The following is a 118,139-nucleotide window of genomic DNA, read 5'->3' as shown; positions in this document are numbered from 1 at the left end:
CCTCAAACTTAACATGTCAAAAAGAGAACTCCTTATCTTCCCACCCAAACCCTATCCTTCCCCTGACTTTCCCGTCACTGTAGACAGCACCACCATCTTTCCTGTCTCACAAACCCTGTAACATTGGCATTATACTTGACTACTCTCTCTCATTCAACCCACATATTCAATCTAACACTAAAGTCTCTTGGTTCTACCTCCACTACAATGATAATTTTTCCTCTCCATCCAAACTACTACCATGTTCATCCAAGCACTTATCCTATCCTGCCTTGATTACTGCATCAACGTCCTTGCTGATCTCCCAGTCTCCTGTCTCTCCCACTTCATTCATTCATTCAATTCATTCAATCGTATTTACTGAGCGCTTATTGTGAGCAGAGCACTGTACTAAGTGCTTGGGAGAGTTCAGTGAAACAATAAACAGACACATTCCCTGCCCACAACAAGCATATAGTTTAGAGGAGGGGTGGCAGGGAGACAGATGTTAATATAAATAAATTACACATATGTACATAAGTGCTGTGGGGCTGGGAAGGGGGATGAACAAAGGGAGAAAATCAGGGTGACACAGAAAGGAGTGGGAGAAGAGGAAAGGGGTGCTCAGTCTGGGAAGGCCTCTTGGAGGGGTTGTGCCTTCAATAAGGCTCTGAAGGTGGGGAGTGTAATGGTCAGATTTGAGGAGGGAGGGATTTCCAGGCCAGAGGCAGGATGTGGGAGAGGAGTTGGCGGAGAGATAAATGAGATCTAGGCACAGAGAGAAGGTTAGCATTAGAGGAGTGAGATTTGCAGGTTGGGTTCTAGTAGGAGAGTAGTGTGGAGAGGTAGGAGGGGGCAAGATGATTGAGTGCTTTAAAGCCAATGGTGAGGAATTTTTGTTTGATGTGGAGGTGGATGGGCAACCCCTGAAGTGTTTTGAGGAGTGGAGAAACATGTCCTGAAAGTTCTCTCTGCTGTGTGGATCATTTTTTTACAAAAATATTCAGTCCATGTTTCCCACACCCCACTCTACCAGTCTCCGCTATGGGAGGGAGAGTCAAGCAAGGCATACTCACTCCTTCCCTAGCTTGGGCAGTGGCTAGTGAGTGGAAAGCAATCGGCTTCAAATCAAAACTCACCAGTGCTGGGCAGCAGCACATGGGAGAGAGTTAAGGGTGGAGACTCAAGCTTGCTGTATGGAAAAAGGCAGTGGTAAACCATGTCCATATTTTTACCAAGAAAACTCTGTGGATACACTTCCAGAACGATTGGAGGTGGAGGTGGGGCATTCTGGGAGAGATGTATCCATGGAGTCACTATGGGTTGGAGACTACTTGACAGCATAAGGCAGGTCAAGTCTCCCCCTCTAGACTGTAAGCTCCTTGTGGGCAGGAAATGTGTCTATTATATTGTTATATATAAGGGCTACTCTCACAAGCCCTTAGTAATAATAATAATTATGATTATGAGACTTGTTAAATACTTACTATGTGCTAAGCACTGTTCTAAGCACTGGAATAGATACAAGTTAATCAGGTTGGACACAGTCCCTGTCCTACATGGGGCTCACACTCTTCTCCCCGTTTTACAGATGAGGTAATTGAGGCACAGAGAAGTTAAGTGACTTGCCCAAGATTACACAGCAGACACGTGGCAGAGGCAGGATTAGGACCCAGGTCCTTCTGAAGCCCAGGCCTGTGTTCTCTACATTAAGCCAGCTGCTTCTGATTGATTGATTAACTGATTGATGTTCTTTGTGTTTAGGAGAGGAATTTTCTGAGGGAAGGAGTGGAGTCGAACAAAGGTTAAAAGCTTCGTTATCTGGCAATTTACCACCTGGAAAGCTCTAGAAACCAGCACCTCGGAAGGCCCCCACTTCATCTACTGAAATGTTGTGGAGGAGTTTAGGACTGTTCCCCTGGGGTGTTTGCATAATCGCTCTGCTAATCTAGTTAACAAAGGTTTGTAACTTGCCATTAATCAGTGAGCTTCAGCAACAGGTTATCTCCCAGTCTGATCAGTAAACCATTGTCTGTCCTTGCAGCCTTCTGTGCAATTACGTAACAACCCCCTACATGCCCTGATTCTTAGCTGTCTCTGTAGTTGACTAACCAACACTTCCCCTCCCCCAGAATGATCATTTACTATACTTCAATCTTTTTAAATAAATGAATTTTTTGGTTTTTAATTTCATCGGTGTATTTACTGAGCATTTACTGAGCACAATGTACTGAGTATGAGATTCAGCATGCCATAGTGGATAGAACAAGGGCCTGGAAGTCAGGTCGTTTGTTCTATTCCCTGCTCTGCCACTTGTCTGCTCTGTGACCTTAGGCAAATCAATTCACTTCTCTGTGCCCCAGTTCCCTCATCTGTAAAATGGGGATTAAGACTGTGAGCCCAACATGGGGCAGGGACCATGTACAACTCGATTTGCTTGTATCCATCCCAGCGCTTAGTTCAGTGCCTGGCACATAAGTGCTTAACAAATACCATCTTTCTTATTACTAAGCACCTGGAGAACAACAACAAAAGCACAAATACAGGTTCCCTACCCACAAGGAGTTTACAGTTTTTCAACGAAAAACCTACAGTGACTGCTTTGTTCACTTTCTATTCACTCAATCTCTGTTGTGCCTTAATCTCTGTTATTTCTCTGGGTTTTTCCACCGAATCTGCCCTCTCAAAATTCACCAGTGATCTCCTAATTGCCAAATCCAATGGCCTTTACTCCACCCTAATCCTCCTCCACCTCTTAGCTGCCTTCAACATTGTCGACCACCCTCTTCTCCTGGAGACGTTATCCAAATTTAGCTTCACTGACACTGACCTCTCCTGGTTCTCTTCCTATCTCTCTGGCAGCTCAGTCTCAGTCTCTTTCACATGCTCCTCCTCTGCTTCCCACCCCCTATCTGTGGGAGTCCCTCAAGGCTCAATTCTGGGCACCATATATTTTCCAACTACAGCCACTCGCTTGGAGAACTCATTTGCTCCCATAGCTTCAACTACCATCTTTCTGCTGATGATTCCCAAATCTGCATCCCCAGGCTTGTCTCTCTCCTCTGCAGTCTCATATTTCCTTCTGCCTTCAGAACATCTGTTTGGATGTCCTGCCAACACCTCAAACTTAACAGGTCCAAAATAGAACTCCACATATTCTCACCCAAATGCTGCCGTCCCTGTGGCTTTCCCATCACTATAGACAGTACCACCATCCTGCCTGTATCACAAGCCCAAGTCCTTGGTGTTATCCTCAACTCATCTCTCTCATTCAACCCATGTATTCAATCTAACAAATCCTGTCAGTTCAAACTTCACAACACCACTAAAATCTGCCCTTTCCTCTTCATTCAAACAGTGCTCTGAAAAAGTAAGCACTCATTAGAAGTGCTCATAGAAGCAGTGTTGCCTAGTAGAGCGCTGGCCTGGGAGTCAGAAGGACCTGGGTTCAAGCGCTTAGTACAGTGCTCTGCACACAGTAATAGCTCAATAAATATGACTGAATGAATGCTGCGTAACCTTGGACAAATCACTTAACTTCTCTGTGCCTCAGTTACCTCATCTGTAAAATGGGGATTAAGATTGTGAGCCCCATGAGGGACAGGGACTGTATCCAACCTGATTACCATGTATGTACTTAGCCCAGTGCTTAGTACAGTGCCTGGAACATAGTAAGCACTTAACAAATGCTATAAAAACTAAGATGAAATAAATATGACTGACTGGTTGCTGCCACACTAATCCAAGCACTTACCTTATCCTGCCTCAATTTATACAACAGTCTCCTTGCTGACCTCCCAGCCTCCTGTCTCTCCCCACTCCAGTCCATACTGCCCAGATCATTTTTTTACAAAACCATTCAGTTCTTGTTTCCCCCACTCCTCATGAACCTCCAGTAGTTGCCCATCCACTTCTGTATCAAACAGAAGATCCTTCAAAGCTTTAGAGAAGCAGTGTGGTTTAGTGGAAAGAGCACGGGCTTGGGAACCAGAGGTCATGGGTTCTAATCCCAGCACCACGACTTGTCAGCTGCGTGACTTTGGACAAATCACTTCACTTCTCTGTGCCTAAATTACCTCATCTGTAAAATGGGAATTAAGACTGTAAGCCCCACGTGGGACAACCTGAATATGTTGTATCTACCTCAGTGCTGAGAACAGTGCTTGGCACATAGTAAGTGCTTAACAAATAATAATAATAATAGTGGCTCTTACTATGTGCCAGGCACTATTCTAAGCGCTGGGGTAGATAGAAGGTAGTCAAGTTGTTCCACATGGGGCTCACAGTCTTAATCCCCATTTTATGGATGAGGTAACTGAGGTACAGAGAAGTTAAGCGATTTGTCCAAAGTCACACAGCTGACAAGTGGCGCAGCTGGGATTAGAACCCACAACTTCTGACTCCCAAGCCTGTACTCTTTCCACTAAGCCATGCTAAATACCAATATTATTATTATTTATTAAAAGCACATCTCCAATCAATCAATTGAATTTATTGCGTGCTTACTATGTGCAGAGCCCTGTACTAAGCGCTTGAGAGAGTACAATATAATAGAGTTGGTAGAAGTTATAAAACTCAATTTTTCTGCACTGTGGCCTTTGGAAATTCAGGGGCAGTAGTCAGGCCTTTCTGTGGATGGGTAGCTTTCTGGCTCAGAGTGAATCAAAGTTTGAACTACTATAGCAGAAGAATATATCAGTGTCTTAGGGTGCTCATTTTGGCCTGTACAATAAACTCACCAACAATTTGTTTTGTTTTAGCTAGCTATTGCTCTTCCACAGAAAGGAAAATCAATGAAGTCAATATTGCCAGGGGATATGGGTTCTAATTCCACTCCTCCATGGGCCCGCTGTGTAATCTTGGTAAAATCACTTTACTTCTCTGTGCCTCAGTTACCTCATCTGTTAAATGGGGATTCTATACCTCCTCCCTCCTACTTAGATTGCGAACCCTGTGTAGAAACAGTCCCTGCCCCTGACCTGATTATCTTGTATTTTCCCCCAGCACTTGGCACATAGTAAGCTCTTAATAAATACCACAATTTTTATTAGATACATTCCCTGCCCAAAACAGGTTTACAGTCCAAGAGGCCTTTCCTGACTAAGCCCTCATTTCCTCTTCTCCCACTTCCTTCTGCATTTCCCTTGTACTTGGATTTGAACCCTTTATTCACCTCTCCCTCAGTCCCCCAGCATTTATGTACGTATCCATAATTGATCTATTTATATTAATGTTTGTCTCCCCCTCTAGACTCTAAGCTCACTATGGGCAGGGAATTTGTCTACTAACTCTGTTATATTGTACTCTCCCAAGCACTTAGCACACAGTAAGCACTCAATAAATACCACGGATTGATTAAGCGCTTAGTACAGTGCTCTGCACATGGTAAGTGCTCAATAAATACTATTGAATGAATGAATGATTGATTTGATGTTTGTTTTAGGAGACAGCCCAGCCTAGCTCTCTTGGAAGTCTGGCTCCGCATTCTCCGCTGTGCTCAAATTGAAAAGCAGGCACTTATACTAGGTTGAGACAGTTCTTTGACTCCTCACCTATCCAGGCAGAACCACCCTTGGTTCAACCCACACCCTCTCAACATGTTTAACTGTTGTAGAGGCAGGTTTCTGCCTGTCCTTCACTCCTGCAAGGGACAGGGCTTCTCTTCTCTTCCATAGTGGCAATCAGGAGGGAGTATTCTCGAGCATGGCACCATAGAATATATTGAATAAAACAGAACTCAAAACAAATTCCTGCTTTATTCCATTGGCAATGAGGAAGGGATCAGAGAAGGCCCTTTCAATTCTGATAAGGTCAATCATAGAATCGTGGTGTAATCTTTGCAGAGTAAACATAAGATATGGTTATTGCTGTCATAAAATAATAATAGTCATATTTGTTAAACATTCTATGCCAAGCACTGCACTAAGCAGAGAAGCAGCGTGGCTCAGTGGAAAGAGCATGGGCTTTGGAGTCAGGGCTCATGAGTTCGAATCCCAGCTCTGCCACTTGTTGGCTGTGTGACTGTGGGCAAGTCACTTAACTTCTCTGTGCCTCAGTTCCCTCATCTGTAAAATGGGGATTAAGACTGTGAGCCCCACGTGGGACAACCTGATTCCCCTATGTCTACCCCAGCGCTTAGAACAGTGCTCGGCACATAGTAAGTGCTTAACAAATACCAACATTATTATTATCAAGATAATCAGGCTCCACATGGGACTCACAGCCCAGGAGGGAGGACAGGTCTGGACAGGTCTTCATTTTACAGATGAGGGAACTGAGGCACAGAGAAGTTAAGTGATTTGCCCAAGGTCACACACAGCAGGCAAGTGGTAGAGCCGAAATTAGAACCGAGGTTCTCTGACTCCTAGGCCGGTGTGCTTTCTGCTAGGCCATAGCTGCTTCACCATCATAATAGATACCTGCATCTCGAGGTAGGCTGGGGAGTAGTAGGAATGTGTATACTAGTATATGCAAAGCACCGCGCTCCATGCTTGTAGAGTACAAAATGATTAGTTCAAACTTGGTCACTGTCCTCCACAGGCTCTCGATTGAAGTGGGGGAAGATAGATACAAAGAATAATGAGTGGTCAAGAACAAGAATAAGCTATAAATTAAACAAATCAAGATAACATTGTTACAATAACCAAACCAACATTGCTACAGTAACTAAAATAACAGGTCTTGGGAGGGAGGATCCTTCTTACAGCTCCAGGGAAGAGCTCTTAGTTACAGCCCCTGTACCTATGAAAGGCTGTAAAAGATTTTAAGGCAGGCTCTCTTTATGTTCTGGAGGGTAGCAGGGTGTCTTGTCTGGGAGCTTCTGATCAAACGGAGAGCCTGGGTTATATGATTCCCTATACTTTCTACCCACCCCTGACTCTGCAGGGGCCAGGGCTCTCATCGTGGTGGTTTTCAGTCACAGTGTGCTGGGTTGGCTGGCCCTGGAGCTTATAGAGTTTAAAGGGTTCTGGATCATGTGGAGACCTGGACTTTCTGCCCATCTCCCCATTCCTGCAGGAGATGGGGCTTCTATTATGGTGGTTTCTGTTGGCAATGGGATTTCTGGATTAGCCCCCAAACCTTCTGATCTTACAGAAGTTCCAGGCCACTCGGGCCTGCACTTTCTGCCCATCCTTCTGATTTAGAAGTCTACATAAAGATATGCTATATTTACAGTAATTCATATGGTATTTGTTAAGTGCCAGGCACTGTACTAAGTGCTGTAATTGTGATATCTGTTAAGCCCTTCCTATGTACCAAGCACTGTACTGAGCACTAGAGTAGACACAAGATAATCAGGTTAGACACAGTCTCTGTCCCACCTGGGGCTCCCAGTCTAAGTAGGATAAAAAACAGGAATTGAATCCCATTTTACAGATGAAGAAACGGAGGCACAGAGAAGTTAAGTGATTTGCCCAAGGTCACACAGCAGGCAAGTGGCAGATTCAGGATTAAAACCCAGGTCCCCCCAATCTCAGGCCTCTACTCTTTCCACTAGGCCATGCTTCTTGTCTTGTCTTATGCCGTCAAGTTGTCTCTGACCCAGTGACACCATGGACACATCTCTCTCAGAATGCCCCACCTCCATCTGCAATCGTTCTGGTAGAGGATCCGTAGTGTTTTCTTGGTCAAAATATGGAAGTGATTTACCACTGCCTCCTTCCGCGCATAAAACTTGAGTCTCCGCCCTCAACTCTCTCCCATGCCGCTGCTGCCCAGTATAGGTGAGGCCATGCTTCACTGTGGTTCATTATGAAGCGTAAGTTTTGTTATCAGGCCTGCCAACTAGTTCTACCCTATTAAGAGGGCCTCCTTGACTGAAATTTTGGGAATTAATGGTCTAGGTGTATTGTAATAGATTTATAAAAGACACCCCGAAGATGCTCTGTGCCATCACAGTAGCCCTCTTCAAGCAAGGGAAGTCCAAGTTCAAGGACCAATGTGGACAGTGAATGGTCACTTCTTCAAGATACTGGCTACCAAGCAATCGTCAAGACAGTTGTTGTGGTAAAGAGACACAACCGAAGCTGGTTCAATTAGAATTATTTGGAGGCTATAACGCCACTTGCAGCAAAACAAAGCATCCTTAGGATAGTTCATGAAAGAATGATTGATCAAGTCAGAATTGGAGGTGCTCAGCCCAACACTCATCATCATGGAGAAGCAACATGGCGCAGTGGATAGAACACAGGCCTGGGAATCAGAAGGTCATGGGTTATAATCTGAGCTCTGCCACTTGTCTGCTGTGTGACCTTGGGCAAGTCACTTTACTTCTCTGGGCCTCATCTGTAAAATGGGGATCTCATTTTACCTCATCTGTAAAATGGGGATTAAGACTGTGAGCCCCATGTAGGACAGGGACTATGTCCAACCTGATTACCTTGTAACTACCCCAGTGCTCAGAACAGTACCTGGCACATGGTAAGCACTTAACAAATGCCATCATTATTATTTGAATCAGTCAGTCAGTCAATTGTATATATTGAGTGGTCACTGTGTACAGAGCACTGTACTAAGTGCTTGGGAGAATACAATACAATGATAGACAGATTCTCTGCCCACAAGCTTGTGATCAGGGTTATCAGTGTGGCCTAGTGGAAAAGATGACAGGCCTAGGAGTCAGAAGACCTGGGTTCTTACCCCCATACTGCCACTTGCCAGCTGAGTGACTTTGGGCAAATCAATTCACTTCTCTGGACCTCTGCTTCTATACCTGTTCTCCCTCCTACTTAGACTTTCTCCCTTCTACTTAGACTGGGAGCCCCATCTGAGGCAGGAACTGTGTCTGACCTGATCATCTCAGCATTTAGTATAGCGCTTGGCATGTAGTAAGTGCTTAACAAATATTAGTCATTATTATTCATCCTCATTAACTGCTTAGCACTGCAAATGAAAAAAAAATCCTTTAACTTGAAAGGTGAGCAGGCATCCTGGGTGAGGGGCAATGAGTGGTGGGGGGAATCAGGCACTGCACCCCTCCTTGGCCTGGATATATGTAGGCAGAGCAGGCCAAAGAAACACTGGAACATGAGCACACTACAGCCTGTAGCCACTGTGATAATATAATAATAAAGAGTAGGTCTCCTAGCTTTTCACCACCAGTCACCCAGCCAGTGAAGAAGAGGCATATGTGTCTCATAAACTTTAGTTGGCCACCCACAATCTAAGTAAACCAGGGCTGTGTCATAAATCCAGTCCCATTCAATCTACTGAAGTTTCTTCAATCAAACAATTGTATTTATTAAGCACTTACTGTGTGCATAGTACTGTACTGAGCGCTTAAGGACAGGGATCATGTCTACTCACTCTACAGTACTCTTGCAAGCACTTAGTACAGTGTTCTAAGTACTACTGATTGATAGTCTATACATCATCAAGTTTGAAGTTATAATGGGAAATCTGGAAGCTTGAGTCAGGCCATGCTCCCAATACACTGGGAAACTCATTCAACTAAATCGGCTATGAGCATTATCTTAAGTCCTTGAGTCAGCCCTTCAGGAACTGCTGTAAGCTGATAAAACAGCTTCTGAGTGCACAGACACTAGAAAATCCACAGATGATTATGAATTGCTTCCCAAAATAGGGAGAGCAGTGTGGACTGAGAAAAAGCCTGAAGAAAACTGAGGCTTTGTACCAGACCACCCCTCTATACTCAGGAAGCCCTAAAACACCCAAAGATTTTTCCACCACCAACAGAATTTAGTACTGTTACTGAATTATGGTTCCTAAGGAGAATATTATCAAATGGGGCATGGATAGACAGACAAATGGAAAAGCAAACAAAGAAAAACAAGTCAAACATATGATAAAAACAGTTTAATGACAACAGGACATCCCTCTAGACTGTAGACTTGTTAAGGGCAGAAAACGTGTCCACTAATTGTGTTGTAGTGTACTCTCCCAAGTGCTTATTAATAATGGTATTTGTTAAGTGCTTACTATGTGCCCAGCACTGTTCTAAACACTGGGATAGATACAAGTTATCAGATTGTCCCACTTGGGGCTCACAAGTCTTGATCCCCATTTTACAGATGAGGTAACTGAGGCACAGAGAAGTTAAGTGACTTGCCCAAAGTCACACAACTGACAAGTGGCAGAGTCAGGATTAGAACCTATGACCTCTTACTCCCAAGTCCGTGCTCTTTCCACTAAGCCACGCTGCTTCTCTAATACAGTGCTCTACACTTAGTAAGCACTCAATAAATGCCTTTGATTGATTCATTGATCAATAATAATAATAAAGAATAATTATGGTATTTACTAACCCCTTAATATGTGCCGAGTATTGTTCTAAGCATGGGGTAGGTACAGGTTAATTAGGTTGAATATGGTCCCTGTCTTACATGGGGTTCACAGTCTAAGTAGGAGGGAGGACAGGGTATTGAATCTCCATTTTTACAGTTGAGGAAACTGAGAAACTGAGAAACAGAGAAGCAAAGTGACCCATCACGTAGTATCCAGCACTTAGAACAGTGTCTGGCATATAGTAAGTGTTTAACAAATACCATAATTATTATTATTAGCAAGCAAGTGGCAAAGCCAGGGATAGAATCCAGGCTATCTGACTCCCAGGCCCATTCTTTTCCCACTAAGCCATGCTGCTTCAGGTTCTTATATCTGATTTTAAGCTGTTTTGTTCCCTGTCTGATTCAGATATGACACCAGACAACTTTATCAATTGATCAATCAGTGGTATTTATTGAGCACTTACTATATGCAGAGCACTGTACTAAGCTCTTGGGAGAGTACAACACAACAGAAGTAGTAGACACATTATTTTAATTTTAGGCATGTAGACTCCCTCCCTCTCAGTCAGTTGGTCAATCACATTTATCGAGCAATTACTGTGTGCAGAGCTCTGTACTGAGCACTTGGAAGAGTACAATATAATAACAGACACATTTCCTGCCCACAGCGAGCTTGAGTTCTGAGTCTGAGAAGTGGGATTCGTCTTCAGAGAGAACTGGGAAGTACACACAGTGGCTTTAGAGCAAACGGTGGAGATGAGAAATCCTGCCAGAAAATGCTCTAAATTCAGCTGGACTACAACAAAATGTTCTGTATGGCATCATTTTGTTACACTGTTGGCCCGGTCTATCACACATAATGGTCTGTGTATTAACCCAGCTTGGCTTAGTGGATAGAGCACAAGCCTGGAAGTCAGAATGACCTGGGTTTTAACCCTGGCTCCACCACTTGTCTGCTGTATGACCTTGGGCAAGTCACTTGCTTCTCTGTGCCTCAGTTAGTGTATCTGTAAAATGGGGATTAAGACCGTGAGCTCTATGTGGGTCAGGGATTATGTCCAACCTGATTATTTTATATCTACCCCAGAGCTTAGAACAGTGCTTGCCACATAGTAAACACTTAACAGACACCACCATCATCATCATTATAATTAATAGATAAGATGAGAAATAGCAACTGTAGAAGGAAAATCTCCGGTGTCCTGGATGAATGGGAGAAGGGTTTATGAGCCATCCCACACTTTAGAATACCACTGACATTGATTGATTTAGAAATGGGCAGCAACATTCATTCAATAGTATTTATTGAGCACTTACTATGTGCAGAGCACTGTACTAAGCCCTTGGAATGTACACTTCGGCAGCAGATAGAGACAATCCCTGCCCAATGACGGGCTCACAGTCTAAGAAGGGGATGGGGGAGGGGGAAGCTCAACTTCCCCTGTGTTGGACAGCGTTGGGCAACCAGTAGGAATCCTCTGTTGTTCCAGAAGTGGGCAGAAACATGGTCCCACACTGAGGATCTCTTCCCTCTCATTCATTCATTCATAGTTATTGAGCACTTACTGTGTGCAGATCACTGTACTAAGCACTTTGAGAGATTACAGTACAACAATAAACAGACCTAATTCATATTCCCTGCCCACAATGTGCTTACAGTCTCCTGCTGCTGGGCTCTCAGCTAAGCCTGGAACTCTGGCAGAGAGGGTTTCACCAGAAGCTAGAGAGCCACTGGGTGGAGGATTGGGTGAGGAGCCCCACCTCTCCTCACTCTAGCAGACCAGGGGAGGGATGAAAATGGAGGGCAGAAGAGGGTTCTCCCAGGGACTGTCCGAGCAGGACGGTGGGCTTCCAGATTGGAGGTCTTCCCCTTTCCCAATCTCCCCGAATGGGCAGAAAAGGCAGAGGGAAAGGTGGAGGACAGGTAGGCATTTCACGGACTAACTGAAGGGTGGGTACAGGAGGGGTTGATCATGTCCCGTGACCCTGCCTTCAGTCAGAGGTCTGGACTACCTTGTAGTAGAAACTCCTTCTGAGGTTCACTGAAGGAGTTTTAGTTCAAAGAGAAAAAAAGTCTGGGAGGGTTGTGGGTTAGTGCTACTTGGCAGGGCCTGGAACCATCTGGCCTGGAGGTTTTTTACAGCGGGCCCAATTCCTCAGGCACCCTGGAAAGGTCAGGTGAGCTGATCCCCTGCGTGCCGCCCCCCCCCCCCCACCCACTTTTGATAGAAGAGATATAATGTAGATAATGTAGCCAGCCTCTTTGAGGGTAAGTTGTTTCACCTTTCAGTCTCAAGAAGAGAGAGAAAAAAGGAAAAGCCAGGACAGACTAGAACAGGATAGGTGGAACAAGAACAATATTTTTAAACTCTAGGCCTTGCTTTAAAATATGATAATAATTATTATGATATTTGCAAAGCACTATTCTAAACTCTGGTAGAAAGATGTCTGAAAGAATACCTTCATGTGTAATAACAAGGGATTTTTCTTCTGATCCACTTTAACCTGTTCATCTTAGGCAATACCTACTGCATAATAGGATCAGACCTGAGATCTGAAGAGATCAGAGACTTCAAGGAGAATTTATCATACTAGAATGAAAACCAGGCAATGAATTGTGCTTAAAAAATAGGCTACCTTGATTTGAACTTGCAGCAAATATTTTGCTTGATGAAAAGAGATACCCCAAAACACTGAGGAAAAAATGGTGAGAAACAGAAAAATTGTCAACTTTTTCTCCCTTCCTGGTTTCACAGGAAATAAAAGGCATATACACACACACAAGTGACCAAATTGCTGTCTGGGATTGTCAGTCAGAACCTTGATTTACAACTGTGTTAGTTTATTGTTGTAATGTACTCTCCCAAGCGCTTAGTACAGTGCAGGGCTCTGTAGACAGTAAGAGCTCAATACAATTGAATGAATTCATTCAATACAATTGAATGAATTAACTGTGTTCACCTACCATTCCAACAGCAAATTTCAGACCTTGGAGACAATACAGTTAAACAGACACATCCAGTGAGCGTAATCATGTAATTTGTGGTAGCCACCTCCTTTTCTGTATATATGGCTTTAATTCTGTTTACTTTGTTCATTCTTTGCTCTCCAATAATAACCACAACCTTTAGCATAATGCATAATCTGCAAGGAAGTGTGAAGTTGAACAATTGAAACAGAAGTGTTGAATTCCCGTGGTTCCCAAGCCTTTTACACAGTCTTTAAGATTTGGCTCTCCATGATTGGTTTGTTGGATTCAGCTGCAGCAAAGCAGCTTAATCATTGCAGATCTGGAAGTCCTTTGAGAGCAAAAACCTTGCCAAATAATTACACGCTTCCAAAAAGGATTACAAAATGATCAGAAAACAAGTTTGATGCATCTCTTATGATGTACAGTCACTTTTTAAATAATATATCATTTTAAAGCCAACAGGTGACATGAAAAAGGTGAAAGTGTACCACTGTAGATATGCCATTTTGTAAGCAAAAATCTGCCATAAAGAATGGCCTCATAAATCTTTAGAGAAACTGGGGGGGGGGCATACAAATAAACCTGGCCTTGGTTTCTTTAAAAGTCTGTTGTGTTATATGTAGGTTTTGTTTCTTACCATTTGAACTTATCCCCCTCACTCTTTCCAGCACACTGTTCAGTTCTGCTAGTAAGACCTTTGAAGTTAACACCTTCACCACTCCTTAAAATGCTTGCTAGAAACCTTACTGCAGAGGAGGGGTTGCATTTCTCTTGGATGACTAGCAGTATGTGTGTGTGTGTGTGTCTTTCTTTTTGGAAATGATAAAAAAGTCCTTGAATATAATAGCTGATTGTTTGCATTAATGCCTCAAGCAAACCGGACTGGTGTTTACATTGAGCGTGGGACACATTCATCAAATTGGTATGTGGGCACTCCAGCAGCCATTACAGGGAAAGAATCCTCCAAATCAAGAGCAGAACATGGCAAGAAAAATCTGCTGAACCATAATCCTGACAGGCACTTGGATCAGAAATGGTTGGACAATTCAGAGTGCATTAATTTTGCGAAACTAGTCCCTTTCTGAGCCTTTACATTTATCTTCTAATTCTCTTAAAGACCCATATGTTTTATGCCTACTTGCATATTTGTGTATATTTTCGCTCTCCCATGAATTGATCATCAACAGTATTCATTGTCTGTTGATCTAAGCCCCTGGGAATATAAAACAGAAGCAAAAGACACAGCCCCTTTCCCAGAGGAATTTACCACTGAATTATTTGAGGATATTGACTATGTCATCTATCTGATTCAGTCAATCCAAGTGTCTTTTGAAATCAGGGTTAAAGATATAGTCAGTGTGTGAATGTGCCTCTAATTTCACTGTAAAAAAGGAAGAGTGTTTTGGGGACGCTTGACTTTATTAGGTCACCCAACCTCATTCTTGGGAAATGGTGCTTTGTCCAAACCCGCCAAAAGGTCCAGTCAAACAATTGGTAGGATTTATGAGTACTTATTTTAGGCAGAACACTGTACTAAGTCCTTGGGAGAGTACAATACAATACCGTTGGCAGACACTATCCCTGCCCTCAAGGTACTTACAGTATAACAGGCCTGGCAGACAATAAAATAAATTACAGGTAAGGGAAGCAACCAGTGTAAGGTTTGGGGGTGGAGGTAGGGTGTGAGACTAAACTCGCCTTGACTGCAAGCTCCTCTCTAGACTGTAAACTCGTTATGGACAGGGAATGGGTCCGCTGGTTCTGTTGAATTGGACTCTCCCGAGTGCTTAGTACACTTAGTACTTACATAGTACATAGTACATAGTAAGCACTCAATAAATACCACTGATTGATTGATCACCTTAGTGCTTTGGGGTGGTACTAAGAGCATGGGTGAGGCAATAGGGAGGGGAAATAGGGTGGGGGGATTAGATCTTATTTCAGGAAGGCTTCCTGGAGATAGAATTTCAGTAGAACTTTGAAGATGGGGAGTCTGCTGGTCAAGGAAATGTAGCAGGAGGGCGTTCCAGGCAGGAAGGGTGTTTGTAACTATTCAAACTTAATAGACACAACTATTGAATGTTTCTTCAGTGCTAACCCTCCACTTCACCCTTTCTTCCCCATAGCTCTCTCTTGCTTCATTCTTTGATTTAGCTTGCCAACCCAATTCCCAAGCTGTCACAAGTTCCCCCCGGAATACAATCGATTTTCAGACTTTCACTTACAAAGTGCAACAAATACAAAATGACAGGTGGCTGATGGGAAAACACTTCAGCACCAAGTTGGAATAAGGGCAAATACTCAAGAGCATCTTGTGCTTACATGTACCCTGAGAAGTGAAATGATTCATTCAAGTTTATTCAGCAAAGATCAGACCAGATCTGTTCACTTCCAGATGGGATCTCTCTGCTCCATATTGCCACCCCAATTATTGTATTTCAATTGTGTCTCAAAACTATTTTAAAATCGGTTATCTTTTAATTGTGGCAGACTATGATTGAGATTTTTTGAATGTGCTCCAGAAGATGGGCTTTGTGTGCTTCGGGGTTTCTCAGTTAGCATTCTCCTCCTTTTCAGCTATTTCTCAGGAGACTTTTCACCTCTAAATCTACCCTTTCTAATCCCATACCTTCTCAGCTATTTGAGACAATCACTCTCAGTCTCTCACTTCTCTCAGTTCCTCATCCTCTGCCCCAAAACATGGCCATCTCCCCCTAAAAAACCTCTTCTGGATCCCACAAGCCCCCTCCAGCTAGCAACCAACCTCCTTGAATGGGTTATAAACAACCATTACTTTCACTTTCTCTCCACCAATTCTTTCCTTTGACTCTCAAGTCAGGTTTTTCACCCTTTTTCTCCACTGAGACCACATTCTCCAAAGTTACCAATGACCTTCTCATTGTTATTTCCAATGGATTCTACTCTGTCCTAAACCTTCTGGCCCTCTCATCAGCTTTGGACACTATTGACCCCTACCTTTTTCTAAATATTCTTTCCAGCCTTGGGTTCACCCACACAGTACTTTTTCTGGCTCTCCTCATACATCCTTGATCACTCGCTTTCTTTTTCTGGCTCCTCTTCCTTTTCTCACCCCTTAACTTGTGGGTATCCTGCAAGGCTCTGTTCAATCAGTCAATGGTATTGACTACTTACTGTGGGCCGAGCACTGTATTAAGTGCTTGGGAAAGTACAATATGATAGATTTGGGAGCTACGTTCCCTGCAAACAAGGAGTTTACAGTCTAGAGGAGATATTTAAAATAAATTACAGATAAGGGAAATAGCGGAGCATAAGGCCATGTACATCAGTGCTGTTGGGATGGGGTTGGGGTGAATATCAAGTGCTTAAAGGTTGCAGCACTGAGTGCATAGGCAACACAGAAGGGAAAGGGAATAGGGAAATGAGGGCTTAGTGAGCTTAGTGAGGGACGGCTCTTGAAGGAGATGCAATTTTAGTAGGGGTTTGACGGTGGATAGAATGATGCTCTGCTGCATATGAAGGGGGAGGGAGTTCCAGGACAGAGTGAGGTCATCAGCAAGTTGTCGTTAGCAAGACAGACCAGATTGAGGGGCAGAGAGTAGATTGGCATTTGAGGAGTGAATTGTGTGGGCTCTGTTCTGGATGTTCCCTACTCTTCTCACTCCATTCTCTCAGAGAGTTCATCCCCTTGCATAACTTCAGAGTAGTATGGCCAAGTGGAAAGAACACATGCTTGGGAGTCAGAGGACTTGGGTTCTAAGTCCGGATCCACCATTTGCTGTGTGACCTAGTACAAGTTACTTCATTTCTCGGTGCCTTAGTTACCTCATCTGTAAAATGGAGATTAAGACTATGAGCCCCAGTGGGACATGGACTGTGTCCAACCTGATTAGCTTGCATCTACCCCAGTGCTTAGTACAGTGCCTGGCACATTTAAAAAAAAAAAAAAACACCATTTCTGGAATCTCAACTGCATAAGGATGTCAGGCTAAGCCCAGAACCCTGGCCAAGAGGGTTTTTCCAGAGGCTAGCAGGCCAATGGATGGATCTCTCCCACTCCTAAATCTAGGAGACCACAGGAGAGATGAAAATAGGTGGGGGGTGGGGCTGGGATAGGGGAGTAGAGAGGTTTCTCCCAGGGACTGTCTGGGTTCCCAGATTGGAGATCCTCTCCTTCCCCAACCTCTATAAAGATGACTCCAAAATCTCTCTCTCTAGTCCTGACCTCTCTCCCACTATCAAACCTCATATTTCCTCTTGTCTCCTGAATATTTTCATTTAGATGGGTCATCAGTACCTCCAACTCAGTATGTTCAAAACTGAAGTTCTCATCTTGTCTTCCTCCTAGCTTACCAGTATCAATTGATACCACCACCATACTCCTGTTCCAGAAGCCCACAGTCATGTTGTCACCTTTGACTCATTTCTACTTCTGAAAACATTTCCCCCACTGTTCCTGCAGCCTGGAACTTCCTCCCCACCAACCTAAAAACACAGCCCTCAACCCTCCCAATCTTCAAAACTCCTTTAAAAATCCCACCTCCTCCAGGAAGCCTTTCCAAGAGTAATTCCCAGCACTCCAAGTCATAGCAACCCAGTACCATCTTTGCATTTATGAATTTAGACTCATTCACAGCACTCATGTATATGTTTAAATTTAATTTCACATTTCATCTCAGCATATTTGTTCTAATTTCTTTCAGATTCTTGTTCTTCCTACTGCCCCCACTATTTGTAAATCATTTTGTATGTCTGTCTGCCCTATTACATTATAAACTCCTTACGTGCGGGAGAGCTGAGTTTTGTTCAAAGCACTGTAGTTAAGTGCTTGGGAAAATACAACAGAAACAAAACTCAGTAGGTGCTCAATACCACTGATTAATTAGTTGGTTTTTATTATGTTCACTAGCCTAAAAACCCCACTACAAAAGATATTCATTACTATGCATTGTGCAAAACTTCACTAGCTACTAAAGAAATGTTTATCATCACCCTCACTGAGCATTCAGGAAACACATATACAAGATTTCTGTGCGGGGAAAAAAAAACACACTACCAAACTCTAACACAACACACTTTATTTGAGACATAAATTCCTAAAATATCACAAAAGTACATTTTACAGATATCACCAGTTTACATCAATATACAAAAGCAAGAAAGTCACTAAGTTTATCCACATACAATTACAACATATGGCTACATCATACATCAACTCTTCATTTTTTTTCCCCACAGAAACCCACAGAGAACATAACATTTAATAAATTCATCACAAAGAACACTTTCACAGATTATTTCTAGGACCTAATAGTCACAATGGGTCTTTTTCCCTTTGAAATATTCAGCTTCGATCTGACTAATAACAATAGCTTGGTTTGCATGGACCCACTAATAGTAGTTTGACAAAACGGTACAGAATCCACATTTTTAACAGCCTTAACAATATCCTGCCGAATAGCTAAATAGGAACATTTGATACTAATACTAGTCACAGTTTAGCAGGATGACACAAAAGCATTAGGTTAACCTAATGGTAACAGGGAGATGGTGTTTTTCATTTGAAATTACATCCCGGGGCATGCCTCCAGTTTCACCTGGGAGTCCGTCTGATTGCTACTACGCAGGGATGCTGAAAGGCTCTGAATTGCCTCCCTCCATCCTCATCATCGTAATCAAGTACTTATTGAGCCTCTATTACCAATGCTCACTCCCTCTTTCCCAGGAGGTCTAGCTTCAGACATTTGGCTACCCAGAGGCAGGGAAAAATTTGCCACCCTATCCCATTCTGTACGGCATCATTGTGTGAGCACACGGTATCATGTGATGACATCATATACAAGCCCATTTAAGCCTCCAAACCCTAAAGTGGTTCTCTGGAAGGGCCCCTGAACCACCCCCATTGGTCCAGAAATATTTTCTCCCCTCCCTAGTCCCTGTTCCCACAGGTGCTGCTTCCCAAGAGCTGGAGGCTTTTCCACTTCTACCCATGCCACCCGTCAGCTGCTTCCTTGGTGGACCAGCCTTAGGCAGTTTGCCTGACGTTAGCCCCCAATGTTAGCCTGCCTGGACTTCAGTGACTGCCTTTATTCTTCACCTCCCAAGATGACAGCAAGGAAGGAAAATCATACTGGGGGGAGGGGGCCGGGAGAAAGAGGATGGCTGAAAAGCTCTAAACACTATCAGATCCTGTTTACAACAGGTTTCCCTCTGAAGTGGGACTGGGAATTTCAGGACTCCAAGAGCAAATGTTCCATCTGCACAGAATTTAGCTCACTAAAATCTAATTTGGAGCCCAACATTGGGTGTCTCTTTCCAACAGAAAATTCCCTTCAAAACATATATTTGACCTGTGCAGACATGGTTTTTGAAAATAATAGCTACATAATCTCTAAATGGAAAAATAAAAGGTTTTTATGAAATTTTGCTACTGGTCTCATGAGAAATGTAACTGGATTTATGTAAATAAAGAAACTTCTGGCTTTTGAAAAGCACCACAGACCCATCCGATTAAAATTACTGGCAACTTTCTGGACCTACCAATTGGAATTACCAACTTTGTCAAGCTCATACCTGAGAAAAGGTCACTTTTCCCTTTTGAAACCTCATTACAATATTTCTATTTGATCAGATCACCAATGGTAGGGGAAATTTGTCACAGATCACTCTGGGCAGTGCTTCCTTTCAGGATTCTTAAATGTGAAGAACCATTCAGAAATCGTAAATAAAAAGTAAAGTAGTCATCAAACAAGACCTCTAAAGCACAGGTGACGTTGCATCTCCAAAGACTGCTAAAAATTCCCCTCAATTTGGAAATGCTTAATTAATATTACAGGGGTTTGGACAGAGCCATATAGGCCCAAATAGTTTTCTTTTTATTTAACTTTTCCACCCTGCATTTAATTGTACCTGGCAACACACTTTATAAACAATTCTTGTGTTGTCATCTCCATCAAAAGTGATAAAATATTTAACCACCTATAGAATAGCATAGGATTCTAAAATCATTACAACAATTCTACATGCTAAGATGACACAATTCTTGATTTATCCATTATATATTTTAGAAATGTAAGATCCAGAAGGGTGAGAAGCCTTCTTGCTTTAACTTGCTTTACCATGCCATTTACAAAAAGCCTTGGTTTAACAGTGCTCAGTGACAGAGCCAGTTTGTGGTAGAAGGCAAGGGTTTGCCCTAAATGAAATACCTTCCCTATTAACTCAGCACCCTGTACAGTATTCAGCTGGATCAGCCCTTCCTACTTTTTCCAGTATCTTCCCCCACTATACCCCAACTCACACTCTTCATTCCTCTTGAGCTAACCTACTCACTGGGCCTTGTTCTCATCGCTCCCACTACTGACCTCTCTCTCCCAACCTCCTTTATACCAAGCACTCTGACAGACCTCAGATCTTCCCACCTTCTAAGCCCTTCTGAAATTACATCTCCTTCAGGGGCCTTCCTCAATTTCTATCTGATATTCTCCTCTTCCTCCTACCTCCTGGTCCCAAAAAGGCAGATATCATTACACTGTACTATTCCAAGGGCTTAGGATAGTGCTCTGCACACAGTAAATCCTCAATAAATATCATTGATTGATTGACTTTAGCACTTCTAAGCAACCTATGTACTTTAGTACTCACAACCTCTGGTAGCAATTATATACATATCTTACATACCTTATATACTTAAACACTAACTCACATACATATATATCCTCTTTTCCTTCTTCCTCCTATCTGTAATTTATTTCAGTGTCTGCCCCCCCCACTGAATTATAAGATAATAATAATATTAATAATTATAATAGTGGTGTTTGTTAAGCACTTACTATGAACCAAGCACTGGGGTAGATACAAGATAATCAGGTCCCACATGGGGCTCACAGTAAGTAGGAGAGAGAACAGGTATTGAATATCTCTCCCACCCCCCAAGGTGGTTAGCTCATTGTGGGCAGGGAATGTGACTGTTTATTGTTGCACTGTACTCTCCCAAGCACTTAGTACAGTGCTCTGCACACAGAAAATGCTCAATAAATGCAATTTAATGAAATCCCTATTTTGCAAATGAGGGAACTGAGGTACAGAGAAGTTAAGTGACTTGACCAAGGCCACACAGGTAGGTGGAGGAGCTGGGATTAAAACCCAGATTCTCTGACCCCCAGGCCCGTGTTCTTTCCACTAGGCCACACTGCTTCTTTGTCAGCAGGGATCATGTATAACTAATCATTTTGTATTCTCCCAAAAGCTAGAGTGCTTCACACATAGTAGGCATTCAAATACTATGGATTGATTACCCATGCCCACAGATAAAGTCCAGAAAGTGTTACATTGATGCACAACTGCTTTAGGAAAAGGGGTTACCAATAACAGTTTAGAAGAGACAGTGGCAGATTTCTCAGGGACTGTCCTGGGTTAAAGATTATACAATTCAATATATAAATCTATTATTTGGATGATGAAACAAAGACCAAAGAAGAAGCCAAACAGAGAGGGACTGGCACCACAGACATTAGAATTAGAACTGAAAATGGCATTGACCAAAATGACCAAATAGAAACATAATTGGAAAAAAACCCCAAACAGAATAAAGTGTTGCACGGACAAGCACTAGGAGGAAAAATAAAGCATCTACACATAAAATAAGGAATGAAAAGGTAGTGGACATAAGAGGCAGTTAAATGGAGTCTGATTAACTCAAATTAACACTGCTTGAGTGGTACAAAGTACCATATCCAACCCAGAACAGAACATTTTAAGAGGAATTTAGAGAAACTGACACAGGTCAAGAGAAGCAATGAAAATTATTAAAGATCTATAAGGTACTTTTAAAGACAAAATGGGAGTTCAGGCACGGAAGGATGATTATGAAGGTTTTTGAACAGAAGGGTAGTGGTAGTGTTCTCCTACCCCTAACAGAGCAAAGTAAGAGGATTTGATGTCACCGAGAGACATGTCGGTCAGACAGTGGAAGGAACTTTCCTTTTGACTACCAGGATAGTTCGATTCTTGTGCTTGCTACTGAGGGATGCCCCAAAGGGTCAATCACTGAATAGTGTAGAATAAGCTGGAACGCCATCTGTTTAAGATCACTCAAGCACAAAGGTAGGGGGAATGGCCTGGATGTATCTGGAGCCCCTTAAAGCCAACTCCTGCTCTGAAATATGGACAATATCAGCCAGACTCTTCCTTTGTTTATCTCCACTGCATGTTTGAAAAAGAGGAGCAGGTAGGACTACTCTAACCTTTCCTACTTATTGTGAATCGGGTTGAGCTTTTATTAGCTATCTTTTTCCACTTAACATTCAGGTCACTTACAACTTTCCTATAACACTGAAAGTTTGGATTAAGTTTGTGGCAGTTTGGTGGTGAAATGACTACCTTGGTCGGATTCAGTTTTATGAATCAGCAAACCCTTAAATCTGAGGTAGCCCTTCTAACTGCTGCAAGACTGGCATCATATCCTGAAAGGAGTTATTTCATTATTCATTCAGAATCATGTCAAAACTCCCGATAATTAAAGCCCAGCGTGGGCAGGGATTGTCTCTCTTTATTGATGAATTGTACTTTCCGAGCGCCTAGTACAGTGCTCTGCACACAGTAAGCTCTCAATAACTACGATTGTATGAACAAATGAATAATGGGGGAAAAAACAGAAATATTCCGGAAAAGGTAGCGACGACAGTCTAGAAAGCTAGAGCTATACAGACAAGTCCCCTTATTTTCTAAATGACACCATAGTACTGAAAATTTTAAGTAACTTTCCTAGAAGTCTGCATTTTTGACCTCAGAAGCAAAGAGAACTATTTTGCCACCCAGAAGCAGAAGCAATTTCAAGACAGAAATGGAACTGGCATGGGTCTTGATCTTTTAAGGAGTACCATAGGACTATTTAGCAGGTAGCTACAACTAAAACACTAGTTTAAGAGGAAGGGAGGGGCAAATGTGTTCAAAAGTACACATTAGCACATACTACGAGTATCGGCTCTGGCAGCAATCTTCCTGTTTATCAATGCTAAATGTTCAACTGCTGCTGATTTTGAGTTTATAAAGGAGAATCTAAAGATCAAATTATACTAACGAAAGATTATATATTAGCTTCATAAAGAATTCACGACAGTTTAAACACACCTTTACCTACCTACAAGTATAAACATCTCAGTATCATTAACTGGATCACAAATTTAAAGTATTTTATCCAAGGTGCAATACTGAATTCAGATGAATCAACTCATAGCCATAGTCAGCTTCTGAGGCTACCTGGACTTGTCTTTTGAGTCCCCTTTTCAAAATTATCTCTGAATACAACATTCTGACTTGCCTTGAAGCGAAGGACTTAGGACACATCAGGCTCTTGCCCAAAACCCACTGAATGATTTCAATAATTCCCTTATGAGGGGTTTCTACTTCACAGTTTAACATCTAATCTTCCATGTTACAGATCTGATGATTCCTATCTGACATCCCCTCACCCTCCACTCTAAACTGCCAAACAGCTGCCGGTTGGCCTATTGCATCTCTGATGCACACAAACAGATAAGTACTTTGCTGAAACAAGAATCTAGCAGCTGCTGCTATAAAGCCTTGAGCTGACCATTTGCATCAGATGGCATTTGGATGTCTACTTTCAGCAAAAGCCTCAAACTCTTTTCCTGGTGGGAAGAGTTGGGCTGGTTTTCCAGCTCCACTTTTCAATGTTGCCATATATGCTGCCGAGTAGCAAAAGCAGCAGTGCCACTTGTTAGTGGGGAAATGTAACATTAACAGCAGAATAGATGGTGACTTCATGAGTGATGGGGACCATGGCAACCAGGGTTTCCGGCCATAGAGGCAAAGCCAGAGTTTGTGCATCCATTAGCTTTAGGGTTTAACACCAAGCCTTACTCATTCGCAGGTCTCAGACAAAACCCAAGTAGGGCTGAAAAGAGCCCTAATGTTTCCAAATGAGGCTGACTGAAATCAGGTCAGAAATTACCATGTTCCCCCCCCCAAAACACCCTACCTCACTGGCTATACTAAAAATTCTGCTTCCCTTTTTACCCTAAAAATGAAAAATTGGCACCTTTGAACAAGAGTATTCAAGAACAAAGAGGCAAGCATTTATGCTCTGAGGTCATATAAAAATGAGCATATCGCTCAGTGTACAGCAGCTTCATTGGATTCAGGAGGAGAGCCAGTAATGTCACTCTAGCACTTGAAAAACATTTCCAGGACTGAAAACATCTGAAAAAGGGTTATTTATAGCAACTTTCCTCCTAGAGTGGTCTCCCATTTATTACTACATAGGGACCCAGAAAATGACAGCGAATCCAATATTGCAACTATCTATGATAGGGGATGGGAGCATTACAATTTGCAACTTCAGTTTTTACAGACATGTTTTCTTCTTTAGAAAACTATTCAGATGGTTGATTAGCCATTTTCTTGTCCTGTTCTTAAAAGCCCCTTTTATCTGTAGAAATGGCTTTTAACATATATTCCGTGCTGATTTTTCCTCAGAGGAGAGATTGTACTACAGATAAATTGGCCATCATGCTTGTGTAGTTTGAAAAAAATTCATCCTTATTACGAGGCAATAAGCCACAGCTCTAATATACTATCACTAATCACTAAGACAAGAAACAACTTCACTTTGCACCTTTTTTTTTCTTTAAACTCCAGTGACACCAACATCTAGCAAACACAACTATAATTAGCACACCTGGACACTTTGTTAACTTATGGTCAGATGGGAAAGAGAAAAATGCAGCACCACGATAAGAGCATGAATACATTCCCTATGCTAGAGCCCAACAGCTGATTGATTAAAAAACAACAACAACATTTAGGGGAATGAATGCAAAGGGGGGGTGGGGAGAGGAAGGAGAGACAAGGGACAATTTAGGGATTGGCCCCTTATTAACTAGATATAAAACACAAGCCCCCAACTAACCAATTGCTTTCCAAAAAAGTGAAAAGTATATGTACTGCGTGTGTACACCTGACCCTTGGTTTTTTATTAAGTTCAATTGGATCACAGACTAGCAGCAAGAATCAGATTCCTGAGATTTCCTACTGTTTTCCATTCCAATCTAAATATCTCAGGACAAAGGACTTTCCTGTTTGCTACCACATATGATCATTTACGCAACTAAATTAAAATTCTCATAACAGTAAATCTGCACCTGCTTATTTATTAATTGTGGCTGCTCAATTAAATATCTCACTAGGAAGGGGGTGGGAGGGAGGGAGGGGGGAGGAGAGACATCGATATGAGATTCTTGAGATGCCAATTCCGAATAGACAGTTGGTAGTTGGACTGTCCCTGTTTCTATGCCCACGTGTTAAGAGGTTTTGCAAAATATTGTTTTAAAAGTTCAAAAATGCAGGAATGTGTGAACACAGTTCAAGACAGGTGATAGAACATGGAAAAAAACAATGTTTTCAGAACTTATATGTATCCCCTCTTTGCATTCTTCTGTAAAAAGTTTGCAGAGAACTGCGAAGATTTTATCACGAGAACAAGGTGGGTGGGAGGAGGAGAGGGGAAGGAGGAGAATCTATTGGTCACAAACACAACATCCAATGAATAGATTTCAGATATGAGGATGATGTGGTGGTTAAGACAAACATTGTTGCTAAAGTGGCAATGCATTAGAATCTTCCATTGGGTTATAAAGGTGCAATTGCCTGGAGTTCATCAGTGTAGATTTGGCAATTCAGTTCTGCTTTACACACATCAGAGATGACGGATTTGGTGGCAGTGAGAACAGACGTTTCTTCCTCGCCTATGAAAAGAAAAGAAAAAAGGGCACGAGGAATGATTTCGTTGCATCTATTTAGCAGTTAACTCTTTGAACTGAGCAACAGCGGAATTTTGATGGAGTTTAGCTGGAATGTGATATTCCTCCAGTCTCTGAAAGACCTTAAGAATTTTCCCCAACTTCTTTTAAAAATGATTTCACATAGAGATAGAACTCTCATTTAGTTTGCTCTTTGTTAAAAAACAAAACAAAAAAAAGTGGTTTAAGAGGAGGTACATTCTTGCAATGTGGTTTCCCCCACAGAAAATTTTAGGGTTGTGCTTTATGAAAAGGAAACTGCTGAGGAAGAGTCATCTGTGAGCAGAACAAAATAATCTGCTCTTAGGTTTAATCTATCCAAGGTTGTGACCTTAATGGAGTGGATCTGAAATGATTCTCCATCAGTAGGAAAAACTGAGTATTTCTAGATTGTTTAGCCTAGCAAATGTTCCTACATGTGATTTGGGTTTATTCCTGATACAATGCAGATAACTACAGTAATTCACTATGTAATGTGACTGCCCGAAAGGGAGATAAGATTCCCTAGAGTGAACCCAGTGAGAGAATAAAATGACTCTCAAGGGTACTAGATTGGTTTGTGTCAACCCATTTTGAACTGAGTTTGATGAAAAGAGCTCAAGAGGATGCTATTTAGTAAGTAGTTAACCTAATACACTGTTTCAGACCACGGGCTAGGATTCATCAGAACTGACGATGACTCCAGGGTAGGGACAGGAATTGCACTGAATGTGTCAGGTACTACCTAAAACACAATGTTAACTCCTGCATCTTACCCAAGCCTGAAGAGGAAGAGACACTCCCCGCAATGGAGGATGTTTCTATCTGGTCCGTTAAAAGTCCTTCCATGAGCGGTAGAGACAGTTCGGATGATGGGACAGAAGAGTCATAAATCCCCGAATCTCGAGGCATATCAGGGGGGTTGACGGCTTTTACAGCATGCAACAGTGGGCGGCGAACAGAGCTGCCTTCACGAACATCCCGAGACTCTGTGTCTTCTTCCAGACTTAAATGCTGGATGATCAAATGAGAGTCTAAATTGACCGCCCCAAGAAGGGTTGCATTGGGTTTCAGGAAGAAATCACCCTCCAACATCTGTTTTCCAATGACATCATTCAACACCAAGCCAGAGTCAAACTTCTCCATAATGGGCTCATGGTAATTGAGTGGAGGGGGGGGAGGAGGGAAATGAATGAATTGTTTCTCAAACCAATCGGGTTCCAGATCAATGAACTGATGCATGTTGCAAATGGCAACATAAAGAGACCGTCCAGATTTGCTCCGAAAGTAGTTCCTCTTACTGATGTTGACAGCGTACAGTTCTGAATCCTGAAGGCCAAGGTCTCGCGTGTGTAAGTGAGAGTAAAGCTGAGGAAGGTGATCCATGAGTTTGTATTTGGAACTCAGATCCAGGACTCCGGGAATATCTCCCTCACAGGAGTAATCAAAGTAGACAGCAATGAACTTATAGAGCTCATGTGAACTCTGCTTGGCCTGACGGAGCTTCTCCACTATGGCGGACATGGCTACCAGAAAGAGTTCGTTTTGTCCCGTATCTCGGTTTCCTCCCCTATGCTTACTGTTCTTCTTCTCCACAAAGTACTTCATTCCTTTCGAACACACGACAATGATGAACTGGGAATCTTTGATTTTTTGAGTCACCCACTCTTTCTGTCCCTCTCTACAGATCTTGAGGTCTTCCCACAGATCCAGTGCCACCTGGAAGAGCAAACGGGATCTTGGTTTACAATGATTTAACATTTATCGAGTATCCACACTTTATTAAGAGCTGCAGACCAAGTAAGCTGGACACCTTGAACAGAGTACAGAACTACTGTACCACCAATTACATTAACTGATTAACGGGAACTTGAGGAGGAAGTAGTTTAGGCCATTAAGAAAAAAACATAACTGGCTTTATAAGAATCAAGCCGATCATTTTCCCCCCGAGTCCCAAAATGTTGTTCAAGAACCGAACAGACTTTGAAAAATGACAAGTGGATTCGACATCCAACATTGTCTTCCTTGATTCTCCACTTATTGCTATGGGCTCTAGCCCTAATATTCTCAGAGGGAGGGTCTACGGTCACAATTAAGCATGGCTGCCCATTGGAGAGTTGCTGCCAAAGAGGGTGCAGTGTCTGTAGTATTTTGGTAGAGGGTAATCACTCAAGTTCCTAAGTAGAATATGAATGATAGCTTAGGACAATGTTTCTCAATCTGTAAGTCTGGATCTCTGAAAGAGTTGCAAGGAATTTCTGTGAGGGTTGTGGAGAACAGAGTTACAAAGATCTGAACAGTTGTTCAGTGGTAGCTGTTAACTAGAAACAGTGATGGATCATTTGCTTGACCACTGAGAAAGGGTGGGGTGGGGTGGAGTTTGGTGGGGGGTGGAGAGATGAACAGTGCATTACATTTTCCAAAGAAATCTAAAATTTACTTTCAACTGTCTCAAAACTGAGCACATACAGTAGTTAAATCATTGTGTTACTTCTGACATGGTCTTTCTGTAAAACAAAGAACCTCTGTGGGTGAGTGCACATGGTGATGAAGTAGGAAATGGCTAAAAGAGTTTTTTCATAATCAGAATGCTTGCAGCTATGATCTTTTTGGGGAAGGAGGGTGGAGAAAAAAAACAAATCATGGCAGTCACTTTGCCCATAATAAAATGCTACCAAACCTTTAAATTGCAAACACCCTCATCCAACTCCACCTTTTGCTTAGCACGTTACTCTGCGCACTACAAACACTCCAATACTATTGATCGATTCCCCAGATGCTGAAGGCACAATATTCTATGAAAAAATACTTCACCATCATCACAATGGAGGCCTTTAGGTAACGTAAGGGGGAGAGGGAAAGTAAATCAGGAAGCTCCATAAAACCATACCATAACACAATGTATTACTGCTGCCATACTCAGTGAAATTAAAAAAATAGACTGTGAATAAAATGTTTAACACCGGGGGCAAAGTGATTGCATGGAAAGCCTTCTAAGAGAAATTAATAACTGAATTCTGAATAGGCTTCAATTACAATCAATGTTGAAGGAGACGTCTAAGGTTCTGTCACTCTAGTACGATCACGACACGGGCTTCGAGAAGAATTGATTAACTGAAAATCTTTCTCCCTTTAATGTGTCTCTTATCTTGGAAGAAGTTTTTATTTTTTAAAAAAAGAGAACATGGCAGAAACTGCACAGGAGGGAGTAACTCCTCTCAAAGAACTAAGACAGGAGCGTGTATAAACTGCTTGTATACAGCAGGGGGCAGACTACTATAATAAAGAAGGGAACGAGAGAGCCCGAAGGGCACAGTGTCCAGCACTGTCAAAAACAGCCACAGGAACTAAAACAGGAAATATATTGAAATGGTGGATCGAGCATTTTAGAAGAAGTTTTATCTTCTCGACATGCTGTAAAGTGGACATTAGGGTTTATGATGAGGCAGAATGGAATCAGCGTGTTCTGCTATGGTCACTTTGGCCCCAAATGGATTCTCCATGTAAAATTCTTGAGTGCGCTTTGCAATGTGCTTGCACCCCTGCCTACCTACATGCTTGTCACAAAGCCTGGCAGGGTAAACAGAGTTAGGGGGCACGACAGAAGCTATCATCACTGTAATCAATCATTTTTATTGAGTGCTTACTATGTGCCGAGCACTCTGCTAAGCGCTGGGGAGAGTACAATACAACACAATTAGCAGGCATGTTCCCTGCCCATAATGAGTTTACAGTCTAGGGGGGAGATGGACATTAGCATGAATAATTCATTTAGAATATAAGATATGGTGATAGATAATATAATAATATGATGCAGTTAAAATAATCAATCCCTTCACATGAGGTCTTCATGACAGGGCAGAGGCTTATCTATTATTTTCTAAGGGAGGCCCCCTCATCATTATCAACATGAGGAAACTTGGAAGAAAACCTTTCAAGGATAAAAAAGAAACTGGACAAAAATCACAACTGAAAAATACGCTTTCTAAATTCAAACCAAGAAAAAATGTGCCATTCTTTTTCTTTCCTTCTGTCTAGACTGTCTCCGGTAGTGCAGTGTTTTGCGATACAAACGCACACATCTGTCCTCCGGGTTCAACGCACACATCTGTCCTCCGGGTTCAAAGATGGTGCTACTGACAGTAAACATCACTCAGATCTGTAGGGGTGGTTGAAAGATCTACATACAAATTGGCAGTCCCTGCCAGTCTACACATACATGAACACTGTAATTGGCTGATATTAATTCATAGTGCCTGTACCTGGCTGGTATCACTTTGGCTATTGATGGCTCTTGCATGTAAAATTCTTGCCTCCACTTCCCAACATGTTCCACCCCTGAACACCTACTTGCTTCTTCCAACTGCCCTGGGGCGAAGCGACTGACAGGGATGAGAGAGTGAGAGTGGAGCCCGAGGCTCACTAGCACTACAGTTTCATCGTACAGGTTCCCAATCCCGAAGTCTTCTTGACTGGACCGAAGCTTGTCCTTCACGTATGACAGGAGACTCCATCATTACCCGCTGACAATTTTTTTTTAATGGTACATGTTAAATGCTTACTTATATGTCAGACACTGTACTAAGCGCTGGGGTAGATACAAGGCTGGACATAGCCTGTCCATGTCCCACATGGAGCTCACGGTCTTAAATTCCCATTTTATAGATGAGATAGCAGGCACAGAGAAGTTAAGTGACTTGCCCAAGGTCACACAGCAGACAAAATGGTGGAGTCAGCATTAGAACCCAGATCCTCTGTCTCCCAGGCCCAGGTTCTTTCCACTAGGCCAAGCTGCTTACCGTCAATGCTGCACAGAGGCTAAAACCACAAGGTCTTTCCATATACTACCCCACAGAGGCAGCCACTACTTGTGGAAAAGGGGTCAGAGCATACGAGTGTGTCCATTTTTAAATATCTGCAGAAAACTTTCCTCTAGGAAAGGATCCCACAGCACTGCTTTATGCTAGGATAAACTAGAGCCTCAAAGTCAATGGCCATTTAAATTGGATTGCCTAACAAGCACAAACTTTCCTAGAAGAATCCACATCTTAAAGGGTTCATTTACCGCTAGCAATTTTGGGGGTAAAAGCTAAAAGGGAAAGAGTGAGGTGGAGAATGAATACATGCCCTACCCCCCCTTACCTCACAGCCACAGAAATCTTGAAGGAAATAGGCAAAACACTGGATAACGTTAATATGCTTCTGACAGTCTTTACTGGAGTAACAGACAAACACTTTGGGGCGAGGTCGAAGTCTTTCTCCTTGGAGTGCTGCAGTGTGCGTGGAGGATTCTGGACTCTCCTCATCTAAATGTGAATATATATTTTCTAAATTGAAAAAGAAGATAGGGTTGATAGTCTGAGCTCCGCAAAGTCATCCTTCCCCCTCCTGCCTCCCCCGCCCGAACCCTCTCCCCTACTTTCCCATCTTTCCCTGCAGTATCCTCAGAGGAGATCTCCTCCCTCCTCGCAAGTGCCACCCCCTCCACTTGTGCTTCAGACCCCATTCCCGCTCACCTTATAAAAACCATCGCCCCTTCCCTCCTCCCCTCCTTAACTTCTATCTTTAACCGCTCACTCTCCAATGGCTTCTTCCCCTCTGCCTTCAAACATGCCCACGTCACCCCCATCCTAAAAAAACCCTCTCTCGACCCCACCTCCCCTTCCAGTTATTGCCCTATCTCCCTACTACCCTTCCTTTCCATGCTCCTAGAATGAGTCATCTACACTCGCTGCCTAGAATTCCTTAACTCCCAGTCTCTCCTGGACCCCCTCCAATCTGGCTTCCGTCCCCTCCACTCTACTGAGACTGCTCTCTCTAAGGTCACCCATGACCTCCTTCTTGCCAAATCCAATGGCTCCTACTCTATCCTAAACCTCCTTGACCTCTCAGCTGTCTTTGACACTGTTGACCATCCCCTTCTCCTCCACACCTTATCTCACCTTGGCTTCACAGACTCCGTCCTCTCCGGGTTTTCCTCTTATCTTTCTGGCTCTTCATTCTCGGTCTCCTTCGTGGGCTCCTCCTCCCCCTCCCATCCTCTAACTGTTGCGGTTCCTCAAGGGTCAGTTCTTGACCCTCTTCTGTTCTCCATCTACACTCACTCCCTTGGTGAACTCATTCGCTCTCACGGCTTCAACTACCATCTCTATGCAGATGACACACAGATCTACATCTCTGTCCCTCTCCTCTCCCCCTCCCTTCAGGCTCGTATCTCCTCCTGCCTCCAAGACGTCTCTACCTGTATGTCTGCCCGCCACCTAAAACTCAACATGGCCCAAACTGAGCTCCTCATCTTCCCTCCCAAGCCCTGTCCTCTTCCTGACTTCCCTATCACTGTGGACGGTATGACCATCCTTCCCATCTCTCAAGCCCGCAACCTCGGTGTCATCTTTGACTCGGCTCTCTCATTGACCTCACACATCCAATCCGTCACCAAAACCTGCTGGTCTCACCTTTATAATATCACCAAGATCCGCCCTTTCCTCTCCACCCAAATGGCTATCTTACTGGTACAGGCTCTCATAATATCCCGGCTGGATTACTGTGTCAGCCTTCTCGCTGATCTCCCTTCCTCCTGTCTCTCCCCACTCCAGTCTATTCTTCATTTTGCTGCCCGGCTCATCTTCCTGCAGAAACACTCTGGGCATGTCACTCCCCTTCTTAAAAACCTCCAGTGGTTGTCTATCAGCCTCCGCACGAAACAAAAACTTCTCACTCTAGGCTTCAAGACTCTCCATCACCTTGCCCCCTCCTACCTCTCCTCCCCTCTCTTTTTCTACTCCCCACCCCGCACGCTCCGCTCCTCTGCCGCCCACCGCCTCACTGTCCCCCGTTCTCGCTTCTCCCGCTGTCGACCCCTGGGCCACGTCCTCCTGCTGTCCTGGAATGCCCTCCCTCCTCACCTTTGCCAAACTAATTCTCTTCCCCTCTTCAAAGCCCTACTTAGAGCTCACCTCCTCCAAGAGGCCTTCCCGGACTGAGCTTCCCCTTTTCCCTCTGCTCCCTCTGCTCCCCTTCTACCCTCCCTTCACCTCCCCTCAGCTAAGCCCTCTTTTCCCCTCTTTCCCTCTGCTCCTCCCCACTCCCTTCCCCTCCCCTAAGCACTGTGCTCGTCCACTCAATTGTATATATTTTTATTACCCTATTTATTTTGTTAATGAGATGTACATCACCTTGATTCTATTTATTGCTATTGTTTTTATGAGATGTTCATCCCCTTGATTCTATTTATTGCTATTGTTTTTGTCTGTCAGTCTCCCCCGATTAGACTGTAAGCCCGTCAATGGGCAGGGACTGTCTCTATCTGTTGCCAATTTGTACATTCCAAGCGCTTAGTACAGTGCTCTGCACATAGTAAGCGCTCAATAAATACTATTGAATGAATGAATTTTCCACTTTATCCTTAGGATTCTAACCTAACTCATATTCCCAGCAATCTATCAAGCAAGGGCAAACTATTGCATTTCCTTTAAGGGACTCCTCTGCCTTGATTATTAGTTGTTGGTTCACTGCTAAGAGCTGGATTATCAAAGTGTGAGCAGAGAATGGCCGGAGAGTCTCACGGTGTGTAGTGCTAGGGGAGAAGGGCGGCAGAGAACCAACTGGCCAGCAGAGGGAGCTTGGAAACAGTAAAATGCATCATTATGCGTACTAAAAGGAGTCTTCACTTGTCTTCCAAATAAAAAAGTTAGTGGGTTTTGGACCTTTGTTTCTCTTTGTACTGTCCCAAACGCTTAGTACAGTGCTCTGCACACAGTAGGCACTCAGTAAATACCATTGATTGATTTGTTTCCATCATCCCTCGCAAGTGGCTATAGCTTTAAATGCCTATACTTTCCATTACTTTTCCAACTCAACGGTTAACGATATTGTCCGGTGCCCGGAGGCACGATCGAGATTTACTTTGTTCTAAGGCATTTGTGGGACTCTCGGCTCCCTAAGAAAGAGCCTTCCCAACTATTATTTATATTTATTTAGTGTCTGTCTCCCTCTCTAGGCTGTAAGCTTCTTGTGGGCAGGGAAAATGTCTCCCAACTCTGTTACATTGAACTCTCCCAAGCACTTAGTACAGTGCTCTGCACAAAGTAAGCGCTCAAACTCAATTGAGTGAAATCAGCATCCTCTCTTTTTCCACATTTGCTACCGTAAGCACACTTTATTCAAGAAAACTGCACAGAGAGATACCTTGTTGCTTTTTACGACACATCACTGTGAAGAGCGTAGCAAATGCTGATATGACGACAAGCGGTACTGTTATCGCAACGGCTCTTATTGGTCCAGCCCAAGGTGAATGCACTGTGAAATACAAAAGAAAATGAGTAGCATAGCAAGTTCTGGATTCTCCAATCTTTCTTTCACTGCACCCTTGGAAACATAAGGTAGAGCTACTCATTTTCAGACAGACTGCAATAACACCTGCAGGAATTTAAGACAATAACTACTTCTGGGTGTGAAGGCCTTTCATTTTCCTTCCTTCAGGGACCCAGAGTAGTGGGCTAAGCCTTAGAAGAAATTACGATGACACTCTCAACATTTTCTTTTCCAAGAAAAATCACCAGCAGCCACACCAAGAAGCAGTGTGGCTCAGTGGAAACAGCACGGGCTTGGGAGTCAGAGGTTGTGGGTTCTAATCCCAGCTCCACCACTTGTCAGCTGTGTGACTTTGGGCAAGTCACTTAACTTCTCTGTGCCTCAGTTACCTGATCTGTAAAATGGGGATTAAGACTGTGAGCCCCACGTGGGATAACCTGATGACCTTGTATCCCCCTCCAGTGCTTAGAACAGTGCTTGGCACATAGTAAGCGCTTAACAAATACCATTATTATTATTTCAACAGCTGACTTTGTCTCCCTGGCTTTGTGCTAGGAGGAAGGATTTCCAATACACAATTTAAATAAATTACCAAGCCACATTTAAGTATTTATTTAATCCAAAGAGTTTAGGGTTTGCAGTACTCACAGTCTTTTGCTATACTTACTGAATGACCAAATAATGCACTTTAGCAGGAATCCCTTTCCAGGCACAGATAAAGAAAAAATGAAATCAGATCTGAAAGACTTCTTTTGGGAGTAGCACAGATAAAACCCTGGGATACAAGGAAAATATCAGAGACCTGATCTTCCAGGGGCCAGAGGAAGGATTTCTTACCTGGCTTTAGGACATAATGCATCATCTTCCTGGTCGTGTTTGTGTCATCCACCAGCTTGAAAGGAGAGAAGATAAAACCCTGTTATGAAAAACTACTACCCATAACTACATTGGTAATTATAATAATTATTATTATATTTGATAAGTGCTTAATGTCCTAAGCACTGCTTTAAGCACTATGGAAAATATAAGATAACCAGGTCAGAAACTGTTCCAATCCCACACAGGGCTCACAGTCTAAGTAGGAGGGAGAAGAGGTATAGAATCCCCATTCAACAGATGAGGTAACTGAGGCACAGAGAAGTGAAGTGACTTTCCCAAGATCACACAGGGGGCCCGTGGAGGAGCCGGAATTAGAACCTAGGTCCCCTGACAATATTGACTTCATTGATTTTTCTCTCTGTGGAAGAGTGACAGCTAGTTAAAACAAAAACTGTTGACTAGTTTATTGTACTCATTTACAAGGCCAGAGTGAACACCCTTAGGGCACTGATATATGCTTCTTCTATAGTAGTTCAAACTTTGATTCACTCTGAGCCAGAAAACTGCATGCACAGAAAGCCTGACTACTGCCCCTGAATTTCCAAAAGCTACAGGGCAGAAAAATTAAGTTTAACAACTTCTACCAACTCTATTATATTGTACTCTCCCAAGTGCTTAGTACCAGGCAGAAAAACTGAGTTTAAAACTTCCTCACTGGCTGCAATTAATTGTTAAAAAAAGTCATACCTCAATGATATAATCCCCTGGAGAGACATTTTGAAGAAGGCAGCTGGTTATCTCTGTGTTATGCTCCTACAAAATAAAACACAAATGAAGAAAAAACACAAAACATCTACTTCAGAAAGTCAATCCAAATACTTTCATATTAATGAATATTAAAAACCAGTTATTGCCCCCATCTCCCTCCTACCAGTCCTCTCCAAACCCCTTGAGCGAGTTGTCTACACCCACTGTCTCAAATTCCTTTCCTCCAATTCTCTCCTTGACTCCCGCCAATCTGGCCCTTCACTCCACAGAAACTGCCCTCTCAAAAGTCACCAATGATTTCCTTCTCGCCAAATCCAATGGCCTCTACTGCATTCTAATCCTCCTTGACTTCTCAGCTGTCTTCAACACTGTGAACCACCCCCTTCTCCTGGAAGCATTATCCAACCTTGGCATCACTGACTCTGTCCCCTCCTGGTTCTCCTCATCTCTCTGGCTGCTCATTCTCAGTCTCCTTCACTGGCTCCTCCTCTGCCTCCCACCCTCTAACTGTGAGGGTCCCTCAAGGTTCAGTTCTGGGTCCCTTCTATTCTCCATCTACACCTACCTATTGGAGAACTCATTAGTTCCCATGGCTTCAACTACCACCTCTATGTGGTTGATACCTAAATCCACATCTCCAGGCCCAATCTCTCTCCCTCTCTCCAGTCTCACATTTCCTTCTACCTTCAAGACATCTAATTGGATGTCCTCCCATCACCTCAAACTTAATATGTCCAAAACAGAGCTCCTGATCTTCCCACCTGAACCCTGTCCTCCCCCTGACTTTCCCATTACTGTAGATGGCACCACCATCCTTCCTGTTTCACAAGCCCGTAACCTTGACATTATCCTTGACTCTTCTCTGTCATTCAACCCACATATTCAATCCGTCACTAAATCTTATCAGTACGAGAGAAGCAGCGTGGCTTAGTGGAAAGAGCACGGGCTTGGGAGTCAGAGGTCATGGGTTCTAATTCCGGCTCCGCCACTTGTCTGCTGTGTGACCTTGGGCAAGTCACTTAACTTCTCTGTGCCTCAGTTACCTCATCTGTAAAAAAAATGGGGATTAAAAAATCCAAGCCCCACGTGGGACAATCTGATTGCCCTGTATCTACCCCAGCGCTTACAACAGTGCTCTGCACATAGTAAGCGCTTAACAAATACCATAATTAATTAATTAATACCACCTTCACAACACTGCTAAAATCCACCCCTTCCTCTCCATCCAAACTGCTACCACGTTAATACAATCACTCATCCTATCCCGCCTGGATTAACACATCAGCCTCCTTGCTGACCTCCCAGCTTCCCGTCTTCCCACTCCAGTCCATAGTGCACTCTGCTTCCCGGATCATTTTTATACAAAAACGTACAGGACACGTCACCATGCTCTTCAAAAAACTCCAGTGGTTGCCTCTGCATCAAACAAAAACTCCTCATCATTGACTTTAAAGCACTCCATCACCTTACCCCCTTCTACCTCTCCTTGCTCTTCTCCTTTTACAACCCAGCCTGCACACTTCACTCCTCTAGAGCTCACTTTCTCAGGGTGCCTCGATCTCACCTGTCTCGCTGCTGACCCCTAACCCACGTCCTGTCTCTGGCCTGGAACATCCTACCTCCTCAAATCTGACTGATAATTACACTCCTCCTTTTTCAAAGCCTTACTGAAGGCACATCTCCTCCAAGAGGCCTTCCCAGGCTAAACCCCAATTGTCCTCATCTCCCACTCCCTTCTGCGTCAACCTGACTTGCTCCCTTTGCTCTTCCCCCCATCCCTGCCACACAGCACTTATGTACATCTCTGTAATTTTCGTTATTTGCATTGATATCTGTCTCCCTCCTTCTAGACTGTAAGCTCATTGCAGGCAGGGAATATGACTGTTTACTGTTGTAATATACTCTCCCAAGCTCTTAGTAGAGTGCTCCGCACACAGTAAGTGCTCAATACAATTGAATGAACAAACCACCAGCCCAGAACTATCCACAAGAGCCTGGGGAAGATCAAAAGTCATACACTTCAATTACCTTTATCTATTTCAATCAATCAATTGTATTTATTGAGTGCTTGCTATGTGCAGGGCACTGTACTTGGTGCTTAGTGTTGATAATATAAATAAATTTTGCATTTGTACATAAGAGCTGTGGGGCTGGGATGGTGAAGAACTGTAATTATTTATATTAATGTCTGTCTCCCCCTCTAGACTGTAAGCTTGTTTTGGGCAGGGAATGTGCCTGTTTATTGTTATACTGTACTCTCCCATTCACTTAGTACACTGCTCGGCACACAGTAAGCACTCAATAAATGCAATTGAATGAATGAATGAATGAATAAAGGGAGCAATTCAGATGCAAAAGGGAGTGGGAAAAGAGGAAATGTAGGCTTAGTCAGGGAAGGCCTCTTGGAGATGTGCCTTCAATAAGGCTTTGAAGTGGGGGAGAGTAATTGTCTCTCAGATATGAAAAGGGAGGGAGTTCCAGGCCAGAGGCAGGACATGGGTGAGGAAACGACGTCAAGATAGACAAGACTGAGGTACAGTGAGTAGGTTGGCATTAGAGGAGCGAAATGTGCAGGCTGGGTTGTAATAGAGTAGGAAGGTGAGGTAGGAGGGGGCAAGGTGATTGAGTGCTTTAAAGCTGATGGTAAGGAGTTTGATGCGGAGGTGGTTGGGCAGCCACTGGTGGTTCTTTAGGAGTGGGGAAAATGTGGAGTGAATGAATTTTTAGAAAAACTATCTGGCCAGCAGAGTCAAGTATGGACTAGCGTGGGGAGAGACAGAAGACAGGGAGGTCAGCAAGGAGATGGATACAGTAATCAAGGTGGGATAGGATAAGTGCTTGGATTAACATAGTAGCAGTTCAGATGGAGAGCAAAGGATGGATTTTAGTGATATTGTGAAGGTTGAATCAACAGGATTTATTGATAGATTGGATATGTGGGTTGAATGAGAGGAGTCAAGGATAATGCCAAGGTTATGGGCTTGTGAGACAGGAAGGACAGTGGTGATGCCTACAGTGATGAGAATGTCATGGGGAAGACAGGGCTTGGGTGGAAAGATAAGGAGTTCTGTTTGGGGCATGTTAAGTTTGAGGTGATTGGTGGACATCCAAGTAGAGATGTCTTGAAGACAGGGAAAAAAATGTGCAAATTACTTAATTTTAGTGAGCACTAAAATTATTTGTAACCAGTTATATCCTCTGCTTAGTCTTTTTTGTAAACTTTTGAGACCAAAGAAACCACTAAATAATCCCTAGTTAATAAAAGACTAGACAAAATACCCATATCAGCTTAATTTTTATCTCTAAGAATATTTATTTACAAAGCCCAGAGGGGAAAAAAAACACAAGAAAAGAAAATTGTTCCCCATAGGGAGAAGCATGGCCAATGCCCACGGAACCAACTATTAAGCCTAATTTCTAACTGTATTAAATAATAGTATTTATTGAGCACTTACTATGTGCAGAATACAGTACTAAGCACTTGTTAGAAGCAGCATAGCCTAGTGGAAAAAGCATGGGTTTGGGAGTCAGAGGATCTGAGTTCTACTGTGTGACTTTGGGGCAAATCACTTAACTTCTCTGTGCCTCAGTTCCCTCATCTGAAAGATGGGAGATTCAATACCTGTTCTCCCTCCTACTGTGAGCCCCATATGGGACCTGATTATCTTGTATCTACCCCAGCACTTAGTATTATTATTATTACAGAGCTTGACACATAGTAAGCGCTTAACCAATACCACAATTATTATCACTGTGAGAGCACAGTGGAGGTAGAAAACATAATTCTTGCTCACAAGGGGCTTCCAATATAACAGAGAAAGATTGACAAAGAATAATTTACAGTTGGATTAAACTCCATTTCTCCTATTTGTAAATTGTATACGTAAATCGATATGTATGAACGTATGCTATGGTGGTGCAAAAACAGGGAGGATGAGAACATTAATCAGCCAAGGCTTCCTGAAAGAGGTGAGAATTCAGAAGATGGGGAAAATTGTGGCCTGGAAGACTTGAAAAGGGAGAGAGTTGCAGGCAGGAAGAAGGGTGTGAGCCAGAAGTTGGAGGCAAGAAAGTTGAGAAGGAGGAGCAGTGAGGCGTGATTTAAAGGAACTGAAAGTGTGAGCTGGGATAATCATAGAACAGACCTGATCAATTAGTTGGAGAGCACTAATGGAGTGCCTTAAAGGCAGTGGTCAGGAGCTTTTATTTTGCAAAGGTGAACGGATAACCATTGGAAGGCCTTGAGGAGTGCAGTGCTCTGCACACAGTAAGTGCTTAATAAATATGATTGAATGAATGAAAGGAGAGACATGGGCAAACTAACTACTAGAAAGCTGATCCAAACAGCAGGGTGAAGTAGAGATTGGAGAGGTTGGAAGCAGGGAAACCAGGAAGAAAGGCTAGGGGAAAGAGCATGGGCCTGGGAGTCAGAAGGACCTGGGCTCTAGTCCTGGCTTGGCCACTTGTCTGCTCTGTGGCCTTGGGCAAGTCAACTTCACTTCTCTGTGTCTCAGTTACCTCATCTGTAAAATGGGGATTAAGACTGTGAGCCCTATGTGGGACATGGACTGTGTCCAACCTTGTGGGCCGGGAATGTGTCTGTTTATTGTTATATTGTACTCTCCCAAGCGCTTAATACAGTGCTTAGCACACAGTAAGCACTCAATAAATACAATTGAATGAAACTTATTGCCTTGTATCTACCCCCACGCTTAGTACAGTGCATGGTACATAAGTGCTTAACAAATACCATTTTCCCTCTAGACTGTAAGCTTGCTGTGGGCAGAGAACGTGTCTACCAACTGCTATATTGTACTCTCCCAAGAGCTTAGTACAGTACTCTGCACAAAGTGAGCACTCAAATATAACCGATTGAATGAAACAGTAGTCAAGCCAGGATATGGTGAGCCCCTGGACCAGGGCAATGGCCATCTGACAGGACACAGCAACCAACTGAGACGAAAGAGTGAGAAATCAAAGATAATGCCAAAGCTGTGGATTTCTGAAACAGGGAGGCTGGTGGTGCTATCATTAGGGAAGATGACCAGTTCAGTTTTTGACATATGGAGATTGCAATCTCATGAAGACATCCATATAGAGAATGTCTTCAGGTAGGCACTTTGGGAGGAGCATTAATTCATACAGAACATTAAAAGCCTATTTAGTGCACTGTTGCATACATTGAACTACTCAGCTACAATGCACTGAACTGTCCTTTAGTAATCTGAAAGAGTTAATGCTCCTTCCAAAACAACTAACTACCACAGAGTACACCTTAAGCACAGTGTACGGTGGTACCCTTGTTCCACCTACATATTTGATGAGGATTTTCTGGAATGGTGATTTTCAGAGACAAACCAAGACTGCTTTGAATTTTGTTTGGTTTGAATTTTAAGCATTCGTGGTATACTTTCATTCAAGTAAGGAACGTACCCGTTTGCAGGTTTTTCTCTTGAACGGGCCTTCATGTTTTAGCTTATAGTTAAGGTAGTAACAGCGAAACCCAAAACTGTGGGGTGCGTGGTCAAAAGACACTTTCATGTTCAAGCCTTGCTGGGTGATATTCATGTGCTTTGGTTTCCAGACTATTGAGAGGGAATACCTATGGTTAGCACACTTCAACAACAGCAACAATGAAAATCACTACAATCCTTCTAGAGAGCATTTTTCTATTCTACTTACAAGGTTTACAGGCCAGATTGTCTGGTTGCAACAACAGCTCACATGCTATTAAATAAAATACAATAAAGAAACAACAATTATAAATGGTCGATTTAACATTATACCGAGAGCCAAATGCATGTATTATTTCAATAGCACCCTTGGTTTACACATACAAAATTCAGGTAGTGACTCCATGTGCTTGAATAATTTGAAAATCTTTTACACAACTAATCTACCTCTTTGCCCTAGCTAAAGCACTCTTCGTGTCTTCAGTCAAGGTGTATAAATGCTATATTACTTGGGAGAAGAGGGTTGTGTAGTCTGTTCCTAGATTTCCTAATTTCTATAAAGTAAATAATTACTGAATTTAAAATCCACTGAGTTTTCTAAACATCTGAATAAAACTGCCTGTATCATTAATTTCTTTATAACAACAAGAATACCATGTGTAGATGTTAGGTTTTTTTAAGTTTTAATCTCAGAAGTTACTTTCTGTACAAAAAGGAGCCCTTTTCTTGGGCTCCCTGAATGGAAATCACTAGACACGTTTCCCTTGGATTCTTGGTCTAAATGTGATTTTGCATCTTGAAAGTGAGTCATCTCTGATGGATCAACAACTGCAATCAACAAAAAGGAAAATAAGTGCATTGAGTGGAGCAGGAAGGGAGAAAGTAATAGATAACCGAGGCCATACTCACGCCGAGTTCTGAAGAAGTAAGGGTGATAATTACTTTCATTTTTAATGGAAGGAAATGGGACAATCTTTACGAAATAATCTGTTTCAAATTTCATGTTCAAAAAAGGCTGTGATTCAATTCCCTAAAAGGAAAAAAAAAGAAGACAGATACACCCTGGAGACCTGCTGAGTTATCCCTCTTCCCCAGACACAACTCTTATTCTTCCTAATGAAGATGATTTACCAAAATGGGCTCAACAAGCTCACCTCTGTGCCTAGGTGAGGGCAGAGGGGGCAGGAACCACATCTCTTCTCCATGACACTTGGGTTACACATACCAAGACTGTTTCTCAATCCCCTCATTCTGTTGAAATATGTGTTTTCAGTATACAGTTTGGCCAGAAAGTTGATTAGGGAAGTAGAGAACTTTCTTCCAAATCATTTGAGCCTATTTTAGCTCAACGTGCCACATTATAAGAAGAAACTGCTTGTGTGCATATGCAACAGGTGCGTACTAAAGTGTGAGTTTCCTGTTCCTTAACACAAAATCTCGTAAGGAGGTAATCCTCACGTTATATAGGACAACAGGGTGTGCCTGAAAACCAATATTAACAATGCCATACCATTATTTCACAAAAATATTTTTTCCTTAGCAATAGTGTACTTCAAAGTATCTGTTGGGAAAATACAAATATGCACACACTATTTTGAAGAATCACTGGCACATGATTCTCTAGTTACAGAGAATTGTTTTTACTACAGAGGCACTGAAGTGCTTCTTCAGCAATGTGGAGGAAGCTGCAATTGCTTTTCCAATCATGACAGGTGAGGATGAACTAAAATAGTCCTTTTCCATCTCTAATTTCCTATACTCCTTTCAATAAGCCATTCAGGACCCCAGGAACAATGACATGTTTTCAACAGGACATTACTTACAGTTCTTTTGAAACTACTGTTGAGCTGCTTTGGGTCTTTCAGAATCATCTGTTGGCACTGTCTTCCCTCTGACTTCAATTCTTCCAGTACTACTCGAAATCCTTTTAAGAATTCAATGCCTACGGAAAACAGAACACTTTAAGAGCAAAACTAATCATTTCTAAGCTCATTTTTTTTGTTTCCAACTCATTCAGACTGTATATGAACTCATTTGGTGAGCACCCCAACTTGCATAATGGGTAACGGGGTTCAATCTTGTGTCTGAGGACTTGGGCTGTTGACTTGGAATGAAAGAGTTCATTATGAGTATGTTTAAAATAAAACTATATAGCTTCTTGGAAGCTAAACTAAAAAAGCACTTTGACTTGAGAACCATAGATTACATTAGTTAGTGCCATGATTATTGTACTGTGCGATTCAATCCGACATTGCTTTTAAGAATTTCCTAGATTTTCAGTAACCAATTCTTAAAATTCACTGTGGAAAGGAAGAATCAAGGGGGAAAGCATTAGTAGGACAGCCTCTACCAATCTGATGAAATTATTGCACAAATTGTATTAATGGAAAATTGATCAAAGTAGTGTACTAGGACTAATTTATTAGTTCAATCTGCTCTAATGCGGTCACTAAAATGCTTAGTAACCACCTATCTCAGAATGAAAAATTCATGTCCAACAAACCCAGATGCATTCAGCCACCAAATCCCATATATAGCTGAACGGGAAATTCCTTTTCAACAAGTTTTCACTTAAAAAGCAAACACAAATGAACCAACCCAGGGTATTTTGTGTACATTCAGTGGCACTACTAGGGTGATGGTAGTGAATATGGCAGCTACCTAAGAAGTAGTGAAGGGGCCTGCAACAATACTTCCTCAGGGTTTACAGGTACCTTTCCTCTGGCTACAAGAAGTGACCCTGTGCTGCTCCATGTCCCAGAACCCTTCTTCCACTGCATTTTTGTCTTGATTCTTTCAAAGGAATTCACCTCTGTTCATTATAAGAGTGAACCCCAGGCTTTGTATTCACAGAGTATGGATTCTGACTAATCAGCTGTTGTAGGATACTAAATTCACTTTAAACCAGTGCTCTATTTTTTCCACACTCTTAATACTGGGAATCAAATCATTTTAAGCATTGTGTGTGTGTGTGTATATATGCATATGCATGTGTGCATGTCTTTGACACAAAGCAAAAGCAATTACTATAAATGCAATTAACAGGATGGGCAAATTCTGGGGGAACTGTCTTTCCGCTCCAATGCATTTTGCGGTTCTCAAGCTCTCTATTGCATTGGTGCAATATATGTACTCTATTCTGGTGAAGGTAAGGATAATCATGAGAAGCAGTGTGGCATAGTGGAAAGAGCCCGGGCTTGGGAGTCAGAGGTCATGGGTTCTAATTCTGTCTCTGCCATTAATCAGCTGTGTGACTTTAGGCAAGTCACTTGACTTCTCTGTGCCTCAGTTACCTCATCTGTAAAATGGGAATTAAGACTGTGAGCCCCACGTAGGACAACCTGATTACCTTCTATCTACCCCAGCGCTTAGAACAGTGCTTGGCACGTGGTAAGCACTTAACAAATGCCAAATTATTATTATTATTATTAATAATCATCTTGAACCTCATATAGCAATAGCTTTGTTACTGGCACCCTTGGACAATGGGTGACGATGCCTAATCGGATAGTCCAGATAATGGAGTTCTGTGGATGTTTTCTTCCTTTTTAACTTAACAGTACAAGGTTTGAAAATGATGCTACTCGCAGTCATTTTGTCAGTGTGGGCAAATGCGGCTGTAAGACCAACGTGTAGTTGACAATCCTCTAGACTGTAGGATCTTTGTGAGCAGGGAACATGTCTACCACTCTGCTATGTTGTACTCTCCCAAGTGGTTAGTACAGTGCCCTGCACACAGGTCGTATTCAATAAAGACAATTGATTGACAGTCCCTGTTGCATTCTTGCCAGTGTGATTACCCACAGTGCCTAGTGCTATTTTCATTTCTTCTTCTTGGTGTCAGCTCTTAGAGGCAGTTACTCCATTTCTGACTGCTGCAATGGGGTGCCTGTGGTTAGCGGTCTCAGCCAAAAAGCTGGACACCAAAATTGCTCCGTATAGACATGAAGTTTGGTCTGAATCGTGTCTCCCAGAGACTGAGCATGATGCCAGTATGGAATCAAAAAAGCTAGGGTGTTCTCTAACTTTCCCAAAGGACATTTAGATTTAATTTTCCACCTTGCATCATCGAACAATGTGTTATCTTTGCAACTGACACACCAGCATTAGTTCTGAGATGAGCTGCTTTTCGGTGGCGGTGGTGCAGTAACGGCAGCAAGGTTGGAGTTTTTCCACCCCACCCTGTATGTTTACACTCATTTCTCTGGTTTTTGCATTTTATTCATGGAATGAAACAGAAGAAAAGTGTCATTACTAAGAAGCACATAATTTGGCTGTAAAAATTGCTGGAGAGCCTCATTAAGGAACAAAAATTAAAAACAACATAACTTGCTGGATGTTATAAAAAACAGATTACTCTGGAGTGGTCCAATGAAGTTCCTATAGAGCCATAACCTTCAGGTCAGTCAATTCCTTCCCCATTCCCTCTCTCTCCCAAATCAATTCTATTAATATTGAACACTGACTCTGTGCCAAGCACTGTACTAAGGTGTTTGGAAGAGTTACAATTGGGTAAGTAAACACAATCCCTGGTTTGGAGGGGTTTACAATCTAGTGAAAATCTATTGAAATGCTTACAATCTAGTAACCCTTCAACACCTGTTAATGACTTTAATAAAGATTAAACAATAGTTTAGATATGTTTAACAGAGCATATAGAGTGCATCGTTTCTTTCCTCCAGAAATTCTGGAATGAATCCTAATTTATAGTATGCAGGTTTATAGAAACATACCTCCCCAAAAGCAGGGTCATTTTTTTTTAAACATTTAGTTGTATCGTGAATGGCTGTCTAATAGGAAAATACAGCCAATCACAGTACAACCATTTTCCCAGAACATAAGACTGTAATGAAAATGAATATAGCAGGCCCTGTTTTGGAGGCAGAATAAAGGACATAATTAGGTCATTTCCATTTGTTTCCTGAAATAGAGAAGGAAAATAAATGGAAGTAGTCTTCCCCCAGCTTACTTTGTTGTCTTCACTAAAATCTTCCTATCTTTATCAGTGTCCTTTCACAGGTGGGAATTCAAAAGTTTCCATGATTTCTGCAACAGTATGTTTCGCTTCAAACCCATTGTCAATTTTAATCCACTCATCTCATTTTCAGGAAGTTAGTTGATTAGATATGAAGGAATATCTCTAACCATTTCAATAAAGGGTTTTTAAAAAAATTTTCCTTTAAAACTTTTAAATTAATCTACATCAGAAGGCACTTCTGTAAATTGATACCAAAATACAAAGCTATCCAGGCCCACATCAATTTTCACTTTGAACTAAATTCCAGGCACAAAGCAGCTTTTAAAAACAGCACCTTTTAAATTATACTGACACTGAAATTTTGTAGAGTTTCTTCATGACTGATCAGTTTTCTCAACAAATATGTTCTATAATAACAGAATTGTTTGGCAGTAGAATACACTGCTACCTCTGGGAAGCAGTGTGGCTTAGTGGAAAGAACACGGGCCTGGGAGTCAGAGGACCTATGTTTTAATCCCAGCTCCTCCACCACTTATCTACAGTGTGACCTTGGGCAACTCCCTTAATTTCTTTGTGTCTCAGTTCTCTCATTGGTAAAGTGGGGATTAAGACTGTGAGCCCCATGTGGGACATGGATTGTGTCCAATCTGATTAGCTTGTATCTACCCCAGCTATTAGTACAGGGCCTGGCACATAGTAAGTGTTCAAATACCATAAAAAAAACCCTCTAAGTTTCTAAAATATCCTTTGATTAATTATCTTGTGTTTTGTAAACAATAAGCGATTAAATCCTTGAAAGCTCTAGGATGATTATATTTTCCAATCACCAAAAAGCTTTACTTTAGGCCAGCCTGAAACATTAGCCCATGTGAAAACAGTTAGCGTGTCTGATTTTAGTAAAACCAGTAACATTAGATTCATCTGCACCTGCTAGGACGGAATTTGACAAGGATCTTCAAAACAGGTTATTGACGTCATTGGCATAATGCATTTGTATAGGCTACAGATCATGTTTCCATTATATCTCAAAGAAATCCACAATTTTCTGCAGCTTTGTGTTCATTAGATATATCTATCCTTCTAATGTTTTGATAACATTTAAAATGTCAAAGTACATCCATCTAAAATGATCATGATTTAGTCAAATGCTTTGCTTAGAAAATATTTTGTCCTTCCAATAGGCATTAGGCCTAAAATAGAGGCACTCAGAATATTTCAATGAAAACCATGAATATCAAACACCATCTACCTGCTTTTATTTAGGTGCAAGCAGAATACATGATTTTCAACAGCTGTCTCAGAATTGACAAAGAACTTGAATAACTGTTCTGAGTTTTACTGTCATAATTTGGATGAAATAATATTGTACACAAACGAAAACATCTCAATTCCTCCATTTTTAAGATGTGTGCAAATATCTATTTTAATTCCCTTTTGTGCCTTTTACTGGTATTTTGGATTCCACACTGGTAACATAGCACTAACAGACTGTAAACTCGTCATGTGCAGGGAACGAGTCTGCTAATTCTATTGTACTGTACTCTCCCAAGTGTTTAATACAGTGCTTGGCACATAGTAAGCACTCAATAAATACCATTGATTGATTGATATTTTATGAAGCATGCAGGTAAATACACAGAGAAATGAACAGACCAATGACAATGGCAGGTAGGGACAGGAAGAAAATGGCACTTGGCTCTATTCAGCTAAACCTGAGGGCAATTGGAATGTTCTTCAAAACGTGTGGGTCTTAAATGAGCTTAGCTTTGTGAACCCAGATGTGGTCTAGTGGAAAGGACACAGGGCCAGGAGAGGCCAGAGACCCAGGTTCTAGTCCAGGATCCACCACTTGCCTGCTACGTGACCATAGACAAATAACTTACCTTCTCTGTGTCTCAGTTTCCTCACCTGTAACATGGGGATAAAATACCTGTCCCCTCTCAGACGGTGAGCTCCGTGTGAGGCAGAGATGATGACTAATTCTGACTATGGGGTACCTACCCCAGCTTTTAGCCTATATACTAAGTGTACAATAAATATCATCACTAATAGTAATAGTATCACTATACTGATAATCTGAATGGTGGGGCAGGGAACCCCAGAGATGCAGCTTTCAGGGTGGTAAAGGTACCAAATACCAAAGATTTTACTGCATGATGATTTCGAGTACCTATGCCAAATGTTGCTTTCTTTTTATTCAAACTTCTTTGAGGAAATGGGGAGGGCGCTAGGGAAGGTCAAAGTAATTTTTTTAAAAGTTTCCAAGAAACCAGTTAACATTTAAGAAAATGCACCTTAAGCCATTTGCACACAAAAAAAACTCAACAACCAAATGGATTAAGCTAACAAATACCAGCACTAAAGATGCCATTTCCAACCCAATTGTGATGACAGTACAGCCTCCTAGTCCTAAATGCAGCCTAAGCATTCCCATTTAGCAACTGTCATATGTGCTGAATGCGGGTTCAGCGGAAATTTCCTTTGGATACCCAGTTTCCTCTAACAATTTCAAGACAGACATACAGCTAGAAAAGAGGCATGATCATTTAAATACTATAATGTCTAAAGCAGGAGAAACTACACTCTAGAGAATTAAATATTTCAATTTACATATATTGCATTATTTGACAAAGGCAGACAAAACTCTTAAATAATAAGGATGAATTCCATGGACATATATGTCCATGAATACTATTTATATTAACGAGAACCAGGATATAGTTACCACAAAATTTCGCACTGGTTTCATAAATTATGCAAAATTGACCTCCCCACTGTATGATTGCCCTGCAGGTCGAAAGAGATGTTGTTAGTAACCAAAGTAAATATTACAATATGTCCCCTAAATACGAACCTCAAAACAATGCTTCCAGGAGGTGTGCTAGAAACATGATGACTGAAAAAGTAAAACGGGTCAGTGGCAATCAAGAGGTGGAGAAGGACGACATGGGAGGGAAAGAGTCACCCAGAAGAGATGGACAGTCCCCACCCCTTCTCCCCCCAACAACAGAAACAGGGAAGGGTGGGAGGGAGACAGTGCAAGATAACAAGAGGGAGTTGGTGACTGTAAACTCCTACTCTGCCACTTGTCAGCTGTATGACTGTGGGCAAGTCACTTAACTTCTTTGTGTCTCAGTTACCTCAACTGTAAAATGAGGATTAAGAGTGTGAGCCTCATGTGGGACAACCTGATTACCCAGCGCTTAGAACTGTGCTCTGCAGATAGTAATAATAATGTTGGTATTTGTTAAGCGCTTACTACGTGCCGAGCACTGTTCTAAGCGCTGGGGTAGACACAGGGGAATCAGGTCGTCCCACGTGGGGCTCACAGTCTTAATCCCCATTTTACAGATGAGGTAACTGAGGCACCGAGAAGTGAAGTGACTTGCCCAAAGTCCCACAGCTGACAAGTGGCCGAGCCTGGATTTGAACCCATGACCTCTGACTCCAAAGCCCGTGCTCTTTCCACTGAGCCACGCTGCTTCTCTAGTAAGTGCTTAACAAATACCAACATTATTATTATTATCATGTCTACCAGCTCTGTTGCACTATACTTCTCCAAATGCTTAATAGAGTGCTCTGCATATGGTAATCAATCAATGATATCTACTGAGCGCTTACTGTGTGCAGAACACTGCACTAAATGCTTGGGAAAGTATAATACAAGAGGGTTAAAGGCTCTGCTCTGGATCTTCTACTCATCTCCCTCTTCACTCACTCTCCCATTTCCTCCTGACTCCAAGACATTCCACATAGAATCCCTCCCCGCCAATTCCCACACATTTTAATCACAATATGGCAGCTTCCTTCTTCCCTCCTACACCTTCCCCTCCTAACATTTTCATCCCAGTTGATTCCACCTCCATCCTCCCTCTCCCATACGCATGTACCTGAGGCGTGATCTTTGGTTCCTGGTTTTCACTTCCCATTCAGCCTCCCGTAAGCCCTGCCAACTTTTTCTCCACAATATTTCCAGGATTCGTAACTTCCTCTCCATTACTATGGCCACTAACCTGGTCAAAGCACTCTAAATGGTGCTTGGCACATAGTAAGCGCTTAACAAACATTATCATTATTATTAGCATCTCCCAGCTGTTCTACTGCATCAGCCTCCCTACTGGTCTCCCTGCTGTTAGCTTTTCCCCTCTTCCATCACTCTTATTCTGGGATTGCCTATCTGAAATTCAATTCAGAACACATCACTCCTCCTCCTCATGAACCTCCAATGTGGTAGCTCTTCTCTCTCTGCATTCAACTCCCAATAACTGGCTAAATAATTTTCTACTAGCTGTCTCCTTCTTGTCTTTCTGGGCTCTCCTCCGTTATATCCAAAATCACATTCTTCACTCTTCCTAAGGTAACTTACTGTTTCTCAGTCTTGACCTCCCCATCTCTTAACTATCGTTAACTTTCCAATACTTAACTTTCCCTCCCCAATCCACCAAGTCATTTTCCTCCTCGATTTTAGTGCTCTCCTAAAAAGCCACGTCCTTCACTAGGCATTCCTCAACTAATCCTCATCTCTGTGGTCATGTCATTCCAATCTCAGCCATCGTTAGCACTCATATTTTTACTATATTTCATTTATTCATTCATTTTTAAAATTTGTGTTTTTACCAGTTGTGTCTGTTTATTTTCTCATGTTCCCCTTTTACAAAACACAATCTGTGTCTATCTCTCTCCCCGCCCCCCCACCCCCATTACATTGTAAATGCTTCAAGGTTAGGAATGTCTTCTACTTTTATTCTATGGGTCCAAATCCCTTGTACAGTCTTCTGCATCCAGTAGGCAATCAAAGATTGAGAAGCAACATGGCCTAGTGGAAAGAGCACGGGCCTGGGAGTCAGAAGACCTGGGTTCTAATTCTGCCTCCTGTATGACCTTCGGAAAGTCACAACTTCCCTGGGCCTCAGGTTTCCTCATCCTTGAAATGGGGGTTAAATACCTATTCTCTTTCCCCTGATTAGGGTGTGAATGGCATGCGGAACACGGACTGGGTCCAACCTGATGATCTTGAAGGTTTTTCAGTGCTTAGTATTGAGCTTGGCACATATTGAACACACAACAAATACCATAATTATCATTATGATGGTACCATCTAGCAACTATATTTTCTGTCACCCTCCCATGCTTCTTTCCTTAATCCTAGTGAGGAATGCTGTGTTCCAGTTAATTCTTGCAATGCAGCACAAAAACCCATTTAGCAATTCATACATCTGTTCAAAGACACACCTTTTGGGGCACATAATCTTTATAGTTAAATGATATACCAAGGTTACTGCTGGAAAATAATGGCTGCAGATACAGCTAAATTTTTTTCTGACCAATTGAAGCAGAAAAGAGTCTCTAGACTATCTCATAGTCTTTAGACTGTAAGGTTATTGTAGGCGGGGAATGTGTCTGTTATATTGTACTCTCTCCAGTGCTTAGTACAGTGCTCTGCACACAGTAAGCGCTCAATAAATACAATTGATTGATTGAAGAGAGGAGCAAGTGGGAAAACTGTCTCCACTGCTATTCCAAGGGAGGGCCCCTGCTCTTAGCTAGTATCCGCAGCTTCCTCAGCTCAGGGTAAGCAATGGTGCAAAGCCTAGATAAGCAGCTACCTATTGGGAATACTGCTCTATCCTGCAGGTTTACACATCACCAATGATCAACTAAACATTTTCTAAAACAATAATTCTATACAATTCCACGCTTCTGAGGGAAACCTCATTTGATATGTGGGAAACCTCATCTGACAGATTTATTTCCCCTCAACTTACCAAGAGCATTTGCTGTCCAAAGCACGGCGACTGCAACCTGGTTATTATAGGCATATTGGTTGATGGTTATGTTCTGTGCATCAGAAATCACATGTTTTCCCACTGGATTCAAAAATGAAGTGCAGTCTAGAAAGTTTGGAGAATAGGAGCATTTTTACCATACGAGTCATTAAAAATATTTTCTTAAAGCCAAATTAATTTCTTGCATTACACACAGAACCAAGTAATAGAGAGGACAGTCAGCTCTACCATATATGAGCATTTTCATTGCACATTTTGTCTCAAACGTTGGAAATTAAGGAATTTTCTTCAGGTTAAGGTGTGGTTAGTTGGCTAGAAGGTGATGCTGTGTCTGTAAAAGCAATTGTGCATAGGCATGTGGCATCAATCACGGTGTAAATACCACAGTGCAAGGGATTTTTAAAAAGGCAACATCAGTGTCATAGGAGAACTGACTGCATAATGACATTTGCGATGCCAGAGAGATATGCGGATCTACTGCTCAGGAAAATTATAGTAGTGTTTTGGAGCCATTATTCTCCTCTTTAGAGGGATGTGTGATTCACACCCCTGCCTGGGGGTAAATACTAGGACAGTTTTTAGAGGTGTCCTCTACTCGGTGGTATGGATTCTTCCCCTTGTTTACAATCACTATTTATTTTTTGTCACTGGCAATGATTTAAATCAATCCACCCAGTTTTCAAAAGATCTGTCAGACACAGATGATGCAATAAGTTCTTATAAGTTCTTTTCTTCTAGGATACATTTTGGGGTATGTAGGTTATGGAAAATAGCTGAACGTTCAAACATAGGATTCGAGCTTTGGCTGCCCACAGAGGAATATTTTACTTTTCTGTTAAATCCCTTGTGATTTACTGTTGAACTAGAAAATTCACAAGCAAAATGCCCATAGAAAGTATTAAATATTTAAAAATGATGCTTCAAACCCAAGCATACCTCAAATCAAGTGTTTTCCTACTCTTCTATGCAACATAAGAGAGATAAGCTTGGAAATCTTAATTACAAATTCTCAGGTCATTATTAGTAGCTAAAACCTCAGGGGGCCACTTAACTGGTACTAAGAGTTGAAATGAAGGGGATAGTAGTATCTTATGCTAGTCTGTTAGACTTCATACTAAAAAGGGAACTTATGAAAGCACCAAGCCCCTACAGGGATAATTACTATTTAACAAAAATATAATCATTCTCATTCATATTCTCCCTCCCTCCTTCCTTCTCATGCCCATACATACCAGAAGTGCTTCAGGTCTTATCACTCTGCCTATGCACATTTTGTACCATAATGTTTGGAAGTGGGAGTGGGGGCCAGGATTTTGATATTTTTGTCTTTCAGTAGCACACCTTGAAAGCCAAATTGGGTCACTTTGGAATGATTTACTCAGCATCCCAACAATTGTATTTCAATAACTGTAAGCTCATCGTGGGCAGGGTAACTGTTTATTGTTATATGGTACTCTCCCAAGTGCTTAGTACAGTGCTGTGCACACAGTAAGTGCTCAATAAATACAACTGAATGAAAGATGAAAATGCTTCAACAAAATCAGCTTACCAAAACTCATTACTTCTTTATTATGTATCTAATTTTCTATTAATGGTCATCAAAGCTCTATTAGATTATAAACTTCTTGAGGGCAGGTAGTCACTTACTCTTCTTGTATACTCCCAAGCACCTAATTTAGTGCTCTGCACCCAATAGGTACTCAATGAATTACATCATCTCTTGGAACCTTGAATCAATCACATTGCTATATAATGGAATGCACATCAAATCTTGATTGTTAGGAACGCTTATCTTCCTTCAGGAGGCAGGTGAGAAGGTTATGGTCAGAGAGAGGGATTTCAGAGTTGGTGAGGGTGGAGATAGTGCAGCGGTAAAAGATGATGAGATCGAGGGTGTGACCAAATTGGTGAGTGGGCGAGGTGCGGTGGAGCAGGAGGTTGGTGGAGTCAAGGAGTGATAGGAGGCAGGCAGCAGAGGAGTCACCAGGTACATCCGTGTGGATGTTGAAGTCTCCAAGGATCAGAGTGGGCATGGAAAAAGAGAGAAGGAAGGTGAGAAAGGAGTCAAAGTGGTTAAAGAAGTTGGAGGTGGGATCAGGAGGGCGGTAGATAATGACACGGCCCCAAAATGTTGTGGTCATGGCATATGCATATACAACAAAATGTTCTTTGAGAAACATGGCCCTACATCAGTAAATACAATATGATTTAGAAGATTATTCCATACTTTAGATTTGATTAAAACTGGGCAATTAATCTTTGATACAGTCAGACCTCCATTGCATGGCAATTGAGCAACAACATAAACCTTTTCTTGAAGACAAAAGTATCTTTTTAACTGGAAAACAATGGCTAGCTTTCAAAAGCAACTGGATGCGATTAATAACGAGCTTAACATTTTTGGATGTCGCTGACTAAAACTTTACACAAAATACATTTTCTAAAAATCAACGAGCGCTCCAATTGTTTTGGAATTGTAGATCAATTGTGAATTAAAATTGAGAAGGAGGATGCAGACCACACACACACTGAACACTTTCCATTAGGAAAGCAACAGTAAGACATTTTCAAACTCCATAGGGAGACTTTTGACCAGTCAAAAATAATTTAGAGATAGTGAAATCACAATCTGCTTTCCCATGAAAAACATCTATTCTTCATATGGAATACACAGAGCACAAAGACTGAAAATCTGCACTAAAAATGTCATTTGAGCTAAAACATCAATTTTAGATGTCTTAGTAGATGAAGATTTTCTGTGAGTGGATCTTTCATCAGTGCCAGGGCATTTATAAAGGGGAAAAAAAGAAAAATCCTTTGTATTAGCAGTTTGGAATGCTTGCAGCATTGCATAAGAGCACTGTATTGATTCATCTCAGGAAATGATAGAAAAATATTACAGTTGCTAGGTTGCAAATAAGGCCTTAGTAGAGCCTCCACCATTTGACCTTTACAAGCAGCAGTCTCTGCCTTACCATAATTTCCTTTTTTCTTTACTCATATTAATAATCCTACTCAAATGATGATTCATAAGTAGGGGCTGTTATAAATCAAGCCTAAGCCTGCCAACATTTTTATTTATATACTACGGTTCATCAGGCTAGGTTTTGTAAATTCTGAGAGTTTCTTTCCCTCTTCTTCCTTTAATTTGGCAACATTGTTGAGATGCCCTATCCTTGGCCTGACTCTGGTTGTCTCAAACCCTCCTCATTTTCTTTAGCAGGGGGTCTGACCCCATTCTACTTCTAGGGCAAATAAAAAATACTAGTTACTCAACAGTAATGCCCCCTGGTTGCTTCAATTCATTACAGCTATTAACAGTCATACTATCATTCTGAATTAATGTAGCTTTGAAAAACACCCAGAGCTTCACATGTATTACCTCACTAAAGCACACTACAGATCTGCACCACCAAAAAGTGAGCTGCAAAGTTAAAAATAGAACTCGAGACTGCAGTCTTACATGTGGTTGACAAGACAGATCCAGTTCTGAAAAAAATTATCAAAGCCATCCCACTGCCTAGGATTCCAGCACTTAGCAAAGCTTTATTTTGTTCCAAATGCCAATCCTTACAAGCCTAATTAGTTGGTTACTTACTGTCATATTTAAAAGTGATATTGAGCAGTCCATTGTTCCTGGCTGGTACCATTCTCTGCAGAAACACAAGAGAATAAGACAGATTGAAGCTAATTTTCTATACAATTGTGAATCCCCTCTCAGCACAAGTGTGTATCATTAAGGAGACCGCATGTCACTGCCAAGGTAAGAGCTGTAGTCGAGCATTCTTCCTAAGGGTTGAGGCTTTTGTTGCCAGCATACATCCCAGAGCTCAGCAGACTCAGCCTCAATTGCCAGGAATACTACAAGTGTAAGCCCACGCGACTGTAAGCTCCTTGTGGGCAGGGAACATGTCTACCAATTCTACTGTAGTGGACTTTTCCAAGTGCTGAGTACAAGGCTCTGCACACAGTAAAGGCTCAATCAATACCACTGATCAATTGGTTTTCTTGCCTTGGTTGGCTAAAATAATGACAGGCTGTAAACTGTTAAACTGGGAGGGAAACCCAGATTGCCAGCTGGAACAACTACAATTAGAACACACTTTCTCCCCTTCATCCCCAGATGTATTATGCAACTTTCCTAGCAAACAAGGCTAAAGACCCATTAAGTCACAATAGGCAGGAGATTCCAAAATCTGAGAATAAAGCTCTCATTTGGAAAGAGGGAATGAATATGAATGAAGTTATTAGGTTTCATTAGAAAAATACTTCATACTCTTCATATCCTTCAATGCTGACAAACAAAGGATGGCTCTTAAATAGGCTTTAAGATCTTACTTTTCCCTTGAGGCAACGTTACCAGGTAGCCATTTGTACATTTAATAATAATAATAATGTTGGTATTTGTTAAGCGCTTACTATGTGCAGAGCACTGTTCTAAGCGCTGGGGTAAACACAGGGGAATCAGGTTGTCCCACGTGGGGCTCACAGTCTTAATCCCCATTTTACAGATGAGGGAACTGAGGCACAGAGAAGTTAAGTGACTTGCCCAGAGTCACACAGCTGACAAGTGGCAGAGCTGGGATTTGAACTCATGAGCCCTGACTCCAAAGCCCGTGCTCTTTCCACTGAGCCACGCTGCTCCTCTAGGAATAACAACTCCAACAGACCTCTTTAATTACAGAGTTCACATCACAATTGAATACCTTCAGCCTCCTGCTGAGGACACATTTGCCCTCCAATTTCATTGTCTCTTCTACCTTAGAGCACCGGCAGCAAAGACTTATATGTGTAACTTTGTCACTCGGGATTTATTCACGGTATTCTCTGAGTGAAATTAATTTCTGAAGAGCTAAATGATGGAAAAGTATTCCAACTACACAGCCCAAGTTTCCATTTAACAAGGGAGAGGCTAAAAAAATACCATGAGCAAGTTGCCCAATGGTACAACCTGTGACTTGTTTTACTGATGTAGTGTTCGGAGAGAGGAAAACTACATATGGATTTAACATGAAGTTTCATGCTACAAATCACCATCACAGCTCCATATGTTGTGTACAAGAAGTACTGGTTATCCTGATGCAAACAACGTGTAATAAAACTGCTTCCCGAAGCTTAGGTGCACAGCTCTTATTTCTGCAGTCCGCATGGACATCTGGATTGTACAGCTGGGCAGAGGAGAAATGCAAATCTCTGACAAGTGAGGAATAAAATGAATTAGGGCATCTTCATTCATTCAATCATATTTATTGAGTGCTTACTGTGTGTAGAGCGCTGTAAAAAGTGCTTGGGAGTGTACAATACAACAATAAACAGACACAATCCCTTCCCACAATGAGCTTACAGTCTAGAGAGGGGGAGACAGACAATATAAATAAGTTGCAGATATGTACATAAGTTCTGTGGGACTGAGTGGGGGAGAACAAAGGGAACAGGTCAGGGCAATGTAGAAGGAAGTGGGAGAAGAGGAAAGCGCGGGGCGCTTAGGGAAGGCCCCTTGGAGATGTTCCTTCAATAAGGCTTTGAAGATGAGGAGCTTGATCGTCTGTCTTTAAAGCCAACGCGGTATAGTCAAAGATATATAAAACCATTGCCCTTCTCCCAGGACCTCTCTTCCTGCCCCTGATCTTTTCACCTTCCAGCTTCTCCTCACCAAAAGGATATGACATTTGCCTGACTGGCACTATTACATGGATGCTGGGGTTTGTTGCGAAGGAGAGCCAGCCATTGAGGAATCCTGAGACTTTTTGGTGGAGGAAAGGGGGTAGGAAAGGGGGCAGGAAAGCCTCTAGGGACAGGGGAGGGAGAGGGGGATGAGGAGATTGGAAGGAGTCAGGAGTGGACAGAGCTTTACAGTGTAACTCTGATTTACCTGCAGGGCTCAGCCACCTGGAATGGAACCTAATTGTAGCCAAATTTCCCATGATACAAACATTGTCAATACAGCCACATTTTCAAGGACCACAGCCTAGTTGTATCATGGAGTACTCCTATGGTCTTCGGTTCAAAAGTTAACCACCCTGCTGGGGTTAACTAGACAGTTCATTTCTGTGGGTTTCTTTGAATTTGTAGTAGTTTTCCTAATATTCCGCAAACAGTTCTACAAAAGCATCTTCTTGTTGTCTTATGCTGTCTAGTCACGTCCCACCCATAGCGACGCCATGGGCACATCTCTCCCAGAACATCCCACCTCCATCTGCAATCGTTCCGGTAGTGTATCCATAGAGTTTTCTTGGTAAAAATACAGAAGCAGTTTACCATTGCCTCCTTCCTCACAGTAGACCTGAGTCTCCGCTCTCAACTCAGCCATGCCACTGCTGACCAGGACAGGCAAAAGCATCTTATGCCCCTTATTTTCCAGTTGGTACACACCCCACTGTAGAGGGATAATGATCCGTTTTATAGAGACTCATTCATGTCCTCTCTTTCTTTCTCCCTGGCCAGTAACATGAAGCCCATGGTTCCTTTCCTTCTTCAAGATTTTCCATAATGCTGCTCAAGGACCTGAACATTGCCTCTCCCCAATACCTGTCATTGGAAGCTATCACTGGTGGCCACATTCACTTCTATCTATGCTACTCCTCTAGCAATTAAATTAACTCATCTACCATCTGAGAATCAAAACGGCCAGAATTCAGGTGGTCTCCAACTATTGCCTCAAATTTTGCATCATGTGGGTTTGTTCTTTTTTCCTTTTATTGACCTGTATTTGAGGAATGATTCCCTTCTAAATCAACAGGTGATATCTACTTCAACATAAATACCTTCAAGTTTAAGGTTTTGGATTCATTTTGAAGGGAGTGCTTACTGTCCACTTCATTCTGCTTCACAAACAGCATTTTTAGGAATGAAAAGGTACATACACAGGTAAAAATTTAGATGCTAACTTCACTCACTAGAAACACACACTCAAGAAAGGTAGAAGGGCTTTTACAAATTATCCTCCTGCGATTTCAGGCAATTACTAAGCCGAATGAAATAATAAAGATTAACCAAATATACAGCACTTTACAGAGTGAATGCCTAGTTTCCTTTTGTCTGAAAGTACTTCAAAACTCATCTCTTTGAAGATAAATAAGTAGGATTGGGATTCCAATTTCATACATGACAAAAGGGGACAAACTAAGATCAAGGGAACTGCCCCAAACAGATGAGCTTATCACACAAGCAGGGGACAGATCTGAAGCTCCAACTACTGAGAGTGAATGTGCAGTTTCAGAATCTTCTCACCACTTCCCTTACCTTTTGTCCCCTACTCACCCTTTCTCTCTCACACATGTGCATGCCCACTGTTGCCCGGCCCGCGGGCGCACACACACACCTCTAAACCAGAATCCACGCATGCGTGTGTGCGTGCACACACACACACACACACACACCCTATACTAGACTCCTCCTTCCAAAAAGAATTATGCTTGAAGCATTTTCCTTCATAAAGTTTACACTCAGAATACGATAAAAATAACCAAAATGAAATGCCGCAGCTGAGGCCACTTCAGAACAGTAATTCACTTCTGGATCACTGAAGTTTGTTTTTGTTTGGAAATTCGAAGGAGAGGAATATATTTTAACTCTGTAACTCTATTCCACATCTCCTGGGATTATCAATGGAGTTATTTTTCCAAATGTTACTCACTGCTTGAGAAGAACCTCATTTACTGTCCCTTCCAAAATTAAACTGCCAGAATTCAGAAGTTCCCCAAAAACTGACTTGTGTGTTGTGAGCAGATCGTCTGAGCGCAATTTGTTTTTCTTCCTCTAACTCATCTCCCCTACGAGCTAGGAGCAACCCCTCTTACTACACTCACCTTTCTTGCCTCCCACTCATTGCACATTTTTTCCCCTCATGGTATATCTTCCGAGGAGTACAGGCCTGGGCAGCCACTGGTAAAATTATTTGGAGAGGAACTCTAATCCCTAGCTTGCTTCGCTGTACTCGACACTGGTGCCAGAAAGGAGGAATCATTCTTAAGCAGGGCTGGAATTTTTTTAGACGTGTGAAGGTGAAGAAGAAAAATCTAGCATACCTGAAAGTTGGACACAGGGCTCAAGGAAGCAATGGCAGGAGAAAACATGTTTTGGTTCCTCTTTTATTGCTAGAAGCAATTGGACTCCACAGTAAACTCAGTGTGTTTCACTGTTTAAAAGCTAATGCTTGATTTGACACCAAAAATCAAATGATCTCTAACAAGCCCCTCACACTTTAAAACTTTGAAAAGGCAAATGACTTCAAATTTAATAGAAAAGATATATCCTTCCTGGAAGATTGAGGGATAGAGTAATCGTAAAGCATCTTTTTAGTAAAGCATCTTTTTAGTACCGCAGGAACTATTGTTTTAACACAGTCAAGGACTTGCATCACCTCTTATAAAGGCTTCTAGTCAGAGACAGTACAAAGAAACAATCAAGTTGTTCCTTTTTAGAGATTAAACTACTTAAAGGAAAAGAATAGGCAGTTTAGAGATGGGTGTACATAATCTCACCTTCATTCCCATGTGGCTTGCATTTTGATTTTAGAGATAAGTAGTTTGGTTTAAAGTTCACACATAGAAGTCCTGAAACCACATTACCCTCAGTTCTACTACGATTCATATTTTCACTAAGAATTTTTGAGAGAACATGACAGCAGAATTAGGGAACGTTGTTCCAGCAACGCATGCTTATCTCAAAACAATGCAATGCCTGGTGGAGAGCAGAGTTGTGTGCGTGTGTAGGCTGGACATAGGGCACAATCTGAGTTTTCCTTAGCTGGGGTACTGCAAGAACACAGCCCTTGCATTCCTGGAGAACTTGATGAATCCATTTATAATTTTAAATAAAAACGCTTTTTTTTTTTGATTTCTAGGCCACTAAAATAACATGACCATTTCCTTTCTATCCTTTTAAAAACCATTTTACAGACATGCATCATTAAAAATTGGTTGGTCTTTAGTTAAAACAATATATTTAAACAGGATGATTATAGAGAAACAGATGCTAAAAACAAATTAAATTCTCCCATTAGCATCCCAAAATACAACTCTAAGCAGTTAGAAAATGAAAGCATTCCAGTCTGACCTGTGCCCATAGCTATTTACTGCTCTTTTGTGTATTCCTCAGGTGAAACATCCCTTAATTCTATTGGAATTGAATACCTAATATTCTCCACACAGTTATTCCTCCCCACGCCAGTGATTGCTAGGTTTCCCAGTAAGGTGCTTTAAAGAAAACATGCAATCAGAATGCTGGAAGGAACTTTTGGAGAGATCTTAAAGCTCTCCAGAGCTGATGAATGAACAACATCTCTTGGCAACCTACTCCAGAAAATTTACACTTTGACAGTCAAGAATATCCTTAGTTCCAACTCAACTCTTTCCCACTCTAAGCCAATTTGCTCTTATTTGTTCTGCCATGGAGTAGAACAGCTGAGTTGTGAAGCATCAATTGATCAGTCAGTGGCATTTATTGAGCAGTTTACTGAATGCTTGGCATTGTACTAAGCACTTGGTAAAGTACACTACAACACAGCTAGTAGATATGATCCCTGCCCACAAGGAGCTTACACTCTAGAGAGGGAGACAGACATTCAAATAAATTAGATGGGGGATATAGTTGAGTGTTAGCCTGTGTACATAAATGCTGTAGGGCTGGGATGAGTATCAAAGTGCTTAAGGGGTACATAGCCAAGTCCATAATCGAAGCACAGGGGAGGGCAGATAAGAGAAATGAGGGCTTAGTTAGGGAAGGCCTTTGGAGGAGAGGTGATTTTAAGAGGGTTTTGAAGGTAAGGAGAGTGGTGGACTGTTGGATATGAAGGGAGAGGAAGTTCCAGGCCCCGGGGGCAGGGGGAAGGGTTGGGCAAGAGGTATGCAGCAAGATAGATGAAATCAAAGTATATAAAATAGATTGCTGTTAGAGGGGCGAGTGTGCGGATTGGGGTTTAGTAAAATCAACTAGGTCAAGTAGGGGAGAGAGAGCTGTTGAATGCCTAAAAGCTGATGGTAAGGCATTTCTGTTTGATGCAGAGGTGGATGGGCAACCACTGGAGGTTCTTGAGGAGTGGGGAAACATGGACTGAGCGGTTATGTAGACAAATGATATGGGCAGTAGGGTAAAATATGGACTGGAGTGGGGAGAGACAGGAGGCAAGGTGGTCAGCAAAGAATCTAATGCGCTAGTCAGGCGGGATAGGAAAAGTGCTTGGATTAGTGTAGTAAAGTTTTCATGGAGAGGGAAGGGTGGATTTTAGCAACATCATGAAGGTAGAACTGACAGGATTTGGTGACAGACTGAATATATGGATTAAATAAGAGGTGAGTCAAGGATAATGCCAAGGTTATGGGCTTGTGAGACAGGGAGGATAATGGTATTGTCTACAGCGATGGGAAAGATAGGGGAGGGCAGAGCTTGGGAGGGAAGATAAGGAGTTCTGTTTTGGACATGTTAAGTTCAAACTCTTGGCGGGACATCCAAGTAGCGATGTCCTCAATGCAGGAGGAGATGTGAGACTGCAGAGAAGGAAAGAAGGGTCAGGATTGGAGAGGTAGGTTTGGGAATCATCTGTATAGAGATGGTAGTTGAAGGCTTGGGAACGAATGAGTTCTCCAAGGAAGTAGGTGTAAAAAGTGAATAGAAGGGGACCCAGAACTGAGCCTTGATGGACTCCCACAGTTAGGATTTGGGACATAGAGATCCTATACATAAAAGGCCTTCACACACTTGAAGACAGTTGAGTCATCCCTCACTCCTCTCTTCCATTAAGGTTAACCACTCCAATTCTTTTAGCCTTTCCTCTGAAAACTTATTTTCCCTCACTTTAATCATTTTTGTCACTTCTCTGGACTCTCTCCACAGTCTCCAAATCCTTTTTAAAGTGTAATAACCAAAACTAGACACAACACTCTAGTAAAGGCATGACCAGTGTAGAGTACTGGTTAACTTCTACTATCCCATGATTCTTAGGCACTTAGATTCCAAACAATTATCTTTAAGTGCAAGTATGTAATAGATGACACCTTGATTCTGAACAGATACTTCCTTGTGCTTTATTTTTTCAGAAAAAATCAGGTTCAAATGGGCTAAGATAGGAGTGTTGATGCTATAAAGAAAGAGGGCAACTATTTACTCACATTCTACAAATTTTAAAATTGAGGCATAAAGTGGTGGTGATATATACTCTGTGTCTTACAAATCAGGGATGAAGTTTGAAATATAAACGATGTCATTTTATTCCCATAAAATAAGAGCACATTTCACAAATAATTTTCCTAATACTACCAATTAGAAATCAAGCCCAGCTTTGGAGATAATTTTCAAAGGAACACATCTAGGACTCAGTAAAGCAGAAGACAACATAAGATTGAATTAGTAAACAAAAAGTAAAAAAAAAAAACACTATACAATAAAATCCTTTTTCCAGGAAACATTATCAAACATTTAAGCTACTCAGCAGTTGTGATATTTAATTAGTTTACAATTACGAATATTTGTTTGTCGTGTCTATAAATACTAATGCTATGGCCTCAGGGTTCCACATTCTTAACCACTAACATTTGCTGAACTTACGTGCAGCTTTTAATTTGTTCCAATTGTAGTTAAGAAGCAAGTCTCCGCTGCCTGGAGCTTTCCTATAAAATTCCTTTGGTCTGCACACTTCTATGAACAGAGGCGGAAGCAGTGAACGGGAAGCATAATGGAGAAAACATCTTTTACTTGGAGGGGGGAAAACCCAACTAATAAACTTTACATGTGTTCTAAAGAAACAAAATGTAAAGTCAAAATCCACTCTCCCTATGGTAAAATGCAACAATAACAGCTACTCTGTAAGATAAGTTTACAAAGGGAACTTCAAAAACAAAAGAGGCCACAGAAAGAAGACTCAGGTATTTAATGTACTGAAGAATCCTACAGAGCGCTAACGTTTTTCATTATTAGATGCATTTGAACTACTTCAATGAAATTCTGAAACTGCAATTTACTTTGGGGGGGAGGGGGTGCTTAAAAATATTATTATATGCTACTTGCTTTTCTCTGAAGAGAAGACGGATGTGTTGCTACAAGTCTATTTTACCTTCATTAACCTCAAATTTGAAAATTAACAATGTTCTTTGAAGAGATATCAAAAGAATATTATATACATTTAAAGAATAACCTTGTCCCTGTTAATTGGAGATATTAATCCTAAAACTAAAATCACAAATTTTTTTTTGTCTTGGTTTTGATACCCTCTTTTTGTCACTTCCGTTAGACAGACACCTCCCATTTCTGATAATCTGTCATTAAAATGAGTGGAGGGCGGGATTTTGTTTCTATAACTTCTGAAGAACTTTAGTGTTGCAAATTCAATGAGCATGTTTAACACTGACTCAAGGAAGAGGAAGAATGTGGGAATCATTCCCTCTACTTCATTTCAAGCCTTTAACTCACACAAATGAGTGTGCTAGGATGGAGAAGACAAGTTGATGTAATGCGAACAGAATGCTGTTGAAATAAAACTACAGAGAAAATATTTTAAATCATCAAATCAACCTGGGGCTTGAATCAATTTAAAATATCCCCTTATCTCTGCAAGCCCCTCCTTAGATCGATCAGAAATCTGATTTTCTAAATAACAGCAATGTGTTCATTCTGACATTGTCACCATTTTTGAATCGGAGGGTGAGCAGTTCCCCTCTTTACCAGGCAATTGCCACGTCAGTGCTGAGGACCCCACGATCTATGTGCTTAGGCTAATTAGAGAGGCCTGGTGACTTTTGTAGGAAATCACTTCCCCCAGAGCATAGCTTTGTGCACTAGACCAAAACCATAATCACGATTCATCTTTCACATGTTGGTAATCAGCACACACATGTTACTAATTTCGTGCTCCCAGAAGAAAAACTGAAGGGACAATTGTTTCAGGGCTCTAGCATCCAGCTGAATGATCTGTGTTTGTTTACCACTCACTGGAGTTGATCAAACTGAAGGTTTTAAGTCTGACAAATATGCTTCGATTTTGAAGCTTTTCACCTCTCAACTGAATAAAAGAATCAAATTTTTCAGAATAAAAATTAGAATTTGGAGTATTACCCTGTTTGGATTTTGATGTTTTCTCCTCAAAGAATATTAGTGTACTTCTGCCATTGTAGAAATCATAGTATTTGATTATAGAGGGGGAAAAAATTCCCCCAGGGATTTATCATTTACTTACTACTTAGCAGTGAGAACATACCCCGCATGATTAAACACCAATGATAACAACAACACACATAAAAGCATGGAATTGTCTGACTTTCCTGTGCTATGATTAAAATTAAATATTGGTAAACTCTTTGCTTTTTATACAAAGCATCACATGGACAGATTCTATTTCCATTTAAGCTTTAAAAGAGAAATGTATATATCCAAAGCTGTAAGGGACAAGAAATTATAATTTCATTCACAACACATGAACTTTATTAAATTCAATCTGTACAACTTGCCTTAAGACTTCATCCAACCTCTGCTCTCTGATCCATACATGCAACTCCCGTGATGAAACATATCAGTGCTTATATACACAGAATTAGTATCTTTAAGGTAGGAGCTATCTTAGCTGTAATTTTAAAGATACTTAAATATGCAACTGCACCTATTTCATCCTACATTTTTTCAGAATATATGTAACAAGGAAAGAAGGCTGAGTCTAACCAATATGAAGTCAGAGAGACTTGGCAGCTGTAGGTAGGGAATAATGAAGGTTTAGATTCTTCATTATAAGGGCCTAGATAGATGCATCCAAGAGGAAGCCAAATAGTGATTAGACAATGAAGACCTTTTTTTTAAAAAAAACACAAAACTATAAACATGATTGTTACACCTAAGCTGAGAGGAAATGTCAGGATCAAAACAAAACTACTAATATAATCTTAAAGACCACACAGAAAGTGGTGTGCTGAATTGTACCAACTTAAAATACAATGTACTCTGGCTCAGGAACAGGATATCTAAATAGTATAATCGCATCTTGAATTCTGCTTTTAGGATACACAAATGCTTTCAAGAAATCAGGGTTAAGGGAGAACAGAGTGGTTTGATAATGCCATGGGAACTTAGTGTACTCAGGAGCTATCGCCTGTGTATATGCTGTACAAAGTGTGCTTCTTTCAGGGTGAACTGGAAAATTATGAAAGGAAATACTTTGGCCTTTACTACTGGTGGAATCATCACAGGAACTACTAAAGTGAGAAAGACCCTATCAGCATATCAAGTGGTCTTTAGCAAAGATGATGATGATGATGAGTAATGATGATAGAGTCTCCCTTTGAAAACACTGAATGGCTTCATTTTTGTTACTTCCGGTGTGTTCCAAAGGGTGCATGGACGCCAAGGTGGGTGGCACATGGCTGGCTACAGACTATGCATGTGAAGGTCAGCATTGCAATGCTTGAAACCACCTTTCGCCTAGCATGTTTCACCTTCATTGCAGCAGCACAGGCTGAAGAATGGAATGGCCAATCCAAAACCAAGAGGACTGGCCTAGGCCAAGCTCTGTTATCAATGGAGTCCAGTTCTGAGGGTGGCCTTCAGAAGGTCTTTGTACCCTGAAGTATGTTCCAGGGTTGAGCTGTGCAGAAAAGACCATCTTGGGAAGTTTTAACATATTAAATGACCACACTAGTCCATTAAGCCCTTATTTCTTCTACCCCCATCCCTTCTGCATTGCTGCCTGCTCATCTGGCTCTGCCCCCTTAAAGCACGGGACATTCACCGCCCCCTCAGCCACACGGCACACGTATACATCTGTAATTTAGTTGAATGTCTGTCTCCCCCTCTAGACTGTCAGCTCTTTGTGGGCAGAGAATGTGTCTATCAACCTTGTTGTATTGTACTTCCCCAAGTGCTTAGTGCAGTGCTCTGCACACAGTATAAATGTTCAATAAATACCATTGATTGATCGCAGCTGAGCTCTGATCAGCAGTGCTTCTGTGCTTGTGATCCCACAGTGTGGCAGGACCTTGGTGTTCAGGATACAGTATTGCCATTTTATGCCAGCTACCAGCATCAGTCAGCAGATGCAGGTAGCATATAATGGAACTACAGATGGTGTTCTATATGCCGTCAAATATGATGCCTCACCACTGTATAAGAATGTTTTCTGCTAAGTCTAGTGGAAGGAGCACTGGCCTGGGAGTCGGAGGACCTGGATTCAGCACTGGCCTAGGAGTCGGAGGACCTGGATTCTAATCCTAACTCTGCCACTTGCCTGCTATGTGACCTTGGACAAGTCACAACTTCTATACCAATTTCGTCATCAGTAAAATAGGGATTCAATACCTATTTGCCCTCCTTCTTAGACTGTGAACCCCATGTGGGGCAGGGACTGTGTCCAACCTGATTAACTTCTATCTACCCCAGTGCTTGGCACATAGTAAGTGCTTAAATACCATCATTATTGTTGTGCCTACATTATTGTTTCTCCCAAACACTTAGTACATTGGTGTGCACAGAGTAAACATTCAATAAATATCATTGATCAATTGATTTGTTGCAATGGCCACGGCACACAGGAAACAAAAATCTTTTGCTTTCCAAATACTGTGCTGGCCATGTCAAGGCATTTAGCAATATCTGCCACTTGTCTGCTGTGTGACCTTGGGCAAGTCACTTTTCTGTGTCTCAGTTTCTGTAAAATGGGGATTGAGACTGGGAGCCCCATGTAGGACAGGGACCGTGTCCAACCTGATTAGTTTGCATCTATCCTGGCCCTTAGTACGGTGCCTGGCACATTTTAAGCACTTAAATACCATGAAAAATAAAATCATCAATAAAAACATTTGGCAAAAAGACAGTGCTTAAATAATAAAATTTTTCAGGGGCTTAAACCTGCATACCATCGATGGATACCACTGGAGCAGGAGCTGTGGTATAGGGTTTTGGCTAAAGAATGACTTGGGGTCTTTTGCAGACTATCAGCCCGAAGCATTTCGAAGCTCCTGCAAAATATTCAGAGAGCAACTGTACGTCTTGAAGTTGGCCGCTAGAGCACAATCAGCTACAAGTAACAGATCATGTAAGATAGTCTTTGCCACTGACTGACTGCAAATTCAATACTACATGTAAAAGCCACGTTAAATGCCTCTGAACACATCAGCCAGCAAAATCGTGAGCATCACATTGAAAAGCATCAGTGTAAGAAGAGTCTTGCTCGATGGCACTTATGATAGCAGAGGGCGTTGAGAAGCAGCCTCCATCTGGACCTCTGAATATCATCTCATCTTGGAGCAACCTTGTGATGTTTGACTTTTCTGGACAACCCCACTTGAGAAGAATGACTCACAGACCATCAAGATTTACTGAATCATAAGCCTCTGTGAGGTCAGTAAAGACCACATTCAAGCCCAGGTTCTACTCTCTGCACATACTGGGCAGCTATCTAGCAGCCAAGGTCATGCCAGTAATTAATAGCAGTCTGTGTTTGGATCAAAAGCTGCTTTAGCTTTCAGGTTCAACATTTCTCTGACCAATAGTGGGCCAGGAGAAATATCCCACATTGGGGATCACACAAGGTCTCACTCCCCTCATATATAGATGGATAGCCTAAGAGACTTTTTAAAAGGCATTTATATTTTTTTGAGCGCCAATCTATTAAACAAGTGCTGCTTGCTTGCGCGCTCTCTCTCTCTCTCCCCCCCCACCCCACCCCTATCATAGAAAGACTGCCAAAATGGTTGCAAGGACAAGTCTGGGCATCCCTTACCTATGAAATCTTGGCTGAAATCTCGGCCCTTAACCCCCTCCAAACTTTTTTTTAAATGGTATTTGTTAAAGCACTTACTATGTGCCAGGCACTATATTTAAGCACTGGGGTAGATATAAGATAATCAGGTTGGACACGGTCCACCCACATAAGACACCCAGTCTTAATCCCCATTTTACAGATGAGGCAACTGAGGCACAGAAGTGAAGTGACTTGCCCAAGGTCACACCATACAAGTGGCAGAGTCGGGATTACAACCCAGGTCCTCTGACTCCCAGGCCCGTGCTCTGTCCACTAGGCCAAGCTGCTTTTCTCTGCTCTACACCTATAAAACACCACCCTGTATCATTAGGTTGAATGTGGTAGAACTCAAGGCTACTTAAATCTTCACTGAGACAGGCCTTGAAGTAAATTTAAGGCTATTCATTTCAGGGCCTGACAGTGAAGATCACGGTCCCCTCCACATAGCTCCACAGTAAAGTAGGACCAAGAACTGGGAAGGCTAGAAATCCACACCTACCAACAACATTCAGTACAGATCGCCCCAGCTACTTTTGCATCAAACAGAAACTGCTTACCATCAGCTGTAAAGCATTCAATCAGCCCACCCACTCCTATTTTACTGATCTCTTACTACAGCCCAGCAGGCACACTACAGTCCTCTATCACCAGCTTGCTCACTTTGCTCCAATCCTGTCTAGTTTGCCATGGGCCCTTTCCCACATCCTCTCTCTGGGGAACTTCTTCTCTCTTCATATCCCACAGATCAGTACTCTCCCCATCTTCCCTGACTAAGCCCTTTTTCTCTCCCCACCCCCCTTCTCTGTTGTCTAGGCCCTTGGATCTGTACCTTTTAGACACTTGGTATTCACCCCGTCCTCGGCCCTATAACACTTATGTTGTACACATCCATAATATATTTTCATCAGGGGAGGTCAGGAGTAAGGTCTTTGAGTGAATGGAATCAGAGAGGGAAAATGGGTTGGAGGAGAGGGGAGAAAAGTTAGAGAGAACAAGAAAGACAGAGGAGAAGGGTAAAGGGGGGGAGAGAAATACAAAAGGAAGAGTCAAAGAGGGGGAGAGGAGAAAGGGAGAGAGAAAGGGGGAAACAGGAAAATGTGGGATGAGGGAGGGGAAACCCCAAATAAAGATGGACACAGGAAGAGGCTAGGAGAAATTTACTCATCATCCCTGTGTCACCTGGGGTGCTAGAATTATAATAATCACCAGCTCATGGCATATATGCAGGTATAGCAATGTCCTCTGCAAGTTGGTCCCAGGTTATCTAAAAAGCGTGGTCTAGTGAATAGAGCATGGACATGGGGGTCAGAAGGGGGTCACGCTGTCGAAGCAGCGTGGCTCAGTGGAAGAGTCTGGGCTTCGGAGTCAGAGGTCATGAGTTCGAATCCCTGCTCTGCCACCTGTCAGCTGTGTGACTGTGGGCAAGTCACTTAACTTCTCTGTGCCTCAGTTACATCATCTGTAAAATGGGGATTAACTTTGAGCCTCACGTGGGACAGCCTGATTACCCTGTATCTCCCCCAGCGCTTAGAACAGTGCTCTGCACATAGTAAGCACTTAACAAATACCAACATTATTATTATTATTATTAAGACCTGGGTTCTAATCTCAACTCGACCATTTGCCTGCTTTATGACCTTGGGCAGGCCACTTAACTTCTCTGTGCCTCAGTTTCCTCATCAGTAAAAGCAGGATTAAGACTGTGTGCCCTTGTGGGACATGGACTGTGCCCAACCCGATTAGCTTGTATCTACCCCAGTGCTTAGTACAGTGCATGGCACATAGTCCTTAACAAATACCACAGAAAAAATGTGCATGTACAATATTGGAACCTGTTTCATTTCCCTTTCAATTATGTAACAATATTTGGTTGCAAATAATTTTACAAAGGGGTTTACATAGAGTAATTTACATATATCCCTTTTAAAATGTGGTCCTCTACCTTGTAGCCCAATGAGTTTGATAGGCAAGGCAAGCCCCATAAAATTGCTTTGAAAAGGGGGTGTGGGGGTGTAGGGTGTGGGGGGGTGTGTGCAGTTTCTCCAAGTCAAAATTCAGGAAGTCAATAAAGCTTCCTCCAGGTGTTAACACTTACAGGCTTACTCTGGCCGCCTTCAGCTTGTGTATTATGTTGTCTGGGATTTAGGACACATCAATTAGGTCTTTCCTCTGGGCTGAGGAAGACTTTGTCCTCATGCTAACAGAGTTAATGTTTTGACTTCCTGTGCACAATAGGCCCTACCAGGGGGTAATCTCATTGGTGACCCGGGCAGCTTTGTCAGGATCTTCAAATATTAACAAGCATGTTAACAAGCTTCTCCTCCTAGAGACTGTCACTTCCCCTCCATCCCCCCCATCAATAATTCATAAAAATTTCAAAACGATTTAGTATAAAAATATAAAGCAATTGTATATGATAAAAGAAAAAATATCTCTTCAGGTGAATAAAAATACTTTACCACGGAAATGACTTCTTTCCTACTCAACATCAACTCATTCCCATAGTTAGGGGAAACAAGCCCATCTTTTTCTGTTTCCCTAACATTTTTCCTTTTTTTTTTTACCAGTGGATTGACTTTAGTAAGAGCCACACATATATGCTGGAAGAACTTGAACCAACAGTGGTCTTTCAAATAATTTTTTTTCAGGTCCAGATAAGAATAATCAGAATTAAATCTGAAAGGGAACAAAAAATATTTAAAATATCAATTTCACAAAATACCATTTTGAAAGAAAAACTTCCCCTTCCTGCAACATTATCATACCACTAGACAAATCATAGGGTAATATTATTAAAACATCTAGTCCTTTTTTTAATCCAGTCACAAACTTTTAAAACATATACAGTCTCCTTGCTTCACATTTTCAGAACAAATATGCAATTTCTATCCAACTCCAAAGAAGTATCACCAGGACACTGTCACAAGAGTGGTGTTTTATATGTTCAATCACAGATAGTCCCTGGACAGAGTAAAGCTTTCACCATACTGATGATTCCTCACCAGTCATTACAGTCATTATATAGTGTGGGCGGGGAGGAGACGGTGTAGTAAAACAATCCCAATTTGCACAATTTAATGTCTTCATATTCACCACTTTTTAGACTGCAACTGCTCCAAACTATAAACATTAGAAAATGGCAAAATAAAGGAGAGGAGATGGAAGAACCGGTCTCCCATTTTAAGCATAAATTATTCTAAGGAAGGAATATTTAACGCAAAGCAGTACCTGCAACAGTCGAAATAGGCTGGCCTCACTGGCAAAAACAGCATTATCAAGATGATAATAAGAAGATGGTATTTGTTAAGCGCTTACTATATGCCAAGGAACGTTCTAAGCGCTGGGATAGATACAAGGTAATCAGGATGTCCCAAGTGGGGCTCAACAGTCTTAATCCCCATTTTATAGATGAGGTAACTGAGGCAGAGTGAAGTGACTTGCCCAAAGTCACACAGTCGACAAGTGGCAGAGCATGGATTAGAACCCACGGCCTCTGACACTGAAGCCCGGGCTCTTTCCACTAAGCCATGCTGCTCCTCTCCAATGATCAAAGATGATCTATCCATTGGTAAAATTATTCATATTCCTAAAGCCCAAATTCACTCAAATTTGATGAATCTTACAAGACCTCTTAGATTTAGCACAAAACACATTAGTGATGTTATTAACGGTCTTTTTTTTTTGAGAGGCAAGAAGGCATAGTTGCATAAATTAATTTTAGAAATGTGATGTGCTTGTGGGAACAGTGTTAGGTTTAGGGCACCGTTTAAAGTTGCTGGGAAGAAAATTAAAACTTTAGGATACAATTTGCCAAATATTAGCAATTAAAATGTAGTTTGTATTCTTCCATAAATATTTAAATCATGTACTAAGGAGTCACACAAACTATAGAAATCTGTTACTTTGAAATTTCCGATGAAGGACCGATTTTTTTTTCTCCTTGGAGTCGGCAAGGCCAATGATAATCATGTCAAATGTTCCTCTTTCCATTCTATTTCATTTAAAATATTAGACCATGAGCAACAGATCTGTTCCTGCATTTATACTTCCTCAGTCTCCTAGTTTTTGCAATAAGATCAAAAATCTACACTTGAACTGTTAAGAGATCAATACAAAGGAAGATCTTCCTGAAATGTCCATGAATCTACCTTCTTTTTAATATTACACCAATTAGCCCCCATAAAAAGATCAGGAAATAATGTGTTTGTCAGGAAGTATTGTGTATTTTACTTTCTTAGACTACCTAAAATGTTATTCTGGAGGGGAGGAGAACACAGAGCTGCAGGGAGTTGGGAGGAAGAGGATTCAAAACAAATATGAGTGCCTTAGTTAACACTTAAAGAGACCAATGTTTCTCTTGAGCTAAGAGAAGGGCTGAAAAGTTCCAAGAGACCAAGTCCTCACGGCTGCCTGGATTTACTGCATAGGTTACTATGAATGTAAATCAGAGATTCAGTGACTACAATCTGAGGTACAGCTGTACTCTCTCAAATTTAAGTGCACAAGAAATACCACTGATTGACTGAAATATGCTTAAACAGAATTTAAAAGGTGCAGAAAGGAATCCCTTCCCTTAACCTCAGAGGATGTACCAAGAGAAGCTTGAAAAGATGTTAGCAAAACCTGGCTCCAGGCAAATACCCTCAGCTGTAATGAATACCTGTTGTAAATTGCTTGTAGTGTTCTGCATCTGATTAGGGAATTTTACTCCTCACTATAGTTTGGATCTTGACTTTTTTAGGCTTCTCAATTTCTTTTGGACTTGAGGGCAAAAATCGCATTCAGCATTTACCAGTGATGGTTTCTATAATTAATCAATCAATGGTATTTATGGAACACTATGTGCAGAACACTGTATTAAACCCTTGGAAGATTACAAAAGAGTTAAACACAAATATCAAATCAGGTTTCATCTCAGCCTCTGTTTCCCAATGTTAAGCTCCTAGAATTTAGTAGGAGTCTTAGGATGATGTAAAGGGGTACCCAAATACCTTACCCATGATTGATACCCATGCAAAAACAGAAACTAATGTGAAAAGTAATGTACTGAACCTTGGGCTAACTGGGGATAATGACTGGTATTGACTGAGTTGGAAAAAATGTGATAGAAATGAATTAAACTCATTTTAACAGCTAAATGCATATTCAATTATTTAATTATCTCAGTAACATTAAATGATTCTTTGATCTTCTCTGATTCCCCAACTTTTTGTACAACCTGATTGCCCCACTTCTTTCTAGGAATTTGGGGAGGACAGATGCCAAAGGTGACAATCTACAATGATTTCAAGAGATGAGAATTCCACAAGTGGCATTCCTTGTTAAAACTTCATTTTGTGATTTCTAGGTGCAAGAAAACTAGCCTCACAAGGTGTTTCAGAAAATCAATCATACTTACTGAGTACTTACTGTGTGCAGAGCACTCCACTAAGCACTTGGGAGAGTACAATATAGAGTTGGTGACATGCTCCCTGCCCACAACAACCTTACAGTCTACAGGGGGAAACAAACAATATAAATAAGTTATGGATATATATAAGTGCTGTGGGGCTGAGGTAGGGGTGAATAAATGGTGCAAATCCAAGGGCAATACAGAAGTGAATTGGGGAGAAGAGGATGCTTAGTGAGCGCTTAGTCAGGGGAGGCCTCTTGGAGGAGATGTGACTTCAATAAGACATAAGACTTTGATGGTGAGGAACATGATCTTCTCTCTGATATGGAGAGGGTGGACATTCTAGGCCAGAGGCAGGATGTGGGCAGAGGTCGATGGTGAGATAGATGAGATTGAAGTACTGTGATTAGGCTAGCGTTAGAGGAGCGAACTATGCAGGCTGGGGTGTAGTAGGAAAGCAGGGAGGTAAGGTAGAAGGGGGCAAGATGATTGAGAGATTTAAAGGAAAAAAGGACAAAAGATTACCCTTTCAAAACTCAGGTAGGGTAACAGGAAGCCTTGAGGGCAGATGACCTGACGATTCCTACATGAGAGGAAGAGCCCCACACAGTGTCCAAAAACCCAAAAACAGAGGTTTAGCTCATCAGTATTGCCTTCTTTTGTAATACAGGAAGCTACATTCCTGAGTTTTGAAAGTGCAGCCTCAGGCACAGCTGGCTCCTAGTTTATCCTTCTGAAATGGCAGGTATCCAGTTGTGGGAGTAAAACTGAAAGATCTACTAGGTACTCCCTTTCAAAATCTGGCACCACCCCAAACCCTCCTGGTATCCATAGATACATTCCCTACACTTTGAAACCTTTCCATAAAACAGTTCTCAGTAATCACCTTAGTTTATTCAAATGAAAGGGTAGTGGTGGCTTTCAACCACAGATCTCCCATCAATTAGCTCTACTGCCTCATCTCCCATTATTACTTTTTACACAGCCTGGAGCTTCAGACCAACATTTTCACCCTTCTCTCTTCCTTCCAATTTTTATTCTGACTGATGCACATAGCTAAGCCACCGCCACTATACTCCACTACTTCACTTCTGTCTTTTCTATCGTTTAAAACCGCAAGAAGGCCTCACCTTTCCGTCCCCACATTTCAATGATCCCTGTCATAATCCCCAACCAACATTAAATGCCTGATATACATGAATTGTACTTTCCAAGCGCTTAGTACAGTGCTCTGCACACAGTAAGCACTCAATAAATATGACTGAATTAATAAATGGGTATATTTTTACCCTCTTCACCACAGCACAGCACAGGAACACAAGCACACACACACTCATCTTATAGGTAGGAATGTTCAAATGATAAAGCCATCATCGTAAATTACTTTTGGGGTTCAATATGTGCCCGCCAACGTACTCAAGTATTTATGCTAATTTTATATTAGCTGAGGGAGGAGCCATGTCTTTTCTACACTCTTGTTCTCTTATTCTTCTAGCTGTGAACATGTTATGCACTTAGAGGCCCTGCTAAAAAATACTGATTCCTGAAAAAGGAAAAAATTATTTAATAGAATTACTGAAAGCTCACTGGTTTTCCCAAACGTCAAAAAAACAAAAAACAAAACAAAACTGAGCAAACACAATTAGAGTTTTAAAAAAGTCTGCCACATATTCCAGAGGAAACTAGTGTTTTGCGACTTTAAAACTTGCTCCATTTCAGGGTAGTATCTAGGGTTATTTGATCTTGAATACAACTTACATTTACAATAATATGTCTTCAAAAACATTCAAGAAGCACTGGCAAACAGCATGGAAAAAGCACAGGCCTGGGATTCAGAGGATCTGAGTTCTAATCCCAGTTCTGTCACTTGTCTGCTGTGTGATCTTAGGCAAGTCACAACTTCTCTGTGGCTCAATTTCCTCAACTATAAAATGGGGATTCAATACCTGTTCTCCCTCCTATTTAGATTGTGAACCCCACGTGGGACAGAGACTGTGCCTGACTTGATTAACTTGTATGACACATAATAAGAACTTAAATACTATAAGAATAACACTTAAAAACTTTATATGCAGCACAGGACTGGAAGTCAAACTTTTCTACCATATTTGTTTAGCAAATTGTACAGAGCTTTAGCACAAAGTAGGTTCTTAATAAAATAGTATGCACTACAGAGTAGTGCCAACTTCTAACAGATAGCTATAACATTGGATCATCTCAATACAATTTAAAAATGATTTTAAACTTAGAAAAAAGTAATGGACTATAAGAAAATGAGTTTTTTTTCCTTTTAATAAACAAAATGGCAGCTTTGGAACTGTTGGCTGAGGTACTTTCAGATGACTTGATAATTGGAGACATTTGAACACTGAAATGGGAGGTCCATTTGAAACAGAGGTGGGTGGAGAGAAGAGAAAGTAGCGAGATAGTTACAAAAATATATGATTGGAAGTCGGGAAGAAGCATGGCCTCATGGAAAGAGAGTGGGCTTGGGAATCAGAAGGACCTGGGTTCTAATCTAACCCAGAACTCAGAACAGTGCTTGGCACATAATAAGCACTTAACAAGTACTATTATTATTATTAATCATAATAATCATCCCAGTTCTGCCACATGGATGCTGTGCAGCCTCGAGGGAATCACTTAACTTCTCTGTGCCTCAGTTCCTTCATCTGCAAAATGGGGATTCAATATCTGTTCTCCCTCCTATTGAGACCATGGGCCCACATGGGACCTGATTATCTTGCATTTACCCAGCGCTTAGTACAGTGCTTGGCACGTAGTAAACACTTCAAAACCACAATTATTATTATTATTTGAGAGACTTGGGTTCTATTCCCAGCTTTGCCGCTGGCTTATTGTGACCTTAGGCAAGTAATTTAAAACTCCCTGTTCCACAACTTTCTCATCTGTAAAATGTATGATATCTGCTCGCTCTACTTCTTACGCTGTGAACACCATGTGGGACAATGACTGTGTCCAATCTGATTATTTTTTATCTATTCCTCGTAGCCCAATGCTTTGGCACATAGGAAGAATATCATAATAATCACTATTATTAAAGGGAGAAACACAGAGAAAGTTTTGGTCAAATCGATTCACTAGATTTAAACTATTAGGACAGAATGGCAACAAAATGAGAGTTCTGAAGAAGCCTTCCATAAGCCCTCCTTTCCTCTTCTACCATTCCCTTCTGTGTCGCCCTGACTTGCTCCCTTTATTCATCCCTCACCCCACCCCCAACAAGGTCCCACAGCACTTATGTACATATCCGTAATTTATTTATATTAATGTCTGCCTACCCCTCTAGTCTGTAAACTCATTGTGTGCAAGGAATGTGTCTGTTCATTGTTATATTGTACTCTCCCAAGCACTTAGTAATAATAATGTTGGTATTTGTTAAGCACTTACTATGTGCCGAGCACTGTTCTAAGCGCTGGGGTAGATACAGGGTAATCAGGTTGTCCCACGTGAGGCTCACAGTTAATACCCATTTTAAAGATGAGGTAACTGAGGCACAGAGAAGTGAAGTGACTTGCCCACAGTCAAACAGCTGACAAGTGGCAGAACCGGAATTTGAACTCATGACCTCTGACTCCCAAGCCCGTGCTCTTTCCACTGAGCCACGCTGCTTCTCTAGTACAGTGCTCAGCACACAGTAAGTGATCAATAAATATGATTGACTAACTCAGAGTAACTCCTGGCAAGAGTGGAGAACCTCTAATTAGCAAAGGACCACTGTAGCAGAAGATTGGTGAACTGCCAGTACAACTCCCAACTATAAGAAGAGTTCCATTTCTTATATCTGGTTTGTCTCACTTCTTTATTTGGCAAAATGATAGAATCAAGAACCAAGTTTAGTATCAGTCAATACCTTAAAAATCCAACTTTGGGTGGGAAGAGAGACAGGAAACATGGCTTCAGGAAGGGAAAACTGATCTTCTGGAGGTTGGTTTTTTTTTTGAAGGAGTCAACAACAATTAAAGAGCACCAGTGAATATAATATACTTAGTTTCAAAATGCCTTTGACAAGAAACAAGACCAAAGTCTTTTTTTAAAAAAAAAATCACCTAAGTAATCATGGGACTAGAAAGCATTGTTTTTTATGGATAGAACACGGGTTGAAAACTGAAAAGTCACTTCTCTGGATGAGGAACTGTAAATAGTGGCTTACTAAAGGAATTTGTTCAAAATCTGGGGAAGTCTCCAACTGTGTGGATGAGAGTTAGCTCTTCTAGGTGGTGAAATGCCATATAAAAGTGGATATAGTCAAGGAAGACCTTACAAAGCTGAGGGAGTGAATGGAAAAGTGACAGATGAGCTTCATTTGGTGCAAGTGCAAGGTAATATATCTGGGGAATCATAATCCAAACTAAAACTACATAATGATGTCTCTAAGCTATCAGTCATGACACAGGAAGTAGATCTTGGAATCTTTGCTGATTGCTCCCTCAAATCATTAATTCACTGGGCAGTAGCAGCTCAAATGGCCAACTGACTGCTAGGCATCAGAAAAAGGATACAAACCCAAAAGCAGAATTTTGTCACTCCAGGACAGTAACCATGGTACATCCACAACTGAGATATGATGGGAAGGACATTTCAATAAGGATATAATATACGTGGAAAATGAGAACCAAGTTGTTAAGAGGGATAGAGTGGCCTCATTGTGAGGAAAAACTGGAAAAATGAGGACTCCAGTCTGTAATTAGACTGGAGACTTACCATCTCCTCTAGACTGTAAGCTCTTCTCCAGACTAAACTCCTTGAGGTCAGGGAACTTTTCAAACAACTCTGTTATATTGTATTCTCTTAAGCACTTAGGACAGTGCTCTGCACATGATATGCATTCAAGAAATACGATTGATCGATTGATTGTAAAGATGCAGGCTGAGGGGGACAATGAAGATCCTGGACAGGGCAAACATGGGATTGTTGGTCATCAAATCTCCCCACACAAGGACCAGGCGATAGCTCCTGAAGCTTGCAAAACAAAACCAAGCCCACTTTTCCACACAGAGGGCAGAAGTCAACTGGACTTTGTTATCACGGGAAATTACACTGGCAGAAAATATCAGCAAGTTCAAGAAAGACCTAGACAAATTCATGGAAAGGAGGTGCCCCGTGAGTCAGAGAAAAAGATGAGGATATTTGAGACGTTAGGACTGCCAAAGATTTGAGATGGCTAAACGGCAGCGTGGCTCAGTGGAAAGAGCCCAGGCTTTGGAGTCAGAGGTCATGAGTTCAAATCCCAGCTCTGCCACTTGTCAGCTGTGTGACCGTGGGCAAGTCACTTCACTTCTCTGTGCCTCAGTTACCTCATCTGTAAAATGGGGATTAAGACTGTGAGCCCCACGTGGGACAACCTGATGACCCTGTGTCTACCCCAGCGCTTAGAACAGTGCTCTGCACATAGTAAGCACTTAACAAATACCAACATTATTATTATTAAACAGACAGATGATGGATGAGCCCATGGGAAGTTACATTACAGGGAAAAGTTCAGATATTAAGCACTTACTGTGTGCAGAGTATTGTACTAAGTGACGTCAGAGATGGTAGAAGGGACATAACTAACCATGAGGATGCATGTCCAGGAGGGCAACCGTCATAATGCTTCTCCAAACATCCAGTATTCTGTCTGTTTTCACTGGCAGAATACCAGACTTGATGGAGTATTTTTCTGACTGAGCATTGATAATAGTGATAATAACAATTTTGGGGTATTTGCTAAGTGCTATGCACACTAAGCTCTGCACTAAATGCTGGGGTAGGTACAACACAATCAGATCTGACAGAGTCCATATCCCAGATGGTGCTCAAAGTCTAAGAGGGAGGGAGAACAGAAATTTGATTTCCATTTTGCAAATGAGGAAACTGAGGCCCAGAGAAGTTAAGTGACTTGCCTCAGGTCACAGAAGAGGCAAGTGGTAGAGCTGGAATTAGAACCCAGTTCCAGGTTTTCTCTACTAGAACACGCTGCTTCTCGTATAATAGTATTTCCTATGTAATGAAAGATAGCCCCAGATTGCTTTGACACCCACTACTCCAGGCTCAAGGAAAAGATTAAAGGTGGTGGGTAGTCCCCATCACTTTAGGTCCTCAGCCTCACTCCCAACCTCCGGCCACTAAGCTACTACTACATGTTTGTGGCTCAGTGGAAAGAGCACGGGCTTTGGAGTCAGGGCTCATGAGTTTGAATCCCAGCTCTGCCACTTGTCAGCTGTGTGACTGTGGGCAAGTCACTTAACTTCTCTGTGCCTCAGTTCCCTCATCTGTAAAATGGGAATTAAGACTGTGAGCCCCACATGGGACAACCTGACTCCCCTGTGTCCACCCCAGCACTTAGAACAGTGCTCTGCACATAGTAAGCGCTTAACAAATACCAACATTATTATTATTATTATGTTTGACAACCCAAAGTGTGTCCTATAGCAACCTGTAGTCATGCTGCTTAGTGGGTATATTTAAGGTTCAGGAGCCAGGGTGTTGTGACTTCGGTATACCAGACCGTAGCCGGTCCAAGGTCTGGCCTCCAAAAGCCTCACCTGCACCCAGGGAAAGGGAACTGGAAACCACTCCTTCTGCTATCTATTTCCATAGACCCCTGGGTCTGCGCCCCTCCCTGCCCGATCCCTGGGTCTCAGCCCTTTCCCATGCTTTGGCCCCCCTGCCCCTTGCCCTTAAGTGGGGATTAAGACTGTGAGCCCAACATGGGACAACCTGATGACCTTGCATCTATTCCAGCACTTAGAATAGTTCTTGGCACATGGTAAGCGCTTAACAAATACCATCATTATTATTATTATTATTATTATTGTGACCTGGAGAAGATGCCACACAAGAACTGGGATCCAAACAGAAGCAGAGTTAGGGTTGCTCAGAAACCCTTTCTGCACTATTTTCTCTTCTCCTCCCAGGGGAGAGACCCCAGCTACTCATGACCAAGTTATATCACTAGTATTATACTAAAAATGCCTAACGTTAAACTTGATCTTTAGTACTGGAAAATAATAATAATAAATGACCATGGGATTAAGTGTTTACTATGATTCGCTAAGCACTGGGATCGAATCTAGATAATCAGGACAGACATAGTCCCTGTCCCATGTGGGGCTCATGATCTAAATAGGAGGGAGAACAGATATTGGATCCCCATTTTACAGATGTGGAAACAGGCACACAGATTAATCTATGGTATCCGCTGAGCACATACTGTGTGCAGAGCACAGTATTAAGTGTTCAGGAGAGTACAACAGAATTGGTAGACAGATTCCCTGCCCACAAGGAAAATATGCAGTCTAGACAGAGAGATGGACATTAAAATAAATTACACGTAAGTACATAAGTGCTATGGGGCTGAAGCTTGAGGTGAATATCGAGTACTTAAAGGGTATAGATCCAAATGTATAGGTGATGCAGAAGGGCAAGAAAGTAGGGGAAATAAGGGCTTAGTCGGGGAAGTCCTCTTGGGGATGAAATTTTAGTGAGGCTATCTGAAGGGGGATGGAGTTCCAGGACAAAGGGAGGGGCCTGGGCAAGGGTTCGGTGGTGAGATAGAGGTACAGAAGTTAAGTGACTTGCCCAAGGTCACACAGCAGGTAAGTGGTGGAGCCAGGATTAGAACCCAGGTTCTCTGACTCCCAGCCCCGTGCTCTTTCCACTAGGCCCTGCTGAAAAGTATGGCAAAATGGATCAAGTTCAGATTTGTAGCTTAAAATGAAAAAAGTTGTTAGTGTTGAGGATATATCAAATTCCAGAGATCCCAAGATGGAAGCAACAGCCAACCTGAAATCTATTCTATATGCCAACTGTATATATTAAATTTGAAGCTTGGAACTAGCTACAAAAAGCTGTTTAAATTTTTTATATCATTATAAGCATTATTGGGGAGTAACAGGGTTAGAGCAAGGGGCTTTTCCTAAAGGTGTAATTTATACCAACAAAATAAAGTATGCATCAATAAAATTCAAAGTGAAGAATGCCAAAGAAAATCAATTTACATACCACTGCACTGCCTCCACATTTCCACAGAGCAAGCAACCTGCTTTTAAAGCTAGGCCTAGCTCCCTGTGAAAGTCATTTCCCAATTAGTTAAGATTTTTCATACATAAAGAGTCCCATGTGTACACTTTGGCACATTCTCTAACCTTTATTATATTAGTCCATGTCAATGCTGTTTGGATTGTAAACTCTGAAAAAAAAAATAGGGATTGCATCTTTTAATCTGATTTATCACTCAATCATAATTATTCATGCAATAGTATTTATTGAGTGCTTACTATGTGCAGAGCACTATACTAAGCGCTTGGGATAGTACAATAACAGAGTTGGTAGACACATTCCCTGCCCACGATGAGCTTGCTGCCTAGAGGGGCATTAATATAAACAAATTATGGATATGTTCATATGTGCTGTTGAGTTGAGGGAGGGGTGAATAAAGGGTGCAGTTACAAGTGCAGGAGTGAGGCAGAGGGAGTGGGATAAGAGGAAATGAGGGCTTAATTGGGGAAAGCCTCTTATAGATGTGGTTTTAATAAGGCTCTTATTACTAGACACTTAAATATTGTTCAAAGCCATTTGATTTCTATACCAGGAAAAACCTAGTAATGGGATAAAAAAAACCCAGTAGTTTCTACATATTATGCTTGCTAAAGCATGGAAATATGAATTGATTGAGCAGAATACTTTCACCGTCACTCCTTTCTCAAATTATCATGAAGTCAGCACCAAGCAGAGAAAGTAACAACCACAAAAAAAGCCACTATTAAGTAGAGGTCAACTTTGAGAGGAGAGCATGGAGACAGGTGCCATGAGGTTGCCAGTCTAGAAGGGGCTGGCCTCTCCAGTGTGAGACATAGCACCTAGATGGATTAAGAGTCTGTCCTAATAATTTTTTTTTTCAAAAATAATCTTTGAAACAAAGGAATAAATTCAGTTTTAGAATGTAAAAATAGGAACCAACACATTCCTTCTGGGAATTTTGTATATGAACTTTGTAAAAACATTGTCCAGGTGTGCTTAAATTATACCATTATAAATATACTTTATTAAAAATTTAAAGGTTTATTGGGCATTTTTGGTTGGGGTTAGCATACTCTTTAGTTGACAATGATAAATGATACTAGAGGACACAGAATAATACTAAAGCTGCAGCTAATCTGTTGAGAAGGCATCTGTGGTAGAGAAACTGCAAAAATTATGCCCCGAATGTAATTCCATCTTACTAAACACTTTTATAAACATTGGGGCTGTTTTAATTGTCAAAATACATTCAACATATGACATGAAGTGGGTGAAAATGTTGGGAATCCCAAAACTGCCAAAAGGCAAACATTTAAAGCAAAATATTTTTCAACTAAAAAAGTCAACATTAACAAAAATTTTGGTTCATAAAGCACTAATATACAATATTGGTTTCTGAAATGTTCTACTTGGAAACCATTTAACAATGACATTTTCCTGACACTGAGGTTTCCTACAACTTACATGTCTTGTTCTAGGGGCCCTCTTAAAACAGATCCAGATCAAAGCAAAAAATGAATGCTATTTATTGAGAGCTTACTATGTGCCGAGCACATAGAAACAGTAGAGTTGGTTGACACGTTCCCTGTCTACAAGGAGCTTACATTTCAGCTGGGGAGACAGATATTACGACCAATTAAAATAAATTACAAATAGGGGAAATGGGATAGCACAAGGATATGTACATATGTTTATGTAAACTCCTTGAGATAGTTGTCTACACCTGCTGCCTCCACTTCCTCTCCTCGATCCCCTCCAATCTGGCTTCTGACCCCTTCACTCCACTGACACTGCCCTCTTAAAGGTCACCAATAATCTCCTTCTTGCCAAATCCAACATCCTCAATTCCAGTCTAATCTTCCCCAACCCCTCAGCTGCCTTTGAAATTATCCACCCTTGGCTTCCCTGACACTGTCCTCTTCTGGTTCTCCTCCAATCTCTCTGGCCACTCATTCTCAGTTTCTTTGGCAGGCTCCTCCTCTTCCTCCCATTCCCTAATTGTGGGAGTCCCTCAAGGCTCAATTCTGTGTCCCCTTCTATTCTCCATCTATACCCACTGCCTTGGAGAACTCATTCAGTACCATAGCTTCAACTACCATCTCTATGTGAATATTTCCTAAATCTCTATCTCCAGCCCTCATCTCTCTCCTACTCTGCAGTCCTGCATTTCCCCCGGGCTTCAGGACATCTCTACTTAGATGCTTCACCAACACATCAACTTTAACAAGTCCAAAACAGAACTCCTCATATTTCCACCCAAACCTTGTCCTCGCCATGATTTTCCCATCACCATATACAGCACCACCATCTTCTCTGTCTCACAAGTGCTATCCTTGACTCATCTCTATCATTCAACCCGCATAGTCAATCTGTCACTGAATCCTTCCCCTCTCAGGATCACACCTGGAGAGTTTCCAGTACTCCCCCAGTCTCGGCTACAGGAGGTAGAGTCAAGAGGCATACCCATTCCATTCCTGGCTTGGGCAGTGGCTAGTGAGTGGAAGGCAATCTGCTACAAGTCAAAACTCACCTGTGTTGGGCAGCAGCAGCGTGAGAGAGAGTCAAGGACGGAGACTCGAGTTTACTGTGCGGAAGGCTGCAATGATAAATCACTTCTGTATTTTTACCAAGAAAACTCTATGGATACAGTACCTGAATGATTGCAGATGGAGAGTGGGGCATTCTGGGAGAGATGTGTCCATGGAGTCACTATGCATCAGAAACAACATGACAGCATAAGACAAAACACTAAATCCTATTAATGATAATTATATTTGTTAAGCACTTACTACGTGCCAGGCACTATACTAAGCACTGGGGTTTTGACCTTCACAATATCACTAAAATCTGGCTTTTTCTCTCCATCCAAACTGCTACCACGTTAATCCAAGAGTTATCCTATCCTGCCTTGATTACTGTATTAGCCTCATTGCTGATCTCTCTGTCTCCTGTCTCTCCCCAATCCTGTCCACCCTTCACTTTGCTGCCTGAATCATTTTTCTATAAAACTATTCAGTCCACATTTCCCCACTCTTCAAGAACCTCCAGTGGTTACTCATCCACCTCCTCAAACAGAAACTCTTTACCATAGGCTTTAACACAGTTGATAACCTCGTCCCCTCCTAATTTACCACCCAGATTTCCTACTACAACCCAGCCCACATACTTTGCTCCTCTAATGCCAACCTGCTCACTCTACCTCAATATCGTCTCTCTCACCACCAACCTCTCACACACGTCCTGCCTCTGGCATGGAACACTCTCCCTCTTCATATCTGAGAGATGGTCATTCTCCCCACCTTCATTAAAGGCACTGCTCCTTCAAGAGGCCTTCCCCACCTGAGTCCTCATTTCCTCTTCTCCCACTCCCTTCTGCACCACCCTTGCACTTGGATTTGCACTCTTTATTCATCCCTCCCTCAGCCCCACAGCACCTATGTACATATTCATAATTTATTTATATGAATGTCTGTTTCCCTCTGTAGAATGTAAGCTCAATGTGGGGAGGGAATATGTGTACTAACTCAGCTATATTGTATTCTCCCAAGCAGCGTGGCTCAGTGGAAAGAGCACGGGCTTTGGAGTCAGAGGTCATGAGTTCGAATCCCGGCTCAGCCACTTGTCAGCTGTGTGACTGTGGACAAGTCACTTAACTTCTCTGGGCCTCAGTTACCTCATCTGTAAAATGGGGATTAAGACTGTGAGCCCCATGTGGGACAACCTGATTCCCCTATGTCTACCCCAGCGCTTAGAACAGTGCTCTGCACATAGTAAGCGCTTAACAAATACCAACATTATTATTATTATTATGCTCTGAACATAGTAAGCACTCAATAAATATGACTGATAAGTGCTGTAGGGCAAATACCAAGAGCTTAAGAGGGGCATAGAATCAAGTGCAAGGGTGACAGAGAAAGGAAGGCAAAGAGGAGAAATGAGGGCTTAGAGTGGGAGAACATTTTCAAGGAGGTGTGATTTTAGAAGGGCTTTGAAGGAGAGGAGAGTGGTGGTCTGTCAGATACAAGGGAGGAACGCATTCCAGGCCAGCAGGAACATGTGGGCAAGATGTTGGCTGGGAGACAGTCAAGATCAAGGTACAGGGAATAGGTTGGAGTTAGAGGATTGGGGTGGATTGTAGTGAGAAAGGAGCAAGGTAAGGTAGGAGAGGGAGAGTTAAGCTTCCCTCCTGCCGTGCAGAACCCTTTGCTCTGTGTACACTGATCTAGGGATAAAAGCTGTGGTAACACCCTCTCAGAACCCCTCCACCACGGGCCGGGCCGAGCAAACCATCAGGGGTGACTGATGATGATGATTAGGATATCTGTTAACTGCTTGCTATGTGCCAAGCACTGTTCTAAGCACTGGGGTAGCTACGAGATGATCAGGCCCTACATAAGGCTCACAGTCTAAGGGGGAGGGAGAACAGTTATTGAATCCCCCTTTACAAATGAGGAAACTGAGATGAAGAGAAGTTAAGTGACTTGCCCAAGGTCAAGTGGCAGAGGCAAGCAGGCAAGTGGCAAACTGGGATTAAGAAGCAGGTCCTCCGACTCCCAATCCAGTAGACCCTTCTGCTTCTCTAACTGCCGCCTTCCCTTCCACTAGCCAGGACTCCTGCTCCAACGGACCAGATAACAAAGGCTTCTGCCACGTGCTCTCGGAAACTTTCTAATGCAGCCCAGCAAAACATCCACAGTAATTGCCACCTTTGCCTCCCACCACCAAGGGCACCCGCTCCCAGCATGAACTGTGCACGCAGGGCCAGGGATAAAAGCAGCTGCTGTGCACTCTCGGCAACCCCTCCCACGAGCCACCCAGCCACACTGCCTCCGGGAATCACAACTGGCACTCCTCAGTGCCAACAAGGACACTCCATCCCATCCTGCCTTCCCCAAACCTGGCCACAAAGAGAAAAGCATCCACAGCATGAGGCCGTCACAAAAGCTCAGGATGGCTGGCAGCTGCCGAGGCTACGGATCTGCCATGGCCTCTGAGTCACAAGGACCCTGAAATTCTTCTCCTTTAGCCATAGCACCCTACTCATTTGGTTAGCATTTTACATACTTGTCCTTGTTTTGTGTGCTATTGTTTCATCGTTCCCAATGTATCTGTCTCCAGTCTCTTCTCCCCACTTACATGTAGATTGTGAGTGCCCTGAGGGACAGGGACCATAGCCGATTATACTTGTATAGTGTTTCCCAATGCTTAGTACAGTATTCTGCACACTGTAATACTGCATGAAATCATTTTACAGTATTCTGAACATTGTAAGTAATACTGCATGAAATCATTTTTTGCCAAATCCCACAACACCAAGAAAAGGGAACATCTGTTGACACTTTAAAGGGATAGATTCAAAACCAACAAAACACTTTTCCACACAGCGGGTGGTAAGCACATGGAATTAATTCCCATAGGAAGTTGTACACGCAGAAAATATTGATGAATTCAAGAGGGGTTCGGATAAATTCATGGAAGACAGATCCGTAGAGGATGACCAGAAGTTATAGATGTAGGTTTGCATTGTTGTATAGGTGATTCCCGGTCATGAGGATGAATGTCAAGGAATGTAGCTGTCACCTCAGTTCTTCCAAGCATCCTCTTGCCACTGTCAGAGACAGCAATCTATGCTAGATGGGTCCAATAATGTCTAGTCTAGACTGATCCAGTAATGGCACCGCTTTTAGACTGTTTTCTAACCAATCCCAGGATTACTCAGGGCTTTTTTGTTTATTTTATAGTTTTCTTGTGGAACCTTATTAAAGCATATTGGAGATCTAAAATATATTATGCCCATTGGTTTCCCTCTATCCACGTTCTTGTTGACCCCTTCAAAGAACCAGTAGATTGAGACTTTAATTTCCCCTTAGAGAAACCATGTTGTCTTTCCCCCAACAGGTTGTGGTTTTCTAACTGCTCACTGATCTTAAAATTAATTATAGATTACTAATTTTCCAACTACAGAAGTGAGACTTACTGGTCTATAATTCTCAGGATTGCCTCAGGATGATCTTTGAAACCCTTCTTACAGATGGGAATAATAGTGACCATTCGCCAGTCCTCCATGGTATGTACACATTCTGGGCACTCAAGAATTCTAAAGAAAGTGGGAAAATTCTTAGGAGGCTCCGTCCCAGTGATTTATTTACTTAGTTTATCAACTTGGTCTAAAATCTTCCATGTGGTCAATTGGATAAGGGCTGCACAGTGAAATCTCCAAGACTGCAGATGACTCTATGATCTCTATGATGGTCAATTCCCATGAAGATGGGGATAAACTCTATAGAGATCCTGTCATCTTCCAAAATAAATGGGGAGTGGGCATCTTATATGTTCTTATTTCCCCTGTCTTTAAATGGTATTTGTTAAGCACTGTACTATGCACTGGGGTAGATTCAAGATAATCAGGTTGGACTCAGTCCCTGTCCCACATGGGGTTCACAGTCTAAGCAGGAGGGAGGTTTGGAATCCCCATTTTAAAGATGAGAAAATGAGGCACAGAAGTGAAATGACTTGTACAAGGTCACAAAGCAGGCAACTGACAGAGCAGGGATTAGATAGAACTCAGGTCCTCTGACTCCCAGGCCCCTAACTTCTTTACATCCCTGAGTGCCCCTTTTACCCCATGAATAGGTTCTCTAGCCAGCTTCCCACTTTTCATATATCTGAAAAATTTTATTAGCTTTGGCATCCCTTGGTAGGTACTTTCCAAGATCCTTTTGGGCCCCTTTAAATTCATTTTAAAACCCAGGCTGCCACTCTACCTGGGTATTTCTTGATCTGTTGAGGTGAAGTTTCCTCTGATGTCCTTTTTTATATTACAGAGCTTCGGATTGATTACAGATTTTTTTGGTTCTATGGCACATATTTTACCTGGGCAATTCAAGAGATGGAGACAATTCTTTGATGGGAAAAAAGAAAATTACTTACTTTTTGGTAGTCCTTTTAACTCAGAGTTTCTGATCTCTGAACTGCTTTTTCTCGCCCCCTTGAAAGCATCAAATGCTGTACTTCAAGGAAAGGCCAGAGTCTATACCAAGAAGACATAGTGGTCAGTTCCTTTCAGTAGTATCAAACAAGTATCTGTAAGAAGTTTGTTAAAATAGTCCACAAAGGACCCAAACTTAGTATGGTAGTGAGGTGCTTGAGCGTGGTTCATGGTGGAGAATGGAGCATAGCCTAAACAGTAGCTGAATATTTATTACTAGAAGTAGAATGGTGTTTAGTGAGCCCTCATTAGAAGCAGTGTAACACTTGGAGCTTCACTCTTACAGTGTACATTTTAAAAAAATTATTATTACCTCTTACAGTGAAAGTGGGGGGTAACAGGTATTTATTTACAAATAGAGTAATCAATAAATAATTGGATGTACAATGGATTATTCACACACAACAGCTGAAGTGATCATAAATATGTAACTGCTGGGGTGGCTTTTGGATTGATACAACTCAGGGTGCTGGGAATTACTCAAGGAAGTCTTGGAGAAGTGGGATTTTTTTAAGGAGGGCATTAATATTATTATTAATAATTTAGTAGCTGTATGAAGTAGATCAGGCACAAACCCTGTCCTATATGGGGCTCACAGTCTAAGCAGGAGGGAGAACAGGTATTGAATCCCCATTTCAAAGATGAGGAAACAGGCACAGAGAAGTGACTCACCCTAGGTCACACAGCAGGCAAGTGGCAGAGCTAGGATTAGAACCCACGTGTCCTGACTCTTAGGCCTGTGCTCTTTCCATTAAGCCATTCTTGAACATGGAGAGAGCAGTAGTCTGTTGGATTTGGAGGGGAGGAGGAGCTCTAGGCTAGAGGGAATGGCATGAGCAAAGGGACAAAGGTGGGAGAGTCATAAGCAAAATAAAGCTGGATTAGTCTGAGAGGAACAAAGGGTGATCTGGGGAGTAAAAGATGAAGAGAGGCAATATGTAAGATGGTGAGAGTGGAGAGCCATGTAGACGATAATGGAGTTTTTACTTCAACTGGAAGAAAATGGGAAGCCAATGTAGGTTTTTGAGGAGAGGAGAGTGTAAGCCTGTTGTGGCAGGGAACGTGTCTACAAACTCTGTTTTATCAGACTCTCCCAAATGCTTAGTACATTGACTGCCCTGCACATGGTAAGCACTCAAATACCACTGGTTGATTGATTGGTTGAAGATGTGTGTGTAAAGAGTTGCTTCAAGATGCTCTCTGCAGCAATATACAGCCTATTGGTATAGAATAGAGTTATAATATAACTATATAATATACTATCTAGATTATAGCATAGATTTGAGGGGAGAGGCTGGAGGCAAAGACACCAAGTCTAATCAGAGCAAAGATTTAAGAAAAGTCTGTGGAGAAGCAGCGTGACTTAGTGGATACAGCATGGTTCGCTTGGAAGTCAGAAGGACGTGGATTCTGATCCCAGCTCTGCTATTTGTCTGTGGTGTGACTTTGGGCAAGTCATTTAACCTCTCTGTGCCTCAGTTACCTCATCTGTAAAATGGGGATTAAGACTGTGAGTCCCATGTGGGCTAGCTTGTATCTTGCCCAGCGCTTAATAGAGTGCCTGGCACATAGTAAGCACTTAACCAATATTACTTAAAAAAGAAAATACCAGCAAACTTCAAAGGAGTAATTTCAATCTATCCAGTAAATAACAGGACTTTGAATACAATTTACCAAACCTGCCAGAGTCATTAGCTATTTGCATACCAACTCCCATTACAGTTTTTTCTTTTCTTTCCTTTCTTCTTCGTTAACTGCTTAGCAAGAGAGCTAAATGCAAATAGTTAATACACTTTGAAACACCATGTCCAGAGATCATTTAATTTGCACCAATATAAAGTCACACCCCCGATCTCTCACACACCTTGGAAAAGCAAATCATTTAACATAAATCCTTGGGAAAACTAAAGTTTATGGATCTTTAAAATGAGGCCAAGCCAAAGGTCCATGTTTGATAAAAAAAAAAAAGTGATATGCTAGTATCTACTGCACTACATTTGGTACTATTATATTACTTATCCAGAAACAGGATCTTCCCAATCAGGCTTTCCATCAAGTCAAAGTCATGTCAGGCAAAGTGTATTCATGGATCAGTGCTACCTGAATTCACACAGTATTTCCAATACTCTCCCTAGACTGAAAAGTGATTTGCTTGAGCTGAATCTCTGCCTATTGAGGGTGTTCATCACTGAGCCTTAACCTCCCTATTTCTGACTCTGGTTTGGAAACGGCTTTTAGCTCTCCATTAAGATGTTACCAGGCAAAATAGACTGACCTTCTGGGAGAAGAAGAGGGGTCATTAAAGAGTTGAGTCCTACAGGTGAGGTTCAAACATGATGTTCTGTTGGTTTGGAGTGAAACATCTCCAATTGCCTCTTTCCTCATACTTGCAAATCTGGAGTGGCCACTTTGAAATCTCCTCTCTGCTGCCTTTTACACCACTGATCATATGCTTTTCTTGCAAAATTCTCTTGAACCTTGGCTTTTCAGGAACATTATAGACAGGCTCTCATTCCTTTTTAATCTCTTATTCAGTTTCTTTTCTACTTTGCACAAACTTTCACTAAAAATAAGAATCCTCATCCTCATTTAGTTTCTGAACTGCATGCTACTCACCACTCAACCACTATACCAAACTCGTGACTGATCTACTCTCATCACTTCAAGCTACTAGCCCTATACAGATAATACTCATTTATATCTGTTCCTTTACAAACACTCTTTTGCTACTCAGGTTCACAATTCACTTCATCAATGGAATAACTCAATATCATCATCTCAAACTTAATTGGACCAAGAGCTACTCATTATCTCCCTAATATACAGTACAACATCCCCAATTCTACCATCTTTCCCATCCATCAAGCTAGGAATCATCTTCAATTTCCCCAATTCCTCACCCACTACTTCCAGTCAGCTATTAAAATTTCTTCATTTTCCTTTCCTCATTACTCTTCTCCATAACCCCCATGGAAAATCTAGTCCAAACCATGGTTTCATTAAACTGAATTATTGCAACCCTTCTCTCAAGACAACCTATTCACTGTTCATCATTCTCGCTGTTCTCACTGCCAAACTCTTGCTTGTGCTCTCTCTCTGCCTGGGATTCCTTTCCGCCTCACATCTGGTAGACTACTGCTCTCCCTATTTTCAAAATACTTCTAAAATCACACATTCTCCAGGAGGCCTTCTCTGATTAGCCAGTCAGCTTCACCCCCGACCCCTCCCCACACAGATATATAAGGGGAGTCTCATCCCCTCCACCTGTCCCCACACAATGTAGCATTCATATACATATCTTGGCTCTCTTACTTCCTCCTATCTGTAATTTATTATATAATCTGTCACCCCAGCTAGATTGTAAGATCCTTGAGGGCAAGGATCATGTCTACTGTAGTACTCACCAAATGGTTGGTACAGTGATGAAGATGATATCTGTTATGCACTTAGTACATGTCACTGTTCTAAGCACTGCGGTAGCTACAAGGTAATCCAGGTTGGATGCAGTCCCTGTCCTACACAGGGCTCACAGTCTTCCAGGGCTCACAGTGTTCTGCAAGGATTTAGGGCTTAATAAATATGATCAATTGATTGATTTTTCTGGTCTTCTACCTTCCCCATAGCTAGCTCCCTGTCAATTAGTCCCACATTTCAAAAGCATTTTTCTCACATGTTCCATACATCAGCACATTCCTCAAAGTCTGTCAGTGACTTGATTACCAGTCACATCAAATCAAGTTCCTTGGTTTAGGTTCCTGGATCATGTAGTTTCTGACTACCACAACTTCCTTTTTGCCTTACCTATGCCAGCTTCTTCACCGCCCCTTTTATTTGCTTCTACCACTCACTTTGTGCTTTCTCCCAGGCCTTCTCATACAGCTGGGAATGCTTTCCTCCCTCTCCTTCAAAGTCCACCTTGAAATCTCTCAAATCATTTTGGGGCAACAGCTTCACCCCTGAGCTATATCAACTCCCAATCTGACCCTCTCCCCACCAGCTCTTTGGCCATGGTTTCCTCCCCCAAATCTACCCTACATGGATGTTGTGAAGATGATTTAAACAATATATGTAAAGGGGTCTGAGAAAAGGGAAGCATATCTTTCTCTCATACACACACAGAGCCCTTTACCTCTAGCATTGGGTATTCTCACATCACTTAATTCAGGCATATCCAAGGATAGGACCACCTCATAATAAAACAAACCTGGAGGATATGACCTATATTCTTTGATGTCTTACCCTGTGAAGACACCTGGCTAGCCCCAAGATTATGGTCAAGCATTACTGATAAGTAAATCCCTCACCTACACAACCTTCCCCAGTAGCTTTCTTGTATGCCACTCCCCTACTCCCACACTCCATCCCTATCTCCACCTTGTCTCTTTTGACTTCTCATGATCACCCCCCCAGACTTTGATCACAGTCTGCTCCCCCAGCCACTTCCCCCACCCCACAGCCCACCTCAGTTTGGCCCCATAATTTCATAAGGGGAAAGGGAATAGAGGGTGCTGGTGGTTCAATCAATTAACAGTATTTATACAATACCTACCACACTTGGGAGAGTACAGAAGAATTGGTAAACATGATCCCTGGCCCCCCAAGAAGCTTGCAATCTCTAAAATTAAATTCTAAAAATATGAAAAAAAAAACAGGATTGACTCAAAGGGGCTAATCCAGCCAGAGGGAGGGAGAGACCAGGGGGACCATCAGGGATAGCTGTGCTGTTAAAACAATGCAAGATCCAATATAGGTGGGTGAGGAGCATGGGGAAAGTTGGGGGAATGGATGAGAGGGTGAGTTTGGGAAAAAGGACAGTCACCCAGAACCAGGCAGGGCAGGATGGAGAGGTTAATCCTGGCTTTGCCACATGTCTGCTGTGTGACCTTGAGTAAGTCACTTAACTTCTCTGGGCCTTAGTTACCACATCTGTAAAATGGGGATTAAGAGAGTGAGCACTACGTCGGACAGGGACTGTGTCCAACCTGATTAACTTGTATCTGCCCTAGTGCTTGGAACGGTCCCTGACACATAGTAAGCGCTTAACAAGTACCATAATTATCATTGTTATCTGACTAACCTTTACTAGCTTGGCTGTATGGTTGGGATGGTTTTAAAGCAGGTAAGTCTCTGGGAAAATATACCCCTTGATACAACCATTCAAGATGCTACCACATTTTCAAGGAACATAACCCCATTGTATCACAGGGTATATTAGTGCAGGGAATGACCAACACTGGAGATTAATAATCATAATGAACCCAAATTTCCACTCTGCTTTGGAGAAAATGCAGTTTTCTGGAGGCAATGGGGAGAAAAATTGCCTCTGACCCCTTTCTTTCCGATTCCTCTGGGGCAGATATGCTCCACAGCCACTGGGGACACAGGTGTCATTTACGACTTCCACAGCTGCATAGGGAACTGCAGGACACAGCAGCCACAGCTGCACACAGGTCAGCCCACAGTGTACCAACCGAGAAGTGCTACCAGGGTGGGTGAAGGCGATAGTCTCTTTTTCCCCTCCCGCGTCTAAGTCCATGGTCTGTTCCCAAGAGAGGCACAGTTGTGCTCCATAAGAGTTGCCGCCTTTTCATCTTGGAATATTTTCCCTGTCATTTAGACTTTCCTGGCACAAATATGTCAAATTCCATTTTAAAAGAGAGTTTAGTACTTGAGGACTAGGTGGTGCTAATCATCCTAAAAGGGCTGCTCCACTCAGAAGAAACTAATTACAAAGAAAGGGATCTAACCCGAGTTAGTACATGTGACACCGACTGATTTTGCTCCTGCTCTTTGTATTAACATTTCCAGACTTTTCCTGGAAAATACACTTAGAAAGGTCTAAGACGGCCAAGAAGTGCAGTCATTTAAATATCACTTATTTAGCTCCCTCGACCAGAAGATATAAAGGTTGTTTGCAAGACAGAGAAGGTCTGCTTAATCAACTAAAATGCATTCCTTACACTGTGATTCACAGCAACTTTCCTGAAATCAGACACTTTTGCCCTAGACCATGAGATTGAAGCGATTTGAAATGGAAATATTTCCTGTCCATTCATTGCCAGTTTCTGTTCCCCGAGTGATATAACAGATGACATCCAGTACAATAAATTCTTTTATTAACCATAAATTTGAGACTGCTTTAGGGATTTGAAGTGTTCAGTTTCATGCTGAAAAAATGTAATGTTATCCACAGACCGTCATCAGTGTGTAGCAAAAATAGTGGAACAGGTTATGGTACTTTGATCAATCCATAGCAAAAATAATCTTTCGCTTTTAAAGAAGTATTTGGGTTTATAGGCTTTTTGTAAATGAGCACCACAAAAGTTTGTCTAGAGGAGCCTAGTTACTCCTAACGAAAATACTTTTGAGTCAAAAGCATTTCCCAAATGCAGGTTTAATACTACCGGCAATCTCATTTAAACACACAGGAAGCTGGATTTACAGCAAGGCCCTGGAGCTTAAAAATTCAAAAGTTAAGATTAGAAACCTAAATCAAATTCTGTGCTTCTTTAACAAACATGCCTACCTTCCTTTAATTATAGTGCAGTTAAAATCTAAATGCCCAAAATTAATCCTTGAATGCTCCACAAAAGATAGTCTTACTCAAGCTTTTTTGAACCAGAGAAAATAGCTTGCCTGCCTACACACTGTTCTGAAGTTGTTAGAGCCTGTGCTAAGCTTCTACTTTAAGGCTACCTGGACCTGAACAAAGCATAAACCTGGAAACAATTACTTTCTCTGTTGTGGCCAAAACAAACCGGAATGAAGAAACTCATTCCTTTAAGTTGATTTCCTACAGAGGAGACTTGTGGGAACTGTGCCACAACATTTGCATACAATGGCATGATCCAAGAGTTCTAATTCTAACCAATATAAAATATAGCCGGGCCAATATTCTCCCAACTGAGTTAAAGAATCATTCACACACTATTACATGATCCCACATCTTTCTGGCAATTCTTTGTCTCCTAGATTTGGGTCTCCTAGACTTGGTGTGGGGGAAGAAAAAAAGGGAAAAAAAAGCAGAAAGCTGTTTGTAAGCCCTGCAGCTCATTCTCTGGTGTCCTGAATGTTCTACTATTAAATCTCTGCATGACATTTCACAGTCAGTGGTCCTTACTCATAAAGGCCCCAAAAAAGTGAATGGCATGATTACTGAATTACTTCTACAAATGCAGTTATTCTGAGGAGCCTAATTGTATTCTCCCCAGCTTATGAATTAAAGATAGAGGGGTTTAGCTTCTGTTGTTTTGGAGGTACTACACAAGAATAACAACTTGACACTTGTTGACATTTTAACTTATTTGTTTTTTTTTAATCAGTAGCAGCAGCATTAACTTGACTTGTTCGTGATATTTAAATCAAGTCAAATGAGAGCTAGGCCACAACATTAGGTAGTGATAACAACCTACCCTAAATTAATGAAAAATTAATGTAAAGTACTATACGTGCACTTAATAATAAAAATAATTCAAGCCCCAAACTCAAGGGATAGAATGGAAACTGTAAGACTTGATTTTGTAAATATGCTTTGTAGACATAGTTTATACAGTTCCATTATGTGTTTCTTTCATTTACTGGGGTAAATGTTTCATTATTCTGAAGTGTAAAACTAGATTTATTATTGGCTAAAATGTGAGGAAGCATTCAGCTGTTAATATATTCCTGTTCGAAAAGGTTTTGGTAATAACACATTCCACATCGTAAAAGGTGAAAATTGCCAACTGTTTGGACTAAATATGAAATTCAAAAGACATTACATGTTCTAGAAAGCTAGATGGAGTCTTTTAAAATTGGAGATTAGATCAGCAGTGCAACTATAAGGAAGTCCTGCACTTTATTTTGGCCTTTGATAGAGAAAGGAGAAAGTTTTAAGAAAATGGTCCATAAAAATTAACCTAAAAATTGTAGGCAAGTTGCCTGGGTGGAAATTGTGGGCGACTGCTATTCAAAATAGAAACCATTTAATAGTTTTGAACTGCTCAATATATGGAGTTAGCTTGTTCCAGAGTTTAATCTCGAAAGACTCAAAGTAATTTTAAAGTACCTTTAAAGAAGAGTACACTTCCCCCAGCTATTTAATCACAGAAAGAAAAGATCCCAATCCCTATTGATTTATAATCTCTAACCCAAATCTTTGTGGTTTTATTGTGGCTACACTGTCCTTACAAACCAGTTGGAACCAAATATGTACATAATTTTAATAATAAGAAGAATAAATTTAGGAAGATAAGTGAAAAATACATGCAATTTGCAAATTCAGTATCTTGGCAACTGAAAATCCAGCACCTCAAAATTTAGGGGAGAACTATTAAGGAAAGACTAATTCTTACAAGGGATTCCTATGACAGATCACCCTTAACGTGCTTGACGCAGAGGAAACTACACAGCTTGACTTTACACAAAAGCAGAGCACTACCAGATGTTGCATTTTCTTTGCTTAATTTCTGAAAACCTCCATGACCTTCCCCTCAAATTAAAAAAGCAATACCATTTTTCTTAAAAGCCACAGGAGCTATCTTTAGTGAAGCATTCTAAGGATTTTCATTAATTCATAGTCAGCCAACCAGGACTTTTCCCACAGTCTTTTACAAAAGTCAGGGAAGTCGCTGATTGCTTGGTTGGATCTGAATATGATCAGAAGTGAAATCAGAACTATCTAGTTCTTCCTATTAGGAGACCAGAAATGAAAATGAAAGGCAGAGCAAAACTGATTACTGCACATGACCAGGATCCACCATCTTGGACAATAAGCACAAAGTCATCTTGAATTTTCCAAGAACCTTCCAATCACCTGCAAAAGTGAAGACATTTTAAAATAGCTGGAATCAAGCAAAAATTAGAAGTTAATGAACACTAAAAATGAAGAATGTACATAATTCATGCAAACTGAGGAACATATTATAGGAACATACTATTTATTATGGGCAGGGATCATGTCTTCTGCTGTACTCTGTTTATTTTTATGTTCGTCTCCCCTATTGGAGTGCAAGCTTACAATCTAACTGGGGTGACACTTAAATTACAGATCGGAGGAAGCAATGGAGTAGAAAGCTATATCTGCAAGTGCTAGAGAGGGGGATGAGTACTCTAGTGATTGAGAGCGCAAGTGGCAGTTGTAGGAGATATAGGGTGAGGAGATGAGAAATTAATCGGGGGCAACTTCCTGGAGGATAAGACTAGGAGATCAGTGGTCTGATGAGAAGGGGAGATGGGCAGCTGTGGAAAGAAAGGAGGGTGTGAGCAAGAAGTTGGCAGTGAACAGGGTTGGTACAGTAGTGAGAGAAGAGTAAGGATATGTGGGAGGAGGTGGGAAGAAAAACAACTGAGTGCCTTAAAACCAACGGTGAAGAGTTCCTGCTTGATGTGGAGGGGAGTGGGTGACCATTGGAGGATTTTGAGCAGAGAGACTTGTACAAAGATGTTTCAGGAAAATGATCTAGGCCGCAGAATGAAGCCTTGACTGGATAGGGGAGAGATTGAAGGAAACGAAGTCAGTAAAAAGGCTGATGTTGGGCTATAACAGGTGCCAGCAGACACGACTACAGTGATGGCAGTTGGGTTGGCGAAGAAGAGGCAGAGTCTGGAAATGTTGCTAAGGAAGCATCAACAGGATTTGGTGACGAACTAAATATGGGGGTCGAGAGAGGAGTCAAGGATAATACTAAGGTTACAGGCTTGAAACAGGAGGAAGATATTGTGATGGGAGAGCCAGGTGGAGAAGGGAAGGGATTTGGGAGAGATGAGTTCCATGTTGGGCTTGAATTGCTTTCAGGACACTCACATAGAAATGAGGCAGTGGGAAATGAGAGCAGAGAAGACAGGTCATAACAGCAAGTTAGACTGGGGAGTCATCCAACATAGAGATGTTAGTGGAAGCCAGTGGAAGTAGATAATAATTATAATTAATAATTGTGATATTTAGTAAGTGCCAAGCACTCTAAGTGCTGGGATAGAGAGATACGAGATAATCAGGTCCCAGATGGGGCTCACATTCTAAGCAGGAGGAAGCATAGGTATTGAATCTCCATTTTGCAAAAGAGTGAACTGAGGCATAGGGAAGTTAAATGCCTTGCTCAGAAGTTAAGTGTTGGAGCTGGGATTAGAACCAAGGTCCTCTGACTCCCAGGCCTGTGCTCAATAAGCTCCCCAAGGAAGTGAGGGTAGATTGAATAGAACCTTCCTTTCCCATTGCCAAGATCCTTGCCTCCACTCCCCTCTGCAGAGTACCAGCGTGGGAGTCAGAGGACCTGGTTTTAATTAATCCCAGCTCTGCCACTTGCCCACTGTGTGACCTTGGGTAAGTCACTTAACTTCTCTGTATCTCAGTTTCCTCACCTGTAAAATGGGAATTCAAACAATAGCTGTTCTCCCTCCTCTTTAGACTGAGAGCCCCATGTGGACAGGAACTGCATTGGACTGATCATCTCGTATCTACTCCAGTGCTTAGTACACATTGCTTGGCACATAGTAAGCACTTAAATGCCATTTTTATCCTTATCCCATTCAAGGAAATATCGACATACATGTACCTATATCCATGTATATACATATTATAGAGTACTTCTAGCACACCCATGGAGACTATCATAGTTTCTAAAAAAGAGAAGCAGTGTGGCCTAGTGGAAAGAGCCCAAGCTTGGGAGTCAGGGGTCATGGGTTCTATATCCCAGCTCTGCCACTGATGAGCTATGTGACCTTGGGTAACAACTTCTCTGTGCCCCAGTTACCTCATCTGTCAAATGGGGATTAAGACTGTTAGCCCCACGTAGGACAACCTGATTACCTTGTATCTACCCCAGCGTTTAGAACAGTGCTTGGCACATAGTAAGTGCTTAACAAATACCATCATCGTCATTATCTAAAACCTCCTCAGCACAGAAAGGATCATAGCAGCCCTGACAACATGCACAGGAAATGTATAAAAGGCTGCCTCCCTGAGCCAAAATCCTGGAGGAGTTAGCAAGGAAAATGGCTACCTCACATCACCAATATCAGCTGCAGCCTGTGACATTATCTATGTTGATTTCGAAGGAAATACTATTGATAGTGAAACTTACCTTCACCTATGTTCAGTGTAGAAATCACAGTCCAGGCTAGATCATGCACCCATAGACTGCCCTTTATTGTGCTGTTGTTTGCAATGCCTGGCACTGTTTTTGAGTTTTCCTCTTTGTCTTGAAATCCTCTCAAACATTCTATTCAAAAAAGAGCCACTCCTTTCTTGATTACAGTGCATGATGCTGCTCTATCTGCCGGTTGTCTCCTAGTTTTCAGCTGTGACACCATATTGTCTTCATTTTCATTTCATTATGTTATTTCAATTGATTTCATAATGTCCATCACTGGAAGCAGCACATGGCCTAGTGGATAGATAGAGCAGGGGCCCGGGAGTCTGAAGGACCTGGGTTCTAAACCCAGCTCTGCCACTTGTCTGTTGTGAGACTGTGAGCCCTATGTGGGACAGGGGCTGTGTCCATCCCAGTTTGCTTGTATCCACTCCAGTGCTTAGTACAGGTGTCTGGCACATAGTTAAGTGCTTAAATGCCACAGTCATTATCTTGGGCAAGTTGCTTCTCTGTGCCTCAGTTACCTCATCTGTAAAATGGGGATTAAGAGTGTGAGTCCAATGTGGAATATGGATTGTATTCAACCTGATTTGCTTATATTTCTCCCAGTGCTCTGTACAGTGCCTTGCACACAGTAAGCACTTAACACCATAAAAAAAATTTTGTCTTTGACTAGCTCTCAGCACCCCAAGTCATAGAAACCTTCAAGCACCTATACATTTTCTACCCAACCTGAGCACTTTTGTAAATTCCTATTTGTAAATATTTTCATATCCATCTCCCCCATTAGAGTATAAGGTATTGGGCAGGGAACATGTCACTTGCTTGTTCTGTGCTTCTCCAAGTTTTAGTACAGTGCATTCCACCCAAAAGGTGCTCAATAAATATTACTATATTACAATATAATATTATTACTACTATTCCTACTCCTTGCTGTTTTCAGCTGGCCAATTTCAGCTTGCATACAACAGCTATTTGGGTATCCACTCTTTTTGCGTGTCCTATCACCCTTTTAATGCTAGGACACTAACTTTGTTGTTTGGGAACCTGTCAACATGTGACACTGAAAATGACCCCTAGGTGATGCTGATGGAACTGCCCAAGGGGTCAATTGTAGTTATAAAAGGCCCAGATCTGATAACTCATAACCAAGGAGAACACTGAAAAGTCCTGCAGCTCGACAACCCTTTAATTTGGTTTGAAGTCTGACCCCCGAATACCATGATGCTACAACACTCTGAAAGTCTCCCAAAAGATGTACTGGACTTCTTGATTCAATTTATTAACTGCTCCATTTCAAACCCAGGGCTATTCGGGGCTTTTATACACTGAGGACATCACTGTTGGAGTGAATATGAATGTGTATTCACATGTCTGCCCATCTTTCTGAAAGACCTGGTGTGTGCTTGTTGCTGGTTAACAATAATAATAAATAATAAGTTAAGTGCTTTCTATGTCCCAAGCACTGTTCTAAGCACTGGGGTAGATATAAGCCGATCAGGTTGGACACAGTCCCTGTCCCACATGGGGCTCACACTCTTAATCCCCAGTTTACAGATGAGGTAACTGAGGCCCAGATAAGTTAAATGACTTGTCCAAGGTCACACAGCAGACATGTGGCAGAGCCAGGATTAGAACCCAGGTTCTTTTGACTCCCAGGCCCATGCTCTATCCACTAAGCCACACTGCTTCTATGCATCTGCATGTGTGCATCCATTTAAGGTGGCCCCTGCCTCCTTCCCTGCCCACCATCACTGGGAAGAAGCCCCTGAGCAACATTTAGAACATTAGAATGGTTGTGGCCCCCTCTTTTTTTTTTTTTTTACTCCCCTCCCCACTGGCTCCCTCAAAGCTTCATCCCTAGTTCAACTCCAAATATAAAATGAATCCCCAACAGTTCCCCTTTTCAGTTTAACCCTACACTGCTGCTTTTTAAAACACCGCTCAGAATGCATTATTCCCCACAAAAGAACTCCCACTATACCCGGTTTCCCATCTTTAAATCCTCTGGAGAAAAAGACACCTTACAAACTCACCCATCTCTGAATTCTTGCTCATGCCCTTTTCCCCTTCGTGAAACTCCCCTTTCCTCCTCCCCTTCAAACCTGCTAAGTCACCTTCAAAGTGCCTTCCTAAAAAGTCATCTCCTCCAAGAAGCATTCCCTGAGTAATCCCCACCTTCTTGATCAGCCACCTTCACATACCTGCTTATATGCAGCTATGCCTACTTTTGCTTCTGCCATCGAATCCATGCTCAATCTTTTTTTTATGGTATTTGTTAAGCACTTACTATGTGCCAGGCACTGTTATAAGCGCAGGAGTAGATATAAGGTAATCATGTTGGACTCAGTCCTCGTAGGGACAAGGGGCTCAGTCCTAATCCCCATTTTCCAGATGAGGAAACTATAGCAGAAGTGAAATGACTTGCCCAAGGTGACACAGGCAAGAGGCAGAGTCAGAACTAGAACCCAGATCCTTCTCCCAGGTCTGTGCTCTATCCACTACACCACACTGCTTCTCTGTAGTACATTTACTACAGTAAGTTTGGCAGTTGATATCTGCATGGCTCCCCCTCTAGAAGGCAAACTCAAGGGTGGGGACTGGGTCGATTACTTCTATAGTATGTTACTAAGGTCCTAGCAGAGCACTAATGGCTATTCTCGATGATCAATCAATAGTTCTTACTGAGTGTTTTACTCTGTGAAGAGAACTGTACTAAGCACTTGGGAGAGTTAGTAGACAGGATCCCTTACAATCTGGCTGGGGAAGCAGACATTAAAATAAATTCCAGGTAGGGGAAGCTCATCTCCTTCAAGATGCTTTCCCAGACTTAGCTCCATTTTTCCTCATCTCCCACTCCCTTCCACGTCACCCTGACTTGTTCCCTTTGTTCTTACCTCCCTCTCCCCACCCAACAGCACTTTATGTATCTGTAATTTTATTTATTTATATTGATGTCTATTTGTATTCATGTTTGTCTTCCCCCCACCCCAGACTGTGAGCTTGTTGTGGACAGGGATTGTCACTCTTTGTTGCTGTATTATACTTTTACTTTCCCAAGTACTTAGTACAGTGCTCTGCACAAAGAATAGTGCTCAATAAATACAACTGAATGAATGGATGACTGAATAGAGCATGAAGAGGCATACATAAGTTCTGCTGGGTAGGGGGTCATCTCCTACTTCTTGGAAAGTGCTGAAGTGGTAGTAAGGGGGAAATGTGACAGGGAGACCATGATGATGTTTTACTGTGACCTCCTGTAATCTCGGGCTCCCCTGACTCTTTCTCCATTATAGTCTTTGCAGATGTACGTGTGTCTACTATTCAAATGATAAAAGGAAAGACAGCATACAGTCTGTATGAAAAAACTTAATCAAAGTCTTAGGGATGATTGCTCTATCTACATTTAGTCCTGAGTGCAAAACACTCTCATTTGATAAATAATAATGTTGGTATTTAAGCGCTTACTATATGCCGAGCACTGTTCTAAGCGCTGGGGTAGATACAGGGGAATCAGGTTGTCCCACGTGAGGCTCACAGTTAATCCCCATTTTCCAGATGAGGTAACTGAGGCACAGAGAAGTTAAGTGACTTGCCCACAGTCACACAGCTGACAAGTGGCAGAGCCGGGATTCAAACTCATGACCTCTGACTCCCAAGCCCGTGCTCTTTCCACTGAGCCACGCTGCTTCTCTAACAAAACCTTCTCGTGACTCCATGGTTCCCTCTGGGTATCAACCCATCTCCCTCCTACCATTCTTCTCCAAACCCCTTGAGTGAGTTGTCTACACCCGCTACTTCCAGTTCCTCCCCTCCAATTCTCTCCTTGACCCTTCATCCACCAAAACTGCTCTCTCAAAGGTCACCAATGACTTCCTTCTTGCCAAATCTAATGACATCTAGTCCATTCTAATCCTCCAAGACTTCTCAGCTGCTTTTCGTTCATTTGTTCATTCAATAGTATTTATTGAGCACTTACTATGTGCAGAGCACTGTACTAAGCGCTTGGAATGTACAAATTGGCTACAGAGAGAGACAGTCCCTGCCCACTGACGGGCTTACAGTCTAATCGGGGGAGACAGACAAAAACAATAGCAATAAATAGAATCAAGGGGATGAACATCTCATTAAAACAATAGCAATAAATAGAATCAAGGGGATGTACATCTCATTAACAAAATAAATAGGGTAATAAAAATATATACACTTGAGCAGATGAGCACAGTGCTGAGGGAAGGGGAAGGGAGAGGGGAAGGAGCAGAGGGAAAGGGGGGGAAAGGGGGCTTGGCTGAGGGGAGGTGGGGGGGGTAGAGAGGCAGCAGAGGGAGCAGAGGGAAAAAGGGGAAGCTCAGTCTGGGAAGGCCTCTTGGAGGAGCTGAGCTCTCAGTAGGGCTTTGAAGAGGGGAAGAGAATTAGTTTGGCAGAGGTGAGGAGGGAGGGCATTCTAGGACCGCGGGAGGACGTGGGCCAGGGGTCGACAGCGGGATAGGCAAGAACGGGGGAAGGTGAGGAGGAGGGCGGCAGAGGGGCGGAGCATGTGGGGTGGGGAGTAGAAAGAGAGAAGGGAGGAGAGGTAGGAGGGGGCAAGGTGATGGAGAGCCTTGAAGCCTAGAGTGAGAAGTTTTTGTTTCGTGCGGAGGTTGATAGGCAACAACTGGAGGTTTTTAAGAAGGGGAGTGACATGCCCAGAGCGTTTCTGCAGGAAGATGAGCCAGGCAGCAGAAAGAAGAATAGACGGGAGCGGGGAGAGACAGGAGGAAGGGAGATCAGACAGTTTCCAGTAATCTACTAGTCTCGACTACAGGAGGGAGAGTCAAGCAGAGGCATATTCATTCCTAGCTTGGGCAGTATTTAGTGAGTGGAAGGCAATCTGCTACAAGTTAAAACTCACCTGTGCTGGGCAGCAGTGGCACGGGAGAGAGTCAAGGGCGAAGATTCAAGTTTACTGCGTGGAAGGACGCAGTGGTAAACCACTTTTGTATTTTTACCAAGAAAACTCTATCGATACACTACCAGAACGATTGCAGGTGGAAGTGGGGCGTTCTGGGAGAGAAGTGTCCATGGTGTTGCTATGGGTCGAAGACTACTCGACAGCATAAGACAAGACCTCTGCCCCCCATCCACTAACTGTGGGAATCCCTCATGGCTCAGTTCCGGGTCCCCTTATATTCTCCATCTACACCCACTCCCACAGAGAACTCATCCACTCCCAAAGCTTCAGCTACCATCTCTATGCAGATGATTCCCAAATCTCTCTCTCCAGCCCTAACTTCTCTCCTTCTCCACAGTCTCACATTTCCTCCTGCCTTTAGGGCATCTCTACTTGGATGTCTTGCCAGACACGGCAAACTAAACATGTCCAAGACAGAACACCTCATCTTCCCACCTAAAACCTGTCTTTTCCATCACTGTAGACAGCACCACTACCCTGTCTCACAAGCCCATAACCTTGGCATTATCCTTGACTTCTCTCTCTCAAACCCTCATAACCAGTCTGTCACTAAATCCTATCAGTTCTACCACTGCAGCATTGCTAAAATTCACCCTTACCTATCATCCAAACTGTTTCTATGCTGATCCAAGCACGTATCAGATCCTTCATCAGCCTCCCCGCCTGTCTACACTCCTGTCCTTACTTCACTCTGATGCCTCGAACATTTTTCTAAAAAAACTTTTCAGTCCACATCTCCCCACTCCTCAAAAAACCTCCAGGGGTTTGTCCACCCAGCTCTACATCAAACTCCTTACCATCGACTTTGAAACACTCAATCAGCTCTCCCCTCCTCCCTACCATGCTGATTTCCTATTATGCCCCAATCTATACATTTCACTCTAGTGCCAACTTGCTTCACTCCTCTAATGTCAGCTTGCTCACTGTGTCTCAATTTCACCTATCTACACCCTCACTCTAGCCTAGAACTCCCTCCCCTTAATATTAGACAGTCATTCTCCCCTCCTTCAAAGCCTTATTAAAATCACATCTCCTCCAAGGGGTCTGCCCCAACTAGGCCCTCATTTCCCCTACGCACCCTCCCTTCTGCATCGCCTATGTACTTGGATCGCTACCCTTTAAGCACTTGATATTCATCGACCCCTCAATCCCAGAGCATTTATGTATATCCAGAATTCATTTTAATATGGGTCTCGCCCTCTAGACTATGCCCGCCTTGTGGGCAGGGATCATGTCTACCAACTGTTGTACTGTACTCTCCCAAGCTTACAGTACAATACTCTGCACACAGTAAGCACTTGATAAATACCATTGACTGATTGATTAAACGGCATGTCAGTGGTAGGGGAGGGGCATGAAAAACCACTTAAACACTGTCAAAATATATTCAAAGGTCAAAATATAGACAAAGGTTTCCTAAACCGTAAGGTCCTCCCCAAGTAAAATGTCCCTCTTCAGTCCATATCGGCTTAGAAAACCTCCATTTATTTTAACAAGCTCTCACAGACTGAAAGAAAAATGATTCCCCTCAGAATGGACCCTTATAGACAGCATTAGACAGCTACAAGTGGCTGTAGTTCTCTGGAAAAGGTGCAAAAATAAAGCACCTGGGGAAATTGATCATCTGTTGTTTTTTTTACGTGATCAAGTTAAAAGGTGTTAAATTTAAATACTAATCCCTGGTGATTTCAAAGAAATGAATTTGAAATGGTAAACCAAAGTGTTAAAAATAAATACTAATCTTAATATCTTAGCAGGATTTTCACAGCTTTAAAAGAATACTGATTCATTTTTGTAAAACCCCAAGGACTTATAATGCTAGTTTCACAATATTATTGTAGTATTTGGTAGCAAAAGCAGACTGAAAAATCTTCACCTTTGTTAACCATAAATGTATTTCCCTCACCATTGGCTTGACTGGTTTGAAGTGTCTTGGGTTACAGGCTACATGTATTTTAAAGGAAAAGGTCAGATCGGATTTATCATTTTGCTTTTATCATTTTTGGTTCGCTTATGAATCAAAGTCATCACACTTGTAATTGAAAGCTACCAAGAATATTTATGAACCAGGCTCTTTGTCCCTCATCCTTCCTTTGAGAAATTTCTTATTTCAATACTAAACCACACACTGAACCTCAGAAATCTGAAATTGGACAGGAAACTGATCTGTAAACCAGAAGGTAGTTTTAGCATGGCCCTGAAAAAGTTAATAATGGAAATTTCTTATTGTAAATACTTTGTTAATATCTTCTGGCTCATTGATTCCACTCTGCTTTAAAGTACCAATATAAAAAGAATACACCTTCTAGTTAGTTCACTATTTGGTAACCATAGAGGAATGTGGACGTGAGCTAATTAAAACTACACCATATACTGGGGTATTTAATAGTTACCAGCTGTCTTTTCCAACAGATTTAGAGCAAAGATGATGAAAAGGTTTGATGAGGACTTCAGACACTTCGATTCAAAGACTATTGATAAACCCTGATTAATTGGATGCTATGAAAATGAAAAAATATACTTAAGAAATTTAACTAGTAGAAAAACATGACAAATTGTTCAGGTGGATGTGAAAAATAACTTCTTATATTTATAATTTTTGTCAAAGGTGAGTGCAGAAATGACTTCTTGTAATTATAATTTTTGTAGAAGGTGGCTACTAATGTACCGATTGCCTCAAAAGGTTAATCTTCAAAAATCAGGGTACTAAATTTCAAAAAGTTACTTTTTTATGCTGCCTTTCCTGCTTTGTTGTTCATAAGATGGAAGAGCATATTTCATATAGCCGGGGTAGAAGTTAATTCTGCTTCTCCCACTGTAAGCTTCAATAACGTTGACAATCGTCGCAGTATGTGACCCTTAAATTTTAAGGTGACTTTTTAATGTTCAGAGTTGGTTGGGGGAGTTTTCCATTTTGAATAGGTAAATCTATAGGGCAAGTTAACACCAAGTACTGTACTTCGACCAGTTTCTAAGAGAAATAATATAAGCCCAAAATGAGTTACTTCCACAGGCTAAAACTACACCATCCAGGAATACTGTGATATTGTTTAGGTCTATTTCATTAGAAAATATATCAAAAAAGGTGCCTTTATAACTTCAAGTATGAAACATGCTAGCAAGTTGACTTTGGAGCTTTCCCAGTTACAGATATGGCTTAGTATCTGTGATGGCCTCAACAAGTCTATTTAAAAGGAATATGATTATTTCAAGGCTTGTGTCTTTTCAATCAGTCAGTGTCCCTGCAGTGTTTAGAGTGGTAGAGGGGAAGTGGCCTGTGGTTAAACAGAGGAAATAGCAAGGAATTTTAATAGAGCAAATAGTCTCTTTACTTCCAACAGGGAAGAACTTCAAAGGTATACTTAGCCCAGAGGAGACAATGTGTTACAGGGGCCATCAGTCACTTAATAGTAATGTCAAGCCTATTCAAAACTTACATGCCAGCCAACATAAATACTACACAACAAGACAATATCTAAAACTGGTCAGGCCAGTTAAGTTCACTGGTCACGGAGAAGCTATCGAGGAACAGATCAACTGCTCTGAGTCTAAGAAATGAGATCCTAAAAATGTGTGTGACTGAAAAGAACTACCCTAGGTAAGCTTGATTTTGGAGTTGGGGGGACGGGTCAGAGGCATGCAAGTTCAGGTTCTATTGTCCAGCCAAAAATTAGGCAAATGTCCAGTGACCCATTATCATCACCATTGCATTTAATTGCTTAAGTGATTACAGTATTTATGGGGAGGTAACAGGCCTTGAGCAGCTTCTCCTTTACCTTCCCAGATGCTTACAGTACAGTGCATTACACCCAGTAAGTACGGTGTTCTGCACACAGTAACTAGTCAATAATAACTAATAATAATTATGGTATTTGTTAAGCACTTACTATGTGCCAGGCACTGTGCTAAGCACTGGGGTGGATACAAGCCAATCAGGTTAGACATAGTCTCTGTCCCATGGGGGGCTCAGTCTTAATCCCCATTTTACAGATGAGGGAACTGAGGTCCAGAAAAGTGAAGTGACTTATCCAAGGTCCACAGCAGACAAACGGTAGAGCAGATTAGAACCCAGGTCCCTCTGACTCCCAGGTCCATGCTCTATCCACTATGCCATGCTGCTTCTCTGCAAAAATTCATTGGTTGATTGAGAGCCATTGATTGATTGAGAGTTTAATAAATACCATTATTACTTATGTGTCAAACATTGAGCTAAGGACTGGGATCGATGCATAATAATCAGATCAGACGATCCCTTTTACACAGGATTCCCAATCTAAGAGGCAGAGAGAACAGATATTTTAAATCCCCATTTTACAGACAAAGAAACTGAGCAGGGGGTGTTATGTGATTTACCCAAGGTCACACAAATTAGTGGCAGAGCTGAGGTTTCTTGACTCCCAATCTCATGCTCTTCCCCTTAGGGCATGCTGTAAGCCTTCATTTTTTCATGGAGTAGAAGAAAAGTGGCAGCCAGCCTCTAAAATTCATCTCCGACATAATCCCCAACTCTGCCCCACAAGCACTGTCTCTAACAAGGATGTTCTAGAATTACACCCTACTTAAGACTGTGCACCCCATGTGGCTAGGGAGTGTGTCCAACCTGATGATCTTGTTGTCTACCCCAGTGCTTAGTCATAGGAAGTGCTGAACAAGTACCACAATCATAATATTAATAATTCTGTTCCATATTACACAGTGGTGCACAAATCTAGCTTATCTGTCATTGTATTAGAAAGGAAAGAGGTTTGAAAAAAATGGGTAAGCTAGTTTGGCAAAAACAAGTGAGAAGGAGTGACAGCAGCAGCCCTGGAAGGAACAAAAGATAGATTTTCCTGTTGTAAAGGGGATAGGAGAGTGATGTGGGCACATGCAAGTGAAAGGCTTGGAGAGAAGTGATGTGGGGAGAGGTAAGCAGCATGATCAAAAGACCTAGCCGGGAGTGAAGAATAGACTCTTTAAAGAGAAAAAAAAAGCTAAACAAGAACTAAGGAAGGGATAAAACATCTTTACAACTATCTCTTCTGCAAAGAAGAATAAACTGGATTGATGGAGACCAAACCGTATAGGGAAAAATCCAAATTTACTGGACATTCACTGAAAATGTTATTATTATTAATAATAATGTATTTAAGTGCTCACTTTGTGCCAAGCACTGGGGTGGATACATTATAAGAAGATAGGACACTGTCCCTGTCTCATATGGGGCTCACAGTCTTAAGGGGGAGGGAGCCCCACTTTTACAGAAAAGGAAACTGAGGAACTGAGAAGTTAACAGACTTGCCCAAGGTCACATAGCAAGCAAGTGGCAAAGGTGGAATTAGAATCTATGCCTCCAGACTCCCAGGCCTTTACCACTGGCCATGTTGCTTACGTTGCCAAGTATGCGGTCTCTTTTAGGCTGTTCTCGGAAGAACAAAAAAGTTGGATACAAGATCTTAAAGTAAAGGAAAATGAATCCCAATTCTCAATCAAGTGAAAATGTGATGTTCCCAGAGGTACAGAATATTCTTGGAGACTCTTTTCAGTGTCCCAAATTTATTTAGCTGGAATTATTTAAATATATTTGAGAGTTTTAGTATATTTGAGCTGTTCCCATGTGAGACAGGGACTGCGTCCAAACTGGATCATTGTATATCTACCCCAGTGCTTGGTACATAATAAGCACTTAATACCACTAAAAAAATTTTTAGGAGACATACATAAGTATGGATTGAACAGCAGAAGATACCTTCTAATCCCAGGGCACGGAATGCCCTATCAGGAAACTGACACCACAGATTATTATGTTTCACAACCAGTTCATAAACATTGAGAAAAGGAAGAACAGAGTTTTTAGAAAGAGTTATGTAATTCAAATGATTAGTAAAATAATCAAAATTTACTGTGTGCAGAGCACTGTACTAAGCACTTGGGAAAGAACAATAGAATAGAGTTGGTAAACATGATCCCAGCCCACGAGAAGCTCACAGTCTACAGGGGAGACAGACATTAAGATATACTACATACAGTGCTTAGAACAGTGCTCCAGTGCTTAGAACAGTGCTTGGCACATAATAAGCGCTTAAAAATCATTATTATACAGGGGAAATTAAAATAGAGAATATGGACATGTACTTATAGAGGGGAAATTAAAATACAGAATACGGGTATGTACTTACGTGCTGCAGGATTGGAGTATCAAAGTGCTTAAGGGGCACACAGTCAAGTATACAGGTGATATAGAGGGGAGGGAAAATGAGGACTTAGTCTGGGGAAGGCCACTTGAAGGAGACGTAATTTTAGGAGTGTTTTGAAGAGGTATATTGTCAGATATTAAGGGGCTGGGAGTTCTAGGCTAGAAGGAGGATATGGGCAAGAGGTCAGAGGCTTGATAGAGGAGATCGAGGTACAGAGAGTAGGACAGTGTTAGAAGAGTGAAGTGTGCAGAGTGAGGTGCCATAGGAAATCAGCGAGGTAAAGTAGGAGGGAGGGAGCCAACTAGTACCTTAAAGTTGATGGTAAGGAGTTTCTGTATGATGTGAAGGCAGAGGGGCAACCATTAGAATTTTTTGAGGTGTGGCAAGATATGAAATGAAGAGTTTTTAAAAAAAAAAATGATTCAAGCAGCGGGGTAAAGTATGGACTGGAGTGGGGAGAGTCAGGAGGCAGGGAGGTCAGCTAGGAGGCCGGATGCATAGCCAAGGCGGGATAGGATAAGTGCTTGTATTGGCGTGGTAGCAGTTTGGATGGAAAGGAAAGGGTAGATTTTTTAGAGATGTTTTGAAGGTAGAATTGACCAGATTTTGTGACAGACTGAACATGTGAGTTGAACGAGAGCTGAATCGAGGGACAAAGAAGTTAAGTGATTTGCCCAATGTCACACAGCAGGCAAGTGACAGAGCCAGGATTGGATCCCAGATCTCCTGATTTTTCCAGGCTGTGCTCTTTCCACTAGGCCACAAAATGTCTGGAACTGGTTAGAGGAAAAGGGGTAGGTGGAGAAATAATGCCCAGCCACATCCATACTCTTCTCATTTTACTCCACCTCTCAGCCTCAGATTGAGTCTGCCTGGTCACCCCAACCCCCAGAGTTAGCTTGGTCACTGCTCCCCTCCCCCACCACAAAAGCCCACTTGCCATTGGGCTGGCAGAAGCTGCCAGTGATCGGGTTAGAAAATATTTTGATTTTCAGTGAAGATTCCCTTAAGGAGGAAGGTCAGTGTCATACCTATATCTATATGAGGAAAAACATGGGAACACTGCATACCATGCTGTTTTAAAACCATGTATTTTTACTTGTTAAATATGAATACATTTTTCTACCTTAAATATCAGAATTAGACTCAGGAATACAGCTTACTTTAGTACTCTGCATTTCAGGCTTTTGAACAGAAATTGTAGTATCTTACTTCTATGGCTCACTGCTGAAATTATTTAAGGAAACAACAGGAAGTAAAACCTTGGGGATGCAGTTAATATTTAGAATTCTGAATGCATAGCAGAAGGGCTTACCAGAAAGAATACTATAAATATGTTTAATACAAAATGCACTTATTAAAGCAGAATGTGGTAGGAGTCTTAGCTAGGCTTCCCTTGAATGCCCTATTGCGGTGAGTTAAACACAGTTACAGAAAAAAGGAACTTATGCCCCTACAGAGGCATCATGCTATTCTAAAGTGACACAGTTTAGGCTTTTTAGGGTTATGATGCTCCCTTAAAATTGGCTCACAGTGAAAGAAAAATAACTGGCAACTCAAGAAAGTGAAAAATGGTAGAGTTCTGTACTGATTGAATCAGGCTATGGGTCCTGCGGGATCTGAAGCAGCATGGCCTAGGAGAAAAAGCACAGGACTGGGAGTCAGGAGACCTGGGTTGATTGAATAGTATTTATTGAGCACTTACTATGTGCAGAGCACTGTACTAAGCGCTTGGAATGTACAATTCGGCAACAGATAATAATAATAATAATAATGTTGGTATTTGTTAAGCGCTTACTATGTGCCGAGCACTGTTCTAAGCGCTGGGGTAGACATAGGGGAATCAGGTTGTCCCACGTGGGGCTCACAGTCTTAATCCCCATTTTACAGATGAGGGAACTGAGGCACAGAGAAGTTAAGTGACTTGCCCACAGTCACACAGCCGACAAGTGGCAGAGCTGGGATTCGAACTCATGAGCCCTGACTCCAAAGCCCGTGCTCTTTCCACTGAGCCACGCTGCTTCTCGGGCTTACAGTCTAATCGGGGGAGACAGACAAAAACAATAACAATAAATAGAATCAAGGGGATGTACATCTCATTAACAAAATAAATAGGGTAATAAAAATATATACACTTGAGCAGATGAGCACAGTGCTGAGGGAAGGGGAAGGGAGAGGGGAAGGAGCAGAGGGAAAGGGGGGGAAAGGGGGCTTGGCTGAGGGGAGGTGAAGGGGGGTAGAGGGGGAGCAGAGGGAGCAGAGGGAAAAGGGGAAGCTCAGTCTGGGAAGGCCTCTTGGAGGAGGTAAGCTCTAAGTAGGGCTTTGAAGAGGGGAAGAGAATTAGTTTGGCGGAGATGAGGAGGGAAGGCATTCCAGGACAGCGAGAGGACGTGGCCCAGGGGTCGACAGCGGGATAGGCAAGAACGAGGGACGGTGAGGAGGTGGGCGGCAGAGGAGCAGAGCATGCGGGGTGGGGAGTAGAAAGAGAGAAGGGAGGAGAGGTAGGAGGGGGCAAGGTGATGGAGAGCCTTGAAGCCTAGAGTGAGAAGTTTTTGTTTCGTGCGGAGGTCGACAGGCAACCACTGGAGGTTTTTAAGAAGGGGAGTGACATGCCCAGAGCGTTTCTGCATGAAGATGAGCCGGGCAACGGAGTGAAGAATAGACTGGAGCGGGGAGAGAGAGGACGAAGGGAGATCAGAGAGAAGGCTGACACAGTAATCCAGCCGGGATATTATGAGAGCCTGTACCAGTAAGATAGCCGTTTGGGTGGAGAGGAAAGGGCAGATCTTGGTAATATTATAAAGGTGAGACCGGCAGGTTTTGGTGACGGATTGGATGTGTGGGATGAATGAGAGAGCTGAGTCAAAGATGTCACCGAGGTTGCGGACCTGGGAGACGGGAAGGATGGTCATACCATCCACAGTGAGAGGGAAGTCAGGAAGAGGACAGGGTTTGGGAGGGAAGATAAAGAGCTCAGTTTTGGCCATGTTGAGTTTTAGGTGGCGGGCAGACATCCAGCTAGATACGTCTTGGAGGCAGGAGGAGATACGAGCCTGAAGGGATGGGGAGAGGACAGGGGCAGAGATGTAGATTTGTGTGTTATCTGCATAGAGATGATAGCTGAAGCCGTGGGAGCGAATGAGTTCATCAAGGGAGTGAGTGTAGATGGAGAACAGAAGAGGGCCAAGAACTGACCCTTGAGGAACTCCTACAGTTAGAGGATGGGAGGGGGAGGAGGAGCCTGCGAAGGAGACCGAGAATGAGGCCAGAAAGATAAGAGGAGAACCAGGAGAGGACCGAGTCTGTGAAGTCACATCTCCACCTGCTTGCTTTGTGACCTTGGTCAAGTCACAACTTCTCTGTGCCTCAGTTTCCTCAACTGTAAAATGGGGATTCAATACTTGTTCTCCTTCCTGTGAGCCCCACTGGGACCTAATTATATTGTTTCTACCCCAATGCTCAGTACAGTGCTTGGCACATGGTAAGTGCTTAACAAATATCACAATTATTATGATGAAGAACTATAATAATAATGATGGCATTTGTTAAGTGCTTTCTATGTGCAAAGCACTGTTCTAAGCGCTCGGGAGATACAAGGTGATCAGGTTGTCCGACATGGAGCTCACAGTCTTAATCCCCATTTTACAGATGAGGTAACAGGCACAGAGAAGTTAAGTGACTTGCCCAAAGCTGACAAGTGGCAGAGCTGGGATTAGAACCCATGATCTCTGACTCCCAAGCCCATGCTCTTTTGACTGAGCCATGCTACCAGATCAGGTAGACACAAAGTTGATCCCAGCTGTTTCAGCCTAACTAAATTGATCAGTGATATTTATTGAGGACTTACCGTGTGGAGAACACTGTACTAAGCACTTGGGAAAGGACAATATAACAGAATTGGTAGATGGGACCCCTGGCCCCAGTGTGCTTACAGTCTACAGGGGGAGACAAGCATTAAAATAAATTATGAATACGGGAAATAGAGTATAAGGATATGTACATAAGTGCAGTGGGGGCTGGGGTGAACAAAGTGCTTAAGGGGTACACAGCCAAGAACATAGTTGAAGCAGAGGCTGGGTAGATAGGGGAAATGAGGGCTTGGTAGGGAAAGCCTCCAGGAAATGTGATTCTAGGAAGGTTTTGAAGGTGGGGAGAGGGGTGGGCTGTCATATGAAGGGGGAGGGAGGTCCAGGTCCGAAGGAGGATGTGGACGAGGGGTCGGCAATGAGATGGATGTACTGTGGGTAGGTTGGCGCTGGAAGAGCAGAGTGTGCGAGTCAGGTTGTAATAGATCAGCGAGGTAAAGTAGGAGGAGCTGATTGAGTGCCTTAAAGCCCATGGTAATTAGCTTCTGTTTGGTGTAGAGGTGAATGGGCCACCACTGGAGGTTTTTGGGTGGGGAGGTATGGCTTGAATGGACATAGCCAAATTGGAAAATAACTTGGAACTCACTACTGGGGGATGCTGCACGTGGGGAACTGTCCATGCATGGCAGTGCCCTAGGCAGTGAGTAGCACCCCTGGCAAAGAATCCAGTGCAAAGTGTTGGCTAGCCCCCAGATGATTTCTGGGGAGCACAGCCTCTAGGAAAAAGAGCTGCCCCTAACCCTTACCCTCTCAGTTGTCATGAGGTATTGCTGGTTTATTCCAAAGTAAATTTAAGTTTCCTGTGTGCATACTTTTCAAAACAGCTATTTTAAGAAACTTCAAAACTGCACTCAGACGGAGCATTGTCAAAATTTGTGCAGCCTGCTTTGAGAAGGCTCGTCCAACACAGTTCCAATCAGTCAGGGAAAAAATATTCATTAAAAATACATCAAATTGGTAGGGTGCATTCCTCTAGTTGTTGGATTGAGCATTTAAATTAAACCCCCGGCTAACAGATAATGACAATCTGATTTTATACGGCAGTAGTTTGGCAACTGAAAAACAAAACAAAACTCTCAGAAGGGAAGTCCTCTGCCCAGAACTGCTGGAGAGATGGGTTAAGGAAATTCTGGGATATTAGGTTTCAGCCAAGCCAGAAGAATTTTTTTGCTTGCATCATTATTATTAACAAAGAGAGGAATAGAGAAGGGAGGATTTTCCCTTGATGAGGACTTGGCCAAATCCTTCAGCCCGCCTCACGTTTCCTCCCACTTGCATTATTCTTCCCAAACGCCCGATCTGAGGCTCGGCAGGGGCAAAGTTTTTAAAGCTCCATAGACCGGAACCAAGGCTATTAAAGGGGCAAGAGATTGGGGGGGGGGGGTGAGAGGGACAAGGAATGGGGGGAGGAATAAGGGGGAAAAGAGTGGGGAGAAAAACAGGGTGACGGGGAGACGGGAGGTGTGTCTGTGTGGCAGGAACTCTCTGCGGGACTACGGTGACACCCATCCCAGCCGGGAAATCCGCTGGGACGAATAGGGAGAGTGGAGAGGGAACAGACGGGGACGGGAAAAGGAGTTTAATCCCAACAGGAACAAAAGGTGAGGGGGGGCAAGAGAACAAACGGCGGCTCACCTCTTCCTCCTTATCCAACTTGCCTCGTCTGCTGGCCCGGATCGCTGGGGCCCCGGACGCAGACCCCCGAGCCGGCCTCGCTTCATTATCAACACAAAAACCCGAGACCCTCGGCGGCTCCTTTCATCGCTCCCGGTTCCCCCCCAGCCCCCGTCATCCCCCCTCCTCCCCAAACACACACACACACACTCCTAGCCAGAGGGCAGCGGAAGAGGGGCCACAGAGTGTGACTTCACACATTCTGGCCATTCGTTTTTCCCAAGACCCTCACTCGCCCTCCCTCTGCCCCCCCCCGGAGGGGGGGGGGGGCCGCAACCCGTTTCACCAATGTCCCTCACTCCGTGGCCGCCGGTTTACTCCCTTTTCTTCCCGCTCGGTCACAACTCGCCGGGCAACTCGCTCTGCGCTGCGGGGAGCGCAAAGTTTGCACCAACTAGAAAAGCGTCTGAAACTCCTAATTCCCCGCGCTCTCTCCCTCTCCACGCTCGTCCGAGCGCTGAGAGAGAAAGAGAAAAGCAGCAGCCCGGAGCGGAAAGAAGGACAGTCAGGGAGCCACTGAGTTGGGCACACCTGTCTGGGCTTCCTTCCTTCACCCCTCGGGTTGGGTCGGCGAGAACCGATGCCATCCCCTTTCCCAGGCTCGCTCTCGGACGGGAGCTGGGTTCCCATTCCCCGCGCTTAGAGACCGAGGCTACATAGGGAGCTCCGGGAAGAAAGGGGTGGGGGTGGGGGAAAGAAGTTTAAAGCGGGGGAAACAAAGTTGCCAAACCATCTCACCCTCAAACCACAGGTGTCCCCGGCTGGCCCTTTCCTGCCCGAGCCGGCGGCGGCCAGCTGGGAACCGCTCAGGCAGGCGTGGACAGTGAAGAAGAAGGAACAGAGCTGGAGCCAGGGTGCCATGGTCTGCAAGAGCAGCGGCACACCCAGAATGTGGTCCGAGCAGGAGGAGGCAAAGCGGTGGCGGCGACAGCCGAGGACTAGGTAACACGGAGCATGCGCCAAGCCGACCTGGCTACCCCCCCCCCCCCCCTTCTCATTTCCCCGCCCCGTCCCGCCCCCGGCCAAGTGTCTCAGTCCCGGGCTCCCGAAGGGGCAGCTAAAGCAAAAGTGGGGGCTCTTTCCCCTCTCCTCGAGGATCCCAGGACCGTCAGCAAAAAGTTACCAAAACTGGAATTCCCAAGAAGGGAACTCTTACTTCCCAAGGAATCTTGCAGAGGGAAGAGCTGA

The 118,139-nt window shown here is 42.3% G+C and overlaps 1 protein-coding gene and 1 non-coding gene across 2 annotated transcripts; one reads left to right on the top strand and one right to left on the bottom strand.

The window, feature by feature from the left end:
- Nucleotides 1–21,410: 21,410 nt before the first annotated feature.
- IL17RD (interleukin 17 receptor D) lies at nt 21,411–117,840 on the bottom strand. Its single transcript, XM_029049731.2, has 13 exons — nt 117,690–117,840; nt 55,692–55,746; nt 52,073–52,198; nt 43,153–43,271; nt 42,239–42,359; nt 41,559–41,603; nt 41,310–41,461; nt 35,856–35,921; nt 35,127–35,181; nt 34,164–34,274; nt 31,119–31,303; nt 26,753–27,695; nt 21,411–25,943 (listed from the first exon to the last, which is right to left on the bottom strand). The coding sequence occupies exons 1-13, from the start codon at nt 117,810–117,812 to the stop codon at nt 25,828–25,830; spliced, it is 2,217 nt and encodes a 738-aa protein (XP_028905564.1). The 5' UTR covers nt 117,813–117,840; the 3' UTR covers nt 21,411–25,827.
- On the top strand, nt 84,613–84,747 carry LOC114807285. Its single transcript, XR_003755336.1, has one exon. It is a non-coding gene; the product is annotated as a small nucleolar RNA SNORA7 (small nucleolar RNA).
- Nucleotides 117,841–118,139: the final 299 nt, after the last annotated feature.

Source organism: Ornithorhynchus anatinus, chromosome X1, assembly GCF_004115215.2.
Source record: "Ornithorhynchus anatinus isolate Pmale09 chromosome X1, mOrnAna1.pri.v4, whole genome shotgun sequence".
NCBI lineage: Eukaryota > Metazoa > Chordata > Mammalia > Monotremata > Ornithorhynchidae > Ornithorhynchus > Ornithorhynchus anatinus.
The sequence above is the reverse complement of the archived record's forward strand: the minus strand, read 5'-3'. Positions and strand labels throughout refer to the sequence as shown.

What these genes read in the sequence shown, in the direction of transcription:
- IL17RD (XM_029049731.2), bottom strand. Translation starts at nt 117,812, where the DNA reads ATGGCACCCTGGCTCCAGCTCTGTTCCTTCTTCTTCACTGTCCACGCC. An exon ending in GGGACACCTGTGGTTTGAGG is followed by an intron (nt 55,747 to 117,689) that starts GTGAGATGGTTT and finishes GTGTTTCTGCAG; the next exon opens with AGAATGGTACCAGCCAGGAA. An exon ending in CTCTTCCTCTTCAGGCTTGG is followed by an intron (nt 25,944 to 26,752) that starts GTAAGATGCAGG and finishes TTCTTTTCATAG; the next exon opens with GCGAGGAAGAAACGTCTGTT.